The sequence below is a fragment of the Scyliorhinus torazame genome, chromosome 7 (assembly GCF_047496885.1).
Source record: "Scyliorhinus torazame isolate Kashiwa2021f chromosome 7, sScyTor2.1, whole genome shotgun sequence".
In the NCBI taxonomy this organism is placed as follows: Eukaryota; Metazoa; Chordata; class Chondrichthyes; order Carcharhiniformes; family Scyliorhinidae; genus Scyliorhinus; species Scyliorhinus torazame.
In genome coordinates, this window is record NC_092713.1 from 309,742,031 (window position 1) to 309,886,209 (window position 144,179).

At 49.0% G+C, this 144,179-nt stretch overlaps 3 protein-coding genes across 7 annotated transcripts in view; all 3 read left to right on the top strand.

Moving 5' to 3' along the window:
* The first annotated feature begins 910 nt into the window (after positions 1 to 910).
* LOC140427178 (histidine--tRNA ligase, cytoplasmic-like) lies at positions 911 to 35,918 on the top strand. 4 transcript variants are annotated; one of them, XM_072512756.1, is made up of 14 exons: positions 915 to 1,055; positions 1,262 to 1,626; positions 4,113 to 4,202; positions 4,547 to 4,666; positions 6,138 to 6,233; positions 9,642 to 9,767; positions 10,686 to 10,793; positions 11,965 to 12,063; positions 24,025 to 24,118; positions 26,621 to 26,748; positions 29,059 to 29,319; positions 31,742 to 31,858; positions 34,208 to 34,354; positions 35,583 to 35,918. In XM_072512756.1, exons 2-14 carry the CDS (start codon positions 1,516 to 1,518, stop codon positions 35,640 to 35,642), a joined length of 1,557 nt encoding a protein of 518 aa, XP_072368857.1. In that variant the 5' UTR covers positions 915 to 1,055; positions 1,262 to 1,515; the 3' UTR covers positions 35,643 to 35,918. The 4 variants fall into 4 exon arrangements, with proteins under 4 accessions (XP_072368858.1, XP_072368857.1, XP_072368855.1 ...); XM_072512757.1 differs by lacking the exon at positions 1,262 to 1,626 and having other exon boundaries at positions 911 to 1,055; XM_072512754.1 differs by lacking the exon at positions 915 to 1,055 and having other exon boundaries at positions 1,128 to 1,626.
* A 20,255-nt stretch (positions 35,919 to 56,173) lies between these two features.
* On the top strand, positions 56,174 to 106,697 carry LOC140427179 (dead end protein homolog 1-like). Its single transcript, XM_072512759.1, is given in 6 exon segments — positions 56,174 to 56,206; positions 57,977 to 58,097; positions 88,796 to 89,091; positions 89,094 to 89,262; positions 93,668 to 94,183; positions 104,943 to 106,697. Coding segments are annotated over 5 exon segments (1,170 nt in total). The 5' UTR covers positions 56,174 to 56,206; the 3' UTR covers positions 105,011 to 106,697.
* A 26,030-nt stretch (positions 106,698 to 132,727) lies between these two features.
* zmat2 (zinc finger, matrin-type 2) overlaps positions 132,728 to 144,179 on the top strand; it is a 22,171-nt gene continuing 10,719 nt past the window's right edge. Inside the window, exons 1-3 of one of the 2 annotated variants that reach the window (XM_072512760.1) lie at positions 132,728 to 132,872; positions 135,013 to 135,106; positions 141,589 to 141,712. In XM_072512760.1, coding sequence (XP_072368861.1) covers positions 132,855 to 132,872; positions 135,013 to 135,106; positions 141,589 to 141,712 — 236 coding nt within the window. In that variant the 5' untranslated portion in view covers positions 132,728 to 132,854. Of the gene's footprint in view, positions 132,873 to 134,203; positions 134,424 to 135,012; positions 135,107 to 141,588; positions 141,713 to 144,179 lie in introns of those variants that run through there. The other variant, XM_072512761.1, reaches the window with a different exon arrangement.

Below are 144,179 nucleotides of genomic sequence, written 5' to 3' on the forward strand. Positions count from 1 at the left end.
CACAGAAAGTTTTAAGTGCTGAAGTTGGACTTTAGGGCTGGGTCTCAGCATAAGCAGGATAGAAAGGGAAAGCTTGAAACTCCTAACTTTCCAATTACACCCAATTGGAACATGGATAATTTGTGTAAAATTGTTGGCAGTATGTACTTGTTATTTGGAACAGCTTAAAACAAACTTTCAGCTCTGCCCCCCCAATCTTCATCTGACTTTGGATCTTTCAATTTGCATCAGAAATGGATAAACCATGATGAATATGTTATGTACGTCAGGGTTGCAGTTTGAAGTGCAGGCTACTTCAGCTGCCGCAGCTGTTGTGACTTCTGCAGGACTCACTCCATTCTGCTGCCCTAGTACAGTCCTTTGTTTTAATAAAGTGCGATCAGAACTGCTGAAAATTCCATTGGAGCTGGGCAGTAAATGAAATAATTGTGCCGTATTATAGCCCAACTTTCATTCTCGTCCTGCTTAAAGATGGGGTGGAGCTGTAACTGGATGATGTAATGCTGGCTGAAGTTGCCTCAGGTACAAGAGAAATCATCACAGATCTGCTTGTGCTCTTCCATTTTTGTTAAAGCGCACAAGATGCTCTAAATGAAACTGGGGCACGCCTTTCTTAACTCACCAATACAAAAACAGATTAAACTTGTTCCCTAACAGTGTTGTTTGAGAAACGTGGGAAAATGTGAACGTGAATATCAGAGTCCGCACTCCATGTGCACAAGGGGCTGTTTAGCACAGGGCTAAATCGCTGGCTTTGAAAGCAGACCAAGGCAGGCCAGCAGCACGGGTTCAATTCCTGTAACAGCCTCCCGAACAGGCGCCGGAATGTGGCGACTGGGGGCTTTTCACAGTAACTTCACTGAAGCCTACTTGTGACAATTAGCGATTTTCATTTTCATGTGGAACTTGTTCAGAAGCAATAATGAAAGGAGAATTTATCAACTAACAGGATTGGAAGAACCTGCTGTTGATGAGTTGATTGTACCCACCAGCTTGCTATCAAGATATCAAATTCATGATGGTTGTAATGGTTTATTACTGCAGTTACTGAAATGGTAAGCACTTAACTTGTGTTTCTTGATTTTAATAACATGATACATGGGCTTGATTGTAACCATCTATAAGTCACGAAGGCCCTATGACTCGTAAGATGTTCTTCCAGATCTGTGTGTGATTTGAAATATCTGCTGTTCGATTTTGTTAATTATCATTGTTACTCCTCCCCACCATGCTTTGCTGCCACAATATACCACTGGCTTAGTGGTAATTGCTGACCAGTTTTCTCCTGTTCCTTCATGCATGATCCATGTGGACATTCCTTCCCATCATGATCTATCCTTTTTTGACCTGGCGAAATCTGCACTCTGGACGGAATCTGCGGCAATGAACATTTTAACGGGTGGATTTCAATGAGGCTTAAATGTTAACATTGCCTAACGGGACTTTGATGATTATTGGAATTGAACTGGACGCGTGGTGCACATTACCCACGTCTGCACTGAACTCAAAATCAAAATGAACAAATTTGGAACAATCGCTGCAAAATATTGGCCTCGATTTCTCTGCTGTCGGACTGGACTCTCCAATGTGGTTGTACGGGTGCTGTGCTCTCGGCCTAATGAACAGGTGCGTAACTTTTTTTAAAAGGTCATTTGTGTATATATACATTAAAAGAAAAACATTTTTAGCTTGTAGATTGACTGGTCAAGCATTTAGTTTTGTGGCCGGCATTTTAGTGCAAGCAGCTTCTAGTATTTATATAGTGCTGTTAAGAGTTGGGGATAAGAGTTGGGTTTTAAGGAGCATCAATAGGAGGAGAGCGGGATTTAAGGAGGGAATTCCAGAGCTCAGTACCCAAGCGACTGAAGACATGGCTCTCAACGGCTCAAGGTCCAGAATAAGATGGGCAGAGAGAGCTCTGGGGCTGGTGGCGATTGCACAGTCTATGAAAGAATGCAACATGTAGAGACTAGAAATTGCTGTCCAAGAACATTGACTTTAATATTTACAATAACTTTACAACAAAGAAACCCCCTGCTAAGTGTACTTTGCCACCTGATTTAAGAACAACTTTTATGCCTCCTGACGAAGAGTCTGTGACACAGTCTTTCTCCTCCATCTGAAGCCCTTCTTTTTAATATCCCAGACATTTAATGTCTTAATGAAAAAAACCTTCCTTTACCCCCAGCCACCTCTCACACCAGTCCATCTGTCTTTTGTTCTTAGATTTGTTACATCTTGTCTCCCAGCTTCAGTATAATACCCGGCACCTTCTGTATCTCTCTTTATCCAAGATGAAGAGCCAGACGGACTCGAAACAGTAACTCTGTGTTCTCCCTCCCTCCTGTGGCTTCCCGATCTGCTGAGCTTTTTCAACATCCTGTTTTGATTCAGAATCCAGTATCCGCAGTCTTTGCTTATTTCCATTTTCCAAAACTAGTCAGTTTTCCTCCCACTAAGGAACTCACTTAACGCGAAGCTAAGTAAAATCCACAATATTGTAGTCATGTTACTGAGATACTGGGAGCAGCCACACTCGCATCACAAAATCACACTAATTAAAAGCCTCGAGTCTAACAAGGAACCATAGCGTTCAGAGCTCTCTCATCTTCAGAACAAGACGTCAAAATCAGTTCATAGCTGCTTATCGGTTAGATTATCAGTCGAATGTCTGGGACTTTTTTTTGTTACAGTTCTCGATTAGTCAACGAGGACTGAGTGGCCAGCCAACAGAAGCTGAGCAAAATATGCTTTTTCGTTCAAATCTGCGATGCACGTGCCACTGCGTAGCCCAAAGTGGGACAATCAAATAACTTAAATCATTTCTGTGTGTTGCTATCTGCCACTGTTTCTCTCCATGCACAGGGTGGAAGGAAAATGGGAAGTTGTAACTGAATATGTTAAAAGTTACAGAATTCATCACCCATTCCACAGTCAGATAACCAAGTAATGCTTACTGTCAATACTCGCAATTGGCAAGGTACCTTGACAGCTTTTTATTTTATACGGCAATATTAATATTGCTTTTCAGTTGTTGGCATCAGTGAGACCTGCAAACTGACTGCCACAGATATCACCACTGTGTCTCTAATTTTAAATGCTGACTATCGGCAGGGGCACTGCAGGCTAGAACATCTGAGGAGTTGCAATCATCGTCAGATTACCTCTCCGTTCCTTTATACTTCCCCAGTATTTCTCACCCAGGCTCCATTCCCGGGCCTGGTGAAAAATGTGCTGCCTACCTGGTTCCTGAGGCCTTCCAGTGTAGGGGAGCTGTGTCAGGGGAAGGGAAGCTCTAGTTGCCATAAAGTGGGTAAGTTTAATGGTCCCAGCCACTTTGAGAGGCCAGGGAGAAGGGAAGTGTGTGAGGTAAGTGGGCGAGGGGTTAGTGTGATAGGGGTTCTGGTAGATGGGTGTGGGTGTAGGATGGGTGGGGTCAGTTGTGGGGTCAGGAGGGTCGTAGGCGAGTGGTCAGGGGTTATTCCGAGGTGGGGAGGGTTGTCGGGGGCTGGCCAGGGGATTAGGTGGTGTTGTCGGGTGGGTTGTCGGGGGCTGGCCAGGGGATTAGGTGGTGTTGTCGGGTGGGTCCAGTGGAGGGGCAGTACCATAGGTACCCAGAATTTCAAAGTGGTTTTAATACTTCCAACTTTTCCTGGGTAACTATCCTGCTAAGAGAGCTGGGACTATCCAATGTCTCTGATTTGGATGGTTCCCAGTGCAGGTGTGTGTGTGTGTGCGTGCGTGCGCGTGCGTGCGTGTGCGTGTGTGCGCGCGTGCGTGCGTGTGTGTGTGACCAGTGCACCCTCTGCCGCGTGTGGGACAGGTTGTGCTTGAAGGGTTGGGTAGATGTGTTGTGACAAAGTGTCTCAGTTTCACCGCAAACTCTCAACAATATGAGAATGATCATATCACCTGCCTTTGTGACGTTGATTGAGGATCGATATTGACCAGGACATTGAGGATAACCCCCCCTACGCCTCTTCTAAATATTGCCATAGGATCATTTACATTCACTCCAGATCATTGGCACATAGCATTTTTTTAATGAAGTTGTGCACTGGGTGAAGGGAAGACATTGTTAATGGTATTTTAAAATTATTTTTATTATTCAGATTTCAGAGGAGCTTGCAAAGTTGCTGGAACTAAAAGCTCAGCTTGGAACTAACGATGGGAAACCACAGTTCGTACTCAAAACACCCAAGGTATGTTCAGTATAATTGTAAGAAAAAGATTCTGGAAGTTCCACCAATATATAAATTGCCCTGTTTTTATGAAGCCGGATACCTTCAATAGCCAGATAGATCTTAAAGCAACTGTGTTTGTCTGCACAGAGGCAGCTGGAATGCTCCAGCTGGCAAAAAGCCATGCTATTTACCATCAACAAAAATGTTATTTGTATCAGTGACAGCAGTGGTATTGCAACTGTACGGAGATTATCCATTGTGGTAGAGGTGATTTTAAAAAAAAAAAAAAGAAAAATCTTTATTGCAGTGTTGCTGTAGGGGAGTGCTCCTTTTTGATCTCATGTTCGCTTCCAATTTTACAGGGAACCAGGGACTATAACCCGAAACAAATGGCTATCCGTGGGAAAGTCTTCAGCACCATCATTAACTGCTTTAAACGACATGGAGCTGAGACCATTGACACACCGGTATTTGAGCTGAAGGTAAGGCTTTGCCTTACCTGTGCCAAGATGAGGCTTTGCAACACCTGAATATTTTTCTATTTTGATTTGGGAAGATTGGGGTGGGGGGGGTGGGGGGGTGGTAAGTGGTCCTTTGACAGCACCGTGCTATTGCAAGGTTATTTAGCATGGTGGAAATATTTCAGCAAAGCGTTTGATAAGGTTCCCCACGGTAGGCTATTGCAAAAAATACGGAGGCTGGGAATTGAGGGTGATTTAGAGATGTGCATCAGAAATTGGCTAGCTGAAAGAAGACAGAGGGTGGTGGTTGATGGGAAATGTTCAGAATGGAGTACAGTCACAAGTGGAGTACCACAAGGATCTGTTCTGGGGCCGTTGCTGTTTGTCATTTTTATCAATGACCTAGAGGAAGGCGCAGAAGGGTGGGTGAGTAAATTTGCAGACGATACTAAAGTCGGTGGTGTTGTCGATAGAGTGGAAGGATGTAGCAGGTTACAGAGGGATATAGATAAGCTGCAGAGCTGGGCTGAGAGGTGGCAAATGGAGTTTAATGTAGAGAAGTGTGAGGTGATTCACTTTGGAAGGAATAACAGGAATGCGGAATATTTGGCTAATGGTAAAGTTCTTGAAAGTGTGGATGAGCAGAGGGATCTAGGTGTCCATGTACATAGATCCCTGAAAGTTGCCACCCAGGTTGATAGGGTTGTGAAGAAGGCCTATGGAGTGTTGGCCTTTATTGGTAGAGGGATTGAGTTCCGGAGTCGGGAGGTCATGTTGCAGCTGTACAGAATTCTGGTACGGCCGCATTTGGAGTATTGCGTACAGTTCTGGTCACCGCATTATAGGAAGGACGTGGAGGCTTTGGAGCGGGTGCAGAGGAGATTTACCAGGATGTTGCCTGGTATGGAGGGAAAATCTTATGAGGAAAGGCTGATGGACTTGAGGTTGTTTTCGTTGGAGAGAAGAAGGTTAAGAGGAGACTTAATAGAGGCATACAAAATGATCAGGGGGTTGGATAGGGTGGACAGTGAGAGCCTTCTCCCGCGGATGGATATGGCTGGCACGAGGGGACATAACTTTAAACTGAGGGGTAATAGGTATAGGACAGAGGTCAGAGGTAGGTTCTTCACGCAAAGAGTAGTGAGGCCGTGGAATGCCCTACCTGCTACAGTAGTGAACTCGCCAACATTGAGGGCATTTAAAAGTTTATTGGATAAACATATGGATGATAATGGCATAGTGTAGGTTAGATGGCTTTTGTTTCGGTGCAACATCGTGGGCCGAAGGGCCTGTACTGCGCTGTATTGTTCTATGTTCTATATCGGTATTACTGCACCACTGGATCATTTCACAATAAACTTCACCAGGCGAAAGTATTTTGTGAAATTTATTGCAGTGTATGTTACATTGATCCTCATTTCACTCACAAGACCCTTATATTCTTGGAAATGTATTTCTGAATTATCTTCTGTTGAATATTCCTGTTCTTCAGGAAACCCTGACCGGAAAATACGGTGAAGACTCCAAACTCATCTACGACTTAAAGGACCAGGGCGGCGAGCTGTTGTCTCTGCGTTATGACCTCACAGTATCCTTGGTCTGCCTGTGAGCTAAATTCAACAAAGAAAGCCAAATAAATTATATTTGTATCGTAATTCCACCACTCTGGATATCTCCAAGCACCTGACAGCCAATGAAGCACTTCTGAAGTATTATCGTTGTTGTGATGTAAGATTTGCAGCAGCCAATTTGTACACAGCACAGCAAACATAAATGTGACAACGGCCAAATAATCTGTTTGTGTGATATTAATCAATGGATCAATATTGGCCAGTCCACAAAACTAACTGCACGACCCACTTTCGAAGTAGTGGCATAGAATTTTTTACATTTGCCAAGCAGGCAAATGGGGCCTCAATTTAAGGTCTCATCAAACACTAGTGCAGCACTCCCTCAGTACTGTATCACAATGTCAGCCTTAATTTATTTGTGCTGAAGCCCTGGGGTGGAACTTGAACGTGGAACTTTGTGGCGCAGAGCGAGAGTGTTACCAACTGTGCCGGCTCTTGCACAACAGTGAAATAAACATATGCAATGTTTGAATAATTGCATTGTGTGTAGTAAGTGGACAATGTGTTGGATTTGTCACTCTGGCCTTTCATCCCTGGGAGCTGGGCCCCAATGCAGCTACAATAGATGAGGTGAAGATCTCTTTCCATTGAGCTAAGTGGATTGGGGTGGAAGGCATCAATCAGTCCAGCTCCAAAGCAGTGTGGGGTCGACAGTACAAAGCTGCCTCTAATTAGGTACCTTCATTTGGAGGTCACAGGATTTATAGTGTCGGAAGTGTGAGAGTTGCTGCCCTGAGTTTGGGGCTGGAATGTGCAATAGGGAATGCTTAATACTGTTGAAATGTAAAGTGTGGACTCCCCACTGCACAAAGGTCAGTAAGAAAATGCATTTGGGAATAAATTCAAGGAGAACAGATAAATATATATTTTAATTAATTTAGCGTACTCAATTATGTTTTTTTTCTAATTAAGGTGCTAAATTGCATGGTCAATCCACCTAGCCTGCACATCTTTGTGGGGGTGAGACCCCTGCAGACATGGGGAGAATGTGCAGACTCCACACATACAGTGATCCGGGGCCGGGATAAAATTTGTTGATGTATAGTTGGCTTGTTTTTTCAACTTTTAATTGACTCAGATTGTTAAAAACCCTAGTTTCGTAGCTATTTAAAATGTTTTTTTTTTCTCCTTTGGTGCTTGAATTAGAACTCAATGCCTGACTTGGATGTTTTTTTTGCTTTATTCACTGGACAGAAAATGATTATTGAGTATGATTGAGATAACGAGTGAGAGAAAATTGCAACTGGGTGCTCGTTAAGAAACCGATTTGCAAGATTCTGCTTACTGAGACCAACTAAAGTTAAGGAAGGGTGGTTCCGAGTCCAGAGGTGGCGATTTTTGGTATGCTGGAAAACCCAGGAGTCCAGGGGGTGAGAGAGGCTGATGTTTTGGCCTTAGCCCGGAGACCTAAAAACATAAGAACTAGAAGCAGGAGTAGGCCATCTGGCCCCTCGAGCCTGCTCCGCCATTCAATGAGATCATGGCTGATCTTTTGTGGACTCAGCTCCACTTTCCAGCCCGAACACCATAACCCTTAATCCCTTTATTCTTCAAAAATCTATCTATCTTTATCTTAAAACATTTAATGAAGGAGCCTCTACTGCTTCACTGGGCAAGGAATTCCATAGATTCACAACCCTTTGGGTGAAGAAGTTCCTCCTAAACTCAGTCCTAAATCTACTTCCCCTTATTTTGAGGCTATGCCCCCTAGTTCTGCTTTCACCCGCCAGTGGAAACAACCTGCCCGCATCTATCCTATCGATTCCCTTCATAATCTTATATGTTTCTATAAGATCCCCCCTCATCCTTCTAAATTCCAACGAGTACAGTCCCAGTCTACTCAACCTCTCCTCGTAATCCAACCCCTTCAGCTCTGGGATTAACCTAGTGAATCTCTTCTGCACACCCTCCCGTGCCAGTATGTCCTTTCTCAAGTAAGGAGACCAAAACTGAACACAATACCCCAGGTGTGGCCTCACTAACACTTTATACAATTGCAGCATAACCTCCCTAGTCTTAAACTCCATCCCTCTAGCAATGAAGGACAAAATTCCATTTGCCGCCTTAATCACCTGTTGCACCTGTAAACCAACTTTTTGCAACTCATGCACTAGCACACCCAGGTCTCTCTGCACAGCAGCATGTTTTAATATTTTATCATTTAAATAATAATCCCTTTTGCTGTTGTTCCTATGAAAATGGATAACCACACATTTGTCAACATTGTATTCGGATTGTATTCAACATTGAGACGGATCTTATTGGCATGGAGGGACTCGAAGCCCCCCAAATCGGTATTGGTCAACGACATGGCTGCGTTTCTCAGGCTTGAGAAGATCAAGTTCGTCCTGAGAGGATTGATGCTAGGGTTCTCCCGGAGGTGGCAACCTTTTATCGACATCTTTGGGGAAAATTAAGCTGTCAGCAGATATAAGGGAAAGAGGGAGGCATGGGGCGATGGTTGAGGTGAGAAATAGTGGGAAAGTGGGACTGTGTATGTAAACCACGAAGGCTGGGTTTGGTTGCTGTTAGGGCGGGTGTTATTTGTTTGTTTGTTTTTTCCTCTTGAAAATTGTTAAAATTATATATGCCGTAATAAAATATTTTCAAAAGTATGTGTGTGTATATATATATATATTAATATAGAGATTTGCTTCTTGGCCAAGAGGATGTTGCACTGTCTGCTTTGATATCAAGCCCCTTGCACAGAAAGTAGCAGGCATGATGAATAGACTGGCCTTGATATCCACAGAGTCTAAAAGGAACAATGATGGGGACACTGATATCTGACTGTACTGTTTACCTACTAGAAAGTTTGTGCATATGGATGCCAGGTGTGCAGTTGGGACACTGTTGAATAACTGTTCTAACTTTCACTTGTCAAAGCTCAAAATGAGGACAGGCCAATTGGGTTAATACTGGAGAAGTAGGGCGGCATGTGGCGCAGTGGATAGCACTGGGACTGCGGCGCTGAGGACCCGGGTTCGAATCCCGGTCCTGGGTCACTGTCCGTGTGGAGTTTTCACATTCTCACCATGTCTGTGTGGGTTTCAGCCCCCACAACCCAAAGATGTGCAGATTAGGTGGATTGGCCATGCTAAATTGCCCCTTAATTGGAAAAAAAAAATTGGATACTCTAAATTTTAAAAAAATACTGGAGAAGTATTGACAGCCAAGGAACCAGACCGCCACACATGTCCCAGTGTTCATGAAACGGGAATGAGGGAGATATTTAAAGCAGAGAATAAATGGGAGCATGACGGAAAGTAATTTTTCAATTCTGTCACCAGCATAAAAATGACCATAATATTTCAGGTAGAGCTGTTGTGTTATCATTCCTGTATTTGTCCTTGACCTTTTCTCAGGTTCCATTTGCCCGTTACTTAGCCATGAATAAAATTACCAACATTAAGAGATATCATATTGCGAAAGTATACAGAAGAGACAATCCAGCCATGACCCGGGGCCGTTACAGGGAGTTCTATCAGTGTGTGAGTATGTGTTGAGTTGGTGTTTTTGTCGAAGCATTCTGTTTGGAATCATTTTGCAATTGCTGAATATTAATGACCAAAACAAGAAAGGTACAAAAATCTGCAAGTTTATTGTGCAGTAAGCCGACATCACAAGGGTCCAGTGAATCTGTTGTGCTGGTATGGAGGTGCCATATTACAACGCTATTTGTTATCTATGATAAACTGATCTATACATAGCTTTTCACACTGGAGGGATTGTCTGATGTGAGCTTGGGGAATCCACAAAGTCATTGGTTTCTTTGTACTTGATGACGTACAGGTACGTTTTTGTTAATGTCTATTAAAAAATATTTCTGATTTTAATCAGTGTAGCTCACACTATCGTTTGGAGCTTTAGGGGTGAGGGTCACTGAGAATGCGTCATCATCGGTAGAGGGGTCTGAGGATGTTTGTACATATTGACGGAGTCTGGCAGTGAGTCACTGTTGAAAGGGATTCTGAGAACGACAAAGAATTCAAAAGGCCTTTGCTTTGTTTACAGAATTAATTGAAGTTAACAAATGTAATGACCTTTATCTGTTGATTTATTTAGCTTCTATTTAAATTTGTAGTTGAATCTGAAAGGTGTCAGTTGTCCAGTTGTGAGATTTTCTTTTGCCTGTTTGGAAGGATGGGAGTCCGCTTTGGAAATCCCATAGAAAGGTAGATTATTAATCTGAAAATATGTTATCCCACTCAGCTCAATCACCTGGTTCAGTTTTGTTTCTGTAGCATGGGCCTGCCTGAGGAAGCTGCATTTTCAATTAGAACGAGTGAAGATGTTCCATTTAAATGCTTTAAGTTGTAAAACCCTGCTGTCCTTTCTCCTTAGTTTATATTCAATGTTGCAATAGGCTACTGGTTCTAATTTGAATAAAAAATTATTTCTATTCTCAGGATTTTGATATTGCTGGCCAATATGATCCGATGATTCCCGATGCTGAATGCCTGAAAATTGTGCACGAGATCTTGAGCGAGCTGCAGTTGGGAGAGTTTCTAATTAAGGTAAATTGGGATTCCAGTGAGATTGCAACAGAAGGGAGGAAAAATCAGTGAAATGTTTTGGATACCGCAGCTGGATGCAACTGTTTTAATCTAAATCGAACATGGACATAATAGAACTGTGAAACCCCTGTCGGAGAGCACTGAACACAAAATACGTTTGAAATTGGAAAAAGAAAATTGTGAGATGGAGGAATAATTTTGAAAGCATGTGTCACAGTGAGACCCTCTACATTCACTGCTGAAGGAGCACTGTGTAGTTTCCAAGGGCAAGGCAGCACAAGTGGATAGCACTGTGGCTTCACAGCGCCAGGGTCCCAGGTTCGATTCCCCGCTGGGTCACTGTCTGTGCGGAGTCTGCACGTTCTCCCAGTGTCTGCGTGGGTTTTCTCCGGGTGCTCCGGTTTCCTCCCACAGTCCAAAGACGTGCAGGTTAGGTGGATTGGCCATGATAAATTGCCCTTAGTGACCAAAAAGGTTCGGAGGGGTTATTGGGTTACGGGGATAGGGTGGAAGTAAGGGCTTAAGTGGGTCGGTGCAGACTCGATGGGCCGAATGGCCTCCTTCTGCACTGTATGTTCCATTTCTAAGGCAGCTTTTTGCACTCACTATGCAGTTGTGCCGTCCCGTTTGTGCTTTTAGTATTAATACCATTCCAAATAAAGCAAATAACTCAATTTTGATCTTGGGTCAGCCTTCATCCCAGTGAACCACATGATTGTTCACTAACCATGACCCTTGAATAAGATTGAATATAATTTTATATTCATTTGAAGATTGATTACAAAAGTAGGGAGGTTATGCTTCGGATATACAGGTGAGACCACATCTAGAGTACAGACATGAAATTTGTCCTTCAACAGACAGGTTTTACCATTGTTCTGATGCTTCAGTGGGGCAGGTGACATGAGCCCTGACAGCTCCGGAGGTTTGTAATCCACGTTTATGTCAGTTACCCACAGAAAAGTAAATTGGGAATTTTTTCCCCCCTAACTTTGTTATCCTCCTCCCCCCGCGTTCCCCTTCATGCTGGTTGCATATTGATCACTTAAAACTGTGAAGGTGCAATTTTACACCAATTATAATGGCCTGTTGAAAAGATTGCAACTGTATCTTGCGAGAAATCTATTCTAATTCCAAGAACTTGTAACTATGTCCATTTGTCTCCATTCAGGTTAATGACAGGCGTGTCCTCGATGGGATGTTTGAAGTGTGCGGAGTGCCAGCTGATAAATTTCGGACAATCTGTTCTGCGGTGGATAAAATGGACAAGGTAATGGGGTTCATGGACCAGATTTCTTGGGCGGGATTCTCCACTCCCGCGCCGTCGCGAACGCTGTTGAGGTTCACGACGGTGCGAAACGGCCCCGATCCTGATCGATTCAGGCCCTGACAATGGGCCAGGATCGGGGCCGCGTCATCTACACGCGCCAGGCCTTGGCGCTGCCACATAGATGACGCGGCCGGCGCTGCATAACGGGCGTCATCCGCGCATGTGCGGGTTGGCCGGCGCCAACCCGCGCATGCGTGGTTGCCGTCCTCTCTAAGTCCGTCCCGCAAGAAGATGTCTGACGGATCTTGCGGGGCCGCGGAAGGAAGGAGGTCCTCCTTCAGAGAGGACGGCTCGATGATCGGTGGGCTCCGATCGCAGGCCACCCCACATTTGAGGTACCCCCCCGGTGCAGGATCGCCCCTCGCCCACCCGCAGGCCGCCCCCCCAGCGTTAACGCACCGTTCACGACGGCAGCGACCAGGTGTGGACGGCGCCGGGGGGAACCCGCCGTTTTGGCCTGGCCGCTCGGCCCACCCGGGCCTGAGAATAGCGGGGGTGCCGGAGAATCGCCATTCTGGGTGCCTGCGGCCCGCGAAACTCGACCGGGCCGTTCCCGCCGCTTGGGAGAATCACGGGAGGGCGACGGACCGGCGTCACGGGAAATTTTGGCAGCCCAGGCGATTCTCCCAACCGGCGCGGGAGTAGAGAATCTTGCCCCTTATCTTTTCATAGAGAATAGGTGAAAAGCGTAGCCCATTATTTTCCACATCTGTTCCAAGTCCTTGTCTAAAGCCACTGGTTTATGAACTTTTGTTTTCAGGAGTTTCAAGTTGATGAAAACAACTTGACTTCAAAACAGAAAATGCTGGGCATTCTCAGCGGGTCAGGCAACATCTGTGGTAGCAACGTCGTAGGATTAATATTTCAAGTCAATGACCATTCATCAGCTGTGTTTTGTACAGGTTCACCCGGGATGACGATAGTAGCCCTTGGTGAGGATAGTGAAAACCAGCCAGGGATCCAGTTCCTACTGCTGATAATCCAGTAGCAGCTAGAAGGTGCCTGTGTGTCTCTGTGTGTGTGTGTGTCTCTGTGTGTGTGTGTGTCTGTGTGTGTGTGTGTGTCTGTGTGTGTGTGTGTGTCTGTGTGTGTGTGTGTGTCTCTGTGTGTGTGTGTGTCTCTCTGTGTGTGTGTCTCTCTGTGTGTGTGTCTCTCTGTGTGTGTGTGTCTCTGTGTGTGTGTGTCTCTGTGTGTGTGTGTCTCTGTGTGTGTGTGTCTCTGTGTGTGTGTCTCTGTGTGTGTGTCTCTGTGTGTGTGTCTCTGTGTGTGTGTCTCTGTGTGTGTGTCTCTGTGTGTGTCTCTGTGTGTGCCTGTCTGTGTGTGTGTGTGTGTGTGTGTGTGTGTGTGTGTGTGTGTGTCTGTGTGTGTGTGTGTGTGTCTGTGTGTGTGTGTGTGCGTCTGTGTGTGTGTGTGTGCGTGTCTGTCTGTGTGTGTGCGTGTCTGTCTGTGTGTGTGCGCGCGTGTCTGTGTGTGCGCGCGTGTCTGTCTGTGTGTGCGCGTGTCTGTCTCTGTGTGTGCGCGTGTCTGTCTCTGTGTGTGCGTGTGTCTGTCTCTGTGTGTGCGCGTGTCTGTCTCTGTGCGCGTGTCTCTGCCTGTGCGTGTCTCTGCCTGTGCGTGTCTCTGCCTGTGCGCGTCTCTGCCTGTGCGCGTCTCTGCCTGTGCGCGTCTCTGCCTGTGCGCGTCTCTGCCTGTGCGCGTCTCTGCCTGTGCGCGTCTCTGCCTGTGCGCGTCTCTGCCTGTGCGCGTCTCTGCCTGTGCGCGTCTCTGCCTGTGCGCGTCTCTGCCTGTGCGCGTCTCTGCCTGTGCGCGTCTCTGCCTGTGCGCGTCTCTGCCTGTGCGCCTGTCTGTGCCTGTGCCCCTGTCTGTGCCTGTGCCCCTGTCTGTGCCTGTGCCTCTGTCTGTCTGTGCCTCTGTCTGTCTGTGCCTCTGTCTGTCTGTGCCTCTGTCTGTCTGTGCCTCTGTCTGTCTGTGCCTCTGTCTGTCTGTGCCTCTGTCTGTCTGTGTCTGTATGTCTCTGCGTGTGTCTGTATGTCTCTGCGTGTGTGTGTATGTCTCTGCGTGTGTGTGTATGTCTCTGCGTGTGTGTATGTCTCTGCGTGTGTGTATGTCTCTGCGTGTGTGTGTATGTCTCTGCGTGTGTCTGTGTGTGTCTCTGTCTGTGTGTGTGTCTCTGTCTGTGTGTGTGCCTCTGTCTGTGTGTGTGTATATGTGTGTGTGTGTGTATATGTGTGTGTGTGTGTGTGTGTATATGTGTCTGTCTGTGAGTGTGTGTCTCTCTGCGCGCGTGTCTCTCTGCCAGTGTGTGTCTGTCTCTGTGTGTCTCTCTGTCTGTGTGTGTCTCTCTGTCTGTGTGTGTCTCTCTGTCTGTGTGTGTCTCTCTGTCTGTGTGTGTCTCTCTGTCTGTGTGTGTCTCTTTGTGTGTGTCTCTCTGTCTGTGTGTGTGGCTGTCTGTGTGTGTGTGGCTGTCTGTGTGTGTGTGGCTGTCTGTGTGTGTGTGGCTGTCTGTGTGTGTGTGGCTGTCTGTGTGTGTGTGTGGCTGTCTGTGTGTGTGTGTGGCTGTCTGTGTGTGTGTGTGGCTGTCCGTGTGTGTGTGTGGCTGTCCGTGTGTGTGTGTGGCTGTCTGTGTGTGTGTGTGTGTGGCTGTCTGTGTGTGTGTGTGTGGCTGTCTGTGTGTGTGTGTGTGTGGCTGTCTGTCTGTGTGTGTGTGGCTGTCTGTCTGTGTGTGTGTGGCTGTCTGTCTGTGTGTGTGGCTGTGTGTGTGTGTGTGTGGCTGTGTGTCTGTGTGTGTGGCTGTGTGTCTGTGTGTGTGGCTGTGTGTCTGTGTGTGTGTGGCTGTCTGTGTGTGTGTGTGTGTGTGGCTGTCTGTGTGTGTGTGTGTGTGGCTGTCTATGTGTGTGTGTGTGTGGCTGTCTTATGTGTGTGTGTGTGTGGCTGTCTTATGTGTGTGTGTGTGTGGCTGTGTGTGTGTGTGTGTGGCTGTGTGTGTGTGTGTGTGTGGCTGTGTGTGTGTGTGTGTGTGGCTGTGTGTGTGTGTGTGTGGCTGTGTGTGTGTGTGTGTGTGGCTGTCTGTGGCTGTCTGTGTGGCTGTCTGTGTGGCTGTCTGTGTGGCTGTCTGTGTGGCTGTCTGTGTGGCTGTCTGTGTGGCTGTCTGTGTGGCTGTCTGTGTGGCTGTCTGTGTCTGTCTGTCTCTCTGTGCGTGTGTGTCTCTCTGTGCGTGTGTGTCTCTCTGTGCGTGTGTGTCTCTCTGTGCGTGTGTGTCTCTCTGTGCGTGTGTGTCTCTCTGTGCGCGTGTGTCTCTCTGTCTGTGCGTGTGTCTCTCTGTCTGTGCGTGTGTCTCTCTGTCTGTGTGTGTGTGTGTGTCCCTGGCGCTGTGAAGCCACGGTGCTAACCACTGTGCTACCGTGCTGCCCTTGAGGGTGCATTTATGAGTCAACCCATTGATGTGGGTCTAGAGTCACATGTAGGGCAGCAGATAACAAATGTTTTTCCTAAAACACGTTCGATGAGCCAGAAGGGTTTTTACAACAATCGGCAATGGTTTCTTCGTCTTTTAATTCCATTTTGTTTGCCACCAGCCATGGTTGGATTGGAGCCTGGGTCCCAGAACATTAGCCTGGGTCTCTGGATTAGTAGACTCACGGAAATACCACTAAGCCACCCTCCCCGTATTTGCATTATGCCAGTCAGAACCAATTCAAACAGAATAACAACACCTCGTTATTCTGACAACAAATTAATTTAAAAAAAAAAAAAAAAAATTAGAGTACCCAATTCTTTTTTTCCAATTAAGGGGCAAATTAGTGCGGCCAATCCACCTACGCTGCACATCTTTGGGTTGTAGGGGTGAGACCCACGCAGACACGGGGTGAATGTGCAAACTCCACATGGACAGTGACCCGGGATCGAACCCGGGTCCTCTGCGCCATGAGGCAGCAATGCTAACCACTGCGCCACAATGCTGACCCACAGATTAATTTATAGAACAAATATTGTGGCACTTAGCAATTGGCTGAATGTTGCTTTGACAACAAGTCTGAGGTTTGTTCTTGTCCTGAGATGTTGGGCCAATTTAAACTCTTGTGCATGTTGGTGGGTTTGAAAGAGTTAAAGCAGGGTGGTCAAACCTTTTCGCTTGGGGGGCACATTTGCACACTTTATAAAAAATTTAAATTTAGAGTACCCAATTCATTTTTTCTAATTAAAAGGCAATTTAGCGTGGCCAATCCACCTAGCCTGTACATCTTTGTGGGGATGAAACCCACGCAAACACGGGGCGAATGTGCAAACTCCACACGGACAGTGACCCAGAGCCGCGATCGAACCTGGGACCTCGGCGCCGTCAGGCAGCAGTGCTAACCCACTGCGCCACCGTGCGGCCCCCACATTTGCAGACTTTCCCACTCAATGAATCAATCATCAAATTTCCGAAAGATAAGGATTAACACAGAAATAAACTGAATTTCTAAAACGAAATTGAGGTTTTAAGGAAACAAACAGTTGCTGAGGAAAAGTATAGCACTCACACTCACTCTAACTCTCATTCCCATTCCCCCACACTCACTCACTCTTACCCCCCCACCACACACTCACTTACACTACTCCCACCCCACACACTCACTCGGACTCTCATTCCCAAACCCCCACACTCACTCACTCTGTCCCATGTACTCACTCACTCCCGCCCCCCCCCCACACATACACATTCATTCACTCACTTCCCCCTCACACATTCACTCTTTCCTGCCCTCCACTCACTCACTTACACTACTCCCACCCCACGCAGTCACGCACCTGCCCACCCCACACACACACTCACTTCCAACCCCACACATACACTTGCTCGCTCACTCTTCCACCCCCACACACTTACTCTCTCCCACCCACCCCACACACTCGTTCACTCTTTTCACACACTCTCATTTCCTCACACACACTCTTTCCCACACGCACACACTCGTTTCACCCACAATCACTTTGTCTCTTCCCCCACCCACGCTCACCCACTCACTCCCAACCCCACTCATTCACTCTTTCTCCCCCCCCGAACACACACTTTCTCCCCCCCCGAACACACACTTTCTCCCCCCCCGAACACACACTTTCTCCCCCCCCCCCGAACACACACTTTCTCCCCCCGAACACCCACTTTCTCCCCCCGAACACGCACTTTCTCCCCCCGAACACGCACTTTCTCCCCCCGAACACGCACTTTCTCCCCCCGAACACGCACTTTCTCCCCCCGAACACGCACTTTCTCCCCCCGAACACGCACTTTCTCCCCCCGAACACGCACTTTCTCCCCCCGAACACGCACTTTCTCCCCCCGAACACGCACTTTCTCCCCCCGAACACGCACTTTCTCCCCCCGAACACGCACTTTCTCCCCCCGAACACGCACTTTCTCCCCCCGAACACGCACTTTCTCCCCCCGAACACGCACTTTCTCCCCCCGAACACGCACTTTCTCCCCCCGAACACGCACTTTCTCCCCCCGAACACGCACTTTCTCCCCCCGAACACGCACTTTCTCCCCCCGAACACGCACTTTCTCCCCCCGAACACGCACTTTCTCCCCCCGAACACGCACTTTCTCCCCCCGAACACGCACTTTCTCCCCCCGAACACGCACTTTCTCCCCCCGAACACGCACTTTCTCCCCCCGAACACGCACTTTCTCCCCCCGAACACGCACTTTCTCCCCCCGAACACGCACTTTCTCCCCCCGAACACGCACTTTCTCCCCCCGAACACGCACTTTCTCCCCCCGAACACGCACTTTCTCCCCCCGAACACGCACTTTCTCCCCCCGAACACGCACTTTCTCCCCCCGAACACGCACTTTCTCCCCCCGAACACGCACTTTCTCCCCCCGAACACGCACTTTCTCCCCCCGAACACGCACTTTCTCCCCCCGAACACGCACTTTCTCCCCCCGAACACGCACTTTCTCCCCCCGAACACGCACTTTCTCCCCCCGAACACGCACTTTCTCCCCCCGAACACGCACTTTCTCCCCCCGAACACGCACTTTCTCCCCCCGAACACGCACTTTCTCCCCCCGAACACGCACTTTCTCCCCCCGAACACGCACTTTCTCCCCCCGAACACGCACTTTCTCCCCCCGAACACGCACTTTCTCCCCCCGAACACGCACTTTCTCCCCCCGAACACGCACTTTCTCCCCCCGAACACGCACTTTCTCCCCCCGAACACGCACTTTCTCCCCCCGAACACGCACTTTCTCCCCCCGAACACGCACTTTCTCCCCCCGAACACGCACTTTCTCCCCCCGAACACGCACTTTCTCCCCCCGAACACGCACTTTCTCCCCCCGAACACGCACTTTCTCCCCCCGAACACGCACTTTCTCCCCCCGAACACGCACTTTCTCCCCCCGAACACGCACTTTCTCCCCCCGAACACGCACTTTCTCCCCCCGAACACGCACTTTCTCCCCCCGAACACGCACTTCCTTCCCCCGCAACACGCACTTTCCCCCTTCCCCCGCAACACCACGCACTTTCCCCCTTCCCCCGCAACACGCACTTTCCCCCTTCCCCCGCAACACGCACTTTCCCCCTTCCCCCGCAACACGCACTTTCCCCCTTCCCCCGCAACACGCACTTTCCCCCTTCCCCCGCAACACGCACTTTCCCCCTTCCCCCGCAACACGCACTTTCCCCCTTCCCCCGCAACACGCACTTTCCCCCTTCCCCCGCAACACGCACTTTCCCCCTTCCCCCGCAACACGCACTTTCTCCCTTCCCCCGCAACACGCACTTCCCCCTTCCCCCGCAACACGCACTTTCCCCCTTCCCCCGCAACACGCACTTTCCCCCTTCCCCCGCAACACGCACTTTCCCCCTTCCCCCGCAACACGCACTTTCCCCCTTCCCCCGCAACACGCACTTTCCCCCTTCCCCCGCAACACGCACTTTCCCCCTTCCCCCGCAACACGCACTTTCCCCCTTCCCCCGCAACACGCACTTTCCCCCTTCCCCCGCAACACGCACTTTCCCCCTTCCCCCGCAACACGCACTTTCCCCCTTCCCCCGCAACACGCACTTTCCCCCGCAACGCGCACTTTCCCCCTTCCCCCGCAACGCGCTCTTTCTCCCTTCCCCCGCATCGCGCACTTTCTCCCTTCCCCCGCAACGCGCACTTTCTCCCTTCCCCTGCAACGCGCACTTTCTCCCTTACCCCGCAACGCGCACTTTCTCCCTTTCCCCGCAACGCGCACTTTCTCCCTTCCCCCGCAACGCGCACTTTCTCCCTTCCCCCGCAACGCGCACTTTCTCCCTTCCCCCGCAACGCGCACTTTCTCCCTTCCCCCGCAACGCGCACTTTCTCCCTTCCCCCGCAACGCGCACTTTCTCCCTTCCCCCGCAACGCGCACTTTCTCCCTTCCCCCGCAACGCGCACTTTCTCCCTTCCCCCGCAACGCGCACTTTCTCCCTTCCCCCGCAACGCGCACTTTCTCCCTTCCCCCGCAACGCGCACTTTCTCCCTTCCCCCGCAACGCGCACTTTCTCCCTTCCCCCGCAACGCGCACTTTCTCCCTTCCCCCGCAACGCGCACTTTCTCCCTTCCCCCGCAACGCGCACTTTCTCCCTTCCCCCGCAACGCGCACTTTCTCCCTTCCCCCGCAACGCGCACTTTCTCCCTTCCCCCGCAACGCGCACTTTCTCCCTTCCCCCGCAACGCGCACTTTCTCCCTTCCCCCGCAACGCGCACTTTCTCCCTTCCCCCGCAACGCGCACTTTCTCCCTTCCCCCGCAACGCGCACTTTCTCCCTTCCCCCGCAACGCGCACTTTCTCCCTTCCCCCGCAACGCGCACTTTCTCCCTTCCCCCGCAACGCGCACTTTCTCCCTTCCCCCGCAACGCGCACTTTCTCCCTTCCCCCGCAACGCGCACTTTCTCCCTTCCCCCGCAACGCGCACTTTCTCCCTCCCCCGCAACGCGCACTTTCTCCCTTCCCCCGCAACGCGCACTTTCTCCCTTCCCCCGCAACGCGCACTTTCTCCCTTCCCCCGCAACGCGCACTTTCTCCCTTCCCCCGCAACGCGCACTTTCTCCCTTCCCCCGCAACGCGCACTTTCTCCCTTCCCCCGCAACGCGCACTTTCTCCCTTCCCCCGCAACGCGCACTTTCTCCCTTCCCCGCAACGCGCACTTTCTCCCTTCCCCCGCAACGCGCACTTTCTCCCTTCCCCCGCAACGCGCACTTTCTCCCTTCCCCCGCAACGCGCACTTTCTCCCTTCCCCCGCAACGCGCACTTTCTCCCTTCCCCCGCAACGCGCACTTTCTCCCTTCCCCCGCAACGCGCACTTTCTCCCTTCCCCCGCAACGCGCACTTTCTCCCTTCCCCCGCAACGCGCACTTTCTCCCTTCCCCCGCAACGCGCACTTTCTCCCTTCCCCCGCAACGCGCACTTTCTCCCTTCCCCCGCAACGCGCACTTTCTCCCTTCCCCCGCAACGCGCACTTTCTCCCTTCCCCCGCAACGCGCACTTTCTCCCTTCCCCCGCAACGCGCACTTTCTCCCTTCCCCCGCAACGCGCACTTTCTCCCTTCCCCCGCAACGCGCACTTTCTCCCTTCCCCCGCAACGCGCACTTTCTCCCTCCTCCTGCAACGCGCACTTTCTCCCGCCTCCACCCCCCCCCCCCCCACACGCACTTTCTCCCTTCCCCCCCCCACACGCATTTTCTTCCCCCCCCCCCACCGGACACACACTTTCTCTCCCCCCCCCCCCCCCCGAACACACACTTTCTCTCTCTCTCCCCCCTCCCCCCCAGAACACACTCTTTCTCTCCCCCCCACCCGAACACACACTTTCTCTCCCCCCCCCCCCCCCGAACACACACTTTCTCCCCCCCCCCCCCCCGAACAACCACTTTCTCCCCCCCCCCCCCCTCCCGAACACACACTTTCTCCCCCCGAACACACACTTTCTCCTCCCCCCCCCCCCCCCGAACACACACTTTCTCCCCCCCCGAACACACACTTTCTCCCCCCCGAACACACACGTTCTCCCCCCCCCCGAACACACACTTTCTCCTCCCCCCCCCCCCCCGAACACACACTTTCTCTCTCCCCCCCCCCGAACACACACTTTCTCTCTCCCCCCGAACACACACTTTCTTTCCCCCCCCCACCCGAACACACACTTTCTCTCTCCTCCTCCCCCCCACCCGAACACACTTTCTCTCCCCCCCCACCCGAACACACACTTTCTCTCCCCCCCGAACATACACTTTCTCTCTCCCCCCCCCCCCCCGAACACACACTTTCTTCCCCCCCCCCCGAACACACACTTTCTGTCTCCTCCCCCCCCCCCCCACCCGAACACACTTTCTCTTCCCCCCCCCCGAACACACACTTTCTCTCCCCCCCGAACATACACTTTCTCTCCCCCCCCGAACACACACTTTCTCCCCCCCCCGAACACACACTTTCTCCCCCCCCCCGAACACACTTTCTTCCCCCCCCCCCCCGAACACACTTTCTCCCCCCCCCCCCGAACACACTTTCTCCCCCCCCCCCCCGAACTCACTTTCTCCCCCCCCGAACACACTTTCTCCCCCCCCCGGAACACACTTTCTCCCCCCCCCCGAACACACTTTCTCCCCCCCTGAACAAACACTTCCCCCCCCCCACCCGAACACACAGACTCTTACCCCACTCCTGCACGCGCACTCTCTTCCCCCCCCCCCCCACACACTGACACTCTCCTTCTCGCGTTCCCTCTCCTCCCACTCATTCGCTCCGTCGTGCGCACTTGCCACCCTGCACGCACGTGCCCTTCCCCAAGCGCGCGCACCCCCCCCCTCTTTCCGATCCCACACTCGCTCACTTACTCTACTCACTCCGATACACTCACCATGGCGATTTTCCTTCCCGCGACCAGCCAAACCATTCACCAGTGCGTGTTCGCTGCTCCTCCAATCAAACGCTGCTTCACTCCCTCATTTCCTGCTAACAGGCCCACTCGTCCACCTATCAAAAGCCAAAGCGGGAGAGAACTGGCCTGTGATTGGAGCATCAGCTCCAAGAACAATAATCTATTGAAACTCACTTGATTGACCGGGATTTTGAAAACTTGTGCCCAGGGGCTGTGTAGAGGAGATATGTGGGCCGCACTTTGGACCAGCCTGAATTAAAATCTCAGCTGTTAACAGTGCTTGGCTCTGTCTTCATGCTTGCTGCCTGACTTGAGTATCTCCAACATTTTCTGTTATTTCAGATTTTCAGTATCTGCAGTTTGCAGGAGTCTTTTCTGTTTCTTGGGCACAGGCTGATTTTTTTGAAGCTGGTAATAGTAAAGCTACTCCGGGAAGTCCTTCTCTCTAAGCGCTACATGTGTGAGGCCTAGCAGCTGGCGTCCCTTTTAAGATACTGCCAGTGCGTGGCCTTGTAACAGTAATGAAAAGTTTTGGGAAAAAAGTCAAAAGTCGCGTGCATTGAAATGCGTAATGAAATGTAGAGGAGATATTGGCTGAGTTTTGGGAAAGGTTTAGTGATATTTTTCTTCATGGCTGCAAGTTGGGGGAGAGAGTGTTTGTTGGGTTGCAGTTCTTTGAGGTTTTATTTGAAAATGCTTCTTCGTAACGATGTTTCGAAGCAGTCTCCTGAACTGTTTCTGTTCATTTGTACACTTGTGCTTTGGTAACAAGAATGAAGGAAATGGAACAGCTGGCTGTAGCAGTTAGAATTTTCCCCAAATCTTGTGGAAATGTTTTTAATTGTAGTGAAGGGTTTTCCTTCGAAGGTTTGTTTGTTGTTATCTCTGTCAAACATTTTAGTATCATCTGCTCTGGGGGAAAGGCTCCCCAAACACTTAAGTGCCCTTGATCATAATTCTCTTGATGTTAATGGTCAGATAAGTGTTCTGCCAGATGCAGACGGCTCCTTTATCTTTCCTTATTTCTGTTTTCCTGGTTACTCATGAGGGCATTTCTATGTAAATTAACCTGCCCAAATTGAACTGACCTCCTGAACTGCTTTCATTGCAGGAAAAGTTTGTGTGCATTGAAGTGGGGCATATTTCAAGCAGTCCCTAATTTTGCTTCTCGTTTACTCTGTGCTTGTGTTAAATCAAAAGCAGCCTTCAAACACATGATTAAGCAATCCAGATTTAGATTTTGCTACTGATCGTTGTAATCTTTGTATTTTCTTTCAATTCTTTACATCCCCCTTTGCAAAGTTGCCGACTCATGCTGGGGTAACCATTCCTTGCGTCCCAATATCTCACCAAGTGGCCATTGCTTGTGTGGCCCTGACAGCAAGCTCGGGGCCAGTCACTGAGGAAATAATCCTCTTGCCACCCAGTGTCCTTTGTATGTGTGGCATTGACTTAATGGGCCAAATGGCTTCCTTTTATGTGGTAAATGATCGAGTCCTCGGTGGTTACTGTTTTGGAGTCAGCAGTGGGGAAGGCTGACTAATTTTGTTCCCCTGCCTGCCTTCCATTGTGATCACATTAAACATTGATGACAACTGTCATGGCCCCAGCACAATTATACCCAAAGTCAGTACAGATCAGATCACCCTGATCTCCACATCCAGCTCAATGCAATACCACAAGGTGCTCTTAACTGAGACACTTCCAGTTTATATATGTGAATTATGTTCACTCCTTGCATTATCCTAATCAGATAGAGAAACCTCTGAATTTTTTAAAAACACTTATCCACCTTTTTAATTGACACTAGACAGAAATTCAGCACACAAATGCATGTTTGTTTTTATGTATGTATATGTATTTTTAAAAAATTAATTTCTGTTTTAATTTTCACATTCCCTAATCACGGTGTTCCATTTCTGTAACAATGCTGATGATGCACTCCTGTGCTGGTAGGCTAAGTGGATTCATACATTTCATGACTCCTATACCTGTAGATGCCGTGGGAAGATGTGAAGAATGAGATGGTTTCAGAAAAGGGCCTTGCTCCTGAGACCGCCGACAAGATTGGAGAATATGTTCAGCTTAACGGTATGCTTTTTCAAAAATGTTTCTGACTAGTGCCATCAAAGCTGTCTCACCTTTTTATTGATTCCTGCTAAGTGATGTCTGCTAGATGCTGATTTCACTACAGTCCTTTTTAAATCTTTTGGTCCACAAAGAAAGAGGAGAAAACTCTTAATTTAAAGGATTGTTCATATTGGAAGCTTGTCAGAATGCTTCACAGTCAATGAATTGCTTTTTTGAAGAGCAGGAACTATTGTTTAGGCAGACGAAGTGGCTGTTTCCCACACTGCAAGGTGTTACAAGTACTAAGAAGAGATAACTGACCAGACTGATTGTCTGGTGGTGTTGGGTGAGGATGGAATGTTGGCCATAATGTTGGGAGTTCTGCCCAGTGTCAGAGGAGAGGTGTAGGCCCTAAACATAAACTAGTGTGAATGGGGAGAAAGTCTCTGCCCGTATACTGGCTTGCATGCCTGCTGTCTCTCTGTAAATGATGCCAGGATATGAAATGTGACTACATTTTTCGTGCAGGCAGATGTACGCAGTCAAAGTGGTACAGAAAGCTTAGTCCACTGTGTGAATGCAACCTAACCGTGCTACGATTCAGAATACAAAGGGGCTGGTTTAGCACAGTGGGCTAAATAGCTGGCTTGCAACGCAGAACCATGCCAGCAGTGCAGGTTCAATTCAAGTACCGGCCTCCCCGAATAGGTGCTGGAATGTGGCAACTCGGGGTGTTTCACAGTAACTTCATTGAAGTCTACTTGTGACAGTAAGAAGTTGTACAACACCAGGTTAAAGTCCAACAGGTTTGTTTCGATGTCACTAGCTTTCGGAGCGCTGCTCCTTCCTCAGGTGAATGAAGAGGTATGTTCCAGAAACATATATATATATAGACAGATTCAAAGATGCCAGACAATGCTTGGAATGCGAGCATTAGCAGGTGATTAAATCTTTACAGATCCAGAGATGGGGTAACCCCAGGTGAAAGAGGTGTGAATTGTGTCAAGCCAGGACAATTGGTAGGATTTCGCAGGCCAGATGGTGGGGGATGAATGTAATGCAACATGAATCCCAGGTCCCGGTTGAGGCCGCACTCATGTGTGTGGAACTTGGCTATAAGCTTCTGCTCGTCGATTCTGCGTTGCCGCGCGTCCTGAAGGCCGCCTTGGAGAACACTTACCCGGAGATCAGAGGCTGAATGCCCTTGACTGCTGAAGTGTTCCCCGACTGGAAGGGAACATTCCTGCCTGGTGATTGTCGCACGATGTCCGTTCATTCGTTGTCGCAGCGTCTGCATGGTCTCGCCAATGTACCACGCTTCGGGACATCCTTTCCTGCAGCGTATGAGGTAGACAACGTTGGCCGAGTCGCACGAGTATGTACCGCGTACCTGGTGGGTGGTGTTCTCACGTGTAATGGTGGTATCCATGTCGATGATCTGGCACGTCTTGCAGAGATTGCCATGGCAGGGTTGTGTGGTGTCGTGGTCACTGTTCTGAAGGCTGGGTAGTTTGCTGCAAACAATGGTTTGTTTGAGGTTGCGCGGTTGTTTGAAGGCAAGTAGTGGGGGTGTGGGGATGACCTTGGCAAAATGTTCATCTTCATCGATGACGTGTTGAAGGCTGTGAAGAAGATGTTGTAGTTTCTCCGCTCCCGGAATAAGCTATTATTATTATTATTATTTTTTTTTTTTTTTTTTTTAAATATAGAGTACCCAATGATTTGTTTTCCAATTAAGGGGTAATTTAGTGTGGCCAATCCACCTAACCAGCACATCTTTGGGTTGTGGGGGTGAAACCCATGCAGACACGGGGAAGATGTGCAAACTCCACACGGACAGTGACCCAGGGATGGGATTCGAACCCGGGTCCTCAGCGCCGCAGGTCGGTGCTATCCACTGCGCCACATGCCGCCCATATTATTATTATTACTAACTGTGTGCCATAGGGCAGTACGGTGGCGCAGTGGTTAGCATTGCTGCCCCACGGCGCTGAGGTCTCGGGTTCGATCCCGGCTCTGGGTCACTGTCCATGTGGAGTTTGCACATTCTCCTCGTGTCTGCGTGGGCTTCGCCCCCACAAACCAAAGATGTGCAAGGTAGGTGAATTGGCCACGCTAAATAGCCCCTTAATTGGAAAAAATGAATTGGGTACTCTAAATTTATAAACTGTGTGTCGCCTTTCAATCAGTTTGACTAAATAATGTAAACCATCAATAAGGTGGGGCAGTACGGTGGCGCAGTGGTTAGCGCTTGCGCCTCACGGCGCCGAGGTCCCCAGGTTCGATCCCGGCTCTGGGGATCTGTCCATGTGGAGTTTGCACATTCTCCCCGTGTTTGCGTGGGTTTCGCCCCCACAACCCAAAGATGTGCAGGGTAGGTGGATTGAACACGCTAAATTGCCCCTTAATTTGGAAAAATGAATTGGGTACTCGAAAAAAAATGTAAAATCAATGAAGTGGTTACTTTTCCTGTGTTATTTACTCCTTCATGAAGCGTAGAGAATAATGCACTGTCTTTTGCAGGCAGGTCAGAGTTGATTGATAAGTTGGTACAAGATGCCAAACTGTCCCAGAACAAGGTGGCTATGGAAGGCCTGAATGACATGAAACAGCTCTTTGTGTATCTGACACTTTTTGGTGTTGAAGAGAAGGTAAGCAGCTCAGTATGTGATTTGGAGATATGACCACATGCTCTGGACAACACTTCAAGGCTGTTGCCAGTTGGGAGAAATGTAATAGATTTCTTTACCCCACAGGATATAACCGAGTGAACCTCAGTTCGGGTTACTGACTGTGATTCAATGTATTCCTGGCGGTTTCATCACATGACTTCTCCCCGCGCTCCAGCCATTATAAACACCCATCCTTGCGATGTTCTGCCTTCCTACGCTATTTAGAAAGCATAAAAGACTCAGCCAATTGGATGATGCTTGATTGTCAGCCAAATAGCCGCCTTTCCCCCATTTTAAATATTTTAAAGTCTGGTAAAGAGAAATGTTCAAAGAAAACGACAAACAATTTTTCAACGTCCCGATGATTTTTCCGCCGGTGTTGCACGCAGCAGTGTCATGTAGATTAATCTTCAATTCCTGGAGGGTTGGCAAACCGACCATTCATGGTGTAAATTGCACATTGTTCCCTGGAAGGAGTGGGGGAGATGGCACTAAACTTGCTTCGTTCTCATGAACTCTCAGTTCCGCTCTCAAATTCTTGTTTCCAGCAACTGAGATATAAAAGCACCAAAGGAAGTTCAGTTTGTAATTTTCCAAAGAAAATGAGTGTCGGAATGGTGTGATGGTTGTTGGTTAATATTTGCTACATTATGAGTTTTGCGTATAGTGCACATTTCCTGTAAACATCTCGCTTGCTTCCAAAAGCATCATCTTCATCGCACTTTTTTGATATTCCTGTTACTTTTAAAGCAGCAATTCACAGTGAATAATGGAGAATAATTAATTATATTACATCAGACAAAAAGTTGGAAAGATCTCAATACAAACACAAGGAAATTATTCAAATATTCACTTTTCCCTCACCCCAGCTATATATTTACAGACAAATACAAATTTGGAAAGATTAAAACTTATATCTATCCTGTATTCTAGTATTCAAGGTACATGTGAAGTGACAGGCTGTAGTCCGATGCACCATACAACAAAGTAAATAACAAATGTGACCCAAGCTGATTCCATGGATTCCTCAACAACCCACCCAGACGTTGATCACACAGTGAGCCAGCCAGTGTCACTGAAACACTCTTTCTCATGAGGACTCAACTTGGAATTCCCTCCATGCTGCCCCTACGGCGAACAGCACTGAGCCACCAACTTTCGGCTGCCCCTTCAATCTTTTGGGCTTCCCTCCAGCTCACTTTGCCTCAAGTCTGCTGCCGGCAGTTTTCCTGGAGTCTTATTTCTCTGCTCCTTTCTCTCGACTTTACTTAAAGGATCTGCTTCTGATCTCTGTCCTTGTTCCTTACCTGAGACTGTCCCACTCTTTGGTTTGCGACCTCCTCCTGTGACTGTTTCGCTGGCACACCTTCCTCCTCATGGAACTTTTCAGGTCACCTGACCTGCTTTTTGTGCCATTTTGCTTCTTTTCATCTGTGTGCGCACACAGGGCCAGTTCCCAGCCTAAATTTGATTTTTGATTTGATTTATTGTCACATGTACCGAAGTACATGAAAAGTATTTTTCTGCGGCCGAGGGAATGTACACAGTACGTACAAAGTAGACAAAAAGAATAATCAACAGAGAACATTGACAAATGGTACATCGACAAACAGTGATTGGTTACAATGCAGAACAAGGGGCCAAACAAAGCAAATACATGAGGAAGAGCAGCATAGGGCATTGTGAATAGTGTTCTTACAGGTAACAGGTCAGTCTGAGGGGGAGTCGTTGAGGGGTCTTGTAGATGTGGGGAAGAAGCTGTTTCTATGTCTGGATGTGCGGGTCTTCAGACTTCTGTATCTTCTGCCTGATGGAAGGGTCTGGAAGAGGACAAAGCCTGGGTGGGAGGGGTCTCTGATAATGCTGTCTGTTTTCCTGAGGCAGCGGGAGGTGTAGACAGAATCAATGTGGGGGTGGCAAGCTCATGTGATACGTTGGGCTGAGTTCACCACACTCTTCAGCTTCTTGAGATCTTGGGCCGAGCAGTTGCCATACCAGGCTGTGATGCAGCCGGAAAGGATGCTCTCTATCGCACATCTGTTGAAGTTTGTGAGAGTCAGTTTGTGAAAGAACGTAAATAGACACCAACTGTGCCTCTGTGACCATCCCCCAGCCTGTGCAAACGCATACAGCCTGAAGAAGTGAAAAGAAAACAAACTACACACATTTAGCCAGTTCCCAGCCAACGCATGCACGCAAAATAAGGAATAATTATTTAATTGGCTATTGTTTATGTGCTATTTCATTTATATTGATTTTGTGTGGAGAATAATTGATTTTATTTTTCAGGTTCTTTTTGACCTGAGTTTAGCTCGAGGTTTAGACTACTACACTGGTGTCATCTACGAGGCTGTGCTAGCCCAGAGTCAGGCAGCCACTCAGACACAGCAGAACGAGCTCTCTGAGCAAGTTAGCGTCGGCAGTGTAGCTGCTGGAGGGCGGTATGACGGCCTCGTTGGAATGTTTGATCCCAAAGGTCGGAAAGTACCGTGTGTGGGAGTCAGCATTGGGATTGAAAGGATATTCTCCATTATGGAACAAAGACTGGAGGTATGGTAACTGATTCTTTCTGTTATTTAGAACAATAATAAAAGATTTAAGAAAATCAACATTTGCGTGTTGCTTTGGCACTTTACACCTGTTGTAGCACTTTTTAGGTCATGTCACTGCAGCATGTGTTCTTTTCGCCCATTGTGACCATTGTCAAATAAATGACCTACATTTTGAATTGCACCTTCATGTGAAATGTGGGTTGTATTTGAATCAAAGATAGTTCCATATTTGGTGGATTAATAACCTGGAAGACAGATATTTCAGTGGATTGATGCTAGGTTTGACATTCTGATGTCGGGTCCATTTGATGCTGAGCTCATGGCATTTCTCACGGTAGAGCAGGTTCATCAATGTTTGAGTCCGTCTTCTTTTTCTTTTATAAAAGCAAATTACTGCGGATGCTGGAATCTGAAACCAAAGAGCAAATGCTGGAAAATCTCAGCGGGTCTGGCAGCATCTGTAGGGAGAGAAAAGAGCTAACGTTTCGAGTCTTTACGTTAGCTCAAAACGTTAGCTCTTTTCTCTCCCTTTGGGGCTGGCTTAGCACAGTGGGCTAAATAGCTGGCTTGTGAAGCAGACCAAGGCCAGCAGCGCGGGTTCAATTCCCGTGCCAGCCTCCCCGAACAGGCGCCGGAATGTGGCGACGAGGGGCTTTTCACAGTAACTTCATTGAAGGCTACTTGAGACAATAAGCGATTTTCATTTCATTTCAGATGCTGCCAGACCCGCTGAGATTTTCCAGCATTTTCTCTTTGGTTTCTTTTTCTTTTAGTTACCGTTGCAAACATGATTTTCCCTTTTCATCCCATTCATCTGTGTTGCAGTGGTTAGGTTAGTGTACTAATGGGTTGGCACGGTGATGCAGTGGTTAGCACCGCTGCCTCACGGTCCTGGGTCACTGTCCGTGTGGAGTTTGCCCATTCGCCCCATGTCTGCGTGGGTCTCACCCCCACAACCCAAAGATGTGCAGGTCCGGTGGATTGACCACGCTAAATTGCCCCTTAATTGGGGAATAAAATAATTGGAAACTCTAAATTTATATTAAAAAAAGATTATTCCCCCCCCCCCCCCAAAATATACTTTATTCATAAAATTAGTGTACAGCATTTAAGAAGAAAGAGCATTTAGATCAGCACTTGAAATGTCAAAGCATACAAGGCTATGGATCAAGTACTGGAAGATGGGATTAGAATAGATAGGCGCTTGATGGCCGGCACAGACACGATGGGCTGAAGGGCCTCATTCTGTGCTGTAACACTCTGACAATGACATGAACTCACAGTTGATGTTACATACGGGGCAAATCATAAAAGTCTTTATTAGTGTCATAAGTAGGCTTACATTAACACTGCAATGAATTTACCGTGAAAATCCCCTTGTCGCCACATTCCGGTGCCTGTTCGGGTACACAGGGAGAATTCAGAATGTCCAATTCACCTAACAGCACGTCTTTCGGGACTTGTGGGAGGAAACCGCAGGAAGTCCACGCAGACTCTGGGAGAACGTGCAGACTCCGTACAGACAGTGGCCCAAGCCGGGAATCGAATCTGGGTCCCTGGCGCTGTGAAGCAGCAAAGGTAACCACTGTGCTACCATGCCACCCATTTGTATCATCACATTTGTTTCTTCCAACACTGCATGTTACTTGCTGTGTTTACAATTACAGTCTAAATTTACATGGTTCCTCCACATGTCAAGCTACAGCCCAAGCGGTTTTACCCAGTTTCCAGCCCCTCGATGCACTGTAGCTGAAAAGTCTTTAATGGCTGTCTTTTGCCATTGCATTTTTACTGTCCCAAGCTTTAGTGTGTCCACCAGCGCACTGTCCTGTACCTTGGACTTTCAGTGGACAGCTGTCTGTTGTCCTGAATTTGGCTGCATTCCGTGAGCTCCAGTGGAGCATTGAGTTGTATTGGGGCAGTTCTTCAACGTTGGCTGTGGTTCATGGATGCTATTGTAGTGCGCGTCGGGAGTTGGGTAAATGATTACGCAGGTATGTGCAATACGTGCCTGAATTTCACTGGTGAGCTGGCAAGTGAGTGTGTTGCCAACAGCGCCTAGTGAGAACATTACGTTCTTAATTTGCAAATGAAAAGAATATGTAAAGATGGATAAGGGGAAAGAGAGCAGTGGGGGAGAGATGTTCATTTCAAAGCTCATTTGAAAAACTGGTGCAGACACAATGGGCGATATGGCCTCCTGTAATAGATTCAGTTAACTCCACTGTTGTGTCCGTGCTGGTCTTCCTGGCTTGCCTCAGTGAGTAAGTTCTCTGTCAGTCCTTCTTTCTGAGTCAGCAGTGCTTGTTCTCCTGCTGCACTATGAGCTGTTTGTTTAGGGTATAACCGGGGAATCGATGACCTGTGTGTTTAGGGTATATCCAGAGAACCTTTTGCTGATTTCTATTCTGTTTTGCCAGGCCTCAGATGAGAAAATTCGTACAACAGAGACGCAAGTTCTTGTAGCCACAGCACAGAAGAACCTTCTGGAAGAGAGGATGAAGTTGGTGGCAGAGCTCTGGAAGTCTGGAATTAAGGTTTGTGCTGTGCTATACTGTACATAGCAAGTCAGAGGATGAGGAAGTACAGTAATGTGGAGAGATTGGAGAATCTGAGACTTCTCTTTAGAGCAGTGAAGGTTAAGGGGAGACGCAAAGAGGTGCTCAAAATTATGAGAGCTATTGATAGAGCAATTGGGGAAACTTACCGTTGACACATGGGTCAGTGACCAATAGTTGATTACTTAAAATAATTGACAAAAAAATCTCAAGGGAAAGTGGTGGAAAAATGATTTCACAAGAGGGTTGTTGTGATCTGGGAGGCACTGCCTGAAAGGACAGTGGAATCAAATTCCTGAGAAACTTTCAAAGAACATTGGATGTGTATTTGAAGAGAATCAATTTGCAGAGTTACACGGAAAGAGGTGGAGTTTGAGCATAATTGGATAACCCTTTCAAAGAGCCAGCATGGGGACGATGGGCCGAGTGCCTGTAAGATTCCAGAATTTAAGATTTTAGCTGAAGTGAGGGTGAACATAAAGATTTTTGTTGAAGAAGCATTGTGCGTTTATTTTAAATGGTTTAATATTCATTAAAAGTGAATTCCCTTGGAAATCCAATGATGACCCCTAGTTGAAGGGTGAAAAACAGCAATGTGGATTCCCTCTCCAAACCGCTGGGAAACTGGTGGTGTTGGTGTACATACAAATGTGTATTAGTGGAAAATACCATCGCGTCCAGCTGTGATGAGCTTTCCTTTCTCTCCCCTTCCCTCTCCTCCACTACTTTAATGGCTTGCTAACATTCTCTGTTTAGAATATGAATGATGTGGAGATGCCGGCGTTGGACTGGGTGAACACAGTAAGACGTCTTACAACACCAGGTTAAATTCGAAACAAACCTGTTGGACTTTAACCTGATGTTGTAAGACTTCTTACTGTAGAATATGAATGCCATTTGCAGAAGGTGCAATATGGCTCTGAACGCTTGTGGATCTATTTGTCAGTAATGATCTGAATATTTGGGGTAGGGGGATTTGGAGAGGAGGTAAATAAATTTAGTCGGGCAACAGTTTCCCTCGTCCTGCAGGTCCCAGCGCCCTCCACGTCAAAGTGTGTGTGCGTGCGTGCGTTGAGAAATTGGAACTGGTCAACAAAATGGCAGCCAGCTTTGGTGGGTAAAATAATTTAAGCAGTGATTAGATATTATTTGATCCTCAATGTTTCACTCCTCAACGAATTCAGTAGCTAGTGGTGTCCCTCAGGGATCAGTGTTGGGCCCACAACTGTTCACAATTTACATAGATGATTTGGAGTTGGGGACCAAGGTCCAAGTTTGCAGACGACACTAAGATAAGTGGTAAAGCAAAACGTGCAGAGGATACTGGAAGTCTGCAGAGGGATTTGGACAGGCTAAGTGAATGGGCTAGGGTCTGGCAGATGGAATACAATGTTGACAAATGTGAGGTTATCCATTTTGGTAAGAATAACGGCAAAAGGGATTATTATTTAAATGATAAAATATTAAAACATGCTGCTGTGCAGAGAGACCTGGGTGTGCTCGTGCATGAGTCGCAGAAAGTTGGTTTTCAGGTGCAACAGGTGATTAAGAAGGCAAATGGAATTTTGTCCTTCATTGCTAGAGGGATGGAGTTTAAGACTAGGGAGGTTATGCTGCAATTGTATAAGGTGTTAGTGAGGCCACACCTGGAGTATTGTGTTCAGTTTTGGTCTCCTTACTTGAGAAAGGACGTACTGGCACTGGAGGGTGTGCAGAGGAGATTCACTAGGTTAATCCCAGAGCTGAAGGGGTTGGATTACGAGGCGAGGTTGAGTAGACTGGGACTGTACTCGTTGGAATTTAGAAGGATGAGGGGGGATCTTATAGAAACATATAAGATTATGAAGGGAATCGATAGGATAGATGCGGGCAGGTTGTTTCCACTGGCGGGTGAAAGCAGAACTAGGGGGCATAGCCTCAAAATAAGGGGAAGTAGATTTAGGACTGAGTTTAGGAGGAACTTCTTCACCCAAAGGGTTGTGAATCTATGGAATTCCTTGCCCAGTGAAGCAGTAGAGGCTCCTTCATTAAATGTTTTTAAGATCAAGATAGATAGTTTTTTGAAGAATAAAGGGATTAAGGGTTATGGTGTTCGGGCCGGAAAGTGGAGCTGAGTCCACAAAAGATCAGCCATGATCTCATTGAATGGCGGAGCAGGCTCGAGGGGCCAGATGGCCTACTCCTGCTCCTAGTTCTTATGTTCTTATGAACGCTGGTACTGAAATGACTCCACCAGACCTGTCGACAGTGGCAACTTGCAGCAGCTCGTTCGAGAAGTGTGTTATCCCATTCTGTGGGGTTTACAGTGTTGGAATTGTTCGTCTGCAGGCAGAAATTACCTACAAGAAGAACCCAAAGCTCCTGAACCAGCTCCAATACTGTGAGGAGACGGGAATTCCCTTGGTGGCTATAATTGGAGAACAGGAACTAAAAGATGGAGTTGTCAAACTTCGTGTTGTTTCCACGAGAGAGGAGGTTAGTTACTTATTTACAAGTTATATTTATATGAAAAAAAACAAAATTCACACCTACTCTTAAGGTTACAAGTTTAAAATCCTTTAAGAGATGTTTTAAAAAAAATACACCTATTGAGAGACCCAAATTATTTGCAAGGGTAGAATATACACTCAGCAACCACAGACACCCAAATTGGAAATTACAGACAGCCATTAATGCACAATGCACTTCAATTATATTTCTTTCATGGGATGTGAGCATTTTAATCTTTATTAGTCACAAGTAGGCTTACATTAACACTGCAATGAAGTTACTGTGAAAATCCACATTCCGGCACCTGTTTGGGTACATAGAGGGAGAATTCAGAATGTCTAAGTGTTGCCGGGGAGACCAACATTTGCCCTTGAACGGCATGGCCTACTCTGCCATTTTAGAGATCAGTTAAGAGCCAACCACATTACTGTGGTCTAGAATCACACATCGACCAGACGAGGTAAGGACATTGGTGAATCAGATGGGTATATACAATTACAGTTTTGTGGTCATCATTACTGAGACTAGCTTTATATTCCAGTTTTATTAACTGAATTCAAATTCCACCAGCCGAGGGATTTGAACAAATGTCTCCAGAACGTTAGTCTGAGTCTCTGCATTGCTAGTCTAGCGACATTGTCACTACACCACTCTCTCCTTGCCCCCTTGAGCCTGCTTTGTGATCCACTAAGATCATGGAATGGGAGGCTCTTTACCCAGCCTGCACAGCGGCAGAGAAACGGTTCTATCTTTGGCTGTTTGCGTGACTTTATCCGGGGATAGAGTGGTTTCTCTTTCATTGTGGCTTCTGGTTAACAAAACTCCCTGTTCTATTGAAAATGTTTATAGTGAGCACCATGGCCATTTTGAAAATAAGGTCACCTCGTGCTGAATGTTTTCTTTCATTCTCGCTGCGCGTTGAGTCTGCACCAGGCGGTTTCTGGAAGATTGTCTACTCGGCTGCACATGCGCTCATCTTAAAGGGACTGCTCATTATATACCGCATACTTGTTCTAAATAACCACGCACCTACGCAGCCTAGCTGGAACTTTGCTGCTCCCAGGCCTCAAGTTCTCTGTGATTTACAGCTTTTGCCATGCATTAAAGATTTGGTGACCAAATATGTGATGTTTCAAAAATCCTTTGTAAATTTATCCTATATGCTTTGAAGAATGTGTGTATTGGCGATTTATTTTTGGGTTATCTTCTGCAGGTTGATGTTGCAAGAGAAAATCTCATAGAAGAAATCGAGAAGAGAACATGTCAGCCCTAACCCCTTCAGAGGCAATGTGTTGGAATCACTTTTACATATTCAGACGCTGGAGCATGATATCCTGCAGCATCATCAACCCTGACTACTGCTTGTTGATCAGCACCATGAACAAGGAGCTCCCCGATCTGGAAGGACACTTTCTTTTCCTAATTGGACTTTAAAATTGGGCATGAATATATATACTCTGTATTATGGAGCATACCCTGCCTTTTACAAAGGCAGGGGGGCTAGAATTTGCTGACCCAGCCAAATCATTAAAAAGGCATACTGGCTAAATGGCTGTCCATTTATTGACTCAAAACATTTGTTGTTCCTCTGTTAACCAGTCAAAAACATGTAGAAACCTGCACTGCAAATAAATCCCAGTTGTCCAGGAGGTCTTCCAAATCACTTTGAACGTCAGAACAAACCGGAATAAAACTTTACTTCCTATGTCCCCTCTGCTAAAACAGAGATGAGGAGGAATTTCTTCAGCGAATCTGTGGACCTCTTTGCCGCAGAAGGCTGTGGAGGCCAAATCACTGAATGTCTACAAGGCAGAGATAGATTCTTGATTAATAAGGGGATCGGGGGTTACGGGGAGAAAGGCAGGAGAATGGGAATGAGAAAAATATCAGCCATGATTGAATGGCGGAGCAGACTCGATGGGCTGAGTGGCCTAATTCAGCTCCTATGTCTTATGGTCTTATAACCATCTAACTGCTCCACCTTCCCCATTTTAATCATGTGTATGCACACAATGTCTGCCAGTGGGATAAGGCAGTGATTTTACTTTTTTTTATGAGTACCCAATTCACTTTTCTTCCAATCTACGTAACCCGCACATCGTTGGGTTTTTGGGGGTCAGACCCATGCAAACATGGGGAGAATGTGTAAACTCCACACAGACAGTGACCTGAGGCCGGGATTGAACCCGGGTCCTCCGCTCCGTGAGGCAGCACTCCTAACTAGGCAATGATTTTTCAAACAGTTTTTGTGAGTGGGTCCTCCCTTCAAATGAATTGGGTGATCACGAATCACAGTGGCTACTGGGGGCGTGCTCGGTGTTCCTGTTCCTCGTCCACTGCCTCCGTGCCCCCACTGTTCCAATCTACATTATAATTCTCATAATGTGAAAGTGTTGCATCTAAAGAGCATTTGACTGTTCAATTTAAGAAGTATTTACTTTCACATATCAGTGAGATGGCTGTGCCTGCTAGACTGGAGCCTGAGGAGAACAGGAGCACTGGGGAACCACAGCAACTGCAGGAGGGATGGAGTTGAGGGGAGGAAAGGTGGGGTGAGGGACAGTAGGACGAGGTACAGGACCCAGAGCACACCTCCGGCTGCCATGTTTTACCACATCGGCCTGTGATGCCGACCCCCTCCCAAGAAAAAGTCTCTGTGGACCCCAATGGTCCACAGGCCTCAGTTTGGGAACCAGTGGTATACGGTTATGAATAGAACAGCAATTTCCAGGGTCCGTATCCCTCTATTCGCATCCGATTCATGTATTTGTCAAGAAGCCCCTTAAACGTCACTATCGTACCTGCTTCCACCACCTCCGGCAGCGAGTTCCAGGCACCCACTACCCTCTGCGGAAAAACATCCCTTGCACAACTCTTCTAAACCTTGCCCCTCGCACCTTTAAACCAATGCCCCCTAGTAATTGACTCTTCCACCCTGTGAAAAAGCTTCTGACTATCCACTCTGCCCATGCCCCTCAATTTTGTCGACTTCTATCAGGTCGCCCCTCAACCTCCTTCGCTCCAGTGAGAGCAAACCGAGTTTATTCAACCTCTTGTCCTAACTAATGCCCTCCATACCAGGCAACATCCTGGTAAACCTCTTCTGTACCCTCTCCAAAGCCTCCATATCCTTCTGGTAGTGTGGCGACCAGAATTGAATATAGAAAATTTACTATATTCAGGTATTCCTGTGATGATTGTATGGTCATATGGCTAGACAGCCGGTTTGTGATGCAGAGCGTGGGTTCAATCCCCGTACTGACTGAGGTTATTAATGAAGGCCTCGCCTTCTCAACCTTGCCCCTCGCCTGAGGTGTGGTGATCCTCTGGTTAAATTACCACCGGCTTCCCCCTTCCACACATCCATTGAGAGTACCCAATTCATTTTTTCCAATTAAGGGGCAATTTAGCGTGACCAATCCACCTAGCTTGCACATTTTTCGGTTGTGGGGGCGAAAACTACGCAAACACGGGGAGAACGTGCAAACTCCACAAGGACAGTGACCCAGAGCTGGGATCGAACCTGGGACCTCAGCGCCGTGAGGTCCCAGTGCTAACCCACTGCGCAACCGTGCTGCCCATGGCCACGCTAAATTGCCCCATCTGCTTTATTCCTGTTCGCTGAGGCACCAAAGCCAACTCTTAGCAGATGAGATGACTCAACAAACGAGGGCATCGGTCATCCTCTGGTCTTTTACTCTGTATCCAGATGTCTCCAGAGATACAAATGACATGATGGTGCTGCCTGAACAGAAAGGAAACCAGAGGGAAGAGAGGCAAAAAGAAAAGTAAAAAAATACAAAATGGAGGCTTGGGTTATGATTTAAAGTCCTGAAGGCTGTAAAGCTTTTAAATGGTGTTCTTATCTTCGAGGCCCCTCTTGTGTTGGGTGCTCTGGATCTGTGGAACACATACAGGTCACCAACACTTGAAATAGTGCACCACTATTTTATTGAATCATTAACTGTTTAACATACTCTTGACTATGGATTAACACAACACTAGCTTTAACTAAAGACCTTTGTCTTGTCCTAACCAGTCGATGCACTCAGCACATGGTGAATATGTGTGCTGCAGGCTGTGAGCTCTGTCCTCCTAGCTAGCTGCAGCTCGAATGAGTGGGAACCCTGATGCCCCATGTCTTTATAGTGCATGTGCTCTAACTGGTGATTGCGGTGTTGTGTGTGTTGATTGGTCCCACTGTGTGTCCATCAGTATGTGTGTCTGCACCATGATATACTGGTGTATATTATGACATCCCCCCTTTTATAAAAGAATGTACCTGTGTGGCAATAAATAGTGTATAGTGAGAATGTCCCTGACTACGTGTGTGCGAAATATTTACAGGACTATGTACATGAGAACTAAGCTATTTACATGGGAAGGTGCCTGGTGCAGAAAAACAGTATGCCACAAGAATAACGAGATGGACACTATATACAAATCATGTAAACGATCAAACGGAAGAACAGAACAAATCAGAAAGTCCATAAGTCCACAAAGTTCACAAATTAAGTCTCTGAGGTGGGTGACGAATTCTGGTTGACCATCAGGGTGGCACACCACTCATCGTCTGGATCGATGCTGTATACCGACAGCGGCTGGTGCTTTTGCTTCGGGGACAGCTTGTTTTTTGTCACAACACCGTCTTGAAAAGGCGCCTTTGAGTCCTCGGTGTCACTGCTGTGTGGGAGGTCCGCATCGGACTCGGTGACCATGGGTTGAATTGCCTGGACATTCCTGCGAGGCTGGCTGAAGCAATATGAATTGTCAGGCTGAGCTGCTCGGCAGAAGGCAGCATAGTGGCCAAGTCTGCCACATCTTGGGCATTGTCGAGATTGGGCAGGGCATTGCCGTTTTAAATGGGCGGAGCCACAGTTTTAAAAAATATATATATTTTATTAAATTTTTCGGCCAAACAAAACAATACAAAGGTTTTCCCTTTTTCCAACAATAAAACACTATAAATAACAGTGACCGTTTTAACAAGTAAATAAATAATATATAAACTAAATGGCAACTGCCATAACAAAAATAATAACTCTCCAGATAATAAAACAATCCAATATACATAACCAAGTACAAATATCTATACCAAAACCACCCCTGAGGACCCACCCGAGCACCCCCCCCCCCCCCCCCCCCCCCCTCCCCCCTGGGTTGCTGCTGTTACCTTCCCATTTCCTTTATCTTTCTGCGAGGTAGTCAATGAACGGTTGCCACCGCCTGGTGAACCCTTGAGCCGAACCCCTTAGCGCAAACTTTATCCGTTCTAGTTTTATAAACCCTGCCATGTCATTTATCCAGGTCTCCACGCCAGGGGGTTTGGCTTCCTTCCACATAAGCAATATCCTTCGCCGGGCTACTAGGGACGCAAAGGCCAAAACATCAGCCTCTCTCGCCTCCTGCACTCCCGGCTCTTCTGCAACCCCAAATATAGCCAACCCCCAGCCTGGCTCGACCCGGACCCCCACCACCTTCGAAAGCACCTTTGCCACCCCCACCCAGAACCCCTGCAGTGCCGGGCATGACCAAAACATGTGGGTGTGGTTTGCTGGGCTTCTCGAACATCTCCCACACCTATCCTCTACCCCGAAAAATGTATTAAGCCTTGCTCCGGTCATATGCGCCCTGTGCAAGACCTTGAATTGTATCAAGCTTAGCCTGGCGCACGAGGACGACGAGTTTACCCTACGTAGGGCATCAGCCCACAGCCCCTCAATCTCTTCCCCCAGCTCTTCTTCCCATTTTCCCTTCAGCTCATCCACCATGTTCTCCCCTCATCTCTCATTTCCTTGTATATATCTGACACCCTACGGGCGGAGCCACAGTTGCCGCACGTCATAGCGTCAGCACGTTCGCTGCGCCACCGCACATGCGCGGTGCGGTCGTGCGTGGTGCGCGCCTGCGCATTACGTTCTTCAACGTCGCCATCCCCTCGTTTGGTGCGCGGGAGCCTGCGAAAAGCGCACAAAATGGCCTCCCTCATCCAGGCTGAGGCCCTGGAGTTGCTCAATTGCTTGGACCCATTCCACCTTGTGGGGACCTTGCCGCGCCGTTTCAGCCGCTTGGATGTGGGAATACCAACTCGTGGCGTTTTCATGTAAGACACAGGTCTCAATGGCGGTCGCTCGGGTGAGCTGCTTTACTTTGAGTAGCTGCTGTCGTAGGGGGTCCGACTGAACACCGAAAACGATCTGGTCGCGTATCATGGAGTCGGAGGTGGGCCCGTAGCTGCAAGACTGCGCAAGGATGCGGAGGTGCGTGAGAAAGGATTGGAAAGGTTCATCCTTACCCTGCAAAGGCAAAACTTTCATTCACCTCTACGCTGCAGTGAGTGTCAAACTTGAGGCGGACCGTCTTGAACTTTGTTTTATCTTCATCATCCGCAAAGGTGAGAGAATTGAAAATGTGGATGGCATGGTCTCTGGCCGTGGAGAGGAGGAGAGCAATCTTCCTGGTATCCAAGGTGTCCTCCCTGTCTGTGGCCTCAAGGAAGAGCTGGAAGCGCTGTTTGAATATCTTCCAGTTGGCCCCTAGGTTGCCGGCGATGCGGAGCGGTGGCGGCACGCAGATGTTGTCCATGTTGCCGGATGACGGAATGCTGGCGGAAGGCAGATCACTTGCAGGTAGGTCTAAGAAGTGCTAATATTCCTCAACTCCTGGTATCATGTTGTGTTGGGTGCTCTGGATCCGTGGAACACACACAGGTCACCAACACTTGAAATAATGCAACACTATTTTATTGAATCATTAACTGTTTAACATACTCTGACTAGGGTTAACACGATACTAGCTTTAACTAAAGACCTTTGCCTTGTCCTAACCAGTCGATGCACTCAGCACATGGTGAATGTCTGTGCTGCAGGCTGTGAGCTCTGTCCTCTTAGCAAGCTGCAGCTTGAATGAGTGGGAACTCAGATGCCCCCTGTCTTTATAGTGCGTGTGCCCTAACTGGTGATTGGCTGCGGTGGTGTGTGTGTTGATTGGTCCCACTGTGTGTCCATCAGTGTGTGTCTGCACCATGATATACTGGTGTATATTATGACAGCCCCCAAAACAATCCCCAACCTCCACCCGCCCCTCCAACTGCAATATGGGAGACAGGCATGCACCTGGGCCTCCGGGTCCCTTGGAGGCCCCCATGAGTGCCATTCCGTCTAGTCCCTGTTTGTGGGGACCAGCACCAAACAGCGCTCGCCCGAGGTAAGGGGGTTGAGGCCCCAGGTACCTCAGGAACCTGCACATTAGAGTAGGGCTTACTGCCTCGCTCTAATATTCAGATTTGCCAAAAAGAAATCCCGCCCATTGTGGGCTGGGTTCACCTCACGACATCTCTTGCCGAGGCGTTGCGAGCTGGGTAGATCCTGGGAGTGGGGTCTTCCTGCTTTCAACAGCCGCGCTGCGCAGCGGTGAGCTGCTTTTCCAGTACACCGTAGCCTTAGGACCGCGCCCTAAAAATCTATCTATTTCCTTTTTCAATATGTTCAGTGACTTGGCCTCCACAGTCTAATGTGGAAAAACATTCCACTCGTTCACCAGCCTCTGAGTGAAGAAGTTTCTCCTCACCTCCATCCTAAATAGACCACCCCATATCCTGAGACTCTGACCCCCTCCTGGGTCTGGACCCCTCAGTCAGGGGAGGCAACACCCCTGCATCCCATTGTTTTTAAGATGAACCCCTCACCCCAGGTATGGTTGTGTTTGGATTGTGGATTTGGATTTGTTTATACCTGTTGGAGAATCTGACAACAGAACTTATCAGTTTGTGGCTTGTTTTTGTTGACAATACACATGACCGCATGTTTTTGGAAATGAGAGCCACTTCCATTGGTTCTGCCATTTCTGCAACTTCAGAATTTCATCTTGCGGTGAATTGATACGATCTTGAGTTTTCCCTGATGTGTGAAGCACTGAATCATCTGTAAATAGTCGTGCCTGTTTTTGTAACTTGTTAGGAAGGTTGTTTATGTGTCTCAAGAAGAGTAAAGATCCCAACATAATTCCTTAAGGCACTCTAGAGAAGACACCTTTGGGCGAGGATAATTTCCATCACACCCCATTCTTTGTCTTCTGTTGGTTAGGAAGTGTTGGATCCAATTTAATAAAGTAGAAGTAAGTAAACTCGCCATAGTCCCAGGTGACCATAGGCTGCTTTCCCCTTTGAAGGGGAGAGAGCTGACTGGTGGTGATTTAACCTGAGGATCACCACACCTTGGGGGAGGGGAAATGTTTTTAAGAATAAATTAGAGTACTCAATTCATTTTTTCCAATTAAGGGTCAATTTAGCGTGGCCAATCCACCTAGCCTGCACATCTTTGGGTTGTGGGGGTGAAACCCATGCAAACAAGGGGAGAATGTACAAACTCCACACGGACAGTGACCCAGAGCCGGGATCGAACCTGGGATCTCAGCACCGTGAGGCAACAGAGCTAACCCACTGCGCCAATGTGCTGCCGGCGAGGGGCAATGTTGAGAAGGTGGACCTTGATGAATAACCTCAGCCGGGGCAGCACAGTGGCGCAGTGGTTAGCACTGCTGCCTCACGGCGCCGAGGTCCCAGGTTCGATCCCGGCTCTGGGTCACTGTCTTTGGATTTGGATTTGTTTATTGTCAGATGTACCGAGGTACAGTGAAAAGTATTTTTTTATATAGAATTATAGAATTTACAGTGCAGAAGGAGGCCATTCGGGCCATTGAGTCTTCACCGACCCTTGGAACGAGCACCCTACTTAAGCCCACACCTCCACCCTATCCCGGTAACCCAGTAACTCCACCTAACCTTTTTGACACTAAAGGCAATTTAGCATGGCCAATCCACCGAACCTGCACATTTTAGGACTGTGGGAGGAAACCAGAGCACTCGGAGGAAACCCACGCAGACACGGGGAAAACCTGCAGACTCCGCACAGACAGTGACCCAAGTCGGGAATTTCTGCAAGCAGCTCAAAAACAAGTGGATAGCACTGTGGCTTCACAGCGCCAGGGTCCCAGGTTCGATTCCCCGCTGAGTCACTGTCTGTGTGCGGAGTCTGCACGTTCTCCCCGTGTCTGTGTGGGTTTCCTCCGGGTGCTCCGGTTTCCTCCCACAGCCCAAAGACGTGCAGGCTAGGTGGATTGGCCATGCTAAATTGCCCTAAGTGTCCAAAAAGGTTAGGAGGGGTTATTGGGTTACGGGGATCGGGTGGCAGTGATGTGGGTTGGTGCAGACTCGATGGGCCGAATGGCCTCCTTCGGCACTGTATGTTCTAAAAGAAAAGAAAATATATAATAGGGCAAAACAAGGTACACAATGTAAATACATAGACACTGGCATCGGGTGAAGCATACAGGAGTGTAGTATAAATCAGGTCAGTCTATAAGAGGACCATTTAGGAGTCTGGTAACAGCGGGGAAAAAGCTTTTTTTGAATCTGTTAGTGCGTGTTCTCTACTTTTGTATCTCCTGCCCGATGGAAGAAGTTGGAAGAGTGAGTAAGCCGGGTGGGAGGGGTCTTTGATTATGCTGCCCGCTTTCCCCAGGCAGCGGGAGGTGGAGATGGAGTCCATGGATGGGAGGCAGGTTTGTGTGATGGACTAGGCGGTGTTCACGACTCTCTGAAGTTTCACTGCCCATGTGGAGTTTGCACATTCTCCCCGTGTCTGTATGGGTCTCACCCCCACAACCCAAAGATGAGCAGTGTAGATGGATTGGCCACCCTAAATTGCCCCTTAATTGGAAAAATTAAACTCTGAGCCAATTCAAAACCTGCTAACTTTTAAAATTCAGGGAGGGACTTCATCTGAATCCAGGGTTTTATTTGGATTCATTTCTTGCAATCATTTTAAAATCCTCCATGAATGTTTAGTGTGTCTGGTAATTGGTCACATCTAAGCTGGGGAAGTGTGTTAGAATGTCTCTAGTAAATACACTGGAAAATGGATCACTTCGTGCCTTCGGGTCACATACAAATCCATTTGGATATCTGGAATTCCCACATATTATTTGATTTTCTTAATGAATGACCAGAAGCAGTTAGTCTTCTCCTTAATGGTGGTTGTAAGATGCTCAGAAACATCATCTTTCCTTGCTTTGTCAAGAGCTTACTTTACTTTCCTCTGGTCGGTTTTGAATTCCTTCCAGTCCCCCTTGGCCCCGGACTTCTTAACCTTGTTGTAAAGAGGCTGCTTCTTTCTGCATAGCTGATGGTGCTCTCTGCAGAACCACTGGAGGTTTCGTCTTTTGGATGAAAATGTGACGACAACATCTTCGTAAAGGCACCAACATAGACCATAAGATACAGGAGCAAAATTAGGCCATTCGGCCCATCGAGTCTGCTCCGCCATTCGATCATGGCTGATATGTTCCTCATCCCCATTCTCCTGCCTTCTCCCCTGATCCCTTTGTTAATCAAGAAATCTCCTTATTGTTCAAGAACCCCAGATTTGTGCTTGAGGTGCTGTTACCTACAGGGCTACAGACCAAGAGCTGGAAGATGGAATTAGACAGAATAGTTCTTTCTTAGACATAAGAACTAGGAGGAGTCGGCAATTTAACCTCTCGAGCCTGCTCCACCGTTCAATACAATCGTGGCTGATCTCATTATGGCCTCAGTTCCACCGCCCATAATCCTTCGACCCATTACTAATTAAAAATCTAACTCCTTCTTAAATTTACTCACTGTTCGAGAACCCGCCGCACTGTTGGCTAGCGAATTCCACAGATTCACAACCCTTTGGGAGAAGTAGGTTTCTCTCAAATCCGTTTTAAATTTGCTACCTCTTATTCTAAGATTATAACCTCTCGTTTTAGAATGCCCCACACAAGAGGGAGCGTCTGCCCAACGGCTACTTTATCCATACTTTTTATCATTTTGTACACCTGAATTTGATCTCCCCTCATTCTTCAAAACTCGAGACAGTATCGGCCTAAACTGCTGGATCTGTCTTCATAAAACAAACCCTTCATCTCTGCAATCAATCGAGTGAACCTCATCTGAACTGCCTCCAATGCCACTGCATCTTTCCTGAAATAAGGGGACCAAAACTGTGCACAATATTCCAGGTGCGTCTCACTAATACCTTGTAGAGTTTCAACAACACTTCCTTACCGTTATACTCAATTCCTTTAGCTATAAAGGCCAACATTCCATTTGCTTTCTTTATCACCTGCTTGTCCTGCATGCTAGTTTTCTGCGGCTCATGCACAAAGACACCCGGATCCCTCTGCACTGGAGCAACCCCGAAGTCCCTCCCCATTTAGATAATAAGTTGCCTTTCCATTATTCCGACTAAAATGCATGACCTCACACTTATCCACGTTAAACACCATCTGCCACATTTTGGGACACTCTCCTAACCTATCTATATCCATTTATAAGGCTCTTATTCCCTCATCGCATCTTACTGTCCTACCTAAATTTATAATAATTATTATCTTTTATTGTCACAAGTGTGAAGTTACTGTGAAAAGCCCCTAGTCGCCACACACTGTTCGGGTAAGCTGGTACGGGAATTGAACCCACGCTGCTGGCCTTCTTCTGCATCACAAACCAGCTGTCTAGCCCACTGACCTAAACCAGAGTACCCAATTCCTTTTTTCCCAATTAAGGGGCAATTTAGCGTGGCCACTCCACCTACCCTGCACACATCTTTTTGGACTGTGGGGGTGAGACCCACATAAACAAGGGGAGAATATGAAATGAAATGAAAATGAAAATCACTTATTGTCACAAGTAGGCTTCAAATGAAGTTATTGTGAAAAGCCCCTAGTCGCCACATTCCGGCGCCTGTTCGGGGAGGCTGGTACGGGAATTGAACCGTGCTGCTGGCCTGCCTTGGTCTGCTTTAAAAGCCAGCTCCTTAGCCCTGTGTGTGCAAACTCCACACGGACATGGACCCCGGGCTGGGATCGAATCCAGGTCTGTGTTGCCGTGAGGCAGTAGTGCTAACCACTACGCCACCGTGCTGCCCATCTAAAGTTAAAGAATGCCTTAAAGATAGCATTGCTGGCAAAATTATAATCAAAAAGTAAAAACCACATGATAATTCAGAGTTAGGTTTATTTTTTTTCTATTGAAGTATAAGTTCAATACATGTGTTTTATTCTAAACATAAATTCTCCATTCACTAGTTCACAACTTGCAATGTGTTTGGTTTAGAAATGTTGGAATTTCATCTCTCTGTTCCTTTTATTTCTCGGGGCAGCACGGTAGCATTGTGGATAGCACAATTGCTTCACAGCTCCAGTGTCCCAGGTTCAATTCCGGCTTGGGTCACTGTCTGTGCGGAGGAGTCTGCACATCCTCCCCGTGTGTGCGTGGGTTTCCTCCGGGTGCTCTGGTTTCCTCCCACAGTCCAAAGATGTGCAGGTTAGGTGGATTGGCCATGATAAATTGCCCTTAGTGTCCAAAATAGCCCTTAGTGTTGGGTGGGGTTACTGGGTTATGGTTATGGGGATAGGGTGGAGGTGTTGACCTTGGGTACGGTGCTCTTTCCAAGAGCTGGTGCAGACTCGATGGGCCAAATGGCCTCCTTCTGCACTGTAAATTCTATGATAATCTATGAAATTCTTCATTAAAAAAATGCTCATCAGGATTAAAAGCTTCGGAGAGTCAAGAGGGGAGTTACCCACAGTAGAATTCCCAGACTCTGACCAGCTCTTGGTCACAGTGTTTATATGGCTGGTCGATGGTAATCCCCAGGATGTTGATGGTGGGGATTTGGTGATGATAACGCCACTGAACGTCAAAGAGAGATGGCTGTATTCTCTCTTGTTGAAGATGACCAATTCCAGACACTTGCGTGTTACATGCCATTTATCAGCCCAAGTCTGATTGCTTTCCAAGTCTGGTTAATGGTCCTGTTCGTGTAAGCCATGTTGGCTGGGGTTTGTTACTGGATGGGTGTATTGTTTATCTTGTTTTTTTCCTGTTGATACCCGATGGTTAAAATTGTTAAAATTATAAATGTCTTAATAAAATATTTTTTAAAAAGTTTGGCTGAATATGGACATGGACTGCTTCAGTGTCTGAGGAGTTGTGAGTGGTGCTAAACATTGTGCAATCGGCAGTGAACATCCCCACTTCTGACCTTATCATGGAGGGAACATCATTGATGAAGCAGCTGGAGATAGCTGTGCCCAGGACATTTTCCTGAGGAATTCATGCAGCAATTGCCTTAAATGTTTCTGACATTCCAGAAGTAATGAATTACATAAACACTGAATTATTTTGATGTGTTAAGATACAAGATACATTTTAATCATGAGTATTATGTTGGCATATTGCCAGATATGAATGGTTTGATGTGATGGCCACATGGTAGCTGCCTGTTCTGTTACAAGTGAATGCTAATTATGTAAATTCACTGGCTGGCTCCGGGAATGTTGAATTGATTCTATCAACCCTTTCACCTGATGTCAGAGGTGGGAAATAAGAGAGAGGGGCTGTAGGTGGGAACAATAAACCTGTTTACACTGGAGCAATTGAAGCTTTTAAAAGAATATAAGAACCTTGTTTTAAATTGAACAAAGGAGATTAGATATGATCAGCTAATTGCCCCATTCTTCTCTGGAATACAGCTGTTTCTTTCCCTCTCGCTAGCATTGTTACATCTGCTTTCTTAGGATAAGTTTTATGGGAGCAATTGGACTTGTGTGGATTTGATTTGGAATTGTATAGTTGGCAAGTTGTCCTAGCCTCAGTTGGAGCTTGGTTGGTAGCACTGTTCCCTGTTTTGTTAAGTCCCAATCCAACAGCTGAGCTCAAAACTCTAGGCCAGCACTCCAGACGGAGGTCCTGGCTTTTGGACGAGATGTTAACCTGAAGCTCCCTCTGCTTTCTGAGGACGTAAAGGATCGCACGCTACCCCTTCAAAGAAGAGCAGGGGAAACATACCTACTGTCCCAGACAATATTTATCCCTCACTCAATATCACATGAACAGATCAGCTGGGAGTTAGCAATGTGCTGTTTGGGGAAGCTTGCTGCGTGCAATTTGTGTGCACAATCATCTCAGCTCCACTCACTGCAGGAATTCCTCCGGCAACTTCAGCTGCTTCATCATTGATCATCCCTTCACGGAAGCACAGTGGTTAACACTGTTGCATTACAGCGCCAGGGTCCCAGGTTTGATTCCTGCTTGGGTCACTGTCAGTGCGGAGTCTGCACATTCTCGGGGCCGGGATCAAACCTGTCCTCGGCGGCAGCAGTGCTAATCACTGTGCCACGTGCCACTACTAATTTAGGTGCAGCCACTGTGCAGGTTAGGTGGATTGGCCATGCTAAATTGTCCTTGGGTCCAAAAAGGTGGGGTGGGTTATGGGGATAGGGTGGAGGTGTGGTCTTGGATAGGGTGCTCTTTCCAAGAGCCGGTGCAGACTTGATGGGCCGAATGGCCTCCTTCTGCACTGTAAATTCTATGATACACTTACTGACAGCATATCTGAGCATGTGCAGGAAGTGCTCCCCCTAGTGTTGCGGCACAAATTAAGACAGGCAACCTGAGGAAGAAGCAGTGCTCCGAAAGCTAGTGATTCGAAACAAACCTGTTGGACTTTAACCTGGTGTTGTAAGACTTCTTACAATCTTTCTTTAAACAACAAAACTTTAGTTCTGTATCAACTTTATCCAAATAAAGGACTTCTTAGGAGCATTATAAAATAAAATGTAATGTTAAGCCACATACGGAGCTGTTAGGTCAGGTGATCAAAATCGTGAGCAAAGAGGTATGTTTTTAAGAAATGTCTTGAAGGAAAAAAGAGGTGGAAGAGGTTTAGAGAATGAATTCCAGCTGCAAAATACCTCTTCAGCTTGAGGATCTGTGGTGAACAGCATAGTGTGAATTCTGTGTGGATACAAAGTTACGAGGATGCATCCATCCGACTAACCCCCATTGTCCATTCTCATATAAGGCAGTGGAAAACTCACAGCACTCCGCTCACACTCGTCTTTTTTATTATTCATTTACGGGATGTGGGCATGGCTGGTTAGGCCAGCATTTATTGCCCATCCCTAGTTCTCTTCAGAAGGTGGTGGTGAGCTGCCTTCTTGACCCCTGCAGTCCTTGACATGTAGGTACACCCACAGTGCGGTTAGTGAGGGAGTTCCAGGATTTTGCCCCAGAGACAGTGAAGGAACGGTGATATATTTCCAAGTCAGGGTGGTGAGTGATTTGGAGGGGAACCTCCAGGGGTTGGGGTTCCCAGGTATCACTGCTCTTGTCCTTCTAGGTGGTAAAGGTCGTGGGTTTGGAAGGTGCCACCTTAGTCCTTGGTGAGTTCCTGCAGTACGTCTTGCAGATGGTACACACGGGCTGTCACTGTTCGTCGGTGGTGGTGGAGGGTTTGAATGTTTGTGGAAGGGGGAGCAATCAAGCGGGTTGCTTTTTCCTGGATGGTGTCGAGCTTCTTGAGTGTTGTTGGAGCTGCACTCACCCAGGCAAGTGGACAGAATTCTTGAAGCATTTTACTTGAAATGAAAATCACTTATTGTCACAAGTAGGCTTCAAATGAAGTTACTGTGAAAAGCCTCTGCTTGGGTAGCACCGTTGCTTCACAGCTCCAGGGTCCCAGGTTCGATTCCCGGCTTGGGTCACTGTGCGGAGTCGGCACGTTTGCCCCGTGTCTGCGTGGGTTTCCTCCGGGTGCTCCGGTTTCCTCCCACAGTCCAAAGATGTGCAGGTTAGGTGGATTGGCCATGATAAATTGCCCTTAGTGTCCAAAATAGGTTAGGTGGGGTTACTGAGTTACGGGGATAGGGTGGAAGTGTGGGCTTGAGTGAGTTGCTGTTTCAAGGGCCGGTGCAGACTCGATGGGTCGAATGGCCTCCTGCACTGTAAATTCTATGACTCTGTGACTTGATGCTTAAACATTGGATTAGGAGATCCAGTCTTACCAAGTTAGATATCCTAGTTATCTAAAACCTTCATAATACATTGTCTTTTTTGAGATTGAAGCACTGGGAATAAAATTAAAGGTCCACTAAGTAGGCGGAGCATAGAGATCAGTTAGAAAAGTGATTGTATTGAATGACAGAGCAGGCTCGAGGGGACTGTTGACCTACTCCTGCCTCTTTTCTTTCTTTACGGGCTGATAATACACAAGGACAGAATATAAACGAAATAATTCCATTTAATTCAAATCTTTTTGTACATTGTTTCCCAGTTTTTATGTTTCCATTGTATGGTATTCCTCCCTCAAGTACAGCATGACCGGAAGATTGGAGGAATTGTTATTTAAGATATGAAGTCGAAGTTAATAGGTAAGACTTTGTTTTCATATCACAGATCAGTTTGGGGAGGGTGTTGTGGTGTAATATTATGTCGGATATTATTTAAAATTTAAAAAAAATAAATTTAGAGTACCCAATTCATTTTTTATAATTAAGGGGCAATTTAGTGTGGCCAATCCACCTAGCCTGCACATCTTTTGGGTTGTGGGGGCGAAACCCGCACAAACACGGGGAGAATGTGCAAACTCTCATGGACAGTGACCCAGGGCCAGGATCGAACCTGGGATCTCGGTGCCGTGAGGCAGCAGTGCTAACCACTGCGACACCGTGCTCCCCGTTACGTCGGATATTATGTCAGATATTACAATCTGATGAAAGATACATTGAGCTGAAATGTTAACTGTTTCTCTCTCTACAGATGCTTCCTGACCTGAAGTGTGAAGGTTTTTGATCCTGAAAATAAATTTAAATATGGGCTTTCCATGTTAAACTAATTCCATCTTTCTCAGCCATGTTTATGGTCAGTGTGTTCCTTTGCAAAACCTGGGATGCCTGGCCCAGTCAGCTGTCATGAGGTGCATGTCTGGCCTACATGTGACTTCAGACTCTCAGCAATGTAGGTTGAATTTTAGCTGCCCTCTGGGATGGCCTAGCGAGCCGCTCGGTTCAAGGACAAAGTAGGGATGGGTAACAAATGCTGGCCTTGCCAGTGAGCCCACACTCTCCAAAATAATTTTCCAATTAAGGAACAATTTAGCGTGGCCAATCCACCTAACCTGCACATCTTTGGGTTGTGGGGAGGTGAGACCCACACAGACACGGGGAGAATGCGTAAACTCCATACGGGACCGTACCCTGGTCTTCGGTGCCATGAGGCAGCAGTGCTAACCACCGCGCCGCCACAACCCGACAAAATAGTTTTTAAAATGCTAAATTCAATTCGCACACAATCTTTTTTTGGGTCACAATTTGATTTTGGAATATTAGCCGAGGCACCAGGTAACCAATATCAGCAGAAACCTCTTCACCCAGAAAGTGGTGAGAGTGTGGAATGCACCAGATGCATTGGTGTGTTTAACAGAAAGGTGGATAAATGCAGCAGGGAGAAAGGAATCCAAGAAAACATTGATGGGGTTTACAGGAAAAACAATGGACAGTGGCTTGTGTGGAGCATAGCACTGGGGAGTCCTTATTCACGATTCTCTTAAGGTGCAGGTTCAGACAGCAGTTGGGAAGGCAAAAGCAATGTTAGCATTCATGTCGAGAGGGCTAGAATACAAGACCAGGGATGTACTTCTGAGGCTGTATAAGGCTCGAGTCAGACCCCATTTGGCATTTGGAGTATTGTGAGCTGTTTTGGGCCCCGCATCTAAGGAAGGATGTGCTGGCTTTGGAAAGGCTCCAGAGGAGGTTCACAAGAATGATCCCTGGAATGAAGAGCTTGTTGTATGAGGAAGGGTTGAGGACTCTGGGTCTGTACTCGGAGGAATTTAGAAGGATGATGGTGGGGGGGGGGGGGATCTTATTGAAACTGACAGGATACTGAGAGGCCAGGATAGAGTGGACGTGGAGAGGACGTTTCCACTTGTAGGAAAAACAAGAACCAGAGAGCACAATTTCAGGTTAAAGGGATAATCCTTTAAAACAGAGATGAAGAGGAATTTCTTCAGCCAGAGGATGGTGAATCTGTGGAACTCTTTGCCGCAGAAGACAGTAGAGGCCAAATCACTGAGTGCCTTTAAGACAGAGATAGATAAGTTCCTGATTTAATTAGGGGATCAGGAGTTAAGGGGAGAAGACAAAAATGGGGATGAGAAAAATATCAACCATGATTGAATGGTGGAGCAGACACGATGGGCCGAGTGGCCTAATTCTGCTCCTATGTCTTATGGCTTAGATCTGTGGGGCGGAATGGCCCACTTCTGTGCTGTGGTGGATCATACATTTTATACAAAAACCTTCAGCAATGGAGCACTGTTTAGCATCTGCAATGATGTAACAGCGGAGTTATTTTACTCTTTCACGGGATGTGGGCTTCGCTGGCTAGGCCAGCGTTTGTTGCCCATCCCTAATTGCCCTCGAGCGGGTGGTGGTGAGCTGCCTTCTTGAACTGCTGCAGTCGCGAAGGTGTCGGTACACCCACAGCGCTGTTGGGAGAGAGTTCCAGGATTCTGACCCAGTTGCTAGAATAAAAGCAGCTCAAATTGCAACCTGTTGATTTGGAGGAAAGCAATCAAATCCTACCAAACTGAACTAATGCTGTTGTCAGCTATTGACATGTCCTGTGTTACACACAAATCTTTGAAGGCGGCAGGACCGTTTGTGTTGTTACTATTGTAAACCATTAGTAAGGCCTCAGCTAGAATATTACATCCAATGCTGTAACTACACTAAAGATAATTGGAGAGGGTGCAGAGGAGATCTATCAAAATGGTACCAGGAATATTTTTACATAGGGAGACACTGGAGGAGCTGAGATTATTCTCAATATACAGCACTGACCATTCTCGGGTGAGCTTTGCACTTAAATCATAGAACATACAGTGCAGAAGGAGGCCATTCGGCCCATTGAGTCTGCACCGACCCACATAAGCTGGTTTAGCACAGGGCTAAATCGCTGGCTTTGAAAGCAGACCAAGGCAGCCCAGCAGCACGGTTCAATTCCTGTACCAGCCTCCCCGAACAGGCGCCGGAATGTGGCGACTAGGGGCTTTTCACAGTAACTTCAGTTGAAGCCTACTCGTGACAATAAGCGAGTTTCATTTTCATTTTCATTAAGCGATTCACTTCCACCCTATTCCCGTAACTCAATAACCCCTCCTAACCTTTTTTTGGACACTAAGGGCAATTTAGCATGGCCAATCCACCTAACCGGCAGGTCTTTGGGCTGTGGGAGGAAACTGGAGGACACCCACATAGACACGGGGAGAACATGCAGACTCCGCACAGACAGCGACCCAGAGGGGAATCGAACCTGGGACCCTGGCGCTGTGAAGCCACAGTGCTAACCACTGTGCCGCCTATCAAATCAAACTGTTGGGATTCAGGGAAAGTATATGCCATTCACTGTTTTCACAATCTGTGACCAATTCATTCAGGATTTGGGGGCTGAGGTTAAAAAGCATTTTAAAATTTGCATTATGCTTATTTTTTTTCATTGAAAGTTGGGATTGCAGCACCGAGAACAGGGTTATATGGCGATGCTATGGGAATAGGGCAGGAAAGCAGATTTGAGCTAGAAAGGGTGCGATGATCTTGCTGTAGGCTTGAGGTCTGCTCCTATTTCTCATAGCCAGAGGAGGTTAAGGAGGGATTGAATGTGTTTGATATGGACAGGGCAGTCAGGGGGAAATAATTGCCAGTGGGGCAATGAGGAGAAATGTGTCTACTTTAGTGAGCTGTCATAATGTAGAATTACTGTCTATTGGGTAGTGAGAATAGATTCATTATTTTCAAAATGGGCTAGGATAAATACTTTAAAAGCAAAATGGTACAGTTTAATGGGGAATGGACAGGTAAATCATAGAATTTACAGGGAAGAAGGAGTCCATTCAGCCCATCGAGTAAATTAGGCCCAACTGACCAATAGTTCTTTCAAAGAATCAGTGCAAAGAACAATACAACACAGGAGTGGGCCCTTCGGCCCTCCAAGCCTGTACCGGTCATGATACCAACCTTTGCCAAAACTCTCAGCACTTCCTTGTGCCGTAACCTTCTGTACCCATCCTATCCATGTGTTTGTCAAGATGCCTTTTGAACGCCGTTAATGTATCTGCTTCCACAACCTCCCCTGGCAACGCGTTCCAGGCACTCACCACTCTCTGCGTAAAAAACCTGCCTCGCACATCTCCTCTAAACTTTGCCCCATGGATCTGAAACCTATGCCCCCTGGTGACTGACCCCTCCACCCTGGGAAAGAGTGCCTGCCCATCCACTCTATCCATGCCCCTCATAATCTTGTAGACCTCTATCAGGTCATCCCTCAACCCCCGTCGTTCAAATGGGCAGTGGGCAGCACAGTAGCATTGTGGATAGCACAATTGCTTCACAGCTCCAGGGTCCCAGGTTCGATTCCGGCTTGAGTCACTGTCTGTGCGGAGTCTGCACATCCTCCTCGTGTGTGCGTGGGTTTCCTCCGGGTGCTCCGGTTTCCTCCCACAGTCCAAAGATGTGCAGGTTAGGTGGATTGGCCATGACAAATTGCCCTTTGTGTCCAAAATTGCCCTTAGTGTTGGGTGGGGTTACTGGGTTGTGGGGATGGGGTGGAGGTGTTGACCTTGGGTAGGGTGCTCTTTCCAAGAGCCGGTGCAGACTCGATGGGCCGAATGGGCTCCTTCTGCACTGTAAATTCTATGATATGAAATGAAAACAGTCCGAGTCTATTCAGCCTCTCAAAATAGCTAACACCCTCCAGACCAGGCAGCATCCTGGTAAGCCTCCTCTATACCCTCTCCAAAGCCTCCACATCCTTCTGGTAGTTTAGCGACCAGAATTGTCCGCAACCTTCCAAGGCTCAACAGACTGAATGGCCTCCCTCTGTATCTTTGATTCGATGAGGGGCTACCGCTGTGGAGAGTTTAAAGCTTTGTTTAAAACTAGGGCTGGGAAAGGAATCGAACAACCAAATTAATGTTCAAGATTAACATAGAATTTACAGTGCAGACGGAGGCCATTCGGCCCATAGAGACTGCACCGGCTCTTGGAAAGAGCACCCTATCCAAGGTCCACACCTCCACCCTATCCCCACAACCCAGCAACCCCACCCAACACTAAGAGCAATTTTGGACACTAAGGGCAATTTATCATGGCCAATCCACCTAACCTGCACATCTTTGGACTGTGGGAGGAAACCGGAGCACCCGGAGGAAACCCACGCACACACTGGGAGGATGTGCAGACTCCGCACAGTGACCAAGCCGGAATCGAACCTGGGACCCTGGAGCTGTGAAGCAATTGTGCTATCCACCATGCTACAGTCTTTAAATGGTGGGATTGTTTTCATTGATTGACAAAAGTTTATTAAAGATTTTCTATTCCCAGGATTTAGATTAAGCTGGTTGGAACGAGGAATTCTGTCCCAAACTGCACTTTAAAATAATTAGGCTATATGAAATAAATTGAAAGGGAGAGGGGAGAATGGGGGGGGGGGGGGGGGGGGGGGAGAAAGATCTGGGCTTTATTTCACCTTGCATTTACAATGTTCCTGTTTTAAACGTAATCGCTGTGTTTAAAAAGTTTTTTGTACTTTGATGTTCTACAGTTTAATTAAAAGGCGCAATACGCAACGCTGTGAGGGCAAATTGCACTTTGAAAGTTAGAAAATGCATCCCCTGCTTCTGAAGGCAGCTCCTGGTGGAGGTGAAGGCAATGGAACTAGTCTTGTTGGGACAGATTTGCAGCTTCTTTTATCTCACAGTGTGTGATAGAATTCGGAGTTTCTGTGCTTAGTGTTTGCTTAAACTGTCTGGCGTTTTTTAACAATCAATACCCCCCCCCCCCCCCCCCCGCTCCCAAGCCAGCCTGGCCAATGGTGTGTTGCTCAGCCTGGGGCTGGGGTCTGTATAAAGGGGTGGGGACAGGCAGGCGATGCCTAGACCTGGGGTACAGTGAGTGACGCATTAAGAACAGGTTGGTGATGGGCTTTTAATTCTGGGCAGGTCAATGCTGCGAACATTGTTTTTTTTTTAAATGTTTGGATTGTGTTTGCTGCGCCCTTTCCATAGTGCATGGCCTGTTGTACCTCGACAACGGGGACCGTTTAATGTGATTGTGTCCCAAGTGGACATTCCTCAGCTTTGCAAATCTGCCCCCAGTGCTTCGAGTTTTGGAATAGGTGGAAGAGCCGTTACAAATACGTTCCATTAAATCTCGACAGCGTGCTGTAAAACACAGAAGGATGTAGGTCTTTCAGCAGCACCGGGTTTTTTTTTTTTGGTGCCATTTAAAGGGAGCTAACGTCAGTCTGGGAGCCTGTGCAAAGACAGGAAATTTGGACCGCCTGTTACCCTCTAAGTGACTGTTCCTGTATGAGTTGCTACTGTAGCTCCCAGGTTGCCGATTGCTGTTTGGCATAGCAGCTCCCTCCTGACCGCTAGCAGCCTGGCTGGTTTGAATTTTCATTCTCCCTTACTTTAGCCAGCAAGGGGGAGGGATGGAACTACTCAATAAAGAATTGTTTCAATCAGGCCAACATTGTGTCCTGTTGCTGGTGACATGTAAATTGTAAAGACGATTATTCTTGATTAAAAAAAAAAAGGCTGAACTGGAAGCAACACTTTTTTAAAGTTTATTTACTGAAAGACCCACATTTTTCTGTTTAATAGAGCACATTGTCGAGATTTGATGGGTGGCACGGTAGGACAGTGGTTAGCACAGTTGCTTCACAGCGCCAGGGTCCCATGTTCGATTACCGGCTTGGGTCACTGTCTGTGTGGAGTCTGCACGTTCTCCCCGTGTCTGCGTGGGGTTCCTCCGGGTGCTCCGGTTTCCTCTCACAAGTCCCGAAAGACGTGCTTGTCGGGTGAATTGGACATTCTGAATTCTCCCTCAGTGTACCCGAACAGGCCCCGGAGTGTGGCGACTAGGAGATTTTCACAGTAACTTCATTGCAGTGTTAATGTAAGCCTACTTGTGACAATAATAAAGATATTATTAATATATGCTGAAAATTTGTAAAGGCTATTCTACCTACCCCAAAAATCAAAGCATTGTAAGCAAGAGTTTGTTTAACAAAGTAATATTAAGCAGCGCAGTGGTTAGCACTGCTGCCTCACGGCACCGAGGTCCCAGGTTTGATCCCGGCTCTGGGTCACTGTCTGTGCGGAGTTTGCACATTCTCCCCGTGTCTGCGTGGGTCTCACCCCCACAACCCAAAGATGTGCAGGGTAGGTGGATTGACCACGCTAAATTGTCCCTTAATTGAAAAAATGAATTGGGTACTCTAAATTTTTTTTTTTTAAAGTAATACTTGAGTTTGAATTCTGATACTGGAAGATTGCACCTCTACCTGACCTGTATTGTAAAGGTAGGATAAATTTGCCATAGTCGCAGATGACCATCGGCTGCTTTCCCTTATTGAGGGGTAGAGCTGGAGCTGACTGGTGGTGATTTAACCTGAGGATCACCACACCTCAGGCGAGAGGGGCAAGGTTGAGAACGTGGGTCTTTATGAACAACCTCAACCGGTACGGGAATTGAACTTGCGCTGCTGGCCTTGCTTTGCATCACAAGCCAACTGTCTAGCCCACTAGTGGACTGCTGCAGAAAGGCATGTTTTAATGTCGGTAACATCTGGGTCCTTCGAATGCTTAAATAATTTTTTCTCCTCCTCTTAAGGATTGTACGTAGTTGAATTCTTGTTATAAAATTCTAAACGCTCTTCTTTAACATTTTGCGCAGATGATGGCAAGCATCTTGTTGAACACGGCCAATAAGTTGGCTTTCGAAGCTTGGGTAGAAGCAACAGGCATCAGTCTAATCCAGATCAATGGCCAAAGAAAGTTTGGTGGACCTCCTCCAGGTTTGTCACAAGGCGTATTTGCCTACTGCCTCAATGTAATTTTCCTTTTTTTTTAAACAATCAATCCCCAACTGATGAGACATCCATTCAATTCTTTTTTTTTAATTAAATATTTTATTGAAAATTTTTGGTCAACCAACACAGTACATTGTGCATCCTTTACACAATATTATAACAACACAAATAACAATGACCTATTTTATAAACAAAAAATGAATAAATAATAAATAACAAAAATAAAAACTAGCCCTAATTGGCAACTGCCTTGTCACAAGGAACACTCTCCAAAAATATAATTTAACAGTCCAATATATAATTATCTGTAGCAACGACCTATACATACTATACAGTATATATTAACAACCCTGAGAGTCCTTCTGGTTCCTCCTCTCCCTCCCCCCCCCCCCCCCCCCCCCCCCCCCCGATCCTGGGCTGCTGCTGCTGCCTTCTTTTTCCCATTCCGTCTATCTTTCTGCGAGGTATTCGACGAACGGTTGCCACCGCCTGGTGAACCCTTGAGCCGACCCCCTTAGGACGAACTTAATCCGCTCTAGCTTTATAAACCCCGCCATGTCATTTATCCAGGTCTCCACCCCCGGGGGCTTGGCTTCTTTCCACATTAGCAGTATCCTGCGCCGGGCTACTAGGGACGCAAAGGCCAAAACATCGGCCTCTCTCGCCTCCTGCACTCCCGGCTCTTGTGCAACCCCAAATATAGCCAACCCCCAGCTTGGTTCGACCCGGACTCCTACTACTTTTGAAAGCACCTTTGTCACCCCCATCCAAAACCCCTGTAGTGCCGGGCATGACCAAAACATATGGGTATGATTCGCTGGGCTTCTCGAGCACCTCGCACACCTATCCTCCACCCCAAAAAATTTACTGAGCCGTCCTCCAGTCATATGTGCCCTGTGTAACACCTTAAACTGAATCAGGCTTAGCCTGGCACACGAGGACGACGAGTTTACCCTGCTTAGGGCATCTGCCCACAGCCCCTCCTCGATCTCCTCCCCCAGCTCTTCTTCCCATTTCCCTTTTAGTTCATCTACCATAGTCTCCCCTTCGTCCCTCATTTCCCTATATATATCTGACACCTTACCATCCCCCACCCATGTCTTTGAGATCACTCTGTCCTGCACCTCTTGTGTCGGGAGCTGCGGGAATTCCCTCACCTGTTGCCTCGCAAAAGCCCTCAGTTGCATATACCTGAATGCATTCCCTTGGGGCAACCCATATTTCTCGGTCAGCGCTCCCAGACTCGCGAACTTCCCATCCACAAACAGATCTTTCAGTTGCGTTATTCCTGCTCTTTGCCACATTCCATATCCCCGATCCATTCCCCCCGGGGCAAACCTATGGTTGTTTCTTAACGGGGACCCCCCCAAGGCTCCAGTCTTTCCCCTATGCCGTCTCCACTGTCCCCAAATCTTCAGTGTAACCACCACCACCGGGCTTGTGGTGTAGTTCCTCGGTGAGAACGGCAATGGGGCTGTCACCATAGCCTGTGGGCTAGTCCCCCTACAGGACGCCCGCTCTAATCTCTTCCACGCCGCTCCCTCCTCCTCTCCCATCCACTTACTCACCATTGAAATATTAGCGGCCCAATAATACTCACTTAGGCTCGGTAGTGCCAGCCCCCCCCTCCCCCTATCCCTGCTACGCTGTAAGAATCCCTTCCTCACTCTCGGGGTCTTCCCGGCCCACACAAAACCCATGATGCTCTTTTCAATCCTTTTAAAAAAAGCCTTCGTAATCACCACCGGGAGGCACTGAAACACAAAGAGGAATCTCGGGAGGACCACCATCTTAACCGCCTGCACCCTCCCTGCCATTGACAGGGATACCATATCCCATCTCTTGAAATCCTCCTCCATCTGTTCCACCAACCGCGTTAAATTTAACCTATGCAATGTGCCCCAATTCTTAGCTATCTGGATCCCCAGGTAACGAAAGTCCCTTGTTACCTTCCTCAACGGTGGGTCCTCTATTTCTCTACTCTGCTCCCCTGGATGCACCACAAACAACTCACTTTACCCCATGTTCAATTTATACCCTGAAAAATCCCCAAACTCCCCAAGTATCCGCATTATTTCTGGCATCCCCTCCGCCGGGTCCGCCACGTATAGTAGCAAATCGTCCGCATACAAAGATACCCGGTGTTCTTCTCCTCCCCTAAGTACTCCCCTCCACTTCTTGGAACCCCTCAACGCTATCGCCAGGGGCTCAATCGCCAGTGCAAACAATAATGGGGACAGAGGGCATCCCTGCCTTGTCCCTCTATGGAGCCGAAAATGTGCAGATCCCCGTCCATTCGTGACCACGCTCGCCACTGGGGCCCTATACAACAGCTGCACCCATCTAACATACCCCTCTCCAAAACCAAATCTCCTCAACACCTCCCACAAATAATCCCACTCCACTCTATCAAATGCTTTCTCGGCATCCATCGCCACTACTATCTCCGTTTCTCCCTCTGGTGGGGCCATCATCATTACCCCTAACAACCTCCGTATATTCGTGTTCAGCTGTCTCCCCTTCACAAACCCAGTTTGGTCCTCGTGGACCACCCCCGGGACACATTCCTCTATTCTCATTGCCATTACCTTGGCCAGGACCTTGGCATCTACATTTAGGAGGGAAATAGGTCTATAGGACCCGCATTGTAGCGGGTCCTTTTCCTTCTTTAAGAGAAGCGATATCGTTGCTTCAGACATAGTCGGGGGCAGTTGTCCCCTTTCCTTAGCCTCATTAAAGGTCCTCGTCAGTACCGGGGCGAGCAAGTCCACATATTTTCTATAGAATTCGACTGGGAATCCATCCGGTCCCGGGGCCTTTCCCGCCTGCATGCTCCTAATTCCTTTCACCACTTTTTCTACCTCGATCTGTGCTCCCAGTCCCACCCTTTCCTGCTCTTCCACCTAGGGAAATTCCAGCCGATCCAAGAAGCCCATCATTCTCTCCCTCCCATCCGGGGGTTGAGCTTCATATAATTTTTTATAAAATGTCTTGAACACTCCATTCACTCTCTCCGCTCCCCGCTCCATCTCTTCTTCCTCATCCCTCACTCCCCCTATTTCCCTCGCTGCTCCCCTTTTCCTCAATTGGTGTGCCAGCAACCTGCTCGCCTTCTCCCCATATTCGTACTGTAAACCCTGTGCCTTCCTCCATTGTGCCTCTGCAGTGCCTGTAGTCAACAAGTCAAATTCTACATGTAGCCTTTGCCTTTCCCTGTACAGTCCCTCCTCCGGTGCTTCCGCATATTGTCTGTCCACCCTCAAAAGTTCTTGCAGCAACCGCTCCCGTTCCTTACTCTCCTGCTTCCCTTTATGTGCCCTTATTGATATCAGCTCCCCTCTAACCACCGCCTTCAACGCCTCCCAGACCACTCCCACCTGGACCTCCCCATTATCATTGAGTTCCAAGTACTTTTCAATGCACCCCCTCACCCTTAGACACACACCCTCATCTGCCATTAGTCCCATGTCCATTCTCCAGGGTGGGCGCCCTCCTGTTTCCTCCCCTATCTCCAAGTCCACCCAGTGTGGAGCGTGATCCGAAATGGCTATAGCCGTATACTCCGTTCCCCTCACCTTCGGGATCAATGCCCTACCCAGCACAAAAAAGTCTATTCGCGAGTAGACTTTATGGACATAGGAGAAAAACGAGAACTCCTTACTCCTAGGTCTGCTAAATCTCCACGGGTCTACACCTCCCATCTGCTCCATAAAATCTTTAAGTACCTTGGCTGCTGCCGGCCTCCTTCCAGTCCTGGACTTCGACCTATCCAGCCCTGGTTCCAACACCGTATTAAAATCTCCCCCCATTATCAGCTTTCCCATCTCTAGGTCCGGAATGCGTCCTAGCATCCGCCTCATAAAATTGGCATCATCCCAGTTCGGGGCATATACGTTTACCAAAACCACCGTCTCCCCCTGTAGTTTGCCACTCACCATCACGTATCTGCCCCCGTTATCCGCCACTATAGTCTTTGCCTCGAACATTCCCCGCTTCCCCACTAATATAGCCACCCCCCTGTTTTTCGCATCTAGCCCCGAATGGAACACCTGCCCCACCCATCCTTTGCGTAGCCTAACCTGGTCTATCAATTTCAGGTGCGTTTCCTGTAACATAACCACATCTGCCTTAAGTTTCTTAAAGAGGGCACGGGTACTCGCACACCTTATCGGCCCGTTCAGCCCTCTCACGTTCCACGTGATCAGCCGAGTTGGGGGGCTTCCTACCCCCCCCCCTTGTCGATTAGCCATCACCTTTTTCCAGCTCCTCACCCGGTTCCCACGCAGCTATATCTCCCCCAGGCGGTGCCCCCCCGCCCATCCTCTCCCATACCAGCTCCCCCCTCTCCCCAGCAGCAGCAAACCAGTAATTCCCCCCTCCCACCCCCCCCGCTAGATCCCCCGCTAGCGTAATTACTCCCCCCATGTTGCTCCCAGAAGTCAGCAAACTCTGGCTGACCTCGGCTTCCCCCCGTGACCTCGGCTCGCACCGTGCGACGCCCCCTCCTTCCTGCTTCTCTGTTCCCGCCATGATTTTCATAGCGCGGGAACCAAGCCCGCGCTTCTCCCTTGGCCCCGCCCCCAATGGCCAACGCCCCATCTCCTCCACCTCCCCTCCTCCCCCCATCACCACCTGTGGGAGAGAGAAAAGTTACCGCATCGCAGGATTAGTACATAAAACCCCTCTTTGCCCCCCACATTCGCCCCACCACTTTGTTCGAACGTTCTTTTTAATAACCCGCTCATTCCAGTTTTTCTTCCACAATAAAAGTCCACGCTTCATCCGCCGTCTCAAAGTAGTGGTGCCTCTCTCGATATGTGACCCACAGTCTTGCCGGTTGCAGCATTCCAAATTTTATCTTCTTTTTACAAAGCACCGCCTTGGCCCGATTAAAGCTCGCCCTCCTTCTCGCCACCTCCGCACTCCAGTCTTGATAAACGCGGATCACCGCGTTCTCCCATTTACTACTCCGAGTTTTCTTCGCCCATCTAAGGACCATTTCTCTATCCTTAAAACGGAGGAATCTCACCACTATGGCTCTGGGAATTTCTCCTGCTCTCGGTCCTCGCGCCATCACTCGGTATGCTCCCTCCACCTCCAACGGACCTGCCGGGGCCTCTGCTCCCATTAACGAGTGCAGCATCGTGCTCACATATGCCCCGACGTCCGCTCCCTCCACACCTTCAGGAAGACCAAGAATCCTCAGGTTGTTCCTCCTTGCGTTGTTTTCCAGTGCCTCCAACCTTTCCACACATCGTTTCTGATGTGCCTCCTGCGTCTCCGTCTTCACCACCAGGCCCTGTATATCGTCCTCATTCTCGGCTGCCTTTGCCTTCACGACCCGAAGCTCCCGCTCCTGGGTCTTTTGTTCCTCCTTTAGCCCTTCGATCGCCTGTAGTATCGGGGCCAACAGCTCTTTCTTCATTTCCTTTTTGATCTCTTCCACACAGCATTTCAAGAACTCTTGTTGTTCAGGGCCCCATGTTAAACTGCCACCTTCCGACGCCATCTTGGTTTTTGCTTGCCTTCCTTGCCGCTGTTCTAAAGGATCCACTGCAATCTGGCCACTTCCCTCTCCTTTTTCCATCCGTATCCAGGGGGGATTCCCTTCTGGTTTGCTGCACAGTGTTTTTAGCCGTCAAAATTGCCGTTGGGGCTCCTATCAAGAGCCCAAAAGTCCGTTTCACAGGGAGCTGCCGAAATGTGCGACTCAGCTGGTCATCGCCGCACCCGGAAACCCATCCATTCAATTCTGTTTGAGTTTGAAGGCCATTGCTTTGGGGCACAGGAACTGAAAGAGGACACTTAGACCCTTGGTCTGGCCTGACATTTCTTTACGGCTCACGTGTATCGTCGCTACATCTCTCTCAATGTCTTTAATTTTTTTTTTCAAATTTAGAGTACCCAATTATTTTTCCCCATTAAGGGGCAATTTAGCGCGGCCAATCCACCTACCCTGCACATCTTTGGGTTGTGGGGGTGAAACCCACGCAGACACGGGGAGAATGTGCAAACTCCACACGGACAGTGATCCAGGGTCTGGATTCGAACCCGGGTCCTCAGCGCCGTGAGGCTGCAGTGCTAACCGCTGTGCCACCCGTGCTGCCCACTCAATGTCTTTAACTGATTGAAAATTGATTTGAAATTTTCAATAGACCCCAGCCTCAACAGCGTTTTACTTGTTTGTGGGGGACGTTTTCCTGATCTCTGCTACCCTTTTGTACGAAGAAGTGCTTCCTGATGACACCCTAATTTCCCCCTTGTCTGGCCTAGCTTTCGGTCGAGAAAGTAGCTTACTTTTATCCGCACCATCAATTCTTCAACACCTTTATTTTCTATACGTGAGGAAATATAAGGCTAGTCGCTATGATTGTTCTCGTTAATTAACTTTTTCTAACCCTGTTAAAAGGTCTGAATTTGTTGAGTATCGGGTAGAGAACACGGGTGCAATGTGCTGTCGCAGGAAAGTGGCAGCAGAGGTTTTGGACTGAGGTGTTTATCTAACATTCAGATTGCGGAGTGGCTTCTTGGTGGTTGGGGTCGTGATCTCGTTAAATCCAGTGCTGTAAGATCCATTTCAGTAGACTGTCGTGCACCGTTTGGCCATGAATATATTGAGAGTATAATCTTTGTTGTAAAATTAGGTTTGGAAAAGCTTCAAAGCTGAGATCGATAGATTTTAGTTGGACAAAAGAGATATTGAGGGATGTGAAATCGAGGCAGCTAAATGGTGTTGATTAAGCTAGTAAAAAGTAATTTGACTAACAAATCTGTGCTGACCTCCATTTATTATCCTGTACGTTTCTCAGACGCCAATGATCTTTGTCCCTAGTTAGTTTCCCTAACAATGACATTGGCCTGACAGGTTTGTAGTTGTTGGATTTATCACTCTTCATTTTGTGTCCCCTGGCAGTACTTGTGTATCTAAAGGCGATTGGAAAATGATGGCCAGAGCCTACACAGTTTCCAGCCTTCATTCCCTCAATCATGTAGACCAGGTGATGTTACCCCCTTCTCTAGAAAACAGATACAAAGTAATCATTTAGTACTGAATGGGAGAATCGTGGTAATATCAGTGAATTAATAATCTAAAAACCTAGACTAATGTTCTGGGGAAACAAGTTTAAATCCTACCCGGCAGCTGCAATCGGGAATATAGAGCTGGTCTCAGTTTAATGGTCACTATTACGATCAGCAATTGACATGGAAAAAAAACAACACCATCTGGTTCACGAGAGTTCTTTAAGGAAGGAAATCTGCCGTCCTTGCCTGGCTCGGCCTACATGTGCCTCTGGACTTACAGCAACAAAACTGCCCCCTGAAATGGCCCAGAAAGCTACTCCGTCCCAAGGCAAACAAATGCTGGTCTTGCCAGTGATACTCCCATCCCGTGAAACAAGTCCTCCCTGCTGCCTCCACAGTATTTTCCTTTTGGTCTGTAATCAGCCCCATTTCCAGTGACTATGCTTTTACTGTTTGTTGGAAGACATTTGGGTTCAATTTTTATTTTGACCACCAAACTATTCTCATACCCTCTTTGACCTGCTTGGTTCTTTTTTTTAAAAAAATCTATCTACTTGTACTTTCTATATTCATTGCAAAGTCTTCATGGTGAGAAAGCAGAAAACTCACTGTCTAGGACACAAATAATCAGAAAAATTGAAAGAAATGGATTGCTGTCCTTGCCAGAATGGATAAAAGACTTCAGTTATTTGCAGAGACGAGAGAAGCTGTGGGAGGGGAAGGAGAATGAGGTGGATCTGGTAGGAATTCTGATTCATGGCTCAGGAAAGGAGAAACACAAGTGATTGTCGAAAACCCTGATTGGTTTTGGTGCTAGTTCCCTATGGAGGTAACATCAGAAATCCCTGTGCTAGCTCCTTGTTGGGTAGCACAAGTGGATAGCACTGTGGCTTCACAGCGCCAGGGTCCCACGTTCGATTCCCTGCTGGGTCACTGTCTGTGCGGAGTCTGCACGTTCTCCCCATGTCTGCGTAGGTTTGCTCCGGTTTCCTCCCACAGTCCAAAGACGTGCAGATTAGGTGGATTGGCCATGATAAATTGCCCTTAGTGTCCAAAAAGGTTAGAGGAGGGGTTATTGGGTTAGGGGGATAGGGTGGAAGTGAGGGCTTTAGTGGGTTGGTGCAGACTCGATGGGCCGAATAGTCTCCGCCAGCACTGTATGTACTATTGTTTTCTTGTATTCCTGTCCTTTATTTTCCCTTAAATTTAGAACACCCAATTAATTTTTTCCAATTGAGGGGCAATTTAGCGTAGCCAATCCACCTAGCTTGCACATCTTTGGGTTGTGGGGGCGAAACCCACGCAGACATGGAGAGAATGTGCAAACTCAGCACAGACAGTGACCCAGAGCCGGGATCGAACCTGGGACCTCGGCGCCGTGAGGCAGCAGGGCTAACCCACTGCGCCACCGTGCTGCCCTCCTGTCTATTCTTTTAACTATTTCACCCCATTTCTCCGATTTTGTGACTGCCCATTTCTGTTGCTTCATGGTGCTCCTTTTTCCTCCCACAAGTCCCGAAAGATGTGCTTTATTATGTTATGGGCGAGGCGTTTTCAGAACCCCAAAATGTATCATAGAGTTCAACAACCTCTCCCTTTAATGGATTTGTTGCTTTTCTGAGCACATGGCTTGTTCCCTAGGTGTGGGATTACAATTATGGACACGTGGGTTTTTAAACACAAAACACTGTTTATTCCATGAACTCAACTTAACATCTTAAATAAACATTGGACCTCTTAAAACCCCTTACTTCAAAGATAACTCAGAAAATATTGCAACAGTAAATAATTCCTTAAAATGTTGCTTCAAACTTCCAAGACACTTAACACCTTTAAACAAAATCACATCAGGTTAAAGGCTTTACTTTAAATCACCCAAATGATCCAGAGATAGTCTTTCATGGCAGAGATCCAGCTCACAGCAAAACATAGACACACACCCAGCTCTTTTCAAAACTTGCAGCTCTCTGGAAACACAGACACACACACACACACACACACACACACACACACAGTTTTTAAACTGAAACTAAACCCTGCAAAATGGCTGACCCGAGCTGAGCTCCACCCACTCTGACATCTGTGATGAACGGTTACTGCCTTATCATCATGTAAGGTGATGTCCCCTTTAAGACCGGGCTTGGAACCCTGGGGACTCCGCCTCTGGCTCCGCCCATCTGGGAGCCATACATAATGGCCTGCCTCATGGTCTGTATAGCAGTCAGCTCTCGTCCATAGCTGTAGCATAGTTATTAGTCTAATAAAGCCTTCTTTACAGTTTAATCTCTAAGCATCATTATTGAGGGTACCTCAATTTATTAGACTAAACTAGATTCAGGATGGACGCAGGCCTAAAACCAGAGAAGCTCAATCTGGAAGCACGAACGCCGGAGGCAAAGGAAATTTTTAAATACTGGCTGCGGTGCTTCGAGGCCTACCTGGACTCCGCAGAGACTCCCATTCTGGGGCCACGCAAGCTGCGTCTACTCCACGCCCAGGTGAGTCACAGAATCTCCGCCACGCTCGAAAATGCGACGACTTATGAGGAAGCGATTGAGTTGCTCCGCAAGCGGTTTGTCAAACCCGTCAATGAGGTGCACGCCCGGCATCTGCTCTCTACCTGCCGGCAGCGCTCGGGGGAATCGCTCGACGAGTTTGTTGAAAAACTCACCGCGCTTGCCAGGGACTGTGACCATCAGGATGTGACAGGGGAAGTCCATATGAACCTGCACATCAGGGATGCTTTCGTGTCCGGAATCCGCTCGACCTTCATCCGGCAGCGGCTGCTCGAAAACGGGGCAAAAGACCTCCAGGAGACGCTAACGCTCGCCTCCTCGCTGGAGGTGGCCTGACATAACTTGGGTACGTACCCCGCGGACTCTGCCAGCACCCCCCCGGACTTCCTCAGACTCACCCGTATTACAGGCCTGCGCCACGCGGCGACCCGTTCACCATGGGGGCACACCTTGCTACTTCTGCGGGAAGGGCCAGCACCCACGCCCATGCTGTCCAGCCTGCTCCGCGATCTGCAGTGACTGCGGGAAGAAAGGGCACTTTGCGAGGGTCTGCCTGGCCAGACCCAGGGGCCAGAAAAACAAAGAACAGCCGGCCCGAAAATCAGGCTCTCAGGCCCGCAGGCCTCGCAATGCTGCTGCGCACAGACCCGACACGCCCTCTTCTGATGCGTCATCAGCCTCGTGCGAATCATGGGAGCGGCCATCTGGTCGGCGGCCATCTTCTTGACCCGACACGTGCGACCGACGGCAGCGGCCATTTTACGGGTCCGACTCGGCTGACGAATCCGACTACCCGCGACTGGGTGCGCTCACCCTCGATCAAACTCGGCCAAAACACCTGCAGAACGCCATGATGCAGGTCCAGGTCAACGGGCACGACACTGCATGCCTCTTCGACTCCGGGAGCACGGAGAGCTTTATCCACCCTGAAACGGTAAGGCGCTGCTCCCTACGCACCCATCCCGCATCCCAAACCATAGCCCTCGCATCTGGGTCCCACTCGGTACAAATCACGGGGTACTGTATTGCGGATCTCTCGATCCAGGGTGCCAAATACACCCATTTCAAATTTTATATCCTCCCTCACCTCTGTGCCCCCCCTGCTGCTCGGACTGGATTTCCAGTGCAGCCACCGAAGCCTGACACTGAAGTTCGGCGGACCCTTGCCCCCCCTCACGGTGTGCTGCCTTGCGACACTGAAAGTCGCACCCCCCCTCGCTATTCGTTAACCTCACTCCCGACTGTAAGCCCGTCGCCACCAGGAGCCGGCGCTACAGTGCCCAAGATATGGCTTTTATCAAGTCAGAGGTCCAGCGTTTACTGGGAGAGGGGGTCATCGAGGCTAGCAACAGCCCTTGGAGAGCGCAAGTGGTGGTAGTCCGGTCCAGGGAGAAGAAACGGATGGTCGTGGATTATAGCCAGACCATAAACCGATTCATGCAGCTTGATGCGTACCCCCTTCCTCGCATCGCGGAAATGGTAAATCGGATCGCCCAATACCGAGTCTTTTCCACGGTCGACCTCAAATCTGCCTACCACCAGCTCCCCATCCGACCAAAAGACCGCCCCTATACTGCCTTCGAAGCAGCCGGCCGGCTCTTCCACTTCCTCAGGGTCCCCTTTGGTGTCACAAATGGGGTCTCCGTCTTTCAAAGGGCGATGGACCAAATGGTGGACCAGTACGGTTTGCGGGCTACATACCCGTACTTGGACAATGTCACCATCTGCGGCCATGATCAGCAGGACCATGACGCTAACCTCAAAAAGTTCCTCCAGACCGCCCGAGCCCTTAACCTGACCTATAACGAGGGCAAATGCGTTTTCCACACCACCCGGCTGGCCATCCTCGACTATGTCGTGGAAGACGGGGTCCTAGGTCTCGACCCCGACCGCATGCGCCCCCTTAAGGAACTCCCTCTCCCCCGCAGCCTCCAGGCCCTCAAACGGTGCTTGGGGCTTTTCTCCTATTACGCCCAGTGGGTCCCCAAGTATGCGGACAAAACCCGCCCACTCCTAAAGACCACCACTTTTCCCCTCTCGGCCTAGGCTCAATTGGCCTTCAACCGCATCAAGGCCGACATCATCAAGGCCGCCATGCACGCGGTGGACGAAACCATCCCTTTCCAGGTAGAGAGCGATGCATCAGACATCGCCCTGGCTGCTACCCTCAATCAAGGAGGCAGACCAGTAGCGTTCTTCTCCCGAACCCTCACCGCCTCAGAGATTCGACACTCTGCAGTCGAAAAGGAGGCACAAGCCATTGTGGAGGCTGTGCGGTGCTGGAGACACTACCTCGCCGGTAGGAGGTTTACCCTCGTCACCGACCAACGGTCGGTCGCCTATATGTTCGATAACACGCAACGGGGCAAAATAAAAAAACGATAAAATTTTGAGGTGGAGGATCGAACTCTCCACCTACTCGTACGATATCAAGTATCGTCCAGGGGAGCTCAAAGAGCTCCCTGTCCCGCGGCACATGCGCCAACGCGCAGGAGGACCGCCTGCAAGCCATCCACAATGACCTCTGCCACCCGGGGGTTACCCGGCTCGTCCATTTCATCAAGTCCCGCAACCTACCTTACTCAACCAAGGAGGTCAAGGCCGTGGTCAGGGCCTGCCAGGTCTGTGCGGAGCTCAATCCGCACTTCTATCGGCCAGACAAGGTTCGGCTCGTGAAGGCCTCGGGCCCCTTTGAGCGACTGAGCGTGGACTTCAAGGGGCCCCTCCTGTCCACCAACCGTTATGCCTATTTCCTCACCGTGATTGATGAGTTCTCCCGTTTCCCACTCACCATTCCCTGCACCGACGTGACCTCAGCCACGGTGATTAAGGCACTGCACAGCATCTTCACCCTGTTCGGTTTCCCTGCTTATATCCACAGCGACCGGGGTACATTGTTCATGAGCGCTGAACTGCGTCAGTATCTGCTCAGCAAAGGCATCGCCTCGAGCAGAACGACCAGCTATAACCCACGGGGAAACGGGCCGGTGGAGAGGGAGAACGCGACAGTGTGGAAGGCTGTCCTTCTGGCCCTGCGGTCGAGAAATCTCCCAACCACCCGCTGGCAGGTGGTCCTACCCGATGCCCTACACTCCATTAGGTCACTCCTCTGCACGGCCACGAATGAGACCCCTCACGACCGATTGTTTCTCTTCCCCAGGAAGTCTACCTCCGGGGTCTCGCTTCCACCTTGGCTGATGGCTCCGGGACCTGTTCCTCTCCGGAGGCACGCGAGGAGCCATAAAACGGACCCCCTAGTTGAAAAGGTCCGACTGCTCCACGCCAACCCCAGTTACGCCTACGTGTGGAGTACTCCGACGGCAGGCAAGATACGGTTTCCCTCCGGGATCTGGCGCCCGCTGGATCCTCCACCACAGACGCCCCTTCCTGCTCCGCTCCCCTGCAGGACCTGTCGCCCCCTACAACACACCCCCTTCCGGCCCTACCACCCGTTGGTGAGCTCCTACCGTGCGCCCCCCTTTACATAACCCGCCGGCGCCGGCTCTGCTACCCCCGGCCCTGCCTAGTTCCTCTGCCCCGACCCGGACCGAAGCTCCGACCGCTGTGCTCCCGGATGTTCCCTCAACCGGGACGTCCGTGCCCGCCGCACCACCGCCCGAATTGAGGAGATCGAGGAGGACAATCCGGCCGCCGAGGCGGATGGACCTATGATGGCACTTCACCCCCGCCGGACTCCTTTTTAAACAGGGGGTGAATGTGATGAACGGTTACTGCCTTATCATCATGTAAGGTGATGTCCCCTTTAAGACCGGGCTTGGAACCATGGGGACTCCGCCTCTGGCTCCGCCCATCTGGGAGCCATACATAAAGGCCTGCCTCATGGTCTGTATGGCAGTCAGCTCTCATCCATAGCTGTAGCATAGTTATTAGTCTAATAAAGCCTTCTTTACAGTTTAATTTCTAAGCATCATTATTGAGGGTACCTCAACATCACTGTTTTCTTAAAGGTACATTGCTTCAACATCCAGTTCTTAAAGGCACTCTTGCACAACACCTCCCCCCCACCCCACCAAGAAAAAAAATAAACCATCAACTTCAAGATGGTTTCGTTTTTCAACTTTGCACCATCAATTAAGAAATGTACACAGTAAATATACATTTTCGTTTTTTTTAAAAAAACAACACATGCAAACAGGTATAATAATATAGTCCATTTTTCTTCTTCCTCCAATCGAAATCCTTCCCTATTGACAGTCTCTTTGAACAAAGTCTCTGCACGATCCATCCATTCCTCTACTCCTCGACATTTCTCTTTAGAATCAAATACTTTAGTTCAATCTGACCGCAAGAGTCCCTTGCAATTCTCCAATACAGGAGCATTGGTGATCACAGCTTTTAGGCAGTCAAATGCCTGTTGAAAGTCTGCTGTCCATTGAATTTTTTTAGGTTTCTTTAGCAAGTCCATCAGTGGAGTAATCACGCCACAAAACATTTGCACAGCTGTTCGATCAAATTCATTCATGTTAAGAGATCGCATTGCCTCCCTTCGTCTTGAGGGTATCGGAAACTCCTCACGGAAAGTGATTCAGGCTTCTCCAAATTCACTTTTGGCTAGGTTCATCACCAAACCCGCCTCCTGAAGCCAATCGAAGAACACCATACGATGTTTTAAATGCTCTTTCCATGTCTGGAAGTTGGAAATAAAAGCAGATTGTCCCACTTTCTCAATGCAATCCTTCAATGGTGGGATAGGATAAGAGTCTGTTCTTGTAACTGCATTAACCTTTCTATAGTCCACACACAACTGTTGGGTACCGTTTGGTTTAGGTACCATCACTATGGGTGAGCTCCATTGGCTGAAACCCATTTCAATTATGCCATTCTTCAGCAAACTCTCAATCTCTCTGTTAACATGTGCCAATTTTAACGGGTTAAGTCTATATGGATGTTGTTTGATCGGAACAGCATTTCCCACATCTACATCATGTATAGCCATTTTAGTACTTCCCAATTTATCTCTACAAACTTGCTCATGTGATATCAATAACTCTTTCAGGTCAGTTCGTTTTTCCTCTGGAAGGTAACTTAACAATTTATCCCAATTTTTAAGAACATCCTCGTTTTCCAATTTAATTTGAGGTATGTCAAATTCCCAGTCACCTGGATTTGGTTCATCATTTTGAGTAAGAATCATTAAAACCTCTTTTTTCTCTCCTTCCCTTTCAAAGTACCTTTTAAGCATATTCACATGACACACTCGGTGAGTCTTCCTTCTATCTGGTGTTTTTACCACATAATTCACCTCACTTAATTTCCTTTCAATCTGATACGATCCACAAAACCTAGCTTTTCAAGGCTCCCATACCACTGGTAACAACACTAAAACTTTATCCCCACTGGCAAAACTACGAACTTTGGATTTCTTGTCCGCTACCCGTTTCATCACATTCTGTGCAACTTTCAAATGTTGTCTCGCCAATTCACCTGCTCTATTTAATCGTTCCCTAAAATTTGACACTTAATCCAATAGTGTAATTTCCGATTTCTCACCCACCAATTTTTCCTTAATCAATTTAAGTGGTCCTCTTACCTCATGACCAAAAATTAGTTCAAAAGGACTAAATTTGGTAGACTCATTACGTGCATCTCTAATTGCAAACAAGACAAATGGGATTCCTTTATCCCAATCCTCTGGATAATCTTGACAATACGCCCTCAACATTGTCTATAATGTCTGATGCCACCTTTCTAACGCTCCCTGCGATTCTGGATGGTACGCAGTTGATTTAAATTGTGTTATTCCTAAGCTACCTATAACTTCTTTGAATAACTTTGAAGTAAAATTTGTTCCTTGATCCGATTGAATTTCTGTGGGTAGTCCATATCTAGTAAAGAATTTAAGTAACTCCTTCACAATCCTTTTAGCTGTAATATTACGTACTGGAATGGCCTCTGGAAACCTAGTAGACACATCCATTACAGTCAAAAGATATTGATTCCCACTTTTTGTTTTAGGAAGCGGTCCTACACAATCGATTAGGACCCTTGTAAAAGGTTCCTCAAATGCTGGAATGGGTATTAAGGGTGCTGGTTTTATCACTGCTTGAGGTTTCCCTATCACTTGACATGCGTGACATGATTGACAAAATTTAACTACATTTTTATGTAGTCCAGGCCAATAAAATAAATTCTGGATTTTAGCTAGAGTTTTCCTTATGCCCAAATGACCTCCCACTGGTACCTCATGTGCAACTCGCAACACCTCCTTTCTATACCCTACCGGCAATACTACTTGATGAACTTCTGCCCACTTTTCATCCGCCTGTATATGTACAGGTCTCCATTTTCTCATCAAGCCATCATTTTTACAGTAATAACACTCTGGTATACTCTCAGACTCCTCTTCCGTATATGCTTTCTGATATATCCGTTTTATTTCTACATCTTGCTGTTGTAACTCCGCCAATTTTCCTGAACTAAAAATATCTGCCTCATCTTCCACCTGTTCTTGTTCTTTTTCAACCATTTGATCAAAAATTGTTTCTGATAATTGCACTTCAACTTCATCTTCACTCTTTGATTTCTCCTCTTGTCTTTACCTGTGACTTTGCGACCTTGTTACTACACAATCCGGAAAAATCCCACGATATTCGTCCTTCAACACTTCAGTTGACTAATTTTCCACTGGCGTATCAACCACAGTAGGTATCACTCCCACGTGTGATCCAGCTATATCATTACCCAAGATAAACTGTATTCCTGGACAAGATAAGTTTCTCTATTACTCCTACTACCACTTCCACCACTCTTCGCTGGACTTTCCAATCTTACCTTATATAATGGAACACTACACCTCTCACCATGAATTCCACATATTACCACATTTTCTGGCAACATTCTTCCCAAACTACATAATTCCTCATCTCTTACCATTAAAGATTGACTAGCCCCTGTATCTCTTAAAATTGCGACTTCTTTACCTGCTCCTCCTGATACACAAGAGTAAACTTTACCCACACAAGTAAATTCTTTAAAGACATCTGGCACCTTCTTAACAATTACTTCTTGAACAGGCTGTACAATTGTTTGCACCTCCTTCGCTTCCCTTGGGCTTTCCTTTACCACTCTAACAAACCCCACTGTCTTATCCTGTTTTACCACATCAGCCTTCCCAGTGCTTTTCTTCAACCACCAACACTGTGACTTTACATGGCCTAGTTTATTACAGTGAAAACATTTGAAATGTTTCATTTCTTTTCCACCCTCCTGGATTTTCTTTTTAATCTGAGGTACACTCTCTTTATTGTCTCCCATCAGATCACCTTTACCACTTGAGTATTTCTCATGTCCCCAGTTTCTATCCCTCACCGGCTGAAACTGATGTCAGAAACCAATCTTTGATTTATGAACTAATTTATAATCATCTGCCATTTCCACTGCTAATCTCGCAGTTTTAACCCTCTGTTCTTCCACATGAGTTCTCACCACATCAGGAATTGAATTTTTAAACTCCTCCAAAAGTATAATTTCTCTGAGAGCTTCATACATTTGGTCTATTTTCAAAGCCCTTATCCACCTATCAAAATTACTCTGTTTGAGCCTTTCAAACTCCATGTATGTTTGACCAAATTCTTTCCTTAAATTTCTAAACTTTTGTCTGTAAGCTTCAGGCACTAGCTCATATGCACTTAAGATGGATTTCTTCACCTCCTCATACGTTCCAGATACCTCCTCCAGTAGTGATGCAAACACTTCACTAGCTCTACCTACCAGCTTTGTTTGAATCAGTGACATTCACATGTCCTGTGGCCATTTCATTGGTTTAGCGACCTTCTCAAATGAAATGAAAAAGGCTTCCACTTCCTTCTCGTCAAACCTTGGCAATGCTTGGACACATTTAATAGATTCTCACCACGTCTTCGACTATGACGCTCTGTCTCATTATCCTCATCACTATCATCCAACTGTACGTTTCCCTTTACGTCTGCCAATTTTAACTGATTGTCATGTTTCATGGCCATTTTCTGAAGTTCAAACTCCCTCTCTTTATCTTTTTCCCTGATCTGTATCTCCCTATTTCTTTTGCAAGGGCTATTCTTTCTTTTCTTTTTCCTTTCTCTCTCTTTCTCTCTCTTTATCCTCTCTCGCGTATGCCAGCCGCTTTAAATGTTCCATTTGTTTAATTTGCAACTGAATTTTTTGCCATTTCCAGTGAGTCAGACTCTTATCAAAGGCAACTTTAAATGCTTAACCACCACCATAATTACCTCATCTTTTCGCATTTTATCAGGTAATGTTAACTGTAAGCAATGTTCTTGCCAAATCTAACAGTCTGCTTTTCGCTTCTGTCCGTAAAGTACTACGCGTGACCTTCTCCACCCCCAAAAACCTCTGAGCCTCTGAAAGAGCCATTGTTCACAACACACTCCCCACTTAAACTAAAATACCACACCGAAAAAGCAACAATCCTTCACTGTCTTTAAGTTCACAAAAGCCAATCCAATAGATAGACTTTTATCCCGGACGAGCCCCCAATTGTTATGGGTGAGGCGTTTTCAGAACCCCAAAATGTATCATAGAGTTCAACCAACCTCTCCCTTTAATGGACTTGTTGCTTTTCTGAGCACATGGCTTTCCCCTAGGCGTGGGATTACAATTATGGACACGTGGGTTTTTAAACACAAAACACTGTTTATTCCATGAACTCAACTTAACATCTTAAATAAACATTGGACCTCTTAAAACCCCTTCTTCAAATATAACTCAGAAAATATTGCAACAGTAAATAATTTCTTAAAATGTTCCTTCAAACTTCCAAGACACTTAACACCTTTAAACAAAATCACATCAGGTTAAAGGCTTTACTTTAAATCACCCAAATGATCCGGAGATAGTCTTTGATGGTAGAGATCCAGCTCACTCAAAGTACAGACACACACCCAGCTCTTTTCAAAACTTGCAGCTCTCTGGAAACACACAGACACACACACACTGTTTTTAAACTGAAACTAAACCCTGCAAAATGGCTGACCTGAGCTGAGCTCCAGCCACTCTATGACATCACTGTTTTCTTAAAGGTACATTGCTTAAACATCCAGTTCTTAAAGGCACTCTCGCATGACAGTTAGGTGAATTGAACATTCTGAATTCTCCCTCCGTGTACACAAACAGGTGCCGGAATGTGGTGACTAGGGGCTTTTCACAGTAACTTCATTGCAGTGTTAATGTAAGCCTACTTGTGACACTAATAAAGATTATTGTTATTGGTGATTCATCCATATCCAAATAACCCTTTGCACGAAAAATATTTCCAGCTTAATTCTTTTAAGGCCTTTGCCTGCAATACTGCAGTGGCTCACTTCAAAATCATTTCAGTGGTTTGAAAGTGCTTTGAGACATCCAGAAGACACAATGTAAAAAGCAAGTCATTTCATTCCAATTGGTTTGTTTCCTTGATGCTCTTGACTCCTGATTATTTCTTCCCTCACATTTTCTTGTTGTTCAACATTAACTGGCTTACCATCCACACTCTGAACTCCATTTAGCCGCCTTGCTTCCCAAGCCTCCTGGTTAGGCTGCAACTAGAGAATTGCGTCCAATTTTGGGTACCACGCTTTAGAAAGAATGTGCAGGTTCTTGAGAGGGTGCATGGGCATTTATCAGAAAACTTTGAGGGATTACATTAAAGCTGCAAAGGTTAGCTGGGAGAAACTTAGTTTGAGATCCTGGGAGCAAAGGAGATTTGTATGTACAAGCTTGCCACCTTCGGCTAAGGTCGACCAGGGAAAAACTATTCCCATTAGCTGATGGGGCACAAGTTTAAGGTTTGGGAAAGAGATTTTGGGAGGTGTGAGGAGGAACTTTTTCACACAGCGAACCGTAATGAGGAATTTGCAGTCCATGAGGGTGGTGGAAGTGCAAACAATAAAATTATTTCAAAAGGAAATTAGATAGGCACTTGAGGGAAATAAACTTGATGGACTACAAGAATAAAGTGTGTGTGTGTGTGTGTGAGGGGGGGGGGGGGGGGGGGAAATGGGACATAAATAAATGTAGAGTACCCAATTCATTCTTTTCCAATTAAGGGGCAATTTAGCGTAGTCAATCCACCTACCCTGCACATCTTTGGGTTGTGGGGCCCAAACCCACGCAAACACGGGGAGAATGTGCAAACTCCACACGGACAGTGACCTGGGGCCATGATTGAACCCGGGACCTCGGCGCCGTGAGGCAGCAGTCTCGACTGGATTGCTACATAGAAAGCTTGCATGGACTCCATTGGTCAAATGGCCTCTTTCTGTGCCCATTAACTATGATCCCACGACTGTTTAAAATACGTTTGCCGTCTAAATTTTACCAATTTCTTCTTTTTTAAAATATGTTTATTCAAAAATTTTCAATAAATGTTTACAAAACACTCCAGAAAGAAAAGAAAATATACAAAAGACAAATAAAAAGGGAATTACGCCAACACACATAGCAACTTAAATCTCTAACCATTAAACTATCTAACAAACTAAGAACAAAATTGGGCAACGCCCCTTACAATAATCAAAACAAGAACCCCCCCCCCCCCCCAGAAAGTCTCGGAACGGTTGCCACCGCTTGGAGAACCCCTGCACAGACCCTCGCAAGGCAAACTTTATCTTCTCCAACCTGAGAAACCCCACCATGTCATTGACCCAAGCCTCCACACTTGGGGGCTTCGCGTCCCTCCACATTAGTAAGATCCTTTTCCGGGCTACCAAAGAGGCAAAGGCCAGAACTCCGGCCTCTTTCGGCTCCTGCACTCCCGGCTCATCTGATACCCCAAGTATTTGCTATCACCCAGCTCGGTGTTACCCGAGTATCCAAGACTCTGGACATAGCCTTTGCGATGCCCTTCCAGAACCCCTCAAGCGCCGGACACACCCAGGACATATGGGCGTGATTTGCTGGGCTCCCCGAAAACCTCGCACATCTGTCCTCTACCCCAAAGAACTTGCACATCCTTGCCTCAGTCAAATGCACCCGGTGCACACTTTAAACTGGATCGGGCTGAGCCTGGCACGAGACGAGGAGGAATTAACCCTGCCCAGGGCGTCTGCCCACAGGCCCTCACCCAGCTCCTCCTCCCACTTGCCCTTCAGCTCCTCCACTGAGGCTTCCTCCGCCTCCTGCAGCTCCTGGTAAATCGCCGAGACCATGCCCTCTCCGACCCACACACCCGAAATCGCCCTGTCCTGAATCCTCCGTGCAGGCTACAGCGGAAATTCCCCTACCTGCCTCCTCACAAACGCCCTCACCTGCATATACCTGAAGGCATTTCCTGGGGGTAACCCAAATTCCTCCTCCAGCGCCCTCAGACTGGCAAAAGTCCCGTCAATAAATAGGTCCCCATTCTTTCTTTTAAAATATATTTTATTAAAGTTTTTCAATCACAATTTTTCCCCTTACAAATCAAACAAAAGAGAAATTAAAAGTACAAGTAACATGATAACTACAATCTAACATTGAGTAACCAACTAACATGGTAAACTAACCAAATAACATAAAGTGAAACTCCACCCCCCCCCCCCCCCCCCCCCCCCATCCCCCTCCCCCTCCCAGAACCCAAACATCTTACCCCCCCCCTCCCTCCCCCCTGGGTTGCTGCTGCTGGTCATCTATCTTCCCTCTAACGTTCCGCTAGGTAGTCGAGGAACGGTTGCCACCGCCTGGTGAACCCTTGAGCCGATCCTCTCAGCGCAAACTTAATCTGCTCCAGTTTTATGAACCCCGCCATATCGTTTATCCAGGTCTCCAGTCCGGGGGGGTTTCGCTTCCTTCCACATGAGTAAAATCCTACGCCGGGCTACTAGGGACGCAAAGGCCACGACATCGGCCTCTTTCGCCTCCTGCACTCCCGGCTCATCCGCAACTCCAAATAAAGCTAACCCCCAGCATGGTTTGACCCGGACCTTCACCACCTTCGAGATCACTCCCGTCACTCCCCTCCAGTACCCCTCCAGTGCCGGGCACAACCAAAACATATGTGTGTGGTTTGCCGGGCTTCCGCCGCACCTCCCACAGTTGTCCTCCACTCCGAAGAACCTGCTCAACCTTGCTCCCGTTATGTGTGCTCTATGCAGCACCTTAAATTGGATCAGGCTAAGCCTGGCACACGAGGAAGAGGAATTTACCCTGCTTAGGGCATCAGCCCACAAACCCTCCTCATCTCCTCCCCGAGCCCTCCTTCCCATTTTCCTTTCAGTTCGCCCACCAGCTCCTCCCCCTCTTCTCTCATCTCCCGGTATATCTCTGACACCTTGCCCTCCCCGACCCACACCCCCGAAAGCACTCTATCCTGGATCCCCTGTGTCGGGAGCAGCGGAAATTCCCTCACCTGTTGTCTTGTGAACGCCCTCACCTGCATATACCTAAAGAAATTTCCCCGGGGCAGCTTATACTTTTCCTCCAGCGCTCCCAAGCTCGCAAACGTCCCGTCTATAAATAAATCTCCCACTCTCCTGATTCCCAACTGGTGCCAGCTCTGGAATCCTCCATCCAGCCTCCCTGGGGCAAACCTATGGTTGTTCCTAATTGGGGACCCCACCAAGGCTCCCAACACACCTCTCTGTCACCTCTATTGCCCCCAGATACTTAATGTTGCCGCCACCACTGGGTTTTGTGGTAAATTTTTTTGGTGAGAGCGGTAGTGGCGCCGTCACCAGCGCTTCTAGACTCGTCCCTTGACAGGACTTCATCTCGAGTCTTTTCCACGCCGCTCCCTCTCCCTCTATCATCCATTTACGAATCATCGCCACATTGGCGGCCCAGTAGTAGTCGCCCAAATTCGGCAGCGCCAGTCCCCCTCTGTCTCTACTACGTTGTAAGAACCCCCTCCTTACCCTCGGGACCTTCCCTGCCCACACGAAGCTCGTGATGCTCCTGTCTATTTTTAAAAAAAGGCCTTAGTGATCAGTATAGGGAGACATTGGAACACAAATAGGAACCTCGGGAGGACCATTATCTTAATTGCCTGCACTCTGCCCGCCAGTGACAGCGACTACATGTCCCACCTCCTGAAGTCCTCTTCCATTTGTTCCACCAGTCGTGTCAGATTAAGTCTGTGTAAGGTTCCCCAGCTCCTGGCTATCTGAATCCCCAGGTATCGAACGTTTCTTTCCACTCTCCTTAGCGGTAGGCCATCTATCCCTCTACTCTGGTCCCCAGGGTGTATCACAAAAAGTTCACTCTTTCCCATGTTAAGCCTATATCCCGAGAAATCTCCGAACTCCCTCAATATCTGCATGACCTCTGTCATCCCCCCCACTGGGTCCGCTACATACAGCAGTAGGTCATCCGCGTAGAGTGACACTCGGTGTTCCTCTCCCCCTCTAATCACCCCTCTCCATTTTCTGGAGTCTCTCAGCGCTATGGCCAATGGTTCAATTGCCAACGTGAACAGTAATGGGGATAGCGGGCATCCCTGTCTTGTTCCCCTGTATAGTCGAAAATACTCCGACCTTTGCCGACCCGTGACCACACTTGCCGTTGGGGCCCCATAGAGGAGTTTGACCCAGCTAACAAACCCGTCCCCGAACCCGAACCTCCTCAGCACCTCCCATAGATACTCCCACTCCACCCTATCAAATGCCTTCTCTGCATCCATTGCCGCGACTATCTCTGCCTCCCCCTCTACTGGGGGCATCATTATCACCCCTAATAGCCGTCGCACGTTGACATTTAGTTGTCTCCCCTTTACGAATCCTGTCTGGTCTTCGTGCACCACCCGGGACACAATCCTCTATCCTCGTGGCCAGCACCTTTGCTAGCAACTTGGCGTCCACATTTAGCAGTGAGATAGGCCTATAGGACCCGCACTGCAGCGGATCTTTATCCCGCTTCAAAACTAGCGATATCGTCGCCTCCGACATTGTCGGGGGTAGAGTCCCTCCTTCCCTGGCCTCGTTAAAAGTCCTTACCAACAGCGGGGCCAGCAAGTCCACATATTTTCTATAAAATTCCATCGGGAACCCATCTGGTCCCGGGGCCTTCCCTGCCTGCATGTTCCCCAGCCCCTTGGTAACCTCGTCCACCCCAATTGGTGACCCCAGGCCTTCCACCTCCCGCTCCTCCACCCTCGGGAACCTTAATTGGTCCAAAAACTGCCGCATCTCCTCTTTTCCCTCCGGGGGTTGGGACCTATAAAGTCTTTCGTAAAAGGTCTTAAACACCTCGTTTATCTTCCCTGCTCTCCGCACCGTAGCTCCCTTTTCATCTCTAATTCCCCCTATCTCCCTCGCCGCTGTCCTCTTTCGCAGCTGATGGGCCAACAGGCGGCTAGCCTTTTCCCCATATTCATATCTCATCCCCTGTGCCTTCCTCCACTGCGCCTCCGCCCTCCTAGTGGTCAAACGGTCGAACTTCGTCTGGAGTCGTCGTCTCTCCCTGTATAGTCCTTCCTCCGGGGCCTCCGCGTATTCTTTATCTACCCTTAAAATCTCCCCCAGTAATCTTTCCCTTTCCTTGGCCTCTATTTTCCCTTTGTGGGCCCTGATGGAGATCAGCTCTCCTCTGACCACCGCCTTTAGTGCTTCCCATACTACTCCCACTCGGACCTCCCCGTCGTCATTGGCCTCCAGGTATCTCTCGATACATCCCCGCACCCTTCCACAGACTCCCTCGTCCGCCAGCAATCCCACATCTAATCGCCAGAGTGCACGCTGCTCCCTCTCCTCTCCTAGTTCCAGGTCCACCCAATGTGGGGCATGACCTGAGACAGTTATGGCTGAATACTCAGTTTCTTCCACCCTCGAGATCAGCGACCTTCCCAAAACAAAGAAATCTATCCGGGAATACACCTTGTGAACATGGGAGAAGAAGGAGAACTCTTTGGCCTTCGGCCTAACAAATCGCCATGGATCCACTCCCCCCATTTGGTCCATAAACCCCTTAAGCACCTTGGCCGCTGCCGGCCTTCTTCCGGTCCTAGATCTAGATCTATCTAACCCTGGGTCCAACACGGTGTTGAAGTCTCCCCCCATTATCACGTTTCCTACCTCCAGGTCCGGGATACGTCCCAGCATCCGCTTCATGAATCCCGCATCATCCCATTTCGGGGCATATACGTTAACCAACACGACCTCCGTTCCCTCCAGTCTGCCACTCACCATCACATATCTGCCTCCGCTATCTGCTACAATGCTCCTTGCTTCGAATGATACCCGTTTTCCCACCAGTATGGCCACCCCTCTGTTCTTTGCATCCAGCCCTGAGTGGAACACCTGTCCCACCCATCCTTTCCTTAACCTAACTTGGTCCGCCACCTTCAGGTGCGTCTCCTGAAGCATAGCCACGTCTGCCCTCAGTCCTTTCAAGTGCGCGAACACTCGGGCCCTTTTAATCGGCCCATTTAGGCCTCTCACGTTCCACGTGATCAGCCGCACTGGGGGGCTACCTGCCCCCTTCCCGTGTCGACTAGCCATCACCCTCTCTAGGCCAGTCCCACGTCCCGATTCCGCGCTCCCACCCATTCCCCAGGTGGCGCATTCCAGCCCTGACCACCCTTTCTTTAACCAGTTCCTCTTTGATTTCTGCAGCAGCAACCCAGTTATCTCCCCCCCCCCCCCCACTCTCTCCCCCCCCCCCCCCCCCCCCCCCCCCCCCCCCCGGCTAGATCCCCATCTAGCGTGATTGCTCCCCCCATATTACTTCCGAAAGTCAGCTGACTTCAACTGACCCCGGCTTCTCCCGCTCACTCCTTGACCCCCCCGTGTGGGGAACTCCCATCTACCTTGCGCCTATCTTCCCGTCATCACCTTTCTGGCGCGGGAACAAGGACAGTAAGCCCCGTATTCTCTATAGTTGTCCCGCCCCTTGTGGCGCAGCTCCCTCTACCGCCCCACTCCCATTCCCCATCCCCCGCCTGTGTCTCTTTCCCCCCACCGGCGCCCACATTTCTTAGTGTCCCCCCCCTTCCCAATTTACATCCCTTTATACATCGGCAGTGTCATTTCCCCTCTAACATCAGTCCCTCAGTTCCGATCCAGTTTCTTGTTTTTAATAAAGGTCCATGCTTCTTCCGCCGTTTCGAAGTAGTGATGTCTCTCCTGGTACGTGACCCACAGTCGCGCCGGCTGCAGCATCCCGAACTTCACCTTGTGTAGCACCTCCTTGGCTCGATTAAAACTCACCCTCCTTCTCGCCACCTCCGCACTCCAATCCTGGTACACCCGTACCACCGCGTTCTCCCATATTCTACTTCGTACCTTTTTGGCCCATCTCAGAACCACTTCTCTGTCATTGAAGCGATGAAATTGCACGATTGTCGCCCTAGGTGGTTCTCCCGCCTTTGGTCTCCTCGCAGGGACCCGATGAGCCCCTTCCACTTCCAAGGGGCCCGAGGGGGCCTCAGCTCCCATTAGCGAGCTTAGCATCGTGCTCACGTAAGCCCCGCAGTCCGCTCCTTCCACTCCCTCGGGGAGACCCAGGATCCGAAGGTTCTTTCTCCGTGCTCTGTTTTCTAGGGCTTCAATCCTTTCAATGCACTTTTTGTGGAGCGCCTCGTGCGTCTGCGTTTTGACCGCCAGGACCAGGATCTTGTCTTCGTTGTCCGTCACCTTCTGCTCCACCACGCGGAGCTCCATCTCCTGGGTCTTTTGTGCCTCCTTAAGCCCCTCAATTGCCTGCAGCATCGGGGTCAGCACCTCCTTCTTAAGCAGCTCCACACACCGTCTTAAAAATTCGTCTTGGTCGGGCCCCCATGTCGCCTGGGCACTCTCCGCCGCCATCTTGCTCGTTTTTTCTCCTGTCCCTATCTTCGAGGATTCTTCGCGATCTGGCCGCCGCCACCGATATTTTTCTCGTTCGTTGGGGGGGGACGGGACTCCCTGCTGTCTCACCCCACACCGGGTTTCGTCCTGAAAAAATTCCCCGCTGGGGCTCTTAAAAGAGCCCGAAGGTCCGTCCGAGCTGGAGCCGCCAAAACGTGCGGCTTAGCTGGACATCGCCGCAACCGGAAGTCAGGTCCCCATTCTTTTAATTCCCGCCCGATGCCAGCTTAGGAATCCGCCATCCATCCTGCCCGGTGCAAACCTATGGTTGTTCCGTATCGGGGACCAGATTGAGGCCCCCACCTCCCCCCGTGCCGTCTCCACTGCCCCCAGATCCTCAGTGTCGCCATCACCACCGGGCTCGTGGTGTACCGCGTCGGCAGTAGCGGCAACGGTGCTGTCACTAGCACCCCCAAGCTAGTACCCACAAATTTTACCAATTTCAATTAACCCTTGGCCTCAAATGGAGATAAATTGAGCGGCATCTGGCACAGTGGTTAGCACTGGGATGACAACACTGAGGACCAGGGTTCGATTCCCCGCTTGGGTCACTGTCTGTGTGGAGTCTGCACGTTCTCCTCGTCTCTGCGTGAGTTATTTCCGGGTGCTCCGGTTTCCTTACACATTCCAAAGATGTGCAGTTTAGGTGGATTGGCCGTGCTAAATTGCCCCTTCGTGTCCAAAAGATGATGTGGGGTTACTGGGTTACAGGGATAGGGTGGGTCGTGGGACTAGGTAGGGTGCTTGTTGAGATGGTCGGTGGAGACTTGATGGGCCGAATGGCTCCTCCTGCACTGTAGTGATGGAAGTCCTATGACCCGGGCGATTCTTCCCAGTGCCATCCTATTAAAACAGATTGTCTGATTGTTACAATGGTGAGGGCATCATTCCTGTTGGACACGGAAAAGGTAAACTGGGGAGGCTGAGAGGTTAATTTGCCATAGAATCCCTGCAGTGCAGAAGGAGCCCATTTGGCCCATCGAACCGAACAATTCATAATGCTGAAGTGCAAAGGGACTTGGGAGTCCTAGTCCAGGATTCTCTAAAGGTAAACTTGCAGGTTGAGTCCGTAATTAAGAAAGCAAATGCAATGTTGTCATTCATCTCAAGAGGCTTGGAATATAAAAGCAGGGATGTACTTCTGAAGCTTTATAAAGCATTAGTTAGGCCCCATTTAGAACACTGTGAGCAATTTTGGGCCCCACACCTCAGGAAGGACATACTGGCACTGGAGCGGGTCCAGCGGAGATTCACACGGTTGGTCCCAGGAATGGTAGGCCTAACATACGATGAACGTCTGAGGATCCTGGGATTATATTCATTGAGTTTAGGAGGTTGAGGGGAGATCTAATAGAAACTTACAAGATAATGAATGGCTTAGATAGGGTGGATGTAGGGAAGTTGTTTCCATTAGCAGGGGAGACTAGGACCCGGGGGCACAGCCTTAGAATAAAAGGGAGTCACTTTAGAACAGAGATGAGGAGAAATTTCTTCAGCCAGAGAGTGGTGGGTCTGTGGAATTCATTGCCACAGAGGGCGGTGGAGGCTGGGACGTTGAGTGTCTTTAAGACAGAAGTTGATAAATTCTTGATTTCTCGAGGAATTAAGGGCTATGGAGAGAGCGCGGGTAAATGGAGTTGAAATCAGCCATGATTGAATGGTGGAGTGGACTCGATGGGCCGAATGGCTTTACTTCCACTCCTATGTCTTATGGTCTTATGGAACCGGCCCTATCCCAATAGCCCCGTCACCTAACCTACACAATCCTGGACACTTTAAAAAATATATATTTTTATTCTCCTTTTTCACATTTTCTCCCAAATTTACACCCAACAATAAACAATAATACGTAATGAATGTAGTGTCAATCCGTACTCCAATTCTCAAAAGTGCATAATGAATAACTCCCATGAATTGTAGAACCCCTCCATCCTCCCCTCAGTTCAAATTTGACCTTTTCAAGCGTCAAGAATTCCAGCAGGTCCCCCCACCACGCCAGGGCACGGGGTGGAGAGGTTGATCTCCACCCTAACAGGGATCCGCCTTTGGGCGATCAACGAGGCAAAGGCTACAACATCTGCCTCCGCGCCCGTTTCCAACCCCGGCTGGTCCGATGCACATCTTCTACCCCCTCTAAGAGCTGGCTCAACACTGGGCACTTAAGTGGTCATTTAGCGTGACCAGTCCACCTAACCTGCACATGTTGGAATGTGGGAGGAAACCCACGCAGACACTGGGAAAATGCGCAAGCTCCGTACAGACAGTGACTCAAGGTTGGAATTGAACCGGGTCCTTGCACTATGAGGCAGCAGTGCTAACCACCGTGCCACCCATCAGATTTTTTTGTTCACCCTGAGATGTGGGTGTCGCTATTATTGCCCGTCCCTAATTGCCCTTGAAGGTGGTGGTGAGCTGCCTTCTTGAACTGCTGTAGCCCATGTGGAAATAGAATTCACCGGTATAGATGTTATCAAAAGGCTAATGGAATGTTGCTCTTCATATCGAAGGGACAAGAATACAAACAAAGAAGTAGTGAGGTACCCTCAATAATGATGCTTAGAGATTAAACTGTAAAGAAGGCTTTATTAGGCTAATAACTATGCTACAGATTTGGACGAGAGCTGACTGCTATACAGACCATGAGGCAGGCCTTTATGTATGGCTCCCAGATGGGCGGAGCCAGAGGCGGAGTCCCCAGGGTTCCAAGCCTGGTCTTAAAGGGGACATCACCTTACATGATGATAAGGCAGTAACCGTTCATCACAAGTAGCAATTATGCAACAGCTTTCCAAGAACCTGGCACACCTCCAAACATTTATTAACAAAAATGATTTTATAAATATAAACCTTTGAAACCAGTTAGCATTTAATTTAACGTTTAACTTTTATCAGCTGAACAATGACATAAAACTGCCTCTACTTTCACAAATTTCTTGCAATAAAATATATTTTCTCTCTTAAAACACAATGGTTCGGTCTATTTATAACTGAGGGGGGTTTTGACGCATTTAGTGTTTTGATTGGAGTTTTTTTATATTTATACACAAAGAAAATAGCAAATCTATACACCTCAGTTATAGTTTACAAATGCCCAGCATTTGAATCAGCCTCCTGAACCTCTTGCTACCTGGCGTATTTTCTTCATTCGCTGTATATACTGGGGTAGTATAGTGATACAGCTGTTACATCACATTTTGGGATATTAGATGAGCTGATGAAATGAAATGAAATGAAAATCGCTTATTGTCACAAGTAGGCTTCAAATGAAGTTACTGTGAAAAGCCCCTAGTCGCCACATTCCAGCGTCTGTTCGGGGAGGCTGGTCCGGGAATTGAACCGTGCTGCTGGCCTGCCTTGGTCTGCTTTTAAAGGCCAGCGATTTAGCCCAGTGTGCTAAACCAGCCCCTATGGTATGATGGTGGGATTTGGAGAGAGGCGCTATTCCCACAGGTGAGAACCAGGGGATTGAGGGACATAGCCTCAAAACTAGAGCCAGACACACCAGATCTTTGAGAGTGAAGTTGGGAAATGTATCCTGAAATGAAATGAATGAAAATCGCGTATTGTCACAAGTAGGCGTCAAATGATGTTACTGTGACAAGCCCCTAGTCACCACATTCCGGTGCCTGTTCGGGGAGGCTGGTACGGAATTGAACCGTGCTGCTGACCTGCCTTGGTCTGCTTTAAAAGCCAGCGATTTAGCCCTGTGCTAAACCAGCCCCTACGGTAAAGGATGGTCAAAGGTTGCACCTCCCTTCCACAAATAACGGTTGTTGCGAATTGATGTTGATTTTAATCTCAGATTGGCAGGGGTTAAGGATTATGGGCAAAGGTGGGTTGACGGGGTCAAGATGGAGATCAGTCCTAATCTGATTTCATCGTGCAAGAAGCTTGAGGGGCTGAATCTCCTTTTCCTGTAGTTCTGGTCCCATTTCGGCCCTTGTGCAAAGTGACTGCTACACATTCAGGCAGCATGAGAGCATAGTGGTTAGCGCAATTGCTTCACGGGTCCCAGGTTCGATTCCCAGCTTGGGTCACTGTCTGTGCGGAGTCTGCACATTCTCCCCGTGTGTGCGTGGGTTTCCTCCGGGCGCTCCGGTTTCCTCCCACAGTCCAAAGATGTGCAGGTTAGGTGGATTGGCCATGCTAAATTGCCCTAAGTGTTCAAAATTGCCCTTAGTGTTGGGTGGGGTTACTGGACAGGGTGGATGTGGGCGAATTAAGTGGGTGCTTTTTCCAAGAGCCTGTGCAGACTCGATGGGCTGAATGACCTCCTTCTGCACTGTAAATTCTATGATTCTATGCAGTTGACAAAATGCATGTCTTTTGGTATTCTTATTTGGCTCTTTGACAAGATAGACTATAGATGTCCCCGTTTATTCTGCAGGTTGGACTGGCCCTCCTCCTCTGACTGGATCTGAGGTCTTCATTGGCAAACTACCCCAGGACCTCTACGAAGACCAGCTAATCCCATTGTTTCAGTCGGCTGGTAAACTCTACGAGTTCCGTCTCATGATGACGTTCAGTGGTGAGAACCGAGGGTTTGCGTATGCCAAGTATGCCAATCGCTGGTATGCCCAGTGCGCCATTGCGATGTTCAACGGCTACCAAATCCGTGATGGGTTCCCCATGGTGGTGTGCAAGAGCACCGAGAAAAATGAGCTGTGTGTCAGAGGCATCCCGTGGGGAAGCAGAGGCTGGAGGTGCTGGAGGTGCTGAAGGAGCTGACAGAGGGAGTGATGGACCTGTCGCTCCACCTGAACACGGAGCGGAGGAAGAAGATGACAATGTTTGCTGTTGTCAAGTATGAGAATCATCGAGCAGCTGCAATGGCAAAGAAGCGGCTTGTAGAAGGTAGCGTTCGCTCTGTTGTTACCACCCCCTGGGCCAGTACGCAGTCAGTTCCAGCCACACTTGACCCGGATTGTAACACAATTGAAATTAACTATTAATTCTTAGAAAATACCCGATATCTTTGGCTGCCCAATAACTAGTCACCTGGTTTGTAAATTCAAACACAATTAATTTTATTAATTATAAGAACTATGACCCCAGGTCACTGTCTGTGTGGAGTTTGCACATTCTCCCCTTGTCTGCGTGGGTTTCACCCCCACAAACCACGGCACGGTAGCACAAGTGGACAGCACAATTGCTTCACAGCTCCAGGATCCCAGGTTTGATTCCCGGCTTGGGTCACTGTCTGTACGGAGTCTGCACGTTCTCCCCGTGTGTGCGTGGGTTTCCTCCGGGTGCTCCGGTTTCCTCCCACAGTCCAAAGATGTGCAGGTTAGGTGGGGTGGCCATGCTAAATTGCCCTTTGTGTCCAAAAAGGTTAGGTGGGGGTTACTGGGTAACGGGGATAGGGTGGAGGTGTGGGGTGCTCTTTCCAAGAGCTGGTGCAGACTCGATGGGCCGAATGGCCTCCTCCTGCACTGTAAATTCTATGATACTATGATTCTATGTGCAGGTTAGGTGGATTGGCCGCACTAAATTGTCCCTTAATTGGAAAAAATAATTGGTTACTCTAAATTTATATATTTAAAAAAAAAACTATAATGTAATATGCAGCAAATACAATTGGTTAACTATTATCTAATTCCTGACCCTCCCCCTTCTTTAACTCACCCACATATATTGACAAACCGAGGGGTGAAGAAAATATCACTAAAAGTAGAATAGATAAAAGTCTCTATTCCAGATGGACGTCCTTCCAGTACACCTTTCTCTTTAGTCCAGTCCGTCAGTTGAGTGTTCTTGCTTTCAGTCTGTAATGGTTTCACTGTAGCCTCTTCACAACCTCGAGACTTCTCTCTGCAGATTCAGAAACCGGCTGGCAGGAAACCTTTTTCTCACCGTTTCTTCTCTCGGTATCCAGGGGGGTTGATTTTTTTTTCTCCCCATCCTGGGTCCTCTGAACACCTCCCAGCTGAATCACTGTTGCTGGGCAGAATATGATCTTTGGCCAAGCCAGTGGCCACCAGCCAACAAATTGAACTGAAACTCTCCCGTGTTTTGTTTAGAAATCCAAATCTTTATTGCACAGTGTACTATTGTGCATCTTTTTGTGTTCCTCACTTTCTCTGCTCGACTTAAAGGTATATTCGCGGATCAAAAATGTTAATGACAAAGTAAAAGAAATGGGAAATAAGGGAGTCAACAGGAAACGTCCTTACACTGCCTTTCGAATATCAGTGGTAACTATTTTGGAAGCGTCAGCTTAAGTAGTAGGGTCCAAGTGGCCAACATCAATTTGACTCATTAGCGTAGTGATACTGTCGCTGGACTAGTAATCCAGAGACCCAGGGTAATGTTGTGGGGGCCTGGGTTCGAATCCCACCTGGGCAGATAATGAAATTTGAATTCAAGCAAAAATCTGGAATGAAGAGTCTAATGATGACCATGAAACCGTGTCGATTGTTGGATTAAAAATAAATCTCATCTGGCTCACTAATGTCCTTTTTTAGGGAAGGAAATGTGTCGTCCTTACCTGGTCTGGCCTACATGTGACTCCAGACCCACAGCAACTGCCCTCGGGGTTGGGCAACAAGCTGGCCCAGCCACCCTAATCCCATGAAAAAAATGACACTGGTCAGAAGTAATTCCTTCTACTCAGTGAGAGCAATGAAGGCTGATTCAGGCTAGTAGAATATAGAACTACTGGCAGCTGGAATAGTTTGTGCACGTGGCAAAGATGCCTTTTTGAGGGGTAGATGGGTAACTTCACAAGGGCCTGTGGCAGTCGGTGAGTGAGCCAGCAGTAAAAGGAGCTTCTCCTCAAAGCAGCCTCTTGTTCCTGTGCAGCAAGAACTAGACAATATTTCAGGCTTGGGCTGATAAGTGGGAAGTAACAATTGTGCACCCAAGTGCCAGATGATGACCATCTCCACTAGAGAGTCTAACCGTTTCCTCTTGATGTCATCTACAAGATGCACTGCTGCAAGTTGCCAAGGTTTCTTTGACAGCATCTTCCATACCTGTGACCTCTGCCACCTGGAAGAACATGGGCAGCTGGCAGACGGACGCAACATCTGCACTGCACGTCTCTTCCCAAGTTGTTCACTATCAGCGCAGGGTCAAAATCCTGGAGCTCCTTCCTTAACAATGCCATAGATGTACCTACAGCGCACAAGCTGCTCACCACTACCTTCTCATGGGCAATTGGAGATGGGAAGTAAAATCTGACCTTGGCAGCGACGCGGCCATTTCATTGTCAGTTCTGGGCTGGGTTTGAGGGAACCTTAAAAGGTTCGATTCCGGCTTGGGTCACTGTCTGTGCGGAGTCTGCACATCCTCCCCGTGTGTGCGTGGGTTTCCTCCGGGTGCTCCGGTTTCCTCCCACAGTCCAAAGATGTGCGGGTTAGGTGGATTGGCTATGCTAAATTGCCCATAGTGGCCAAAATTGCCCTTAGTATTGGGTGGGGTTACTGGGTTATGGGGATAGGGTGGAGGTGTGGACCTTGGGTAGGTTGCTCTTTCCAAGAGCCGGTGCAGACTCGATGGGCCCAATGGCCTCCTTCTGCACTATAAATTCTATGATTCTATGAAAAGGTTGCGTTTTGGGCCTCACCCCCACAACCCAACCAGGGTAGATGGATTAGCTATGCTAAACTGCCCCTTAATTGGGGGAAAAAATAATTGGGTACTTTTATAAGTTTGGTACATCCAGTGCTTCGAGGAATTGGTTGATCTTTGAACGTGTCCCTGGCTGTGGATAGTTGTTACAGAAACAAAAGTTAAAATATTAATTTTGGTTCTTCAAACAAGGCTCTGGGATGCAATCTACTCCCTGGTGAGCTTCAGACACCCTGAAACCGAAGAGAAGAATGGAGACGATAAAGACTTTATATTGTATTGCGTCTTATCATACAACTTTAATTACCTTTCTGCAAACACAGTTTGATGTGTTCACAATTGCAGCTTCCATTTTCAAGCAATGTCATAAGATTCCTGATAACTACGATTCTGTCTTGCTCTTGTGTAGCTTGTAGTTGGTTAAGGAGTGGGAACTTTACCAATTGACAGTGTAGATTTGAGTAATTTCAGAACCATGCAACCTTTTTGGCTAGACCAGCATTGATTGCCCCTCCCTAATTGCCCTTGGGAAGAGTCCATGTGGTGTAGAAACCTCTACTGTGTTGTGAGAAAGAGATTTTGGCCTACCGACCATGAAGGAACAGCAACACAAGATCTTATGCATCAGGGAACAGCTTATTGCTTTAGTGCCACTTGATAGACCTGGGCCGGGATTCTCCGCTATCTGGGGGGGCGGGCCGTACTGGCGCCGAGGAGTGGTGTGAACCATTCCAGCGTCGGGCCGCCCGGAAGGTGCGGAATCCTCTGCACTTTCAGGGGCTAGGCCGGTGCTGGCGGGGTTGGCCTCCGCCGGCCAGCGCGAGTTGGCGCATGCACGGGAGCGCCAGCATGTTCTGCATGCGCAGGGGGTGTTCTTCTCTGCGCCGGTCATGGCGGACCATTACAGCGGCCGGGGGGGGGGAGGGAAAGAGTTCCCCCATGGCACAGGCCCACCCACAGATCGGTGGGCCCCGATCGCGGGCCAGGCCACTGTGCACCCCCCCCCCCCCCGCCCAGATTTCCCCCCAAGGACTCCGCAGCAGCCCGCAGAGCCAGATCCCGCCGGTAAGGACCTTGTTTGATTTACATGGCAGGTTTGGCCGAAAACGGGTGGCCACTCGGCCCATCATGGAGCAGAGAATCGCCGGGGGGGGGGAGCCCATTGCCAACGGCCCCAGATCGGCGTGACGCGATTCCCGCCACCGCTGAAAAACTGCCGCCGGAGAATCCGGCAGCCGGTGTTGGGGCGCAATTCACGCCGCCCCTGCCGATTCGCCGGCCCGGCGGGGGATCGGAGAATCCCGCCCCTGGTTCTGAAGAACATTAATTTTGTTTCTCTCTCCACAGATGCTATCAGACCTGCTGAGTTTTGCATCTTCTGCTTTCAACTCTTAGTGTCTAAGTGGTGTTATGGGGATGTAGGGGGGAGGGGGAGTTTGCCGAGGTAGGGTGCTTTTTCAGAGGGTCAGTGCAGACTCCATGGGCCAAATGGCCTCCTTCTGCACTATCGGGATTCTATGGAAATTGCATGCACAGTCTACTGATTTTATTTTGAGGTTAAAGTTGGTTGCCATGCGGTTAATTCAATAGCCACAAAAAGTTAGTTGGTCGAAACACCATAATAAAAATAGCTCCAGTTTGTGAGTGGGTTTGATAGTAATTTCTTTTGCTTTTTCTTCCTTTCCAGGCTGTATTGAGCTCTGGGGCCAGGCCATTGATGTTGACTGGGTGAAACCGGAAGGAAAACAACAGAGGCTTCTTTCCAAAGCCCAGCCCAGCTTACCTGTAGCTCCTTGGCCGGCACTGACCTGCGGCCTCCCTCTGCCCCTGCTCAGAGGCTCCACCAAGTACTCTCGGCCTGAATTTGACATCGCCTCCCCTGGCTGCGGGCAAAGTGTGGCACCTCTCGGGCCTGGCAGCCGACTGACCCAACACCTGTACCTGAAGGAGGGCCGAGGTGCGCAGAGTACGGGATGTGATGATGTTCAACTCTTAAATGCCTATTGCACGAAGAAGCAGCTCGGGACTCCAATTTATAGCATCCAGTCTCTGAGTTCTGATGGGCGCCGCTTTCTGTTTCAAGTGTTCTTGCCGGGACCGGCTGTGTATTTCAGCGGGACGGTGACCCTGACTTCAGGCGATCTGACTACGGCGAAGGACGTGACAAAGCGAGAAGCTGCACACCAAGTCCTCGTGTATTTAGGTGCGTAAACCCGCAATTTGGCGTTTTTGGAACCTGTGACCCCCTACCACCCTTTTTTGAAGGGCAAAGGCGGCAAGTGCAAGGGAACGTCAGCCCCTGCAAACTTCCAAGTCTCACGCCATCCTGACTTGGGACTATATCGGATGTTCCTTCACTGGAGGGGAACAGAAAAATAGGACAAATGGAATGTTTGTCTTTACCTTGGAGGAGACTGGAATATGAAATGTGATACAGCTGTGCCGAGCTCTGTTGAGAAACTCTGTCTGGAGTAACTTGTTCTGGGCACTGCGCCTCTAGAAAGATGTGTTAGTCTTTGGAGGTGCCGCGTATTGATTCACCAGAATGAAATCCAGGCTAAATTGATTAGATTGTGGGGAGAAGCTACATGGACAAGCCTTGTGTTTCCCCACATATAATCAAAGTGTTTAAGACTGATTGATTGGGTAGTTCAAGAGAAACTAGTGTCTCTGCTGGGGGATAATCCAGAACAAGGGGGCAGAATGGCCGATCTCTAAATTTTAATGTTCAGTGGACGATGCTAGAAAGCACTTCGGGGGGGGTACAGTGGCTAGTACGGCGGCGAGAACCCGGGTTTGATCCCGGCCCCAGGTCACTGTCCGGGTGGAGTCCCGTGTTTGCGTGGGTCTCACCCCCACAACACAAAGATGTGCAGGGTCAGTGGTTTGGCCATGTTGAATTGCTCTTAATTGGGGAAAACAAAATTGGTACTCTTTTAAAAATATATATATATATTTTTTTTAATTTAGAGTACCCATATTATTTTTTTCCAATGGGCAATTTAGCGTGGCCAATCCACCTACCCTGCACATCTTTGGGTTGTGGGGGCGAAACTCACGCAAACACGGAGGGAATGTGCAAACTCCACACAGAGAGTGACTCAGAGCCGGGATCGAACCTGGGACCTCGGTGGCGTGAGGCAGGAGTGCTAACCACAGTGCCACCGTGCTGCCCAAGATTTGGTACTCTTTAAGTGTGGTGGAAATCTGTACTTCCGGACCTGCATTCCCCCCCCTTTGAACATCTGAACATCAGAAGGCATTTACTGGAAGTCATCCCAGTGCAGCAAAGATCCTGTGCCCGATTCTCCGCTCCCGCGACTAAGTGCCCACACCGTCGTGAACGCCGTCGAGTTTCACGATGGCGCGAAATGGCCGCGATCGATTCAGGGCCCGAAAATCAGCTAGGAGCGGGGCCGCGAGGAACCCGGGGGGGGGGGGGGGGGGGGGCGTGGCGCGGAAGCAGCGTCGTAAGTGCGCGATGCCCGAATGATGCGGCGCTGCGCCATAAATGGCGCGATCCGCGTACAGAAGGACCCAGGAGAAGGAAGAGAGATGGCTGAGCCCCGACGAGCCGCACCGAGGTTCCGGGACACGGACCTGGACACCCTCCTCGATGAGGTTGAAAACCGAAGGGCCGCCCTCTGCCCAAGACGTGGGCATCGCCAGCTGTCCAGCACGGTGAGGCGTGGTTGGCATGAAGTTGGCACTGCTGTGGGGGCACCCCCCCCCCCCCCCCCCCCCCCCCCCCCCGGTCCGGGGAGCAGTGCAGGAAGAAGCTGCACAACCCCACTCGGGCTGTCAGGGTAAGTGCCATGAGGGTGCCCCGGGTCACAACCAACCCCCCCCCCCCCCATCCCCCCCCCCGGGCACGAGGGGGGGGAAGTGGGGTGGGGTTGAGGGGGGGTGGGGGAAATGAGGGTGCACAACGTTGTACTCGACCCACATGAGCACCGGGACCCCCCCTGGAGAGATGCCATGGCGTGGCTCCAACTGTCTCCTCACCCAGCATTAATATATCCTATATCTGCACGCCCTGATAATACCGGCCTAATTGTGATGCTTTATCCAACCCCCCCCACCTCACCCCAGGACAAGACAGTTTCCCCCCCCCCCCCCCCCCCCCCCCCCAGGACAAGACAGCTCACAACCATCGTGAGCGAATGAGAACCGGAGGGGGTTCTCCTGTGCTGCACCCCCTAAACGTTCACGGGCAGAGGGCCCTGAACCTCGCTGGGGGATCCACCACCCGGGAGGTCGCGTCATGCCAGTTCGGAGGCGCAGAAGCAAGTGAGACAACCCTGCATGTCCTCACCTCCCCCCTCCCCCCCCCCCCCAAAACCCGTCATCTCCCCCCTCACACTCTGGCCTCTGCACCCTCAATCCCCTCCCCCCTCACACTCTGGATACTGCACCCTGCCCAATCCCCTCCCCCCCTCACACTCTGGCCCCACCATACACCCGGCCCAGCGTGTCTAACGAACCCCGTATCGTTGTGTTCCCCAGGGCCAGCCGCCGAACGTCCAGGGTCGTCTCGGCCAAGACACAGCCGACCATCTCCAACCTCGAGCGCACCCAGGGTCGCACGCCAGAGGGTGGCAGTCGGTCGGACAGGAGGGCCATCCTCTCAGTCTGGGACGCTGGACGGGGACGCACATACGACGGACAGAGACAATACTGAGGGGCACAGGATGGACAGTGACGATGACGCACAGAGAACGGCCACACAGTCCACGGAATCACCTGGAGGGCAACATGACATGGGCCGTATGCACCTTGCGCCGGGCCATGAAGGGGACCAGTACACACCAGACTTCCTAACGGACGATGACCTCGAGCTAGCGGCACTGCTGTCTCCCACACCGTCCACCATCGCAGAGACACTCACCTCGGTTGGGCAGATAAGTGATGAGGCTCCCGGGTCACGGTCTGGTGCGCACCACACAGCCGAGCCGGTACAGCAGGTGGAGTTTGGAGCAGCCGAGGGGCTGGACCGTCGGAGGGCAGCCCAGGCCCAGCAAACAGCTGCCGCCCAGACAGTTCCCGGGTTCATAGAACATAGAACATAGAACAATACAGCGCAGTACAGGCCCTTCGGCCCACGATGTTGCACCGAAACAAAAGCCATCTAACCTACACTATACCATTATCATCCATATGTTTATCCAATAAACTTTTAAATGCCCTCAATGTTGGCGAGTTCACTACTGTAGCAGGTAGGGCATTCCACGGCCTCACTACTCTTTGCGTAAAGAACCTACCTCTGACCTCTGTCCTATATCTATTACCCCTCAGTTTAAAGCTATGTCCCCTCGTGCCAGCCATATCCATCCGCGGGAGAAGGCTCTCACTGTCCACCCTATCCAACCCCCTGATCATTTTGTATGCCTCTATTAAATCTCCTCTTAACCTTCTTCTCTCCAACGAAAATAACCTCAAGTCCATCAGCCTTTCCTCATAAGATTTTCCCTCCATACCAGGCAACATCCTGGTAAATCTCCTCTGCACCCGCTCCAAAGCCTCCACGTCCTTCCTATAATGCGGTGACCAGAACTGTACGCAATACTCCAAATGCGGCCGGACCAGAGTTCTGTACAGCTGCAACATGACCTCCCGACTCCGGAACTCAATCCCTCTACCAATAAAGGCCAACACTCCATAGGCCTTCTTCACAACCCTATCAACCTGGGTGGCAACTTTCAGGGATCTATGTACATGGACACCTAGATCCCTCTGCTCATCCACACTTTCAAGAACTTTACCATTAGCCAAATATTCCGCATTCCTGTTATTCCTTCCAAAGTGAATCACCTCACACTTCTCTACATTAAACTCCATTTGCCACCTCTCAGCCCAGCTCTGCAGCTTATCTATATCCCTCTGTAACCTGCTACATCCTTCCACACTATCGACAACACCACCAACTTTAGTATCGTCTGCAAATTTACTCACCCACCCTTCTGCGCCTTCCTCTAAGTCATTGATAAAAATGACAAACAGCAACGGCCCCAGAACAGATCCTTGTGGTACTCCACTTGTGACTGTACTCCATTCTGAACATTTTCCATCAACCACCACCCTCTGTCTTCTTTCAGCTAGCCAATTTCTGATCCACATCTCTAAATCACCCTCAATCCCCAGCCTCCGTATTTTCTGCAATAGCCTACCGTGGGGAACCTTATCAAACGCTTTGCTGAAATCCATATACACCACATCAACTGCTCTACCCTTGTCTACCTGTTCAGTCACCTTCTCAAAGAACTCAATAAGGTTTGTGAGGCATGACCTACCCTTCACAAAGCCATGCTGACTATCCCTGATCATATTATTCCTATCTAGATGATTATAAATCTTGTCTCTTATAATCCCCTCCAAGACTTTACCCACTACAGACGTGAGGCTCACCAGTCTATAGTTGCCGGGGTTGTCTCTGCTCCCCTTTTTGAACAAAGGGACCACATTTGCTGTCCTCCAGTCCTCTGGCACTATTCCTGTAGCCAATGATGACATAAAAATCAAAGCCAAAGGTCCAGCAATCTCTTCCCTGGCCTCCCAGAGAATCCTAGGATAAATCCCATCAGGTCCCGGGGACTTATCTATTTTCAGCCTGTCCAGAATTGCCAACACCTCTTCCCTACGTACCTCAATGCCATCTATTCTATTAGCCTGGGGCTCAGCATTCTCCTCCACAACATTATCTTTTTTCTGAGTGAATACTGACGAAAAATATTCATTTAGTATCTCGCCTATCTCTTCAGACTCCACACACAATTTCCCATCCCTGTCCTTGACTGGTCCTACTCTTTCCCTAGTCATTCGCTTATTCCTGACATACCTATAGAAAGCTTTTGGGTTTTCCTTGATCCTTCCTGCCAAATACTTCTCATGTCCCCCCCTTGCTCGTCTTAGCTCTCGCTTTAGATCCTTCCTCGCTACCTTGTAACTATCCATCGCCCCAACTGAAACTTCACACCTCATCTTCACATAGGCCTCCTTCTTCCTCTTAACAAGAGATTCCACTTCCTTGGTAAACCACGGTTCCCTCACTCGACGCCTTCCTCCCTGCCTGACCGGTACATACTTATCAAGAACACGTAGTAGCTGATCCTTGAACAAGCCCCACTTATCCAGTGTGCCCAACACTTGCAGCCTACTTCTCCACCTTATCCCCCCCAAGTCACGTCTAATGGCATCATAATTGCCCTTCCCCCAGCTATAACTCTTGCCCTGTAGTGTATACTTATCCCTTTCCATCATTAACGTAAACGTCACCGAATTGTGGTCACTGTCCCCAAAGTGCTCTCCTACCTCCAAATCCAACACCTGGCCTGGTTCATTACCCAAAACCAAATCCAACGTGGCCTCGCCTCTTGTTGGCCTGTCAACATATTGTTTCAGGAAACCCTCCTGCACACACTGTACAAAAAACGACCCATCTATTGTACTCGAACTATATCTTTTCCAGTCAATATTTGGAAAGCTAAAGTCTCCCATAATAACTACCCTGTTACTTTCGCTCTTATCAAGAATCATCTTTGCCATCCTTTCCTCTACATCCCTAGAACTATTAGGAGGCCTATAAAAAACTCCCAACAGGGTGACCTCTCCTTTCCTGTTTCTAACTTCAGCCCATACTACCTCGGAAGAAGAGTCCCCATCTAGCATCCTCTCCGCCACCATAATACTGCTCTTGACTAGCAGCGCCACACCTCCCCCTCTTTTGCCTCCTTCTCTGAGCTTACTAAAACACCTAAACCCCGGAACCTGCAACATCCATTCCTGTCCCTGCTCTATCCATGTCTCCGAAATGGCCACAACATCGAAGTCCCAGGTACCAACCCATGCTGCCAGTTCCCCTACCTTGTTTCGTATACTCCTGGCATTGAAGTAGACACACTTCAAACCACCTACCTGAACACTGGCCCCCTCCTGCGACATTAAATCTGTGCTCCTGACCTCTATACTCTCATTCTCCCTTACCCTAAAACTACAATCCAGGTTCCCATGCCCCTACTGCATTAGTTTAAACCCCCCCAAAGAGCACTAACAAATCTCCCCCGCAGGATATTTGTGCCCCTCAGGTTCAGATGTAGACCATCCTGTCTGTAGAGGTCCCACCTTCCCCAGAAAGAGCCCCAGTTATCCAGAAATCTGAATCCCTCCCGCCTGCACCATCCCTGTAGCCACGTGTTTAAATGCTCTCTCTCCCTATTCCTCATCTCACTATCACGTGTCACGGGCAACAACCCAGAGATAACAACTCTGTTTGTTCTAGTTCTGAGCTTCCATCCTAGCTCCCTGAAAGCCTGCCTGACATCCTTGTCCCCTTTCCTACCTATGTCGTTAGTGCCTGGATGTAATTGACCCACCCGGACAACCGATGCATGTGGACACCCAGGGACTGAATAACGGGATGAGGGCCATCTTCCAGGACCTGCACACACAGTTGGAGGAGTCCATTCGCGTCCAGGAGCAGGGAGTGGTGCCGCTCATCGCAGCCACTCAGGCCGACACCGCGTCCGCGGTGGAGGCAATGAGTGAAACAGTTTCGGCCATTGGTCAGGTTCTGCAAGGCGTTGGGCTTCACGTGCACGCGTCATCCATGGCCCAGGAGAGGGCTGCCCTCTCACAGATAGCCATGCGCCAGAGCCAACACGACATGGCCGCTGCTGTCCGGGCCCTGGCCGAGTCTCACCATGCCATGGCCTGGTCCCAGCAGGCGATGGCACAGTCCCAGCAGTCAGTCGCGGAGAGCATAGACCACCTGGCGCACTTGATGGATGGCATGGTACACTCACAGGTTGAGATAGCACAGTCCCTGGCAGGAATGTCGCACTCCCTGGGCTCCGTCTCTGCGAACATTCGGACCGTGGTCGATACCGCTGCAGGCCTCCAGGACTGGCAGTGCCAGATATCGGTGATGCGACGGGGCATGTCTCCGATCGCACCTCCGTCGCCCAGTGAGGCCTGGGGGCCACCGGGCTCCCCGAGGGAGGAGGAGGTTCTGGGGCCCGTCCCGGTACCTCCAGCAAGGGGCGTCCCTGAACACTCGGCCTCCCCCTGTTCCATCCCTGGCGCATCTGGTGGGCAGCGGGCAGGACAGGGTGGCACCACGCCATCCAGCACGCCCGCCGAGCAGCCTGGCCCATCAAAGCCGGGCCACCACAGGAAACGCGTGCCCGACTCTCAGCAGTCCGCCTCCACTCCTGCTGTACCATCTGGGGAGAAACCTAGACGTAGTAAGGCAAAGACGTTAGGCACATAATAAGTTGGCACGGGTGCAGGGCACAGTTTAGTTGTAGGGGGTAGGGCATCTGTATGTGAATGTCATAATTAAACTCACTGTTGCACTTAACTTGTAAGACTCTGTGCTATGTCCGGTGCCAGGGGGCTGGTGAGGGTGACCGAGTGGCGCTGGGGTTAACGCGCGGGTCAACGTCGGTGCCGGATGTGCTGTCCCTTTCCCCCCTGCCTCCCAAAATCGGACACCGTAGTCCTCGGCACTCCGATGCCAGCCACCCCACACGGGCATGTGGTGAAATATCCGTCACGAAGGCTGTGACCACCGGAGTGTATGGTTCAGCTATAGCCATGAGTCAGACCTTGGCTGGCGAATCTGAGATCACAGCTCATCGCAGAGTGGGCCGTCCTCATTCAACATGTCACTGTTCACACCCGCTTACCCAATCATCACTGTTGTGCAATCCCGTAGTGCCGCAGTGGTAAGGTGATGTGGAATTGGTGCCGTGAACGCGGTGCAGTGGGGGTGGGGGGTGGGGGGGGGGGGGTTGCTGTGTGGTGCCCGTGGGCAGGACTGACGGTGCAAGTGGCAGTGTTCAGCGAATCCCTCCCCCCACAGTGCGTGAACCGTGCGGCCACCAACGCGTCGCGTGCCCGCTGTCCTCGACGGTGTTGTCGTGCAGCCTCCTGGACCTAACCAGCACCCGAGCAGTGTCTGTGTCCTGCGCCCCTCCCCCCACCCTGATGCACGCCATCCTCCTCTTCCTCCTCCCCTTCGTTTGCGTTAGCTCCGGTGCCGTCGGGTCCTCCCTCCGACTCCTCCACCAGGACATCTCCCCTCTGCATGGCAATGTTGTGCAGCGCACAGCAGACCACAACTATGCGACCGACCCTGTCGGTCCGGTACTGCAAGGCCCCTCTGGAGCGGTCCAGGCATCTGAATCGCATCTTCAGCAGCCCGAAGCACCGCTTCTCCACACCCCTGGTTGCTGCATGGGCCTCGTTGTATAGGCTCTCCGCGTTGGGCCGAGGCCTCCGTATTGGCGTCAGCAGCCATGACCTCAACGGATAGCCCCTGTCGCCCAGCAACCAGCTCCTCAGCCGGGGGGGGGCATCCATCGAACATTGCGGGGATGGACGACTGTGCCAGAATGTAGGCGTCATGCACACTCCCGGGGTACCTTGCATACACGTGCATGATCCTCATGTGGGGGCCGCACACCACCTGAATGTTCATGGAGTACGCACCCTTTCTGTCCATGATCACTTCCCTGCTGTCTGCAGGCGGGCGCATGGGGATGTGCACACCATCGATGACACCCTGGACTCCCACCTCCACTCCCTCCCTCCCCCTCCCACCTCCACTCCCTCCCTCCCACCTCCACTCCCTCCCTCCCACCTCCACTCCCTCCCTCCCACCTCCACTCCCTCCCTCCCCCTCCCACCTCCCTCCCCCTCCCACCTCCACTCCCTCCCTCCCACCTCCACTCCCTCCCTCCCCTCCCACCTCCACTCCCTCCCTCCCACCTCCACTCCCTCCCTCCCCCTCCCACCTCTACTCCCTCCCACCTCCACTCCCTCCCTCACCCTCTCCACCTCCACTCCCTCCCTCCCCCTCCCACATCCACTCCCTCCCTCACCCCCTCCCACCCCCCGTTGGCCGCAGCGTTCTCGCGGAAGCCGGCCCGGTCTGCAGGAGCTCCGGAACAGTCGGCTCGCCTCCTCAGTGCTCAGCGTCAGCCAGCACGACTGGCTGACGACTTTATTTACCAGGTGTGAACGGCGACGGCGTGAACTGGGGTCACCCCGCCGGGTCTTCGGCCCATTCGGGCCGGAGAATAGCGGGGGAAGCGGAGAATCGCCATTTTGGGTGTCTCGGGTGATTCTCCGGCCTGCGCCGCGCAGAACCCGAAGAGGCCGATATCGCCGCTTGGGTAAATCGCGGGAGGGCGTCGGACCGACGTCGCGTGGAAAAATGGCGCGCCAGGCGATTCTCCCAACCGGCGCGGCATCGGAGAATCGCGCCCCCTTTTTTAATTTTTATTTTCTTTCCTTTCCACTGCCTATTTGTGTGTGTGTACATTTTCTGTCCGTTTAATTACCATACTAAAAGATTAATTGTGTGTTAAATTTACAAACCTGATGACTATAGTTCATTGGGCTGAACCAAGGTCCATGGGTATTTAAAATTATATCTAATGTCACCTGTGCTGCAGGCCATTCAACCTTCTGCCCTCCCCATCCTATCCCTATCACGTAAACTACACATCCCTGGAGATGGGCAATTTAGCATGACCAGTCCATCTAACCTGCACATCTTTTGACTGCGTGCCAGCCCACGGTGTCATGACAACATACAGATCAACGAAGGTCTCGGGCTGAATGTCCTACACCTGTTCCGATGTTCCAACGGGAAGCAGATTTGATTGCCGTTCCTGATACATTTTGATAAACACACTGCAGGGGATTTTGATCTGCTAAGCTGGGGATTTGAATTGTACACCATTAATGGAATGAGACTTTTGTGTGTCCCTCTGAAAATTACACAGAATCCACACTCCCCCCATTAATTAATGGTTTGGGGATGGAAATTAACTTGCACAGAAGCCTGCCTCAGAGATGCTAACAGCTCTGTATAGTCTCAACAGCACCATTGGCTAGGATGATGTTACTGAAGTGTCCCCCAGATTCTAAGCCCAGGAGCAGATAGGGGGGGGGGTCTTGTGGCGATAAATGAGGGGGGGATAGGTCTTGTGGCAGATGGGGAGGTGCGGCCCGGGTAGCAGCTGGCAACACCATGATGGTGCCTGGAGGGAGGGAGCACACTTTTTTTATTTTTGGGGGGGGGCCTTTCCTGGGTGGCATGCCGGGGTGGGGGGGGGGGGGGGGGGGGGGGGGGGGAGCCTTTCCTGGGTGGTATGCCCGATGTGGGGAAAAAAGGGACCTTTTGAGGGAAGAGGCCCCCCCCCCCCCCCTACGATATGAGCAAGGTGACCTGCATCCCTCCCACCAGCCTCATAATTGAAGCTGGGCCTCATTTGGGGTTGGAGGGAGGGAGGTTGGGTAGTGTGCCACCTTAGGCCTCGCCTCATCAACATGAAATTGAGGACTGAGAAAGCCATCGGAGGGTTTTACTGTCCCCTCCCCCCAAACCCCACTAGCCTGCTGGCAGGGGACTGTAAAGTTCTGTCCAATGTGTTTTGTTTGCCAAGTTTGCCATTTACTATTATTATTCGGGACATCTATTGCCTATTCTAAATTGCCCCTCAGTATCCAAGAGGTTCGGTGGGGTTATGGTGATGGGGCGGGAGGCTTGGCCTGGGTAGGGTGCTCTTTCAGCGGGTTGGTACAGACACGAGAGGCCGAATGGCCTCCTTCTGTACAGTAGGGATTCTATGGGGCCACATCCCTCTTAATAGCTTCACAAAAACGTTTACAGTTTTTGTTGCTTTTTACATAGTCTCTCTTTTTTTATATACCCCATTCTATTTGTCATCAAAATCTGTCGAATTTCCACCGTTTCCTGCATTTGTGTAAAAGCTTTTGAACCAAGTTGCAGATAAAACCTTGGGGAGCTCCTTTTTTTTAAAGAGTGCCGCCGTAGCCAGGGAGCAAATCATTTTCCTGTAAAATGTGTATAATCCACTGGTTTTGGTCTTGTCTGTGTAATACACCTGGGATAGAATACAGAATGCTATTGATGGTTTTTATTTCCATTTCAGGTCATTCCATGGATTTTAATGGCTTTAATCTCCCTAACGCACCGACTCTGGAGAACCCACTTGAATGATGGGTTTCACTGTGAACTCCTTCTTCAATTTTTTTGTTTGGTTTCTGATTTTTCTTTTCATTCAAGTGCACCTTTATATGTCACCTGTTTAAAACATTTAAAGTTGCTAAGTTTGCCTACTCGTGAATACTTTATTTTGCACTTAACTGGAGGTGAGCTATATTTTCTGTGTTTGGTCATTATTTTGTTGTTGTTGCCTGATCTCTCCACCAGCTCTGTTTACCGTTTTATAATTAGACGTTTGCCTCAAATGTGCCAACAAGATATTTTGGCCAACAATTTGGGACATGAGAATCAGACTTTTTTTTGAGTACCCACCAATTTTTTTCCAATTAAGGGGCAACTTAGCGTGGCCAATCCACCTCCCCTGCACATCTTTGGGTTGTGGGGGTGAAACCCACGAGACGGGGGGGAATGTGCAAACTTCACACGGACAATGACCCAGGGCCGGGGTCGAACCTGGGATCTCGGCGCCATAGGCCGCAGTGCTAACCACTACACCACCGTGCTGCCCTGAAGAGAATCCGAGTTTTAATGTAGGGGTTTCAAAGAACGTTTCCCAAAATGTCTAAATTGTTGTTCCTTATTCTTGTTCTGTTAACAGGGGAGGAGCTGAAGTATTTACAACTGCCTCAAGTGCCTTTTCCTCCCCCCATGTGCACAGGAGTACATGGTGAAGTTTGTAATTAATGTCTAATAATTCAGACTGACCGCATTTAGTAGATTGTACTGTTCTGCTTTATTTCGGGGTTTTTAAAAAACCAAAATGTATAATTTAGTTGGCAATTCTGTTCCTTTGGGATTTTTGTTGCATTTGCTTAAGTGTAACATTGTAAATATTGCAAGCAGCTAAGTGATTATTTTGTTCAAAACCTTTCTTTCTGCCCAATGGGACCTGGACCTGGCCTTGCAAGTGAGAATCTAAATAGAGCGAATGGTTTTTAAGGTATGGATGTAATATTGTTTCATGGCTCAATGAATGGGTCACAGCTTCCCAACTACAAAGTCTCTGGGATCACCACAATGTTCAGCCATTAGATGCTCTTTATGGCACAAGACTGTTTTATGGTGTGCATGTTGGCATGCTTACTGGCTGACATCTTGCAAATGAGTGACCTTTGATAGGATGGACTTTAACGCGGGGAGAAAGAGAATCTCTGGTTCATTGTTGACCTTGCAAAAAGAAAACACAGCCTCCAATAACTGCATTTGAGGCGATAATAGTAAATGGTTAAAAACAAGTTATGGTGAAGCTTTTGGCAGGCTAACTCCCCAGTCTGCCCATTTGAAACTTGCCCTTTATTCACGTGTATGAACCTGTGAAACCAAGAGGGCTAGTTGGGCCAGCCTGTGTCTGTAATGATGCTGTTCAGAAGCCATTTGTTGCCACATGAATCTCTCTTCAAAATCCAATTGCATCACACCTACATCCAACACCTACGTTTGAGGGAGTAAATGTCCTGAAGGATGATGGATCTTTGTATCATTTGACCCGAACCCACTGAAATGCACATTAGAAATGTATTGAATGCCATCCCGGGAGCTGCCCATACTGGTCTTATGAAAGTGAGACTTCTTCATTTGAAAAGTTTATTCATAAACTGATGTGTCGTTACTTTTGATTTGCACAAGTATTTTTGTTTCCTATAACTTTTTATAATGTTCTAGAAAATTGTTCTGGTTTAAAGTTGACTTTTTTTTCGTGTTTGGATTTTAATTTTTGCAAAGTTCTGTTGGAAGAAAATGTTGCCATTTGAGTATTAAAACTATATGTTTCAAAATGGTGTTCCTTGGATTAGAGTAAATGTTTAGTAAGTGTTTCTCTGTGACCCTCTTGCATTATCCAAATGTGTCCGGTCAGTAATTTGTGCTTAGAATTAAAGAAGAAACCGTTAGATGTTGGGTAGACGATTAGTCAGCATGGAGTCCAACCATCCTCACATCCTCAGCTGCTGACTGTCTTGTGTATTTCTAGAACTCTTTTCTTCATTCAATTCTTTCAAATGCATTTAACCCGAACCCATTCAATAAAAGAGTAATAATGACAAAAATTAGAGAAGCTAAGAAAGTGTATACAAGTTTTATATATTAAAAATTATCTAAAATGAACAGCAAAGCATTTAACAAAATTTTCATAAGAGGTTGTTAAAAGTGAAAAAGAGAGAATTGTCAATCGGTAGAATTCGAGTCTTGCAGCACAGAAGGAAGCCTGATCAAATGAACCAAGGCTTTAGTATGTGAAGTGAAAAAGATTGGTGAAGACAAATGTAGGACCCTTACAGTCAGAAATGGGGGGGGGGGGGGGGGGGAGGGGGTTATAAAGGGAAGCAAATTGCTGATCAATTAAATACATTGGTTCCATTTTCATAAAGGAGGACACAAGTAACGTACCAGAAATGTTGCGGAACACAACGTTTTAAAGAGAGGGAGAAACTGAAGAAAATTCATATTAGTAGGGAAATGGTGGTGTGGAATTTGATAGGATTGAAGGCCGATAAATCCCCGGGGCCTGATCATCTCCGAGTATTTAAGGAAGTGGCCCTGGAAACCGTGGATGCAGTGATGGTCATCCAAGAATCTATAAGACTCTGGAACAGTTCCGGGTAGCTAATGTAACCCCACTATTGAAAAAGTGAGGTAGAGAGAAAATGGGAATTTTAGTCCAGATCTTTGTCTTTCGATGCTTTGGGCCAGTAGTAAGACCTTCAGGTCTTGCTTGTCAATCATTATTCTTTTAGTCCTGGGTCTTCCGATGTTTTTTCTGGGCTGCTTGTTTTATTTTAAAGCGAGCCTCACAGCTTTTCCTTCTTTCTTTCTCCTGCTCTTTGTTTCTTTCTTTATGACCTTGTTCTTTGTAGCCGTTGGCACCTTGTTCGCTTTACGGAGCCGTTCGCCCAGCCTCCACACGGCGTTGGCTTTTTTCTTCTGCTCCGGTCGTCGGCTGCCTTTCTCTCCGGCTGCCATTCTCCAACTGACTGCCTTTCAACTGCTCTTAACTGCTGTTATTTTTTTTTAACAAACAATTTTATTGAGGTATTTTTTGGCATTGTAAACAGTTACAGATTACATAAATATGCAAACATCAACGAAAAACCAACACTCAACACTTCAACCAAACCATAATGCACATACCCGCTCCTTTCCCATAGACACTACCCGCCTATTTATCCCTCCTACTCTACTCTAATCTCCCCCCTCCCCGTCCCCCCACTGCTGACGTTCACTCTCCCACGAAGAAGTCGATGAATGGTTGCCACCTTCGGGCGAACCCAATACAGATCCCCTCAAGGCGAACTTGATTTTTTCCATACCCAGAAAACTTGACATGTCCGAAAGCCATAGTTCGGTCTTCGGGGGTTTTGAGTCCCTCTATGCCAGCAGTATTCGGCACCGGGCTACCAGGGAAACAAAGGCCAGAACATCCGCCTCTTTCTCCCCCTGGACTCCCGGGTCTTTCGAAACCCCAAAAATTGCCACCTCTGGACTCATCACCACCCTTGTTTTCAGCACCCGGGACATGACCCCTGCAAATCCCGCCCAGTACCCCCTAAGCTTAGGACATGCCCAAAACATGTGGACGTGCTTCGCTGGTCCTCCCACGCATCTCGCGCACTTGTCCTCTACCCCAAAGAATTTGCTCATCCGAGCCACCGTCATGTGGGCCTGGTGAACGACCTTAAAACTGAATCAGGCCGAGCCTGGCACATGTTGCGGTTGAGTTTACCCTACTCCGGGCTTCCACCCATACCCCGTCCTCCATCTCCCCGCCGAGCGCCTCCTCCCATTTGAGTTTCAGTTCCTCCATCTGAGACACTTTCCCCTTCATGAGCTCCTTGTATATATCCGAGACTCTACCCTCTCCTTCTCCTCTAAAGACTATTCTGTCCTGGATCTCTATTGGTGGGAGGCGTGGGAAGGATGGGACCTGTCTGCGTACAAAGTCCCACACCTGTAAGTACTTAAAGTAATTTCCTCTTTCCAGCCCAGCTTTCTCCTCCAACTCCCTCAAACTCACAAAGTTTCCCTCCAGGAACATATCGCCCCCCCCGGCCATGTTCGAAACCCTCCATCAATGTTCCTGGGGGCGAATAGATGGTTATCACAAATTGGAGCCCAGGCCGACGTGCCCACCTCCCCTGCATGCTTTCTTCACTGGCCCCAAATCCGCAGGGCCGCCCCCACTACCGGGCTGGTGGAGTACCTGGCCGGCGCAAGCGGTAGGGGAGCCGGGACCAAGGCTGCCAAACTGGTGCCCCTGCACGAAGCCGCCTCCACTCGCTCCCAGATAGACCCCGTACCCACCATCCACTTCCTTATCATGGCTATGTTGGCCGCCCAGTAGTAGTTGATCAGATTCGGCAATGCCAGTCCCCCTTCGCTGCGGCTCCTGTCAATGAAATGAAATGAAAAGCGCTTATTGTCACAAGTAGGCTTCAAATGAAGTTACTGGGAAAGGCCCCTAGTCGCCACATTCCCGCACCTGTTCGGGGAGGCTGGTACGGGAAAGCATCGCCTTCCTCACCCGCGGGGAATTTCCCACCCAGACAAAGCTCATGATGATTTTGCCGGTCCTTTTGAAGAAGGACCGTGGGAAAAAGACCGGGAGGCACTGGAAGATGAACAAGAATCTAGGGAGGATTGTCATCTTTACCGTCTGCACCCTCCCCGCAAGTGACAGCGGGAGTGCATCCCATCTCCGAAACTCCCTCTTCATTTGTTCCACCACTCTAGTCAAATTTAACTTATGTAACCTACCCCAGTCTCGTGCCATCTGTATCCCCAAGTACCGGAAACTTTCCCCAACCAGCCTAAATGGCAGCTCCTTCAGCCTATTCTCCTGGCCCCTTGCCTGCACCACAAACTTCTCACTCTTGGCCATATTTAATTTGTACCCCGAGAACCGGCCAAACTTCCTCAATGTTTCCAGTATATTTTCCATCCCGGTCAGTGGGTCCGACACGTACAGGAGCAGGTCATCCGCATAGAGAGAGACCCTATGCTCCACCCCCCCCCGCTAGTCATTCCCTTCCACCCCTTTGCAGCTCTCAGCGCAATCGCCAACGGTTCTACGGCCAGCGCAAACAGCAACAGGGAGAGTGGGCATCCCTGTCTGGTCCCACGATGTAGTCTGAAATAATCTGACATCCTGTTCGTCCTTACACTAGCTTTTGGGGCCTGCTACAATAGTCTGACCCAATTAACCAGTCCCTCCCCGAACCCAAACCTTCCGAGTACCTCCCACAAATAGTCCCACTCCACCCGGTCGAAGGCCTTCTCAGCGTCCATTGCCACCACTACCTCCACCTCCTTGCCCGTCGGGGGCATCATAATCACATTAAGCAATCTTGTCAAGTTGGCTGTCAGCTGCCTGCCTTTCACAAACCCTGTTTGGTTGTCCCCAATCACCTCCGGTATGCAGTCCTCAGTTCTGATCACCAGTACCTTGGCCAGGAGCTTGGCGTCCACATTGATCAGGGAGATTGGCCTGTATGACCCGCAGGATTCCGGGTCCTTGTCCCGCTTTAATATCAGCGAGATGGTGGCTTGCGACATCGGCGGCGGCAGGGTCCCTCTGTCCCTTGCCTAATTAAAAACCCTAGTCAGGACCAGTCCCACTATCTCCGAGAACTTTTTGTAAAACTCTACTGGGTATCCATCCGGTCCCGGGGCTTTCCCCGACTGCATGGCCTTTAGGCCCCCCAATACAGCCTCTGCTCTAATCGGGGCCCCCAGACCGCGCACTCGTTCCCTGCCTATTTTTGGGAAGGTTAGTCCGTCCAGGAACCGTTTCATCTCCTCAGGGGGTTCTGAAGTGTAAAGCTTACTATAAAAGTCTCGAAATACCTTATTCAGTCCTGACGGGTCCTCCACTCTGCTCCCCTTCCCGTCCACCACTCTACTTATTTCCCTGGCCGCCTCCCTCTTCCTGAGTTGCAATCTGCTGGCCTTCTCCCCTTCTCATACACCACTCCCCTCGCCTTCCTAAGTTGTTCCACGGCCCACTCGTGGATAGCACCCCCAGTTCCGCCTGCAGTCTCCGTCTCTCCCTGAGTAGGTTCTCCCCCGGGGACCCCGCATGCTCCTCGTCTATCCGGTGAATCTCCTTAACCAATCTATCCATTTCTGCTCTGTCTGCCCTATCCCTGTGAGTCCGAATTGAGATCAGCTCCCCCCTCACTACTGCCTTCAGCCCCTCCCACAGGGTCGCTGCTGAAACCTCCCCCGTATCGTTCACCTGCAAATTTTGCATACACTTCTGCAGTCTCTCACTATCCCCTCCGACAACAATCCTACGTCTAACCTCCATTGCGGGTGTTGGTAATTCGCCCTCCCGACCTGCAGGTCCACCCAATGTGGGGCATGGTACGAAATAGTGATTGCCGAGTATTCCGTATTCTTTCCCTCCCCTCCACAGTCCCTGCCCAAGATAAAGAAATCAATCCTAGAGTATACTTTATGAACCTGCGAGTAGAACGAGTAGCCCCTTCCCGTTGGCTGTCTGGCTCTCCATGGGTCCATTGCCCCCATTTGCTCCATGAACCCTTTCCGCTCCCTTGCCATTGCTGGGAGCCTACCTGTTCTGGGACATGACCGGTCTAGCCCCGGGTCGAGGTCTGTATTAAAGTCCCACCCCCCCCCCCCCCACATCCATCAACTTGCGTGAGTCTAGGTCTGGGATCTTCCCCAGCACTCTTTTAATAAAGTCAGCATCGTCCCAGTTCCAAGCATATGTTCACCAGCACCACTCTCCTCCCCTCCAGCTCGCCCCTGACCATAAGGAATCTGCCCCCGCCGTCTGCGATTATGCCCTCTGCCTCAAATTGAACCTGCTTATTGATCATAATTGCTACCCCACTGGACTTAGAGTCCAAGCCTGAGTGGAAGACCTGGCTGATCCAGCCCTTCCTTAGCCTAGTCTGGTCAGACACTTTCAAATGTGTCTCCTGCAACATAATTACGTCCACCTTTAGAGCCCACAAGTGCGCGAACACATGTGCGCTTTTGACTGGCCCATTTAGTCCTCTGACATTCCAGGTGATTAGCCTGGTTGGGGGGCACACTGCACCCCCCCCCCCCCCCCCACCACACGCCGGTCAGCCTTTCTTGGGCCCACCCTTGGCCCATGCGCCGCGCCGCTCTTGGCTCGCCTCTTGGCCGTCTCCACCCCCGACCTCTCCCGGGCAGCACGGTAGCATTGTGGATAGCACAATTGCTTCACAGCTCCAGGGTCCCAGGTTTGATTCCGGCTTGGGTCACTGTCTGTGTGGAGTCCGCACATCCTCCCAGTGTGTGCGTGGGTTTCCTCCGGGTGCTCCGGTTTCCTCCCACAGTCCAAAGATGTGCAGGTTAGGTGGATTGGCTATGCCAAAATTGCCCTTAGTGTTGGGTGAGGTTACTGGGTTATGGGGATAGGGTGGAGGTGTTGACCTTGGGTGGGGTGCTCTTCCCAAGAGCCGGTACAGACTCGATGGGCCAAATGGCCTCCTTCTGCACTGTAAATTCTATGATCTATGATTTCTCCATTATCTACTTCAGACCTCTCCCACGTCAGCAGAATGACTCCCCCCCCACCCCTGCCATCTACTGGCTGTATTCACCCCCCCCCCCCCCCCACCTGACTCCCTTGACTCGCCAATCTGCTAGCCTGGTGACTCATCCCTCCGGCGCCCACTTGTCTCACTCCCATTGTTTCCCCGACCTCATCTCCCCACTCCCCAGCACACCATCCCCCACTCCAACCCATTGGGGCAGTCTCACTAAAATGGGAAAGATCAAACAGGATGGAAACATCAAACAGCAACGCGAGGCTGCTCCAGGTACAAGACAGTTCCAGCTGTGTACACAGATAAGTGTTAACCCACGTCCCATTCTGAGCATTAATAAAATAGCAACACAGTAACACAGTACCCGTATATCACCCACCCGAAACAAACCTAAAAACTATAGACATAAAAAAAAACTCAACCAACATCTTTAACCCCATTGCTTACCGGCCACCTTTATGTTACAATGAAGGCTCCAGCACACCCAGAGAACACGACGAAAAGTACCAACAGCAGAAAAAAGCAAAAAGAGCATACGAGAGGGGAATCCCCTCCTCCCCCGCACCCCCGGTAGGCAAAAGCTGCCCAAAAATACAACACATGGCACCTTTAAAGCAGTAAACAGTTGACCGTCAGTCCAGGCACAGTAGGCATCCCCCCAAACTATAACTCTCGGACCCGAGCTTGAGCCCGTGGGTCCTTTTTTCGGGACCAGCCCCTGATCCCTCGCGAAGTCCATCGCTTCTTCGGGCTCGGAGAAGTAGTGGTGTTGGCCCTGATGCGTAACCCAAAGACGAGCCGGGAAGAGCAGACCAAACTTCACGTGCTTTTTAAATATCCCCTCCTTAACTTGTTTACAGGCTGCTCGCCGCCTGGCCACCTCCTGGCTTAGGTCCTGATAAATGTGAAGGAAACTGTTATTCTACGTGCTGCTCTTAGCGATCTTTGCCCACTGCAGCAATGGCTCCTTCTCCACAAACCTGTGGAACCTGATCACCATCGGACGGGGGGGGGGGGGGAGTCCCCGGACGCATCTGCCTTGCCTGTACTCTGTGTGCCCCCTCCAGCTCCGGCGGCTGCGGAAAGGCGTCAGCCCCCATCAGCTGCATCAACAGGTCAGCCACAAACGCTGTGGCAACTGCTCCCTCAACCCCCTCCGGGAGGCCGATGATCCTCAGATTTTGTCTGCGGGCTCTATTTTCCAGCTCCTCTACTCTGTCCAGCAGTCTTCTCTGTCTCTCCTTCAACCCTTCGACTTCTAGCGCAGTCATCGTCTGCGCGTCTGCCTGCTCCTCCACCGCCTCCCCCAGCTCCTTAACGTTTTTGTCTTGGGCATCCAGTCTCTGGTTCAGCTGATCCACTGCCTTCTGAAGTGGGTCCAAGTTATCCCGCTTCAACGATTCAAAACTGCTTTTAATCACCTGCAGCATGTTTTCCAGCGCCTGCTGGATCGCCGGGTCCGCAGGTCCGCCATCTTTGCTCCCGGGTCAGCTTCCCCTGTACATTGCCTCTGTCCTTTCCTCTCCCGTTTCCGCTGCTTTCTGCTCTCCCGCGGTTCAATGCAGCTCTGCCCGTTCCTCCGCGCCTCCGTGGCCGTCTTTCCAGCGCTCCGCAGTCCCGCAAAATCAGGGAACCGGGTCCTCAAATCCCGCCGGAGTGAGAGCCACCGAATGTGCGGCTCACCCGCTCATCACCGCCAGCGGAAGTCAACTGCTGTTCTTTTTTAAGATAACGTGTCTCCCGCTCGCGCTGCCGACCGCTGCCTTTCTTCAAACCGCTACGGCCCCCGCGAGACCCAGCGCGCGCCCCTTTCCAATCAAAAAAATTATTTTTGCATAAACAACAAAAACTCCCATTGGGGTCGACTCCACACACACCCGCAGATAAAACTAGTGGCCAACCATCTTTCTTCTCCCCCGCAACATGGTCAAAGACTTGACGACATTATTTTTAATTGAATGGCAGGCAGGTGAGCTTCAAGACACTGACTGGTGACGTCCCGTTTGTCTAAAGACACCAGCACAAGTTGGTCATCTGCTCCCTTCACCCAACATTGGTTCCCCCCCCCCCAAAAAAAAATCCCAAGTTCTCTCAGGACAACACCCATGGCCCAAATGCCACATTTTCCCCATTTTTCATTACACCCCCTCTTGGCATTTGAAACATGACATAAATTCATCCATCGCTCATACCAGTGTTGATAAACCGGTTATTCCTTATTCGCAAATCGCCTTTAATCATAGTGGCAGCTGTCCAGGAAGGTAACATAATAACTATTTGCCATGTGTTCCACTATCTCCAAGGCAGATTACCTCCTCAGGATAGCAGCATCAGAGAAGCCTCCTCATGTCCCTTAGGATCAGTAAGCCACTCAATCCGACAGTGACCAAAAAGTTTGTTTACTGATTGCTGGTATGTTACAGTCTCATTCCTTTTGCCTCATTGGCCTTCTAGATTGCTACGTCATGTATCAACCACCTACACCCATTCCTACTACGAGCCCTGAAATATTTAACACTTCCTGCTGTTTGGTGTTCAACCCAATGGAACCCATTGTCTTCACATTGAAAGTAAGTCTTATCTTAACACACTGCTTGGTAATTAATCACACAAACTGCTTGTGTGTTACAGCTTTTCACATTTCTAGCAATTCTCACAACTTCAACAACAAAAATAAAATACATTATTTACACATAATTCCATGGTTTTACTAGAGTGCTTTATGAGCCAGCATTTATAGTCATTAATCCAAATGTATAAACCACACACTGTATTAACAACATCAATTAATTGGCATCTCTTATGTCAAGCCATGTTAAGTTCTTTTTCATACGTACATAACAATTTTTAATAAGATATACAACGTTTTCTATCATAATGCCTCGAGGCAACTCCGTTTAACACATTGGTTGTAAATTTCCCTCCACAACATCAAACTTAACAACAAACACAAATTTCTTCAATACTATTTTCTTTTTAAACTGTGGGGGTCCCTCGACAGTGACTGTTGCCTGCCAAGACCCTTCAATAAATCCATCACTTAGTACACGTCCCTTGGAGACCATAGATCATCCATCCACTGATATTCAGGACACATGTCCAGTCAGAGATGTGTGACCGAAGGTTTCACGCTTCAGTAATAATTTGATACTTAACTTTATTTTTCAACCGAGAAGTTTTCTTCCTGACTTTGTCATTTACTCTGCTCTAATATGTAGCCTAGCCAATTGTATCATTTTCCTATTAGTAATTTTATTTTGTAATGCATTTCCTATCTTAACTTGCCCTTTCTCGGGGTACCATCGAGTATCATTAGTTTTCCCCTCATACTGTTTAAAATTTTCAATCTGTCTGATAGGTTCAGTATGTATCCCAGGATGTTTGTAAGCACTCCCCACATTTTACTGAACATGTTGTTACTGGCGTGTTCTCTTGCTCTTGATTCTAACATACTGTTGTTAAGTTTTATCTCCTGTATGTCCTGAAAATCTTCTGTTATATTTAAACATTTGTTTATTCCTATTTTTATTATGTGTTCGATATGATTCAACCTGGTGTCTATCTTTCCATATCCCATTATTTCACTTGATTTCTCTAATGCAATTAACCATACTAATATTCCCAAACTTACTGCAATCCCCATTAAAATTGTTGCCCCCCATTTTTAAACCATCTATTTTACTCTTTGCCCTAATTACTTCCATTCCTTCTTCAACCCTGATCCCGTACCAGCCTCCCCGAACAGGCGCCGGAATGTGGCGACTAGGGGCTTTTCACAGTAACTTCATTTGAAGCCTACTTGTGACAATAAGCGATTTTCATTTCATTTCATTTCAATTTCCCTCTTGGTTGTAGTCCTCTTTCTCCTTCCAAATGAATGGGTCTTTATCATTCTCTCCATCTGAAAAATCAAACGAACAGGTCCAGGTTGGAGAGGGCCCTAATTCATAATGTGCATTTTCTAGTCTTGTTTAGATATTCCAGAAGTGCCCTCTCCAAGACTTCAGGATTTCCTTTGCCATCACCTCTGTCTTTTTTAACTAGCTTGTTTTTCTGAACATTTATATACATCATACAATTAAGGCCTGTTAAGCCTCCTCCTTTTATCATTGCACCCCTGAGTAAGATTCGAAGAATCTCAAACTCCTCCTCTTTCTTTTGCCCATTGCCCATAGGTTGTCTATGGAGTGTCATAATTCCTATTTTATTATTTAACTGGGTTTGATGTCTTAGTTCCAATACAGTTCCTTTTACTCCAGACTCCATACTTTTCTAACTGAACTGTATGATCGTGTCTTTCTCTTTTACGGCTTCACCGATTACTTTTCCTGTGGTTTTAGTTGGTAGCTTCACCCACACTTCCTCTCCTACTTGCTAATGGCCTGATGCACTCGGTTCCTCTGGTCCCTTGAAGACAGAGGTTCCAAGGTTACTATTCAGATCAAACGCTATTCTCTCAATGTCTTTATCCCAACTTTTATCATTCTGATTTTTGATTATCCAATCCTTTACTTTCTGTACAGATCTCTCAGCCATTCCATTACTCTCAGGCGCATATTTCACGGCCCAATTGATTATTATCCCGCTGTCTGCCAAAAGTTAATAACAGTATTATTTCTAAAGTGCGATGCATTGTCCATTCAAAGTTATTTTGGTCTACCTCCCGAGGTCATCATTTCTGCTAACACTCTTTTGGTAGTGGCTCCATTTGCTTTGCTGGTGGCTCTCAGGTCATTTTTCCCCCATCCAGCTGTCAGTTTTGACTAAACCATACAGATCATCTCTGCTGCTTCTAGGGAAAAGCGGTCCTGCATAATCCATTGACCATTCCTCCATTGGTTTCTCATTTAAAAAAAATAAATTTAGAGTACCCAATTCATTTTGTTCCAATTAAGGGGCAATTTAGCGTGGCCAATCCACCGAGCCTGCACATCTTTGGGTTGTGGGGGCGAAACCCACGCAAACACTGGGAGAATGTGCAAACTCCACACGGACAGTGACCCAGAGCCGGGTTCGAACCTGGGACCTCGGCGCCGTGAGGCTAACGCACTGCACCACCGTGCTGCCCCTGCTGTCTCCGTTTTTATACTCCCGTAAGTTTTATTTATTTTCTGGCCTCCACAGGCCATACATGGTTCACAATTACTCCTAACTGCCGCTATGTGTTTTTTCCAATATGCTATTCTAATTCCTAGTTTTCCCATTTCCCTTGCCACGACAGTATTACCTCCATGCCCTGTGGCTTCATGTATCTGTTTGATGACCGTTTGATGCTCGGCTGTTGTGTCTCCAATAGTCCCCAGAATTAACGTCCAAAGTCTGGCTAACTCGTCCACTTCCTGATTGCCTTCACACCGTTCTCCCGTTCCTTTTGTGTGTGCTTTCTAATGAATTGTTTGGATTTCTGTTATAACCTGTCTACTTACCATTGGCTGGGGACTAATGACAATCCCACAATCCTGTGGGAGTATGAGCTTCCCCAATGAGGGGGGCGGAGAACCCATTAGTAAACTCCAAGTATAAATAAAGCTGGCCAGTTTGGAAACAGCAGGAAGGAGTGTGCAGCAAGGGTAGTTGCTGCTGCTGTTAAATATATATGTTATTGTAAATAAATGTTATTACTTTGTATCCTTAAAACTCGTGCTGGATTCTTCGTGGCCCTCACAAAACTGGCGACGAAGGTTAAAGTGAATAGCTGTCTACACTGCTGAAGCCACCGCCCTGGATTTTTGTTGGATGCAGGTTGGAAGTTGTTTTCTATTATACCATGCCTCTGTACGGACGTTTGGATGTTTTTGATGCTGCGCTGGAAAGCTGGAACCAGTACACACAACGGATGCGTTACTATTTCCGGGCAAACAATATCACCGAAAACGAACGCCAGGTGGTCATATTGCTCACCGCCTGCGGCCCGCATACGTTTGGGGTGATTAGGAGCCTTACGTACCCAGCTGCGCCGGACACCAAAACGTTTGATGAACTTGTTAATATAGTGGGGCAACATTTTAACCCAACCCCGTCCACGATAGTCCAGCGTTACCGGTTTAATACCGCTGAGAGGACCCCTGGAGAATCCCTTGCCGATTTTCTATCCAGGCTACGCAGGATTGCGGAGTACTGTGACTATGGTGAGACCTTGTCAGAAATGTTACGCGACCGTTTGGTTTGCGGTATTAACAATGCGGCCACCCAGAGAAAGTTGTTAGCTGAGCCAACATTGACTTTTCAACAGGCCATTCAAATAGTATTGTCCCGAGAGAGCGCAGAACGAGGAGTGCAGGAGCTACAGGGAATGGAAGTGCATGCCTTGGGGCGCAACCCCTTCCGTCCGAAAACGTCCCCCCCCGCGCTCCTGCGGTACCTTGGGCGAGGCAACGCCCGGATCGACGCCAGTGGCCGTCGGACATTCCTCCCCGAAGGGAGCCTTCTCCAGAACCAATGGATGAGGAGCCATGTCCGTGTCAGACTTGTAGGAGCCGACCCCATCGCGGACGGCGGGCCTGGGGGCGGGCCGTCGTTCCGACCAAAACTGGGTCCAGCCCAGGGTCCGTAACTTGGACCAGCCCAGGGGCTGTACCTTCTATGTGGATGAACCTGCGGCGACTACGCCTGAGGACGTGGAGACGGAGGACGACTGCCTGCAGCTGCATTGTGTGGCAGCTCCCCGTGTGGCCCCCATTAAGGTGACAGTACGGGTCAATGGCCACCCGCTTGAGATGGAGTTGGACACTGGCGCAGCGGTCTCTGTGATCGCCCAGAGGACATTCGACCGCATCAAGCAGGGTATACAGACCCTTACATTAACCGACTCACAGGCCAGGTTGGCCACCTACACGGGGGAACCACTGGACATTGCAGGAACTACAATGACCCCTGTTGTTTTTGGACGCCAGGAGGGGCGTTTCCCACTTATCGTGGTGCGTGGCCATGGGCCCAGCCTGTTGGGTCGGGACTGGTTGCACCATTTGCGGTTGCAATGGCAGCACATCCTACAAACAGTTTCTGAAGGGTTGACTGAGGTGCTAGGACGATACCCAGATGCATTCCAGCCTGGTTTGGGGAAAATAAAAGGGGCCGTAGCCCGTATCCTAGTCGAACCAGGAGCCACGCCGCACTATCTCCGGGCGCGCCCGGTGCCTTACGCCTTGCTCGAGAAGGTAGAAGGGGAGCTCACTCGTTTGGAGAGTTTGGGTATTATCAGGCCCGTCCGTTTTGCTGACTGGGCAGCACCAATTGTACCTGTAATGAAGCCAGATGCCACAGTTCGCTTGTGTGGCGACTATAAACTTACAGTGAATATGGCTTCCCGACTCGACCGATATCCAATGCCTCGCATAGAGGATCTCTACGCGAAGCTTGCAGGTGGACTCTCGTTCACAAAATTAGATATGAGTCACGCCTACCTGCAGTTGGAGCTGGACCCTGCCTCCCGACCATATGTAACGATTAATACACACTGGGGCCTGTATGAATATACACGGTTGCCCTTTGGAGTATCCTCTGCCTGCGCAATTTTTCAACGTGTTATGGAGGGCATTTTGAGAGGTTTACCACATGTTGCTGTCTACTTAGATGACGTTTTGATTACAGGGACGTCGGAGCAGGAACATTTGGAAAATCTGGAGGCTGTCCTTGGACGCCTTTCGGAGGCTGGAGTCCGTTTACGTCACGCAAAGTGCATATTTCAGGCAAAGGAAGTAGTCTACCGAGGTTATCGGGTGGACCGCGAAGGTTTGCACCCCGTCGCAGAGAAGGTGCGTGCAATTCAACAGGCCCCCGCCCCGACTGACACTTCGCATCTTCGTTCTTTTCTCGGTCTCGTAAACTATTACGGGAAGTTCCTCCCCAATCTGGCCAACTACGCTGGGCCCCTTTGCACCTTCTGCTAAAGAAAAATCACACCTGGGTTTGGGGTCAGCCGCAAGAAACCGCTTTCCGGCGGGTAAAGCAACAATTGTCGTCGTCTGGGTTACTAACCCACTATGATCCTGGAAAGCCTTTGCTCGTCACATGTGATGCATCCCCGTATGGTATTTGGGCCGTCCTGTCCCACAAGATGGAGAACGGGGCCGAACGACCGATAGCTTTCGCCTCCCGCGCATTGACTGCAGCGGAGAAAAAGTACGCACAGATCGAGAAGGAGGGCCTGGCAGTGGTTTTTGCGGTGAAACGCTTCCACCAGTACGTGTATGGCTGCCATTTCACTATCGTGACTGATCATAAGCCTCTGCTGGGACTTTTCAGAGAGGATAAGCCAGTACCGCCCATTGCTTCCGCACGGATCCAGCGCTGGGCTTTGTTGCTTGCTGCATACAAGTATTCTCTGGAGCACAAACCAGGAACGCAGATAGCAAATGCCGACGGACTGAGCCGATTGCCTTTATCGACCGGCCCCATGTCGACCCCCACGACGTGGTTGCAACCCTAAATTTTATGGACACCTTGCCTGTCACGGCATCACAGATCCGTGAGTGGACCCAGCGGAGCCAGTCCTGTCAAAGGTTCGGCACATAGTCCTGTATGGTGGGCAGCGGAACTTCCGGGTGCGACGATGACCAGCTGAGTCGCACGTTTCGGCAGCTCCCGGTGAAACGGACTTTTGGGCTCTTGATAGGAGCCCCAACGGCAATTTTGACGGCTGAAAACACTGCGGTAAACCAGAAGGGAATCCCCCCTGGATACGGATGAAAAAAGGAGGAGAAAGTGGCCGGATTGCAGTGGATCCTTTAGAACAGCGGCAAGGAAGGCAAGCAAAAACCAAGATGGCGTCGGAAGGTGGCAGTTTAACATGGGGCCCTGAACAACAAGAGTTCTTGAAATGCTGTGTGGAAGAGCTCAAAAAGGAAATGAAGAAAGAGCTGTTGGCCCCGATACTACAGGCGATCGAAGGGCTAAAGGAGGAACAAAAGACCCAGGAGCGGGAGCTTCAGGTCGTGAAGGCAAAGGCAGCCGAGAATGAGGACGACATACAGGGCCTGGTGGTGAAGACGGAGACGCATGAGGCACATCAGAAACGATGTGTGGAAAGGTTGGAGTCACTGGAGAACAACGCAAGGAGGAACAACCTGAGGATTCTTGGTCTTCCTGAAGGTGCGGAGGGAGCGGACGTCGGGGCATATGTGAGCACGATGCTGCACTCGTTAATGGGAGCGGAGGCCCCGGCGGGTCCGTTGGAGGTGGAGGGAGCATACCGAGTGATGGCGCGAGGACCGAGAGCAGGAGAAATTCCCAGAGCCATAGTGGTGAGATTCCTCCGTTTTAAGGATAGAGAAATGGTCCTTAGATGGGCAAAGAAAACTCGGAGCAGTAAATGGGAGAACGCGGTGATCCGCGTTTATCAAGGCTGGAGTGCGGAGGTGGCGAGAAGGAGGGCGAGCTTTAATCGGGCCAAGGCGGTGCTTTATGAAAAAAAGAAGATAAAATTTGGAATGGTGCAACCGGCAAGACTGTGGGTCACATATCGAGGGAGGCACCACTACTTTGAGGCGGCGGATGAAGCGTGGACTTTTATTGTGGAAGAAAAACTGGAATGAGCGGGCTATTAAAAAGAACGCTTGAACAAAGTGGTGGGACGAATGTGGGGGGCGAAGAGGGGGGTTAAAAAGGGGGGAAAGAGGAGTTTTATGTACTAATCCTGCGATGTGGTAACTTTTCTCTCTTCCACAGGTGGTGATGGGGGAGGAGGGGAGGTGGAGGAGATGGGGCGTTGGTCATTGGGGGCGGGGCCAAGGGAGAAGCACGGGCTTGGTTCCCGCGCTATGCTAATCATGGCGGGAATAGAGAAGCAGGAAGGAGGGGGCGTCGCACGGTGCGAGCCGAGGTCACGGGGGGAAGCCGAGGTCGGCCAGAGTTTGCTGACTTCTGGGAGCAACATGGGGGGAGTAATTACGCTAGCGGGGGATCTAGCGGGGGGGGTGGGAGGGGGGAATTACTGGGTTGCTGCTGCTGCTGGGGAGAGGGGGGAGCTGGTATGGGAGGGGATGGGCGGGGCGGGGCACCGCCTGGGGGAGATACAGCTGCGTGGGAACCGGGTGAGGAGCTGGAAAAAGGGGATGGCTAATCGACAAGGGGGGGGGGGAGGGGGTAGGAAGCCCCCCAACCCGGCTGATCACGTGAGAGGGCTGAACGGGCCGATAAAGAGGGCACGGGTACTCGCACACCTTAAGAAACTTAAGGCAGATGTGGGTATGTTACAGGAAACGCACCTGAAACTGATAGACCAGGTTAGGCTACGCAAAGGATGGGTGGGGCAGGTGTTCCATTCGGGGCTAGATGCGAAAAACAGGGGGGTGGCTATATTAGTGGGGAAGCGGGTAATGTTCGAGGCAAAGACTATAGTGGCGGATAACGGGGGCAGATACGTGATGGTGAGTGGCAAACTACAGGGGGAGACGGTGGTTTTGGTAAACGTATATGCCCCGAACTGGGATGATGCCAATTTTATGAGGCGGATGCTAGGACGCATTCCGGACCTAGAGATGGGAAAGCTGATAATGGGGGGCGATTTTAATACGGTGTTGGAACCAGGGCTGGATAGGTCGAAGTCCAGGACTGGAAGGAGGCCGGCAGCAGCCAAGGTACTTAAAGATTTTATGGAGCAGATGGGAGGTGTAGACCCGTGGAGATTTAGCAGACCTAGGAGTAAGGAGTTCTCGTTTTTCTCCTATGTCCATAAAGTCTACTCGCGAATAGACTTTTTTGTGCTGGGAAGGGCGTTGATCCCGAAGGTGAGGGGAACGGAGTATACGGCTATAGCCATTTCGGATCACGCTCCACACTGGGTAGACTTGGAGATAGGGGAGGAAACAGGAGGGCGCCCACCCTGGAGAATGGACATGGGACTAATGGCAGATGAGGGGGTGTGTCTAAGGGTGAGGGGGTGCATTGAAAAGTACTTGGAACTCAATGATAATGGGGAGGTCCAGGTGGGAGTGGTCTGGGAGGCGTTGAAGGCGGTGGTTAGAGGGGAGCTGATATCAATAAGGGCACATAAAGGGAAGCAGGAGAGTAAGGAACGGGAGCGGTTGCTGCAAGAACTTTTGAGGGTGGACAGACAATATGCGGAAGCACCGGAGGAGGGACTGTACAGGGAAAGGCAAAGGCTACATGTAGAATTTGACTTGCTGACTACGGGCACTGCAGAGGCACAATGGAGGAAGGCACAGGGTGTACAGTATGAATATGGGGAGAAGGCGAGCAGGTTGCTGGCACACCAATTGAGGAAAAGGGGAGCAGCGAGGGAAATAGGGGGAGTGAGGGACGAGGAAGGAGAGATGAGCGGGGAGCGGAGAGAGTGAATGGAGTGTTCAAGACATTTTATAAAAAATTATATGAAGCTCAACCCCCGGATGGGAGGGAGAGAATGATGGGCTTCTTGGATCGGCTGGAATTTCCCAAGGTGGAAGAGCAGGAAAGGGTGGGACTGGGAGCACAGATCGAGGTAGAAGAAGTGGTGAAAGGAATTAGGAGCATGCAGGCGGGAAAGGCCCCGGGACCGGATGGATTCCCAGTCGAATTCTATAGAAAATATGTGGACTTGCTCGCCCCGGTATTGACGAGGACCTTTAATGAGGCAAAGGAAAGGGGACAACTGCCCCCGACAACGTCTGAAGCAACGATATCGCTTCTCTTAAAGAAGGAAAAGGACCCGCTACAATGCGGGTCCGAGAGACCTATTTCCCTCCTAAATGTAGATGCCAAGATCCTGGCCAAGGTAATGGCAATGAGAATAGAGGAATGTGTCCCGGGGGTGGTCCACGAGGACCAAACTGGGTTTGTGAAGGGGAGACAGCTGAACACGAATATACGGAGGCTGTTAGGGGTAATGATGATGGCCCCACCAGATGGGGTAACGAAGATAGTAGTGGCGATGGATGCCGAGAAAGCATTTGATAGAGTGGAGTGGGATTATTTGTGGGAGGAGATTTGGTTTTGGAGAGGGGTATGTTAGATGGGTGCAGCTGTTGTATAGGGCCCCGATGGCGAGCGTGGTCACGAATGGACGGGGATCTGCATATTTTCGGCTCCATAGAGGGACAAGGCAGAGATGCCCTCTGTCCCCATTATTGTTTGCACTGGCGATTGAGCCCCTGGCGATAGCGTTGAGGGTTTCCAAGAAGTGGAGGGGAGTACTTAGAGGAGGAGAAGAACACCGGGTATCTTTGTATGCGGACGATTTGCTACTATACGTGGCAGACCCGGCGAGGGGATGCCAGAAATAATGCGGATACTTGGGGAGTTTGGGGATTTTTCAGGGTATAAATTGAACATGGGGAAAAGTGAGTTGTTTGTGGTGCATCCAGGGGAGCAGAGTAGAGAAATAGAGGACCTACCGTTGAGGAAGGTAACAAGGGACTTTCGTTACCTGGGGATCCAGATAGCCAAGAATTGGGGCACATTGCATAGGTTAAATTTAACGGGGTTGGTGGAACAAATGGAGGAGGATTTCAAGAGATGGGGTATGGTATCCCTGTCAATGGCAGGGAGGGTGCAGGCAGTTAAGATGGTGGTCCTCCCGAGATTCCTCTTTGTGCTTCAGTGCCTCCCGGTGGTGATCACGAAGGCTTTTTTTAAAAGGATTGTAAAGAGCATCATGGGTTTTGTGTGGGCCGGGAAGACCCCGAGAGTGAGGAAGGGATTCTTACAGCGTAGCAGGGATAGGGGGGGGGGGGCTGGCACTACCGAGCCTAAGTGAGTATTATTGGGCCGCTAATATTTCAATGGTGAGTAGGTGGGTGGGAGAGGAGGAGGGAGCGGCGTGGAAGAGATTGGAGAGGGCGTCCTGTAGGGGGACTAGCCTACAGGCTATGGTGACAGCCCCATTGCCGTTCTCACCGAAGAACTACACCACAAGCCCGGTGGTGCTGGCTACACTGAAGATTTGGGGACAGTGGAGACGGCATAGGGGAAAGACTGGAGCCTTGGGGGGGGTTCCCGATAAGAAACAACCATAGGTTTGCCCCGGGGGGGAATGGATGGGGGATATGGAATGTGGCAAAGAGCAGGAATAACGCAACTGAAAGATCTGTTTGTGGATGGGAAGTTCGCGAGTCTGGGAGCGCTGACCGAGAAATATGGGTTGCCCCAAGGGAATGCATTCAGGTATATGCAACTGAGGGCTTTTGCGAGGCAACAGGTGAGGGAATTCCCGCAGCTCCCGACACAAGAGGTGCAGGACAGAGTGATCGCAAAGACATGGGTGGGGGATGGTAAGGTGTCAGATATAGATAGGGAAATGAGGGACGAAGGGGAGACTATGGTAGATGAACTAAAAGGGAAATGGGAAGAAGAGCTGGGGGAGGAGATCGAGGAGGGGCTGTGGGCAGATGCCCTAAGCAGGGTAAACTCGTCGTCCTCGTGTGCCAGGCTAAGCCTGATTCAGTTTAAGGTATTACACAGGGCGCATATGACTGGAGCACGGCTCAGTAAATTTTTTGGGGTGGAGGATAGGTGTGCGAGGTGCTCGAGAAGCCCAGCGAATCATACCCATATGTTTTGGTCATGCCCGGCACTACAGGGGTTTTGGATGGGGGTGACAAAGGTGCTTTCAAAAGTAGTGGGGGTCCGGGTCGAACCAAACTGGGGGTTGGCTATATTTGGGGTTGCACAAGAGCCGGGAGTGCAGGAGGCGAGAGAGGCCGATGTTTTGGCCTTTGCGTCCCTAGTAGCCCGGCGCAGGATATTGTTAATGTGGAAAGAAGCCAAGCCCCCGGGGGTGGAGACCTGGATAAATGACATGGCAGGGTTTATAAAGCTAGAGCGGATTAAGTTCGTTCTAAGGGGGTCGGCTCAAGGGTTCACCAGGCGGTGGCAACCGTTCGTCGAATACCTCGCAGAAAGATAGATGGAATGGAAAAAAGAAGGCAGCAGCAGCAGCCCAGGGAGGGGGGAGGGCGGGGGAGGAGGAACCATTAGGACTCTCAGGGTTGTTAATATATACTGTATAATGTGTATAGGTCGTTGCTACAGATAATTATATATTGGACTGTTAAATTATATTTTTGGAGAGTGTTACTTGTGATCAGGCAGTTGCCAATTAGGGTTAGTTTTCATTTTTGTTATTTATTATTTATTCATTTTTTTTGTTTGTTTATAAAATAGGTCATTGTTATTTGTGTTGTTATAATATTGTGTAAAGGATGCACAATGTACTGTGTTGGTTGACCAAAAATTTTCAATAAAATATTTATTTTTTAAAAAACTGTATGGTGGGCAGCATAGACAGCTCCCAGGCGAGTTGCAGGCATTTTCCTCCAAGCAGTCAGAATTCAGCGTGGAAGACGGCATCCTCTTGTGGGGGACGTGTGTGATTGTCCCGGAAAAAGGCCAGGAGCTGATACTAAGAGACTTGCACAATGGGCATCCAGGTGTGACCAAAATGAAAATGTTGGCCCGGAGTTATGTCTGGTGGCCAGACCTCGACACGACATTGAGAAGGTGGCCCAAAACTGCTCCATTTGCCAGGAGCATCAGAAGCTTCCGCTGGCCGCGCCCCTACATCACTGGGAATGGCCAGGGCGGCCTTGGGCACGCTTGCATGCAGATTTTGCAGGCCCTTTTCAAGGATCCATGTTCCTTCTATTAATTAATGCCCAGTCTAAATGGCTAGAGGTGTATAAGATGCAGGGGACAACGTCCTGCGCAACAATTGAAAAGATGCGTTTGTCGTTTAGTACGCATGGCCTCCCCGAGGTGCTGGTCACTGATAACGGCACTCCATTCATGAGTGAGGAGTTTGCGAGGTTCACGAAGATGAACGGCATACGCCATATCTGCACTGCCCCATACCACCCGGCTTCAAATGGGTTGGCAGAGCGCGCAGTGCAGACATTCAAAAGAGGCCTAAAGAAGTAGTCTTCCGGATCAATGGACACGAGACTGGCTCGCTTTTTGTTTACGTATAGGACCACCCCCCATACGGTGACTGGGGTAGCTCCCGCAGAACTCCTAATGGGCCGGAGACTTCGCACCCGCCTTAGTATGGTTTTCCCGGACATTGGCGCAAAAGTACACCGCACACAAGAACGGCAGGGACAGGGATTGTCTCGGCATCGTCCGATTCGGCAGTTTGCGCCCGGTGACCCACTGTTCGTTCGGAATTTTGCTGGTGGTGCCCAGTGAGTTCCTGGTGTAATCTTTTGCCAAACGGGCCCTATATCTTACCAGGTGCAAGCCCAGGGTTGTCTCCAGCGCAAACATGTAGACCACGTTCGGTCCAGAAGACTATCCCCTCAAAAGATTCCCCGCCCCCGGAGCTCATTTCTACAGCCGCAGAGACCAGAGACAAGGGAAGGTAGTGCTCACAATCTTCCACTGGTGCCTCACTCGAAGCCTGCGCAAGTCGTTACAGAACCGAATGGAGATAGAGACGCTGACATGACGGAGGCAGCAGACTCTGACTCCGAGATGGAGACACAGGATGCATCAGAGGGGGAATCCTCGGGTCCACGGGCCGTGGATGTACAACCGTTGCGCCGTTCATCACGGAAGCGCCGGTCTCCGTCTCGTTACACGCCGCCTGATCCAGCGCCGCGTGCAAATGGTGTCCGGCCTGCGGCAAAACGAGTCCGACGCCCTCCTTCGCCAGGGTCTTCGGTGGATTCCGTGGACTTTGGGGGGGAGGGATGTTATAACCTGCCTACTTACCATTGGCTGGGGACTAATGACAATCCCACAATCCTGTGGGAGTATGAGCTTCCCCAATGAGGGGGGCGGAGAAACCATTAGTAAACTCCAAGTATAAATAAAGCTGGCCAGTTTGGAAACAGCAGGAAGGAGTGTGCAGCAAGGGAAGTTGCTGCTGATATATATATATATATATATATATGTTAATGTAAATAAATGTTATTACTTTGTATCTTTAAAACTCGTGCTGGATTCTTCGTGGCCCTCACAAAAATTTCCATATCTGATAAAATTTGATCTGTCTTTTCCCACTGCTCTTTCTGTTCTAATTGTTTGTGTTTGCCGTTTGTCCAAACATTTAGTTTCCAGAACGCCAGTTCCCTTTCCAAGCCTTGCTGCATGAAAAAACTGTCGGTTACTATGGTTACTTCCTGTAGCTGTCTCTGCTGAAACTCCTTTAACCCTTGCAATACTCCCTCAACTTTGACTGTTTGTGCCGACCCAGCAATAATTCCCTGTCTCTCTACCACTTTTTCTCCTAAATTCTTCAAAATGAATGCCCATCTGCCTTGTTTTTCATCTTCCTTGATTTTGCTATCATCAGTATACAACACCCAAGCATTCACCAACTCCGTTCTGCTAACTGATTTATTGAGTTTCTGTCCCTTTTTAATGTTATGAATAAACATTAAGTCTGGGTTTAAGAGGTTGGTTTCCCATCTTTCCCATCGTGTTGTGTTTGCACCTTGCTGTCATCTTGGTTAATTCCTTTTAAAGCTAAAAATTTGGTTGTGACATAAATCTTCCTACCGGCCGACCAGTTCTCAATCTCCGCTATTCTTTTTGTTCTGGTTGCTGGACACGTCTCGATGTCTGAGAATTTTTGTTTAGCTCTTGACCAATTTCCTGTTAAATGTTTGATAGCTGTCTGATTGCTATAATTAGCAAGCACCATGCCATATCCATTTGCGTACAGATCTAATTTAATGCTCAAATCATCCTCTTCATGTCTCTCCTCTAATGCTCCCGATTTTGCCACTGCTGTTTTTAACTGATTTAACCCCTTGTGGGCCTCACTGGTCCACCGAAAATCTCCTTCCACTAATTGACCCTGCTTTCCTCCTCCGTTAAGTATCTTTAAACTTCTCTCCTGCTTCCATTTAATGTTTTTAATGTGCCATCAGATTCTAAACCTGATTCCTCATCCTCCTCCATTTTTAACATTTCATTGTTTTGCAACTGTTTTCTATAATCTTTTGCTGTTTTTGACTTAATTTTGTTTCACCAGGAATCTGTATTATCTCTTTCATGTTTTCACAATCTAGGATTGTAATCATTCCGGAGCACACTTTGCCCACTTGAGCAGCCGCATGCTTCTGTCTGTGTCCAGACCAGATTAATGCTTCACCTTCATTTTGGAATGCAAACTCACACAGTGCTTTAAGAATCCCGACTCGATCTCTTTTTTGCAGGGCTTTAAGTATTCCAACAAAAATTGAGACCCCCTCCATTCTGATAAGTCTCTCTTCTCCAGAGGTTTTTTGCCTCTTTAATTTTTTTCCACGTTCGCTCCATTGCGTCATCCCCTATTCCAGGGCAAGAGGACTACCCTAATTGCCATTTTTCTGATTTCTAACTTCTGTTCCTGGCCGTTCCTTTCAGTCACGATCTGAAATTAACTGCCCCGTCATGGGCAGTTATCACCAAGGTTCCTAAGGCACTATCTTCCTGTTTTAGTTAAGGGTCGATTGATTGCTCTCTAAAGGTTTTTAGGCGTCCCTATTTCTCTAGATTCTCCCTCACAATCTGTCTTATTCTAAGGATGATTTATTTTTTGGCCTACTTCTACCAGTAATGGATGCATTACTTGGCACTTTTACTCCGGGTTAGTATTTTCCATTTACTAACACTCGCACCCAACTGAGCTTTATGTCCCCCCAATCCACAGAATATCCTTCCCAAAGTCAATCACCCATGATTTCCACTCCCCCGGCGGTCCCTGCCTCTATCTGATGTGCTGCAGCATGTGTGTGATGCTCACCAGAGGGTGACCCAGGAGCCTGATCGCTAACATTACCCACCGAGGTGATAGTCTCTGCAATGGTGGATGGTACTTGTGAAAGTAGTGTCAAAACCATGTCTTCCTTGGGACTGGTGCTCAGGGGAGCGCTAAGGGTCTGGATTGGGGCCAGAAACCCTGGCCGGCCCGACCTCGTCTGATGGTGATCCTGCAAGACAAAAGGTGAGATCTTGGGAAGGACTGGTCTGTGGGAGAGGGTTGACTCACTTGCTATAGGGATATCTGCGTTGCATTGGGCTCTCATTGTTTGCCACATGCCAACGTCTATCGCAGCTACTGGCCTCTCTTCGGCCTCCCCCACGAGTGGCAGGGCCCTCTCCTCAGAGGGATTCCCCCTCCCGTCTCTGGTGTTCATGCTGATTATGGACTGCCTATCCTTGGACTCTGAAAGGACACAGTGAGACGCTTGGAGGTGAGTTTTATGGTGGGGTGGGGTGGGGGCTCTGTAGCTGGTGAGATGCTGGGAAGTTAGTTCTATGGGGGGGTCTGTAGCTGGTGGCATATGTGTGCAAGGAATACATGTGTTGGGGTTTGGTGGAGGGTGGGTTGTAAGGGGGATGCAGGCTTTACATCTTTAGCATTGTGGATAGCACAATTGCTTCACAGCTCCAGGGTCCCAGGTTCGATTCCGGCTTGGGACACTGTCTGTGCGGAGTCTGCACATCCTCCCTGTGTGTGCGTGGGTTATTTCCGGGTGCTCCGGTTTCCTCCCACAGTCCAAAGATGTGCAGGTTAGGTGGATTGGCCATGATAAATTGCCCTTAGTGTCCAAAATTGCCCTTAATGTTGGGTGGGGTTGGGTGAGGTTACTGGGTTATGGGGATAGGGTGGAGGCGTTGACATTGGGTAGGGTGCTCTTTCCAAGAGCCGGTGCAGACTCGATGGGCCGAATGGCCTCCTTCTGCACTGTAAATTCTATGAGTCTATGAGGCAGAGGGCGTGCTGTTGGCCTCTCGGGATTGGGGACAGATGCAAGGATTGTGGGACGGGAGTGATGTCAGGGCGACAGAGGTGGTGACTCCCCTGAGCTGCCGTAAGGAGATCATTCATCTCCCTGCATTGCGTGCTGATCCTCCTGGTGAGGCTGCCAGCACTGACAGCCTCTGCTACCTCTTCCCAGGCGCTGTTGAGTAGGGTGGGCTTGACGCTCTGCCCCACCCTGGGCAAGAGGATGTCCCTCCTCAATGGCATCCAGCGTTTGGTCAATCAATGACTCCTGGGATGGTGGGGGCGCAGGTCTTCCTTAGACATCTTCTTGGCTGGAATGAGAATGTGTGGTGAGTGGAGCACTCATAGGTAGCTCCAGTTTGTGAGGCTCTTTAATCCGAATACCAGCCCGAGAGAATCAGACGCCGGGTGGGGCGGAATTGCTTGGCTGCACATGGGCAGCATGCTGGCCTATTCCTATGACCTAAATTTATGCACAGCTCTCCCAGTGGGCATGCAAATTCCCCATTATTCACTTCCAGCGAGGGAACATAGTCTCCCAGATGGAGAATCCTGTACCTGATCGCATTGAAATACATAAGACTTTGAGACAGTTTGACAGGGTAGGTGCTGAAAGGGAGTGTAGAAACAGGGGACATGGTGTCGGGATAAGGGGACAGCTATTTAGAATCATAGAATTCGTACAGTCCAAAAGAGTGTCCCATCAAGTCTGCACCGGCCCTCTGAAACAGGACCTTACCAAGGCCCACTCCCCTGCCCCATCCCCGTAATCTGCACATCTTTGGAGTGAGATGAGGAGAAATCTCTTCACTCAATGATTGTGAATCTTTGGAATTCTCCAGGTCAGAGAGCTATAGATAGTCACCGGTTGAGTATGTTCTTCAAGGCTGAGATTCGTGGACTCCAGACTCATGGAGGGATTTGAGGATTGGGTGGAGTTCAGAGCCTGGTGGACCAGGCTCGAGGGGCTGTATGGTCTATTCCTGTTCTTATTTCTTATGTTCATAAGTTTCCAGGACATTTCACTTCTGGAGTACGACTTGCAATCTGAGCAGTTCATCATCCTTGTTTGTTAATGCAAAAAGGATAACAATAATAATCTTTATTATTGTCACAAGTAGGCTTCCATTAACGCTGCAATGAAGCTACTGTGAAAATCCCCTAGTCACCACATTCCGGTGCCTGTTCGGGTACACAGAGGGAGAATTCAGAATGTCCAATTCACCAAACAAGCACGTCTTTTAGGACTTGTGGGAGGTAACCGGAGCACCCGGAGGATACCCACGCAGACACGGGGAGAACGTGCAGACTCCGCACAGACAGTGACACAACCCTGGAATCGAACCTGGGACCCTGGAATATTTCATATTAAAGCAAAATCCTGCAGATGCAGGAATTCTGAATAAAAACCCAAATGTTGGACATGCGCAGGCAGCACCTGTGGTGAGCCAGGAGGCTGTTTGGAGCCAGGAGGTGGGTCCTCCACTCCACAGGGGGCGCCGTGGTTTCTGAAAGTGGGTTTCCAGCTGTTGGGAGCCTCTTGTCTCCGCCAGGCTCTCGTTGGCGCAGGGCTCTGAACGGTTTACGGCGGTCGGGCCGGCTCCGTGCGACAGTTTTGCGGCCGAGCGGAGGCAGAAGCGGAGTCGGGATGGCGTCGGGTAGCGGGGTAAGTCCGTGCCCCCCCCCCCCACCCCCCTTGCTGCGAGGGACCGGCGGCCGGGAGGGTGCGGGGAGCCCGGGGTCTCCGGGTCTCCTGACTGGGAGCCCCGCAGCTGCCCAATAGCGGAGGCCCCGGCCTCGGGAACAGCTGGCCCGGAATAAACACACATCGGCCGGGTGGGGGTGGGGGTGGGGGTGGGGGTGGTATTCACTGGGGAGAGAGATACTGCGGGGGTATTAACCGCGGGGGGGGGGGGGGGAGAGTGGGGGTATTGGCAGGGTGGGAGAGTAGGGGGTATCAACTGGGGTGGGGGGGAGAGTGGGGGTATTAACTGGGGGGGGAGAGAGTGGGGGTATTAACTGGGGGGGGGGAGAGTGGGGGGTATTGGCAGGGTGGGAGAGTAGGGGGTATTAACTGGGGGGGGGGAGAGAGTGGGGGTATTAACTGGGGGGGGAGAGAGTGGGGGTATTAACTGGGGGGGGGAGAGTGGGGGGTATTAACTGGGGGTGAGGGTAGGGGGTATCAACAGGGGGAGAGTGGAGGCGTATTATGGTGGGGGGTATTTAGAGGAGAGAGAGTGGGGGGTATTTGGGGGGAGAGGGTATTTAGGGGGGAGAGTGGGAGGGTATTAATGGGGGGGGTATTTAGGGGGGAGAGTGGGGGGGGTATTAACTGCATAACACATGGGTGCTTATTTATTGCAGTTCTGGGGGTGTCACTAGGAAATGGGGAATTAAAACTCTGTACTGAGGGAGAAAACATCCTTTTGCAGATTTTCATAGAATCCCTGTAGTGCAGTTCTGCCCTTCGAGTCTCCACCAACCCTCTGACAGAGCACCCTACCCATGCCCAAATCCCCATCATAGGTAGCACAGTGGTTAGCGCAGTTGCTTCACAGCTCCACGGTCTCTGGTTCAATTCCCGGCTTGGGTAACTGTGCGGAGTCTGCATGTTCTCCCTGTGCGTGGGTTTCCTCCGGATGCTCCGGTTTCCTCCCACAGTCCAAAGGTGTGCAGGTTAGGTGGATTGGTCATGATAAATTGCCCTTAGTGTCCAAAAATGTTAGGTGGGGTTGTGGGGATAGGATGGTGTGGGCTTAAGTGGGATGCTCTTTCCAAGGGCCGTTGCAGACTCTTATGGGCCGAATGGCCTCCTTCTGCACTGTAAATTCTAAGATTCTATGATTCTATCCCCGCAACCCCACCTAACCTTTGGACACTTAAGGGGCCAATTTAGCACGGCCAATCCACCTAACCTGCACGCCTTTTGGAGGAAACCTGAGCACCCGGAGGGACCTCATGCAGACACCGGAAGAATGTGCGAACTTCACAGTCACCCGAAGTTGGACTTGAACCCGGGTCCCTGGTGCTGAGAGACAGCAGTGATACCATACAGACTGTGTTGCCATGCCACCCCCTTTTCTATCTAACCCTTAGAGTCCTCAACTCACTGAGAGTCTAATGAAGAAATCTGTAGTTTCCAACATTGTCAGCATTCTTTGGATTTCCCTTTGGTCAGCTGTCGGTCAATGGGTAGCACTCTCTCCATCAGAAGATTGTGAGTTGAAGCTACTCTCCACGTTCTTTAACCCATAATCTAGGCTTGCACTTACCGGTGTAGCACTGGCAGAGCGTTGCGCTGTCAGTAATGTGGTTAGAGATAAAATATTAAACTTCTTGGGTGGATATAAAAGAATCCATGGCATTATGGTAAAGAAATGTAGGGAGTTCTTCTCAATGTCTTGGGGCCAATTTGTATCCGTCATCCAACATCACTAAAGCAGATTTAGCTGGTCGTTATCACTTTCCTCTCTGAAATTGAGTAAAGTGCTGGGTGGTTGGTGCAGATGCAATGGGCTGAATGACTTCCTTCTGCACTGTAGGGATTTGATGAATCCAAGTGTTTTCTACATTTCAGCAGTTACTACACTTCGCAAGTTTTTAATTGGTTGCAAAGTGCTTTAAAACATTTGACGTTGTGAAAGGTGCTGTATAAATCCAAGTCTTTCTCTCCCTTCTGCTCAAACCTGCGCGCACACTTGCGAGGCCACAAATAGTTTTTTTTGCTGGGGATGCCGTTTGACTGTTTTGATCAGTGTTCTCCCCCCCCAGCTTCTATTTTTAACTCTCCTCTCCTTGCTGTGCAGACGAAAAACATGGACTTCCGCAAGAAGTGGGACAAGGATGAGTATGAGAAATTGGCACAGAAGCGGTTGCAGGAAGAACGAGAGAAGCGAGATGGTAAGTTGATGCTCGGAATGAATCTTTCCCTTGAACATAACCTGGGTCTTGCGATTCGTGCCATTTTAAGGTTGAATAGATTGTAGTTTAGAATAGATTAATGCTGGTTACTGGTTGGAAAATCTCATTGGGCAGAGTGTGAAGCAACTCTGTGACCTAAAATGTACTCCTAATGTCGATGTATCGCAAGCACAAAGTACACTGGAGGTTTGACGATATATTTCACATGTGGTCAGTAGTAGTCCATTTGAAGTGGCGTCCCTTAGGGATAATTGGTAGAAAGCTTAGAGGGAAGTTGAGGATTTATTTTTTATTGAAGGCGTTTGGTGGTTTGGAACAATACTTGAAAAGGTGATAGAGAGACAGAAGCCCTCATCACATTGAAAACATTGGATTTTTTTCTTTATTCGTTCATGGGATGTGGGCGTTGCTGGCTGGGCCAGCATTTGTTGCCCATTTAAGAGTCAACCACTTGCTGTGGATCTGGAGTCACGTGTAGGCCAGACAAGGCAATGATAACAGATATCCTTCCCTAAAGGACATTAGTGAACCAGATGGGTTTTTACAACAATCAACAATGGTTTCATGGTCATCATTAGACTTTTAATTCCAGATTTTTAAAATCAAATTCCACCATCTGCCCTGGTGGGATTCGAGCCCATTTCCCCAGAACATTACCCTGGGTCTCTGGATTACTAGCCCAGTGACAATACCACAACACCACTGCCTCCCCGTATGTGTGTGAGATACTGGAACCGACAAGGATACAGATCAAGAGCTGGAAAGTGGGATCAGGCTGAATAACCTTCTATTGTCTGGCACCAGTATACCAAGTCATCGATATATTATCAAGAAAAACCAGAGGTCCTAACACCGACCCTGGGGAAGTCCACTATCCGAAGAACAACCAATCACACTATTGGTTTCCTGTTCATATGCATGTTGCTACTGTCACTTTCCATCCATGAGCTTTAACTTTGCTCACAAATCTGTTGTGCAGAACTTTATTAAATGCCTTTTGGAGGTCCATATACACCACATCATTACTGTCATCAATCCTCTCTGCTATCTCTTCACAAAACTCAAAACATAGCAAGAGAAGCTTCACAATCTCAGTCAAAGGTAAGTTTGAAGGATTGGATTGGATTTGTTTATTGTCACGTATACCGAGGTACAGTGAAAAGTATTTTTCTGCGAGCAGCTCAACAGAACAGGGTTGCAGCGACCTAGAGAAGAGTGAGGTGCAAATGCAGACGGGCTTAGGGATGGAATTCCGGAGCTTAGGGATTGGATTGGATTGGATTGGATTGGATTGGATTGGATTTGTTTATTGTCACGTGTACCGAGGTACAGTGAAAAGTATTTTTCTGCGAACAGCTCAACAGATCATTAAGTACATGGGAAGAAAAGGGAATAAAAGAAAATACATAATAGGGCATCACAAGGTACACAATGTAACTACATAAGCACCGGCATCGGGTGAAGCATACAGGGTGTAGTGTTAATGAGGTCAGTCCATAAGAGGGTCATTTAGGAGTCTGGTAACAGCGGGGAAGAAGCTGTTTTTGAGTCTGTTCGTGCGTGTTCTCAGACTTTTGTATCTCCTGCCCGATGGAAGAAGTTGGAAGAGTGAGTAAGCCGGGTGGGAGGGGTCTTTGATTATGCTGCCCGCTTTCCCCAGGCAGCGGGAGGTGTAAATGGACTCAATGGATGGGAAGCAGGTTTGTGTGATGGATTGGGCGGTGTTCACGACTCTCTGAAGTTTCTTGCGGTCCTGGGCCGAGCAGTTGCCATACCAGGCTGTGATGCAGCCAGATAGGATGCTTTCTATGGTGCATCCGTAAAAGTTGGTAAGGGTTAATGTGGACATGCCGAATTTCCTTAGTTTCCTGAGGAAGTATAGGCGCTGTTGTGCTTGCTTGGTGGTAGCGTCGACGTGGGTGGACCAGGACAGATTTCTGGAGATGTGCACCCCTAGGAATTTGAAACTGCTAACCATCTCCACCTCGGCCCCGTTGATGCTGAAAGGGGTGTGTACAGTACTTTGCTTCCTGAAGTCAATAACCAGCTCTTTAGTTTTGCTGGCATTGAGGGAGAGATTGTTATCGCTGCACCACTCCACTAGGTTCTCTGTCTCCCTCCTGTATTCGGACTCATCGTTATTCGAGATCCGGCCCACTATGGTCGTATCGTCAGCACACTTGTAGATGGAGTTGGAACCAAATTTTGCCACGCAGTCGTGTGTGTACAGGGAGTAGAGTAGGGGGCTAAGTACGCAGCCTTGCGGGGCGCCGGTATTGAGGACTATTGTGGAAGGGGTGTTGTTGTTCATTCTTACTGATTGTGATCTGTTGGTCAGAAAATCGAGGATCCAGTTGCAGAATGGGGAGCGAAGTCCTAGGTTTTGGAGCTTTGGTATGAGCTTGGCTGGGATTATGGTGTTGAAGGCGGAGCTGTAGTCAATAAATAGGAGTCTGATGTAGGAGTCCTTGTTGTCGAGATGCTCCAGGGATGAGTGTAGGGCCAGGGAGATGGCGTCTGCTGTGGACCGGTTGCAACGGTATGCAAATTGCAGTGGATCAAGGCGATCTGGGAGTATGGAGGTGATGCGCTTCATGATCAGCCTCTCGAAGCACTTCGTTACGACTGAAGTCAGGGCCACCGGATGGTAGTCATTGAGGCACATTGCCTGGTTCTTCTTTTGGTATGATGGTGGTGGTCTTGAAGCAGGTGGGGACCTCGGAGTGGAGTAGGGACAGGTTAAAGATGTCCGCGAACACCTCTGCCAGCTGGTCCGCGCAGGCTCTGAGCGCGCGACCAGGGATCCCGTCCGGGCCTGTCACCTTCCGAGGGTTCACTTTCAGGAAGGCCGATCTGACTTTGGAAGCTGTGATGGTGGGTATGGGTGAGCTATTGGCTGCTGGGGCACTCGACAGTGGATTGTTGGTTACCTGTTCGAACCGAGCATAGAATGCATTGAGTTCATCGGGGAGGGGTGCGCTGCTGCCGGAGATGCTGCTCGGCTTCGCTTTGTAGCCCGTTATGTTGTTTAGTTCTTGCCACAACCGCCGAGAGTCTGTCTGTGACTCTAGCTTGGTTGATATTCTCTCTTGGCATCTCGGATGGCTTTGCGGAGGTCGTACCTGGATTTCTTGTATAGGTCAGGGTCGTCTGACTTGAACGCCTCAGATCTGTCCTTCAGTAGGGAGTCAATCTCATGATTGAGCCATGGTTTCCGGTTGGGGAACGTATGTACCGCTTTCTTTTGGCACGCAGTCGTCCACACATTTGCTGATGAAGTCTGTGACGGTGGTGGTATACTCATTTAAGTTGGTCGCTGAGTTCTTAAATATGGACCAGTCCACTGTCTCTAAGCAGTCACCTAAGAGCTCTTCTGTTTCCTCGGACCAGCACTGCACGACCTTCTTAGCTGGATTCTCCCGCTTGAGTTTCTGCTGGTATGCCGGGAGAAGGAGCACCCTCTTATGGTCTGATTTCCCAAAGTGCGGCCGGGGGATGGAACGGTAGGCGCCCTTGATTTTTGAGGGATTTGGTGGCTAAAGATGGCCCATGACTGTGGAGCAGTTAAAATCGAGGGATGAGCATTGTATCATCGCAAACTGACTTCCTGTTGGAGAATAGATGAAAGCACAAGGTATTTTGTTCATAACAATCTTGTGCGCGGTTTTATGGAGGGGTGGGGGGAAGCAACTAGGATGTGGGCCCAGTTTGCATTTGAATCTACTCCAGATTGTTAAGACTTGGAGAAGTGCAAAAGGAATTAACGAGAATGGTACCCAGTCATTCGAGGACTTCAGTTATGTGGAGACACTGGAAAAGAGCAGAGAAGGTTAAGGAAAGATTTAGTAGAGGTGTTAAAAGTTGTGAAGGGTTTTGTTGGCGATCAGGAGACCACTGCACAGTCCTTGTGAAACAGTGTCCCGTCTTCACATTGAGGATACCCTCCATTGTGTTGTGCGGCACTACCACCGTGCTAAATAGGATAGACTTTAAACAGATCTAGCAACTCAAGGCGGGGTATCTGTGAGACGCTGTGGACTATCAGCAACAGAATTGTGCTCGCCCACAATCTGTAACCTCGTGGCCTGGCAAATCCCCCACTCTACCATTACCACAAAGGCAGGGGATCAACCCTGGTTCAATGAAGAGTACATGAGAACATGGCAGGAGCAAAATCAGGCATACTGAAAAATGAGGTGTCAACCTGGTGAAGCTACAACACGGGACTACTTGTGTACCAAACAGCATAAGCAGCAAGTAATAGACAGAGCTAAGCGATTCCACAACAGACGCATCAGACCTAAGCTCTGCATTCAGCCGTGAATGGTGGTGGACAGTTAACTCACTGGAGGAGGAGGCTCCACAAATATCCCCATCCTCATTGAGGGAGGAGCCCAGCAAAAGACAAGGCTGAGGCATTTGCAATAATCTTCAGCCAGAAGTGCCGAGTGGACGATCCATCTTGGTCTCCTCCGGAGGTCCCCAGCATCACAGATGCCAGTCTTCAGCCAATACAATTAACTCCACGTGATATCAAGAAACGGCTCAAGGCACTGGGTACTGTAAAAGCTCAAGGTCCTGACAATATTCTGACAATATTACTGAAGACTTATGCTCCAGAACTTGCCGCACCCCTAGCCATGGTGTTCCAGTACAGCTACAATACTGGCATCTACCCGGCAATGTGAAAATTGCCCAGGTGTGTCCTGTACACCAGAAACAGGACAAATCCAACCCAGCCAATTACCGCCCTATCGGTCTACTCTCCATCATCAGCAAGGTGATGGAAGGAGTCATCAACAGTCCGATCAAGCGCACTTACTCAGCAGTAACCTGCTCAGGGATGCTCAGTTTGGATTCCATCAGGGTCACTCAGCTCCTGAAGAAAGAGTTGGATACCAGAGCTGAGGTGAGAGCGACTGCCCTTGATATCAAGCAATACTTTGACTGAGTATGGCAGCAAGGAGCCTGAGGTAAACGGGAGTCAATGGGGATCAGGAGGAAAGCTCTCCACTGCTTTGAGTCACCGGGCATGCAGCTACATGGTTGTGGTGGTTGGAGGTCAAGCATCTCGGCTCTAGGACATCACTGCAGGAGTTCCTCAAGGTAGTGTCCTAGGCCCAACCATCTTAAGCTGCTTCATCAATGACCTCCCTTCCATCTTAAGGTCAGAAGTGGGAATGTTTGCAGGTGACTGCGCACTGTTCAGCATCATTGACGACTCCTCAGATAATGAAGCAGTCCATGTCCAAATGCGGCAAGACCTGGACAATATCCAAGTTTGGGCTAATAAGTGGCAAGTTATATTCATGCCAGGCAATGGCCATCTCCTACAAGAGACCATCTCCGAACCATCTTCCCTTGCAAAAAGCCTGTCGATCATCTACAAAGCACAAGTCAGGAGTGTAATGGAATACACTCAACTTGCCTGGGTGAGTGCAACTCCAACAACACTGAAAAAGCTCAACATCATGCAGGACAAAGCAACCCGCTCAATTGCTCCCCCTTCACAAAGATTCAAACCCTCCACCACCAACAAACAGTGGCAGCCGAGTGTACCATGTACAAGATGCACTGCAGTAACTCACCAAGGTTCCTTGGACCCAAACCCATAACTGCTACCATCTAGAAGGACAAGAGCAGAAGATACTTGGGAACCCCACCACCTGGAAGTCCCCCTCCAAGTCACTCACCATCCTGACTTGGAAATATATCGCTGTTCCTTCACTATCTCTGGGATGAAATCCTAACACTCTCTCTAACAGCATTGTGGGTGTACTGTCACTTGGGGACTGTAGCGGTTCAAGATGGCAGCTCACCACCACCTTCTGAAGGGCAACTAGGGATGGGCAATAAAATTAATTAAATTGAAAAGAAAATTTGTAGTGGCAGAAGGGCCTGTAACTTGAGGGCACAAATCGTAAATTGATTGAGAAAAGAGCCAGGGAAGGAATCCTAGCATGGTTACAACATAGAAGGACACCATTTGACCTTCTCTGTCCAGACCCCTCAATTCTGGCACCTCTATCAAATCTCCTATCAACCTTTCCTTCTCTTCAGGAGAACTTTTATTTTATTTATAAATTTAACAGTACCCAATAATTTTTTTCCCAATTAAAGGGCAATTTAGCGTGGCCAATCCACCTACATCTTTTGGGTTGTGGGGGCGAAACCCACGCAAACACGGGGAGAATGTGCAAACTCCACACGGACAGTGACCCAGAGACGGGATTGAACCTGGGACCTCGGCGCCGTGAAGCAGCAATGCTAACCATTGCGCCACCATGCTGCCCCTAATTCAGTTTTTATAGTGTTTAGAAATTTGCAGAGGTAAGATGGGAGATGCAGATTTCAGTGTGTGCAAAGGAAACAATGACCGACATGATCAATTTTATGCAGGAGGTATTTTGAAGTAACCTGGGGCTAGTTCCACGTGCTAATGTTTTCTATTTCTGTTTCAGCAAAGCCTCCAGTACCAATCAAACGTGAGCTCCTACGCCACAGAGATTATAAAGTGGATTTGGAATCAAAATTGGGAAAAACCATAGTCATCACCAAGACAACACCCCAGTCGGAAATGGGAGGGTGAGTGCTGTGTTTCACACTCCAGTTTTGTTTCTTTCCTCCTCTGTCGATATTGTCTCTTGGAGAGATGTGGTGGGTTGGGGTGAAGGAAGGAGGAGGATTAGTGGTGGGAGCACAGTCCCATCCGAACCAGCCTGCCCACCCCCTTCTGCTACCTCAACCCAGTGATCACTCTTCACATCTAGGGCTGCTGCTGACTGACCTGTGGTGTTCCTTGTATTTTTGAGGATATAATTTGCAGATTAGGATAAATTAGTCCTGTAGGCTAAGAGTTAGCTGCGGCTCAGTGGGTTTCACATTGTGGGTTCACATCTCCAATGCAGAGGCATTCTAGTATTTTATTCTAATAAAACCACAATCAGTTTTATTAAATGCATCAATTGCCCATTTATTGCATTACAGAATAGACTGAACGTGAACCTTGCACACTCGTGCAGTGGAGATGTAACTATTATTTCCGAAAGGTGAGAGAAAGTAACCGGAAATTACAGATTTATTAATCTAACATCAGTTGTGGGGAAGTTATTGGATTCTATAATTAACAACAGCTAAATCCTTGGAGAGATTTGAGAGCCAGCTTTGATTTGTAAAGGATAGGTCATGTCTGTCGAACCTAATTAGATATTTTGAGGAATTAACTAAAGTAGTAGACAGAGGAATGAGGTAGTTTATACCCAGAAAGCATTCAGTAAGGTTCCACATAAGAGACTGTGAGCTAAAGTTAAAGCTCATGGAATAGAAGGCAAATTCTATCCCTGGTGAGGTGACAGAAGACACAACTGAGATAATGGGTACATACAAGTGGCAAGTCATGTCCAAGAGGACCGTGCTGGATCTTCCATCTATTCACTATGTTTATCAATCATATAGATAATTCAGAGAGGCATAAATATCCAAGTTTGTTGATGATATAGTAAGCAATGTACGTGAGAGCACAAGATTACAAAGGGGCGTTGATAGATTAAACAAGTGGGAAAAACTATGGCAGGTGCATTTCAATAAGTGTGAGGTCATCTATTTTAGACTAATAACGAGATATCTGAACGTTTTGTAAATGTTGAAAAGCTGGAAACCGTGGCAGGATTTTTGGGTCCATGTACACAGATCACTAAGATTGAGTAGTTGGGTACCAAATGTAACCAGCCTAATGAATGTTAATCTTTATAAAATAGAGGGCTAGAATATAACAAGTAGGATCTTTTGTTACAGCTAGACAAATCCCTGGTCAGTCCACATTTGGTGTACTGTATACAGTTCTGGACACTGTACCTTAAGATACCTTAAGATATATTATAAGATATACCATAACATTCTGATGAATCAATTCTACTTCTATGCAGAAGAATTGCATTGTAGGAGAAATTATATAACCCAGGACAGTATTCCCTACGGTTAAGGGTGATTTGAGCTTATTTAGGTATTGAAACTAAACAATAGGCTAGTTAGGAACTTTTTCTGCTGGTAGGGGGAGTCTAGAAGGGGCAGGTATAACCCTAAAATCAGGCAGCAGTTAGGAAACATTTCCTCAGCCCCACAACCCTCCCTGGTATCTGTACTTTCATTCTGGCCTCCTGTACACCTCTGATTTGAATAGCACCACCATAGGTGGCCTGCCCCAAGCTCTGGAATTCCCTTTCTCTACCTCTCTTTCAGACACTCCTTAAAATCTACCTCTTTGACCAAGCTTCCTATCATCTGACCTAACACCTCTGTGGCTCAGTGTCATATTAGAATCATAGAGTCCCTACAGTGCAGATGGAGACCATTCAGCCAAAGAAGAATGAGAGGAGATCTAATCAAGGTATACAAGATGCTAAAAGTTCTGGATAAAGTAGACGTGGAGCTGATGCTTCCTCTTGTGGGGCATTGTAAAACCAGAGGTCATAATCTTGGAATAAGAGGTAGCAAATTTAAAACAAATTTGAGTGAAAACTGGTTCTACCAAAAGGTTGTGAATCTGTGAAATTCGCTACCCCAGAGTACGGTGGATTCTGGGACGGTGAGTAAATTTAAGGAGGAGTTAGACAGATTTTTAATTGGTAACGGGTTGAAGGGTTATGGAGAACGGGCAGGACGGTGGAGTTGAGGCCAGGATGGGATCAGCCATGATCACATTGAGGGTGTTAGGCTCGGGAGGCTAAATTGCCTATTCCCGCTCCTAGGTCATGTGTTCCAGGGAGGAGATTCTCTGGCTGATTTCGCAATCCAGCTCTTGGTCTGTGACATTGTAGGTAGCAGGCGAGGAACATGTCGGCCATGATAGAATGGCGGAGCAGACTCGATGGGCCGAATGGCCTAATTCTGCTCCTAGATCTTATGAACTGATGAGTCCTCACTGGCTGCACATCTTTGGACTTTGGGAGGAAACAGGAGCACCCGGAGGAAACTCATGCAGACCGGGAAGAATGTGCAAACTCCACACAGGCAGTCACCCAAGGTTGTAATTGAACCCGGGTCTCTGGTACTG

Coding starts and splice junctions, on each gene's coding strand:
- LOC140427178 (XM_072512756.1), top strand. CDS start 1,516: ATGAACAAATTTGGAACAATCGCTGCAAAATATTGGCCTCGATTTCTC. Junction 6,234..9,641: donor CTCTGCGTTATGACCTCACA/GTATCCTTGGTC, acceptor ACCTTTTCTCAG/GTTCCATTTGCCCGTTACTT. Junction 12,064..24,024: donor CGGTGGATAAAATGGACAAG/GTAATGGGGTTC, acceptor CTATACCTGTAG/ATGCCGTGGGAAGATGTGAA.